We start from the raw sequence: 137,956 nt of genomic DNA, 5'->3' as shown, positions 1-137,956 counted from the left end.
GCAGGCCTGAGTCAGTGTGGGGCAGGGAGCCCAACTCTCCAGCCCCTGCCCCCCTGAGACTCCTGCTGGCACAGCCAGCCAGCAGCCCTCACAGCCAGCGAGGGAGGGAGGGTGTGAAACCAGGAGGAGAACAAAGGGGGAGACATGCAAAAGCTAATGTCCCTGATGGCTTGAGGTCTCACAGCACAGACAGGAACAGCACCCAGGCGTCCGGCGCCCTCCCATCTCTGATTCCCACACCTCTCCCTTAAGAGCCTGTTCCTCCTGGGTTTGTGCTGGGCCGCTTGTGCAGGCCCAGGTGTGTTACTGCAGGGTTGTTTGCGTACAGATCGGGGTGTGATCCACAGCATCACTTGTACACACAACGGCATGTTATTGTGGGTTCTTCTCGCCAGTTCAGTCCTCTCCAGAGGAATCCGCAGCTGCAGCCTCCTGGCTTCTCTAGCTTCCCATTAACAGGGAACCTGGAGAGCTATCCTAGGGCTGAAGGCGGGGAGCTCCTTCCCCAGGGGCCCAGGCAGCCCATCCCAGGGGTACCGCAGGAAAGGACCCTGGCCATGGGTGACGTAACCTATCTGATGGTTACGATGTAAGGGATGCACGGAGTCAAAGGCTGTGGTGCTGTGATAAATTAACAGGGCAGGGCTCCTCCAATAGGCACACCTGTACATACATGCACGCAGAGCCAGGCACACACATGAGCACATGTGCACACATACACACAACCATGCACATACACACACAGCCAGGCATGCACATGAGCACATGTGCACACATACACACAACCATGCACATACACACACAGCCAGACATGCACATGAGCACATGTGCACACATACACACAACCATGCACATACACACACAGCCAGGCATGCACATGAGCACATGTGCACACATACACACAACCATGCACATACACACACAGCCAGGCACGCACATGAGCACATGTGTGTGCATGCACAGCCATGCACACATACATAGACATACATGCATATACACACACAAGCACACAGGCATCTGCAAACATCTTTGGATTCTACTTTTGCACAAGAAGTCCCTTCATCTACTGTTTCCTTTGTTCCCGTTTCTTCATCCGTCCGTCCCTCCCTCCCTCCCTCCCTCCCTCCATGGCTCTGCAGGGTCCCATTTTCTGAAATGCCTCCTTGCCCCCATACACACGCTCCCTGCACCACTCTCCCCAATGCCCCACAGGCACCTCCTCCCCTGGTCTTTTTCTGGTGGTCCCATTCTCCCTGCCCTACAACTCCACTAACACACACTGTTCCTCAGTTTGCCATCGGGGGGCAGCCTTACCCAGAATTGGCCCCTCTATCTGGGGACAGGAGCATCACAGGGGGTTCAGCAGGGAGACTTTCTGCCTCCCTGTGGGTAGCCCTTGGGGATAGGAGGGAGGGGGGCGCTGGCAGGGTGAAAAATGGGCCCAACTATTGGAAGCTGCCCTGACTTGCACCCACAGCCCAGGGCAGGCTCCCTGGTCTTTCCAGGCGTTCCCCAAAGTCCCACCGAGCAATGGGGACAGAGGCATAGGGGCTGAGCCATGGGTGCAGCAGAGCTTCTTTTGGACTAGTTCCAGGCCCCTCAGAAACAGGAAGTGCTGGAAATCTTGTGCTGGAGGCATTTCTCCGTGACTTCCCAGCTGGCAGGGAGAGCCCCACCTCTGGGCTCCCCCAGAACAGCCACTAGGCCAGAATGTCTCCACGCACCTCTCAGAAGTGATGTCTCTCGCATGGAAATTCCAGGGAATCCCGTCGGTTCTGAGATGGCACGGGCCTGACACCTCCAATCTCCACAAGCAACCCTACAATAACAAACCAGCACGCCGGGCCTCAGTGCACGCTGGCATCTCTACAACAACAAAGCAGCACACAGGGCCCCAGTGCACACAGGCAACTCCACGATAATGAACCAACACCAGGGCTCCGGTGCAGACATACACGCGACCCTGCAATAACAGACCAGGGTGCCAGCCCCTTCTGCAAGCTGCACCAAGGAAGGTGGGAACATGGCCGGGACAGAGGCCAAGTCCCAGACCCCGCTATGGACTGGTCTGGTGGGCGCGGGGAGAGGAAAAGCCATGCAATGTGGATCTCCGGGTGGAGAGGGCCTGGGGCTGCGTCTTGCCCCCTTCCAGCCTCATGCCCATCTGTTTCTCCTGTTTCTCCTCCTTCCCCAGCCAGATTGATACTACTCCATCTCAGCTGACACAGGGGCAGGACCCATTCTCACATCCCCACTGCACCCTAAGTAGCGATGGGGCAGCAAGGGGGATAGCATGAATGGGGGACCGGGCACTGGAGCAATTTGTACAGTGGGGAGCTGAGAACCATTGAATCAGGGTGTAAAACCTGTGCAGGAGGGAAACTGCCATAAGCCAGGGGGTGCGTGTGACGGCGCGTTGGGGTTTCCCGTCTCCTGCACCCCCGTAGTGGCACGAACAGAGTCCACCAGCCAGTAGAATAGAGGGAGTTTATTGCTTCTCCAGGATACAGCACAGCACAGATGTAATCTGGTTACAGGAACTAGAGCTAGAAGGCCTCAGTGCCCCCCCTTGAAATGGGGGTGGCTGGGCCCTACAATCCCAGCCCTCCTCCCTAGCTCCTTCTCCCCTGCTTCCCAGACAGAAACTACCACTCTCTTCCAGCCCTGTCCCCCAGCCAGGGCTCCACTCTGCCTTCTTCCCATTGTTCCGCTCCCTGGGAGATAACTGGTCGGACTGGTTTGGAGCCCCCTTGCATAATGACTCATCCCCTGCCCTGCTGGGCCGTGGTACAGACAGCAGACAGCGGAGGTCACCCACAGTCCACTGCCCAGCATAGTAACCAGCAAAGTACCCCCCACTACGTCACAGTGCGGCAGCTTCCCTCCCCCTCTACTTCAGGCATCTGGGGGCCCTGCCTCTGGGCCTGGCTTGGTGATCCCTGCAGACCCTAGGGCCCTTGCCACACACAAGAGACACCTGATGAGGTTTGAACACACTGGGAGCAGAATTGGCCCCTTGGTCTAGTTTATCAGGGCACATCAAATGGTAGCACCGACAAGCAGGGCAAACAGGAAGAGGCAGGCTGGCAGGGGACAGTGACAGGAACTGAACTGGGCAAGGGCCTAGCAGAAACGGGGAAGGGTCGCAGTGAGCTGAGTGGTGGGGGAGGGGCAGGAGGCTGTCAGGTGGGAGAGGGACACGGGGCTCTCAGGGGAGGGGCAGCAGAGGGCTCTCAGAGGAGTGGGGGACAGGGGCACTCACATATGGGGCAGGCTGCAAGTTGCAGGGATTTCCTGTCACTGCTGCATCCTCCCAGGAAGGCCCCTGTTGGGGGAGGGGGGATTGAACTAGAAAAGCAATGCAATTGGGAGGGGGCTGTACCCCTGCCCCCATTGATCTCATGCAGCAGCTGCCCATGGAGAGGGGAGGGAACCATCTCACACAAAGGTGGGGGACAAAATCACCTCCAAAAACCTCTGCCCCAGGGCTCCCCTCGCTTCATTCACCCCTCTGGCATTGGCTCCACCACTCCATCTTGCTGCCAGCAGCCCCTCTCCTCCCCCCGGGCAGCTGTCTGTGTCCCACTGCTCCCCCATCTTCCCCCCCCCACTGACCAGGGCTGGCATAGACACAAAGGTCTCCCTCCATCCCCACCTGGGGAGTTGCATTGCAGTACCCTGTGCGCCTGGGAGATGAGTGTCCACCTCTTTGCAGGGGCTGGCTCTAGGGGATCCCTGGCCCAGTGGAGAGTGGGGGGCTGGGAATCCCTGGGGGGGGGGGGCTGTGCTGTGCTGAGGGACCCAAGAGGTTCCCCGTGCAATGACCGCTAATGAAAATCAACCCACCCAGCATCAGTGTCAGAGCAGCAGGGAGCCCGCTGAGTAGCCGAGCCTGCCAACCTGCGGAGCAAGCGCTGGAGCAGGGAGAAACCTCCAGGCCCGGGTCAGGAGCATCTGTCATCAGGTCTGTGTCTCTCCAGTGGCTGAAGAAGATGCTGATTCCTCTGGATCTGCTTTGGCCCCCCCACAGCCTGGCCACAGACTCCACTGGCATCCTGTGTCACCTGTGGGTTACGGGAGGGACGGGGCAGTGCCCTGGGCTCAGCAGGAAACAGCAGGGACAGTCTGTTTGCACATGTATCCCTCAGCAACCGGCAGCCCCGGGGAAGAGGATGGGGAAGTGGGGGAGGATGGTCTGTCTGTGTCTGTGTGGTGGTGGTGTCACTATTTCACAGCTAGAAATGGCTCAGACTGCCACACCCCAGCTTAGCCAACGCCCCCGTGGCACCCGGCATGCCGAGCAATGCTGTGAAAGCAGGCTGCGGGACTGGCCCATGGGATGGTCTTCCCTGTGGTGAGGTGTGAGTGGGGGTTGCTATGGCAGCAGCCCCCCTCAGCCACAGGTGGAGGACTCAGCCTGGGGGGGGGGGGGGGCAAAGCCCAGAAGAGGGCAGGGCTCAGCTCCCCATAGGGTGAGAGGGAAAGACCCTACAGTAAATAACACTGCCCCGGATGGCCCAGACAGAGACTCACTCGCTTGGCTGCTCTTCCTGTGGAAACGATGGGTTGGGAGGGGGCAGAGCACAGACAGCCCCTGTCCCTGTCTCCCCGCTGCCTGGGAGAACCCCCTCCTCCATGCACCCCATGCCCCTCTCCCCGCGGGCCTGGCTGCGGGAGGATGTCTGGGCCAGCGACCCCGGCGACCTCGGGGCACTGACACACAGCTGGGAGGGCGAGGGGTCCGGGGGGAATTACTCACTGCTGGCTGCATGCCTGGGACACTGATGCAATGGGCTGCACACATCTGGGGGCGGGAAAGGGGAGCCTGGGATGCGGAGCAGGGAACGCGCCGTGCCAGAGAGCAGCAGCCCCATGACTTCATGGAACCAAAATAGCTCAAGTGAACCTCACGCTGCCCAGGGGGCGCTGTGCTGCATGGGCGGGGGGCAGTCGGGGGTGTTGTGCTGGAGGAGTGTGTGACCCTGCGGGTGGGGGCTCAGTTGGGGGGGCTGTGCTGCATGGGCGGGGGGCAGTCGGGGGTGTTGTGCTGGAGGAGCGTGTGACCCTGCGGGTGGGGGCTCAGTTGGGGGGGCTGTGCTGCATGGGCGGGGGGGCAGTCAGGGGTGTTGTGCTGTGGAAGCGGGTGGGGGCAGTCGGGGGTGTTGTTCTGGAGGAGCGTGTGACCCTGTGGGTGGGGGCTCAGTTGGGGGGGCTGTGCTGCATGGGCGGGGGGTCAGTCGGGGGTGTTGTGCTGAGGAAGTGGGTGGGGGCGCTGTGCTGCATGAGCTGAGGGTGTCACTCATTAGGGAGCTCTGTACCAGAGTGAGGGAGCGTGTCGGGGCTCAGTAGGGGGCGTTGTGCTGTGGCGGGGAGTCAGGGGGGAGCGTGTCGGGGCTCAGTAGGGGGCGTTGTGCTGTGGCGGGGAGGTGAGGGGGGAGCGTGTCGGGGCTCAGTAGGGGGCGTTGTGCTGTGGCGGGGAGGTGAGGGGGGAGCGTGTCGGGGCTCAGTAGGGGGCGTTGTGCTGTGGCGGGGAGGTGAGGGGGGAGTGTGTCGGGGCTCAGTAGGGGGCGTTGTGCTGTGGCGGGGAGGTGAGGGGGGAGCGTGTCGGGGCTCAGTAGGGGGCGTTGTGCTGTGGCGGGGAGGTGAGGGGGGAGTGTGTCGGGGCTCAGTAGGGGGCGTTGTGCTGTGGCGAGGGGTCAGGGGGGAGCATGTCGGGGCTGCCCTCTGTGTCCAGGCGCTAGACGGGGCCTTGCTCTCTGCCCCTGGAGCCAAGCCCCTCTGTGCTCTGCAGGGCTGCACTGAAGGGGCCTAGCAGCCTGAACCACCCAGGCAGGGACTGGGGAAGCGGCAGGTTGATCAATACGGCTCTGTGCTGGGGTGTGGGGGGAGCCTCAACAAAGCCCCATTGAGGGAGCCAGCTTGGCCTCTGGCAGGCACAGGGCTCGGGGGCCAGGAGGGGAGATCAAAGGGGCTGGGCACCTGGCACTTCATGGGGACCATGTTAAATCCCTACCAGCGCCCCCAGGAGCAGCACCACAGCTCAGCGCCCGCCAGAGCAGCAGGGCAGGAGGGGGGAAGGCTGGGAGCCAGGACCACACTGAGGGGGATGTGAGCTCAGGCAGTGGGAAGGGCTGGGGGGGGCACCCTGCCCTTCTGTGGGACAGGAGGGCTGTGTGGGAGGGACACATTCTTTGAGATTAATCATTAGCAAGGGGCAGCGGCTCTTCCCTCCCAGTCCCAGCTGGGGCCTCTTGGGCAGCAGGAACCAGGGGCAGTCACATGGGCCTCCATTTATTACCCTGGCTCCTCCTAGAAGCCCCCTTGGACTCCATCCTGGGGCTTCCTCCCCAGCTTTGCCAGTGCCCCTCAAGCTCAGCCCCACTGCTGTCCCTGCACAGCGCCCCAGCCAGCTCCCACCCCCTGAGGAGCCCACGGCTGGGGTAGCCAGCGGCTGTGGGTCAGGACTGAGGGGCACTGGCAGACTTGTGCGGTGGGGGGAGCCCAGGGCTGGGCTGGCAGGGCCCTTTGGAGCATAAATAACTCTTGCCACTCCCACCCTTCTCCCTCAAACGCCCTGTCTCAACCCCCCCATCTCTATGACCCTGCCCCATCCTCCCAACCTTCCTGGCACAAACAGCTCCCCCTTCCCCCTGCCCCCTGTTCATTCCCACAGGGGCTGGCCAGGACTCCCAACCCGCAAGGGCCAGGCCAGCATCTCTGATCAGCAGGCGCCTGCTGGGTTCAAAGGCTTTCCCCCATAGCTTGGCACAGAGCTCAGCCCCAGGGTTGCTCTGAGCTGGCTCAGGGACAAAGCAAGAACTTCCCCAGCCCAGGGGTCCCCCATTGTTCCCAGCCCCCCTGTCCCCAGCCCCCCAGCTCAGCCCCCTGTCTCAGTGCCTCCATCACTACCCACAGCACAGGGGCCCCAGTCTGGGCCCATACACATAGCTTTCCCCAGACCAGGGCTCCCCACCTTTCTGCTCGGGTCACAGCTGTGGTGAACAGGCCACCCATGCCAGGCTGTGGGGGTTCCTGGGCTGGGCAGCCCCAGAGCCTCCGAGGCCTGAGGGGATGCCCAAGCCTTGTGTTGAGAGGGAGTCTTGTGTTACCTGCCTGAGCCAGGATCCACAGTGTCCTGGTGCCACAGACTGGGCAGGCTGTGATCCCGTCTCAATCCTCTGTCCTGCCTGCTGGGCTTCCAGGAGTGGGGTCGGAGTCACATGCCAGGGACTGTAGCCCATCCCCTCAAGTGCCTCCTGCAGCCGAGTGGGAGGTGCTGTGTGGCACAGTGCCACCCCTGCTACGTGCCATAGCCTCTGTACTGCTCCGCTACCAGTGGAGATTCTCTTCCAGCTCATGGGCTGCGGCTGCAGCAGTGGGAGGGGCTGGGCTCTGCCAGCAGTGTGCTGAGCTCTTACCAGACAGGAAAGGCTGACTGTGAACAGAACAAGTTCCCCGCCCCTGGCCGGTGGGGGAGGGGAGAGATTTGGCCCACACCTCTGGGCCGAGGGGAGAGCCCAAAATGCTGGCTGACTTGCAGAAGGGTCCTCACCTCAGTGCCCTGGAGCAGTGTCAGTGGTGGGTGGGGGCATCTCTGGTGGGAATTCTGGGGAGAAAGGAGAAAAATCAATTTGATCAAATAACACTGGGGAGGGAGTACATGGCTGGGGTGGGGCAGGGCAGAGCAGTGGGCGAGGTGGGTTGGGGGTGTAGCAGATGGGGGGAGGGGAGATGTGGGAATATGAGGGAGGGGGAGAGGATAGAGATGGGGGGTGTAGGAGATGCAGGGACAGGGAAGATATGGGGGTGGGGAGGTGCAGGGGGTGGGCAGAGGAGGGGGGTCTGGAGGGGCAGGAGAGGTGGAGGGTAAGAGGCTTATGAGGGGAAGTGGGCAGGGATGTACAGAGGCTCATCTGGTTCAGGTGTGGGGCTAGGGGCCAGAAGACCCCTAGGTTCAGATCCTAGCCCCACCCAATGCAGAACGATGAGCAGGCCTGCTGTGATTTCTCAAAGGGTTCCTCTCCTGTCCTTTAGGGGGATGCATGTGTGAAGGCCTCTAGCACTTAGCTAAAGGAGTGACTCCACTGGTGGGCAGCAGTAGAAAGTTCTTATCCTTAGCGCATGTGCGCGCACATGTGTGTGTGTTGCACTAACCTGCCCTGGGAAGCCAGGCCAGGAGTCAGAGATTGGGGTCTTTTTGGCAACCGCCCCACTGGAGACTTGTTCCCCCTGGGATTGTGGGGGTGACATGCAAGTGCCTGGGGTGTGGGTCAGTGGCACCTTCCAAACGCAGCAAAGGTGCCTGCTGGTCAGAGCTGCCCGAACTCAGCCCCTGCCTGGCAGGCAGCATATCCCCCAGCACCCAGCTAACCCCAGGTGCCTGGCCCCATTGGCCACAAGCCAGCCCCGCTCCTTCCTGTGCTGCCCAAACCCCTCTAAGTGCAGGGGGAGGGGGAGGGCTGGCAGCCATGTGCTGGAGTCTGGACCCCCTAGGAAAGTCACGTAGGATCCAGCCCTGCCCAGAGCTGCTAGGGCTGAAACGGAGGGAGAACCAGTGGTCAGAAATAGCCCAACTTCCCTCCCAGCTCTGCTGGAGCTCCCTGAGCCGCAGCTCCCCAGCCCTGGCTCCCCCTACACCTCCCCCCAGCTCTGCACTCCCTGATCCCCAGCGCCAGCTCCCCAGCCCTGGCTCCCCCTACACCTCCCCCCAGCTCTGTGCTCCCTGATCCCCAGCGCCAGCTCCCCAGCCCTGGCTCCCCCTACACCTCCCCCAGCTCTGTGCTCCCTGATCCCCAGCGCCAGCTCCCCAGCCCTGGCTCCCCCTACACCTCCCCCCAGCTCTGTGCTCCCTGATCCCCAGCGCCAGCTCCCTAGCCCTGGCTCCCCCTACACCTCCCCCAGCTCTGTGCTCCCTGATCCCCAGTGCCAGCTCCCCAGCCCTGGCTCCCCCTGCCCTTCCCCCCAGCTCTGTGCTCCCTGATCCCCAGCGCCAGCTCCCCAGCCCTGGCTCCCCCTACACCTCCCCCCAGCTCTGTGCTCTCTGATCCCCAGCGCCAGCTCCCCAGCCCTGGCTCCCCCTACACCTCCCCCAGCTCTATGCTCCCTGATCCCCAGCGCCAGCTCCCCAGCCCTGGCTCCCCCTACACCTCCCCCCAGCTCTGTGCTCTCTGATCCCCAGCGCCAGCTCCCCAGCCCTGGCTCCCCCTACACCTCCCCCCAGCTCTGTGCTCCCTGATCCCCAGCGCCAGCTCCCCAGCCCTGGCTCCCCCTACACCTCCCCCAGCTCTGTGCTCCCTGATCCCCAGCGCCAGCTCCCCAGCCCTGGCTCCCCCTACACCTCCCCCCAGCTCTGTGCTCCCTGATCCCCAGCGCCAGCTCCCTAGCCCTGGCTCCCCCTACACCTCCCCCAGCTCTGTGCTCCCTGATCCCCAGTGCCAGCTCCCCAGCCCTGGCTCCCCCTGCCCTTCCCCCCAGCTCTGTGCTCCCTGATCCCCAGCGCCAGCTCCCCAGCCCTGGCTCCCCCTACACCTCCCCCCAGCTCTGTGCTCTCTGATCCCCAGCGCCAGCTCCCCAGCCCTGGCTCCCCCTACACCTCCCCCAGCTCTGTGCTCCCTGATCCCCAGCGCCAGCTCCCCAGCCCTGGCTCCCCCTACACCTCCCCCCAGCTCTGTGCTCTCTGATCCCCAGCGCCAGCTCCCCAGCCCTGGCTCCCCCTACACCTCCCCCAGCTCTGTGCTCCCTGATCCCCAGCGCCAGCTCCCCAGCCCTGGCTCCCCCTACACCTCCCCCAGCTCTGTGCTCCCTGATCCCCAGCGCCAGCTCCCCAGCCCTGGCTCCCCCTGCCCTTCCCCCCAGCTCTGTGCTCCTCAATCCTGACCCACAGCCCCAATTATCCAGCCTGAGCCTGGGCTCCCCTCATGCCCCACTCCCAGGTTTGCTGGTGTCCTTCAGTCCTGACCCACAGATCCCTGCTGGGCAGTGGTAAACAGGAAGCGAGTTCCCGAACCTGAACGAGAGGCCATACTCCCCAGATGAGAGGTGGGCAAACTCCTTGCAGGTTTTACCCTCAGGTAAACGCCAGGTTTACCCTCAGCTGCTGCCCCAGTGCTGCTAGCCCAGCTTTGCTCCCCTCCCCCGTCCCACCTCAGTGACTGAACTTCTCCAGATCTGCCTGGGGAGGGGGGGGGGCGCCTGCTGGTCCAGGTCCAACCGGCCCAAGCACCTGGGGGGAAGGCAAATCTGGCCTCAGCCAGGCCAGCCCCTCTGGGGGGCTCCTAATGAACCTTGTGGTTGGAAAGAATCTGGACAGCAGGAGACACATGGCTGGAGTGTGATGTAATGGGAGGGTGTAATGGAGGAAGGGAGAGGGGAGTCAAGGGAGGGGGTGGACAAGGAGAGCTGGGGGAGGGGGAGGAGGAAAGGGAGGAGAGAGATGGGGGAGGGGAAGTAGGGCAGGGGAGGTGGAGGAAGGGGGAGAAGGGAGGGAGAGGAAGTGAGAGATGGGGAAGGGAAGAAGGACTGGACACCTGGGGGGACAGGGAAGGAGGAGAGTGGGGGAGAGATGGAAGGAGAGAGATGGGGGAGGAGAAGGGAGGGCAAGGAGAGCTGAGGGAGGGGGAGCATCCGGTAGGTGAGCAGGGCTGGTTTCTCTGCCGGCATTTCCCCACCCTGTCTCTCTGTCCCAGTGCACTTCTCGCTCTCACACAATGGATCCTTCCTTCTCTTCCAGGGTCCGGGCTGTTCACACCATGGATCTGCTGCCATCCAGCATCCCCTGAGTGAATTCTTCTGGAGATGTACCTTGAAGTTCCCAGTGCTGTGCTAGATGGTGCTGGGTGGAGGGAACTCAGCAGGGGGCGCTGTGCTGCAGGGGGCAGAGTGGGGAACTCAGCAGGGGGCGCTGTGCAGCAGGGGTCGGGGTGGGGAACTCAGCAGGGGGCGCTGTGCTACAGGGGGCGGAGTGGGGAACTCAGCAGGGGGCGCTGTGCTGCAGGGGGCGGGGTGGGGAACTCAGCAGGGGGCGCTGTGCTGCAGGGGGCGGAGTGGGGAACTCAGCAGGGGGCGCTGTGCTGCAGGGGGCGGGGTGGGGAACTCAGCAGGGGGCGCTGTGCTGCAGGGGGGGGGCAGGGGGCGGGGTGGGGAACTCAGCAGGGGGCGCTGTGCTGCAGGGGGGGGGGGGGAACTCAGCAGGGGGCGCTGTGCTGCAGGGGGCGGGGTGGGGAACTCAGCAGGGGGCACTGTGCTGCAGGGGGCGGGGTGGGGAACTCAGCAGGGGGCGCTGTGCAGCAGGGGGCGGGGTGGGGAACTCAGCAGGGGGCGCTGTGCAGCAGGGGGCGGGGTGGGGAACTCAGCAGGGGGCGCTGTGCTGCAGGGGGCGGGGTGGGGAACTCAGCAGGGGGCGCTGTGCAGCAGGGGGCGGGGTGGGGAACTCAGGGGGCGCTGTGCTGCAGGGGGCGGGGTGGGGAACTCAGCAGGGGGCGCTGTGTGATTCGCTTTCCCCTCCCAGTCACTGTTGACCCCTGTGCAGCACTAGATTTTCTCCTCCGCTCTAGATGCCTGGCCTGGGTCTCCCATGCTTGGACGTGACAGCCTCATACGGAGCCACATGCAGCTGGGCAGTGAGTGCAATGCAGGTGTGCAGAGGTCCCTGCCGAGCCGTGAGAGAGCTGTGTTTACTACTTCCTGGCACCAGCACCCCTGAGCCACATCCGCCTCCAAACCCACTGCTGGGTGAAATACCTGGGTCTGGAAAGGTCTTTCCTTCCCCCAGCTGTGAAACTGCCCCCTTCCCTCCCAGCCCTGGGACACAGCAGGGCTAGAAATGAGGGTGTTGAACTGGCTCCCACGGACCATGGTCCTGGCATGTGTTGCCACGTGTCTTTGCAGAGGGGCTGCAGGAGCCCTGCGCAACCCTGTCACATAAACAAACCCCTCCCAAAACAAAGGCCTCCTCCCACCCAGCGCCCCGGGAGAGCAGAGACCAAGATCCACGGGGCTGCTGGGAGTGATGAGGGCTTTGTTTTGGGAGGGCTTTGTTTACGTGGCTGGGCTGCTCAGGGTTCCTGCAGCCCCTCTGCAAACAGACATGGATGCCCTGTCTCACTCCCCAAGACCGCCCCACACTGTCATGTGGGCGTGGCATTCCCAGGAGCTGCCCTCTCTGTGCCAGTGCCACAGGTGGCTGTCACCCCCCCAGCCAGGCAGAATTGGCCCCTGGCCTGGCAGGGGGACTGACGGCTCCAAGCTGTGCTAGCCAGGGCTCCAGCAAGTGGCTTCTCTCTGCCCAGCAGACAAAAGAGAGCGTTTCCTGCAGGGCCTGGCAGGGGAAGGGCTGGGGCCGGCTGGGAACAATGCGCTTGCTACGGGCGCTTCCTGGCTGTTAACAGGCTGTAGGGAACATGGGGCCCATGATGGGCAGCTCCTGACTCCCTGGCAGTGGCGTGGCTCCGGGTAGCTGTTCTAGGGTCTGGTCACGTTACAATCAGGTTGCCTAGTTGGGCTGGGCCCACAGACTAACCGGGGCCGGGGTCTGTGGCTCAGTCGCTGGAACAATTTGTGCAGTGGGGGAGCTGAGAGTCAATGAGCCAAACCATAAACTCTCTTGCTAATGGAAACCACTGCGAGTCCGGGGTACCCCTAAGGCCAGCACTAATGCACCCCAGCATGTCACTGGCAACTTGTCCTGAACCACGGGTTTCTGCCACTGTCCTGCAAGGAGAGCAGAGGAGGGGCGGTTGTGACTCAGTGTCCCCACCAGTAACGGGGGGACAGTGGCTGACAAAGGGCTTTGAGAGACTCAGCTAACCAGTGCTGCAAAACACCAGGGCTGTGTGGCTCTCCTCTGTCTTCCTGTGACTGTGACACAAGCCAAGTCTGGGACAGCCCCCTTGACAGGATCAAAGCAAAGGCGCCGGTGACAGTAAGAGACGGGTCATGTCTGCACAGGGACAGCCGCGGATCTTGGCTGGCCAGGTTCCATGGGGCACAGATCTGGGCTGGCCGGGTTCCATAGGGCACAGATCTGGGCTGCCGGGTTCCATGGGGCACAGATCTGGGCTGGCCGGGTTCCATGGGGCACAGATCTGGGCTGGCCGGGTTCCATGGGGCACAGATCTGGGCTGGCTGGGTTCCATGGGGCACAGATCTGGGCTGCCGGATTCCATAGGGCACAGATCTGGGCTGGCCGGGTTCCATGGGGCACAGATCTGGGCTGGCCGGGTTCCATGGGGCACAGATCTGGGCTGGCCGGGTTCCATGGGGCACAGATCTGGGCTGGCCGGGTTCCATGGGGCACAGATCTGGGCTGCCAGGTTCCATGGGGCACAGATCTGGGCTGCCCGGGTTCCATGGGGCACAGATCTGGGCTGGCCGGGTTCCATGGGGCACAGATCTGGGCTGCCGGATTCCATAGGGCACAGATCTGGGCTGGCCGGGTTCCATGGGGCACAGATCTGGGCTGGCCGGGTTCCATGGGGCACAGATCTGGGCTGCCAGGTTCCATGGGGCACAGATCTGGGCTGGCCGGGTTCCATGGGGCACAGATCTGGGCTGCCGGATTCCATAGGGCACAGATCTGGGCTGGCCGGGTTCCATGGGGCACAGATCTGGGCTGGCCGGGTTCCATGGGGCACAGATCTGGGCTGGCCGGGTTCCATGGGGCACAGATCTGGGCTGGCCGGGTTCCATGGGGCACAGATCTGGGCTGGCCGGGTTCCATGGGGCACAGATCTGGGCTGGCCGGGTTCCATGGGGCACAGATCTGGGCTGGCCGGGTTCCATAGGGCACAGATCTGGGCTGGCCGGGTTCCATGGGGCACAGATCTAGGCTGCCGGGTTCCATGGGGCACAGATCTGGGCTGGCCGGGTTCCATGGGGCACAGATCTGGGCTGGCCGGGTTCCATGGGGCACAGATCTGGGCTGGCCGGGTTCCATAGGGCACAGATCTGGGCTGGCCGGGTTCCATAGGGCACAGATCTGGGCTGCCGGGTTTCATGGGGCACAGATCTGGGCTGCCCGGGTTCCATGGGGCACAGATCTGGGCTGGCCGGGTTCCATGGGGCACAGATCTGGGCTGGCCGGGTTCCATGGGGCACTGATCTGGGCTGGCTGGGTTCTATGGGGCACAGATCTGGGCTGCCAGGTTCCATGGGGCACAGATCTGGGCTGGCCGGGTTCCATGGGGCACAGATCTGGGCTGGCCGGGTTCCATGGGGCACAGATCTGGGCTGCCGGGTTCCATAGGGCAGGGGCATTTCACGGTTGCTTTACAGGAAGCTGCCCCTCCTTGAGCAGAGCCTTCCCTCGGCTGAACCCTGGCCAGAGGCTTTGTAACCTTTGTTTGATCCACCAATACAAACATGAGGAAGTAGCCCCTCCCCCCACTGCTCCACTTCCCCCATCCCCATCTTATCAGCCCACCCAGCCCTGCACTAACCCTGAAGAAACACGTGTGGCCCATCCGTGACCACACTAGGGAGTTGGTTCCTGGACTGGGGTGGGGAGGGGGAGTATCAAATGAAGGGGCTGGAGGAGGGGCCATAGGGTATTGGGGGCTCAGATGAGGGTGCAGGGAGGCCATGAGGTGCAGTAGGGTTGGATGAAAATGCCAGGGATTCTGGGGGGTCATGGGATGCCAGGGAGTCAGATGAGGGTGCCAGGGGGCCATGGGGTGGGGTGGGGGGTCAGATGAGAGGGAGCCAGAGGATGCAGGGAGAGGCAGATGAGGATGCCAAGGGGGCCGTGGGGTGCTGGGGGGGGGTCAGATGAGGGTGCCAGGGATACTGGAGGCCCATGAGATACAGGATGTTTGGATGAGGGTGTGGAAGGACCCAGGGTGCTTGGAGTTGGGGACCCCTGGGCTACATCTACACTGTGATGCTATTTCGGGGTCCCGCATCTTTCGAGCGTATTCGTTATTTCGAAATATGACGGGCTCGCTACTGCGACGTCCCTGAGCCCCTCGTTGCAAGAGGAGGAAGGGACGCTTCGGGATCACGGGTTACTTCAAAATCAGTGCTGTGTAGACAGCGCCAAGGTACGAAATAAGCTGCACAATTTGTGTAGCTCAAGCGGCATCTCTTATTTCGAGCTAAGACAGGGCAGTGTAGACACCCTGCTGTCCTAGGAGTGGCCCCTGCATGGGGGGTGAGTGGAGAGGGGCGCTCGGAGCAATTTCAGGAGGGCAGGTCAGATGCCAGTGGTCTGGGAGGCAGCTTTGCGGCTATCCTGGGCCAAGACCCTTCCCCCCGTGTTTGTCCATGGAGATGACTGGGGCTGTAAGAGGAGTGGGCTCCATCGTGGCCCCCGGCCCGTCGTGTCCATTAGAACACACAACTCAGTGGATGCAGGGCTCAGTGCTGGGGTGGCCCCCCAGAGCCCCAGGATCCCGTACCCATGGCCCGGGGGTCAGACTGCTGGGCACAGCAGGGTGCCGGGAAGCAATGGCAGCTGCAGGCCAGGGCTGGTGCTGTGATCCACTCAACGGCTTGTCACAGGAATCCCAGAGCTGGGGCTGGAGCTGTCAGTGTGAGGTGGGCGAGGGGAGGGGGCGGTTGCAGCCAAAGGAGAACCCCGACCCCCAGGATCTCCTGCAGGCCGGACTAATTATGGCCATGTCTCTGGCCTGTGTTTACAGAATTTCCTTTGAGTCATTGCAGGCGGCTCCTGCACGGAGCAGACCGAGGGGGCAGATCCAGGCCCCGGCCCTGCCAATCACAGCGGCTGACTCACTGCTCCTGGCGCAGGCCCTATATAGCCATGGCGGGAAGCTGGCGGGGGGCAGCGCAGCCCCTAGATAAGGACTTCACATTGCCAGCAGCTGTGAGTGGAGGCAACTTGCCTTCCTGCAGCCACGTGGCGGCCAGAAGGCAGGACGTCCCTCCCTCTGTGAGCATGGGGAGCCTGGCTCAGCCGCTCCGGGGGCAGCCGCATGGGAGACCCGTCTGCATATGGCAGCCCCACAGCTCTCAGAATGCAACGAGGGCCATCGGGGCAAAGCCCAATGGCCCCTGTAGCCTGCAAGCCAGGCTGGGCTCACAACGCTCTGCGGGACAGACACCTCTGAGCATGTGAGCACCCCCTGGCTGGGAAGGAGCCATGGGGCCTTGCCCCCCTAAGGCGAAGGCTCTGCCAAAGCCCTAGGGCGGAGGACTGGGGGGCAGGGAATGGGACACAGGATCTTCCCTAGGGCACTGGTCCACACACAGCTCAAGCTGAGAGTGACTGAAAGTTGTTTTCATCTGGGGGCAGGAATTAGTGGCTCCCTCCAGGGCTCAGCTGGCTCATACCCACTGCCAGGCTCACTGGTAACTGCCACCCTGGGGAGAGGGGGTCAGACCAGAATCCCCTGGTGCAGACCCACCTGGCCAGTCCTGCTGCCCCGAAGGAACCCAGGCACCAGCCCTCCAGTGCTGGGAGCTGGGGAAGGGTCTCCTGGCTTCTTGGCTTTGCTGTTGCTTGCTGCTCGGAGTCCCCAGAAGTCAGCTCCCTCCATCTGCCCCCCTGTGCACTGAACACCCACTTTCTTTACCATACAAGTCCAGGAATGTGTGATTCCCTTCCCCTGCTTCGTCAGGGGAACATCCAGCGCGGGGCCTGGCGCCCAGGAGCAGCCCGGCCGGCTCCAAGCAGGGAGCATGTTACTCAGCGCCACGTGGGGCCGTGGGAGGCAAGATTTAGCTCATTTGCTGGCATTTCCCTTCCCCAGTCATCCACTGCCCCAGTAAGGAGCCCAGACGGACACAGCACGGCACTGCTGAGCAGGGTTCCACAGCCCCTGTCCAGCCAGTGTACAGAGAGCACAGCGCCAGACACCAGGGTGAGGGACATGGGATGGGTAGATAGACAGCCGGATGGCAGTGCATGGGGGGATAGATAGATAGATAGTGTGGGGACAGACAGACAGTTAGGTGATAAGGGGGCACTAGGGATGTGAATAGAAGCTGGGTGGAGCCGGGCTTGGGGTTCAAGGCCTGAACAGACGTTGGCTGCAGAGTGAGAGCCACTGGGCTACTTTGGGGCCTGCAGCTCACTGTGAGATCCCGGGGGCCCTGCTCCATCAAACAGCCCAGACATTGGGACCAGATTCCCCCTCCCCCCGGCATGCTCCCTCCATCCCCCAAACACACCTTGCTGAGTGCCCCCCACATGGATTTTGGGACAGCTGCAAAAGGTGCAGTGTGAGCACACTGGGGAACCAGGCAGGCCAGGATCTGACACTGACCGCCTGCATGGCCCTGCCTCAGTTTCCTCCAGCGAAAGGTGCGCTGGGATCGCTGGCTGCTATTCATACCAGGGTCTGAGCTGTGGGACACCCGAGCGTTGCCTGGGGCTGGGGAAACAGCAGAGCAAACATCTGACCCAGGGGTTCTCGCCTGAGACGCCTGCTTGGCAGGCAGCCTGCTGCATGGCCCCCACAGGGGTGCTGGCTGGGTGCCCTACTCTTGTCTTCCCGAGCACAGGGGAACACTTTCCAGGGGCTGCCTGCTTCCCAAAAAGGACCTGGAGATGTTAGAGAGCTGGAAAGGAGGGGCTCTTTGTGGGGGCAGGGAGGTGCAGCACCACGGCAGGGATTATAAAGGCCCCATCCCTGCGAGCCTGGCCACTAGAGGGCAACTGCCTCCCAAGACAGACAGACAGACAGACTCCTTCTCCAGCAGCTAACGGGGACCTGTGCTCTCCCTGTGGGTAGCCAGCCAACGGGTGGCAGTGACACCCCTGCATCTGGAGGGATTGCTGCTGGCTGGCACAAGCGAAGCCACGAGGCACTGGGCATTGTATGGGAGTAGCAGCGCCAAAGATGGAGTGAGCTTGTCCCAGCAAAGCTAGCGGGCAAATGGTGCCAATGGGGGTTGGGCACAAATACCCTTCGTATCATCAGCAAACGCCCATCATCTCCGACAAAGACACTTGCACCACCTTGACTCCCTGGGGTGGCCGGATGGGGTACGTGAGGGTGCCAACGGGCCCCTGACACTGGCATTATTTGCTACCTGATGGCTCAGGGGGGCATGCAGGCAGATCATCCAGAGTGGGGCAGAGAGGGAGCACGGCATGGCTGGGACCTGGCTACATGCTAGGTCCCCCAAACCTGAGCCACTGCAGGGGCCAGTAACACCCCCTGTAAGCCAAGGTGCACCAGCCATGCCCCACTCTCCAGGGGTGCCCCCCCACTCACCCCGACGCCCTGCCGGAAAGCCCCGTTCAGCCAGGGACTCGCTGCAGCTAGGGGCGGACTGGTGATGAGTCGGCCCCAGCAGCTGCACTCACCAAAGTGGCTCACGGCTGATACTAAAATGGGCATGAACTGAAATTGCAGAGCTAGATGCTCCGGAACGCCGGGGGCAGGGACACCCAAGCCCTGGCCCAGAGCCAGTCCCAGAGAAGGGAAGCCCAATGCTGACCCTCCCAACAATGGGATGTTCCACTCAGGATGTGAAATACATGGCCAGGGTCATAGATCAGCCTTCCAGGGCATGACATGCCACACCCACTCCCACACCAGCTGTCCCAGTCTCGCCTGTGGGGGGCAGTGTGCACCCTGGCCACACCGCTGCTTGGCTTTCAGCTGTATGGGGCAGTGCACACACACACAGAGTCCCTCTCTTGCCTGTAGGGGGCAGTGTACACATACACACAGAGTCCCTCTCTTGCCTGTAGGGGGCAGTGTACACATACACACAGAGTCCCTCTCTTGCCTGTAGGGGGCAGTGTACACATGCACACAGAGTCCCTCTCTTACCAGAAGGGGGCAGTGTACACATACACACAGAGTCCCTCTCTTGCCTGTAGGGGGCAGTGTACACATACACACAGAGTCCCTCTCTTGCCTGTAGGGGGCAGTGTACACATACACACATAGTCCCTCTCTTACCAGAAGGGGGCAGTGCATGCATGCACAGTTCCTCTCTTACCCATAGAGGGCAGTGCACTTGCTAAGCCTGTTGGAGGGAGCTGATCACTCTGACATGGCTGCAACAGGACCCAGACCAGACGTGCCTGGCAACTCCTCAGCTGGCTTTGCACATTGTAACTGAGTACCGAGCTGATCTCGCTCCTGCTGGCCCAGCACCCACTGCCCCAGCTGGGCAGACTTGTGCCTCAGACGCTCTTACTGAGCAGGCTCACGGCAAGGGTCTGGTTTCTTTGCTCACTCCATAGAACTGCTAACTAGCAAGGGGCTAGATTTAGGCTGGGGTTTGCGGTCTGGGCTCCATCTGCTAACATCCATTACCCAATTAATCTGCCAATCTAATCTCCCAGCGGGCTAGTTAAGGAGTGAAGTGCATTTAATGGTTTGCTGTTTGCATTCGCAGCCCTGGGCCCTGACATGGCCCTTGGGCAGTGCTGCAGGGGGGTGGAGAGGAGTGGAGGCCCAGCCACCTGGGAATGCTGGGGTGACACAGAACTGGGATCTCTGGTCCAGAATGGCTAAGGACATTGCATCACTGCCAGCTGCCTCTCTCCACATTTCATTAGTCGGCCCAGTTTCACACACTGTTGTGCACGTGTAACTCACCCACCTATAGGGCTACGTCTACACTGGCAGCTTCTTGCACAAGAACTGTTTTGCGGAAGAGTTCTTGCACAAAAAGTCTTCCACAAGAGCATGTCTACACTGGTATGTGCTTTTGCGCAAGGGCGTCTATGGCAGTGTGGACGCTCTCTTGTGGAAGAAAGCCCTGATGGCCATTTTAGCCATAGGGGTTTCGTGCGCAAGAATTTCATGTTGCCTGTCTACACTGGCCTCTTGCACAAGAGCGCTTGCACAAGAGGGCTTATTCCTCCTGGGGAGAGGAATAACTCTTCTGGAATAACTCTTCTGCATAGTCCTGTCTTTTGTTTCTTCTGGAAGAAGTCCTGTTTTCTGACTCTAGACTGTAAATTTACTTGTGCAAGAATGCGCATGCAGTGTAGACTCCCAGCAAGAACAGCTGTTCTTGTGCAAGAAGCTGCCAGTGTAGACGTAACCCTAGTGTGGTTCACTGTTCTATACAGTGGCACCGAGACCACAGCAACAGATAAGAACAAGAGACCTCTGCAGACCAGGCTGAGAGCCAGTGGACTTTTAGCTCAGAGGGTAAAGGTTCCCATATTAAGTTTTAGAGGTCCCAGGTTCAACTCTACCTGTTGGCAGTTACACATGCATTGCTGATTTCACGTGCACACCCAATAGTGCAAAACAGGCCCTGTGTGGTTTGGGACAGAGCACTTGGCAGCATCTGCCTCTGAGAGGGGACCACAGCTATTTCATAGCCACCTTGCCCCCAGGGAAGATTGATGGCCCTGTTACAGAGAGGGGGGAAACCAAGGCACTGATGTGCTTGAGGCAGCACAGAGGGAAGCTCTGGGTGCTAGACAGGAGTCAGCTCAGGCTTTGCAGCTGGGTTTGAGCACAGGAACAGATTAGGGGCTGGCAGGAAGAGTTGTCTCACTGGGTGAGAGGCAGAGGAGCAGGCCGATGCCACGGGCTCTCTCCCGGGTATGTACACATTGTATTCGGGACAGGGGGATGTGGCCAGCAATCCGCCCTGTGGGAATAGTAGAGCCACAGGGCAGGACTGGAGCTGTCCCCCCCTGGCATGGGCAGACCCAGGGTTTAGCCCCACACTGATAAAAATGTAGTGGGGGAGTGGAGGAGGGCAGGGAATTCTCACTGGCCCCCCAGCCTTAGCTCAGCTGGGGCACTGAGCCCGGGGTCCCAGCTAAACTGCCCAAAGCAGTGCGAGCCATTTGATTGGCTATCGCAGGACCTGGCTGGAGCCTGGATTTGCAGGCTGGGAACCTCCACCAGCCTTTACACCACGCAGGGTCCCTGCAGCTCGTGCGGAGCCCCAGGGCACGTCTGTCCGCACGAGCCACACTCGCAGCCCGGGTTACACATCAGGCGGCTGGGCCATGCTTCCAGGCCCCGCTGCACTAGAACTAAAGGAGAGGTTCCCCCAAGGATCTCAAAGCACAGGGCTGGTTTGCAGCACCGCAGCTTCCGATGCCCGGCTCAGGGTCACGCGCTGAATCCCAAACACAACAGGGGGTCACTAGGTTTTGCCCACTCTGGTTCAATCCTGAATCCCCCCCGTGCCCCTGCTCCTAGAGGCCTGCCCCCTGGCTCAGTGCTGGGGAAGGGACCCTGGGCCTGCCCTGCACTGTGGCAGCTTATGCTGCTGCTCTGTGTGGCCAGGCAGGAATGAAGTCAGGAGCCCCTGGCTCAGGACTAATTGGGAATCCCCCTCCCAGCCCTTCAGCACCAGCTGCCCTGGCCCCCACCGGTGGGAGCAGGCAGGGGAGGCCTTGCATCCCCTCCGAAGGGCTGTTGAAAGTCTGGGGCAGTGTAGCAGGGCTAAGGCAGACTCCCTACCTGCCTTGGCTCCATGTGGCTCCAGGTGACCAGCACGTCCCGACTCCCAGCAGCCACTAGAAGAAGAGCAGCCAGGGAAAGTTCGGTGATGCCCTTGCCATGAGCACCGGCTTTGCAGCTCCCATTGGCCAGGAACTGCGGCCAATGGGAGCTGTGGGAGTGGTGCCTGAGCACGGGGGGGGGGGGGGGCAGCATGCACCCCACAGAGCCCGCTGGCCACACCTCTGTCAGACATGCAGGCTGCTTCCTGGAGCTGCACAGAGCCAGGGAGCTGTGCTGCCAACCAGGAGCTACCTGAGGTAAGCGCTGTTTGACTATAGCTCCTGCCCTAAACTCTCTGCCCCAGGTTGGAACCCCCTGCTGCACCCTAAGCCCCTCAGCCCCAGCCCAGCGCCTCCTCCTGCTCCCCAAGCCCCTCATCCCTGGCTCCACCCCAGTCCACAACCTCAGTCGGAGCCCTCACCCCCTCCCACATCCCAGACTCCTGCCTCCTCATTTCTGGCTCCACTCCGGAGCCTGCCCGCTCCCAGCTGGAGCCCTCACCCCCTTCTGCTTTCCCCTCACCCCAGCTCAGAGAAACTGAGTGAGGGTGGAGGAGAGGGAGAGCAAATGAGGGAGGGAGTGGGGCATGGCCTCAGAGAAGGGGAGGCAGGGCCTTGGGCAAGGGGTGGGGCACGACCTCAGGGAAGGAGGGGTCTGGGGATGGGGCAGAGGGGTGAGGGGTGGCCTCAGAGAAGGGGAGGCAGGGGCGGGGCCTTGGGGAAGGGGTGGGGGTGGAGCGTGGCTTGAGAGAAGGGGGGGCGGAGCAAGGCCTTGGGCAAGGGTGTTTGTTTTTCGTGCAGTTAGAAAGTTGGCGACCGAATGGATTCTGAATACAGAGCAATCCCAGGATTGCTTGGTCCCTGCTGCCCAGGCCTGGAAGTCAGGGGAGGGGGCGGCCCTGTGCATGCCTGGTCCCCAGATCCTGCTGATCTGGGCAGGGCTGGCCTGCCTGTGGATTTGGGGAGGGGGATTTGGGAAAGAGCAGCAGCTGCCCCTGTGGGGGACAGGAGCTGAGGCAGGAAGGCTGCAGAGGGTCCCTGCAGGCAGCAGAGCGCCCTGGAGAGATATTCTCACCCCTTCCCTCAAGGCCCGCTCTGAAGCCCAGGGCAGGGAGAGGCTGCAGTTGCCTTGGGAAGATGCAGGGCCACGGCATCTCCTTTTTCCCACTGGCAAAGGTGCTCAGGGCTAAGGGTGGGAAAGCAGGAGGCTTCCACAGCCCCTCCCCCACGCCTGCGTGGGTTCTCGCCCAACTCAGGGACAGTTCCCAGTCATAGACTCCAGCTGTGAGTCACCCCCGGCCTGGAGAAAATCAGGAATCTTCCCTTCCCACCGTGGGCCCGGGCCCCTGTGGGCTGCTGGAATCAAGGCGAGAAGGGAGCGAGATCACATAACAAAACATCTGTGGGGAGGGGGCGGTTCCCAGGGCTCCTCCGAAGTAGCTGCCGGCTGCTTGCTGTGTCACAGCAGACGCTGGTTCAGTGGAGGGCCCTGTTGCTGCCACACGGTTCTCATAATGAGCTGGGCAGGAGAGGGGGTTTTCCCATGCAAAACTGTGATGAAAAGGCTTGTTTTTATCTCACCCTCTCCTGTCGGCTCCATGAGGGAGGGAAAAGGAAGCACTTCCTCAGCTAGGAAAGAAGCAGGTGGAGGAAGGGACTCACCAAAGGCCACAAAGAAAGCCTGTGGCAGAGCCAGATGCTGAGCCCAGCTCCCTGGAGTACCATTCCAGGTCTCTGCCCACTAGGCCACCCATCCCACCTGTCTGCTTGGGGCCGGGTTTCATTGGTGTGTGCTGCTGGGAACGTGTTTTCCATGTGAGCGGCCATTTTGTGAAGCCAGGTTGATGCCATGTTCCAGAGAAAACGGATGCACCCTGCCCACGCTCACACACGTGGAGAGAGTCACATAAACACTGTGTTACACAGGAGACACACCCACCGCCCGCCTGCCCTGCTTATGCTTTGGTATCCTTGACTTACGTTGATTCCCCCCCCCCCACATCTAAACAAAAGCTGTCGAGATTGGGAATCTCCTGCTTTTAGGGATGTAAAATCCTGTTTAATCAGTTACCTGGTTAAACTTATGTTTAACCGGTTAACCGATTAAATGGGGACGGGTGGGGGTTGCTCTGGCTGGATTGAAGTGCCCACTGTACACAGCAGGCCCTGCCCGGCTGGAGCAGCCCTCTTCCCGTGGCTGGCAGGGGCTGCTCCAGCCCACTGGTTAATTGTAACCTGGTAAGGGTGATGCTTACCAGTTAACTGGTTAACCATTCACATCCCTGCCTGAGTCTCCCTCCTCTCTGGGCTGTGTGTAAAACAGCACCCAGTTGTGTGTGTGTATGTGTGTGTGTGTATAGCGAGAGAGAGAGAGGTCTGGGTTGTGTCTGCAACAGCTCTGGGCTATATATATGGGTGTGTCTAAACTACATGGCTCCTTCGATGGAGCCATGTAGATTAGGCTGATGGGCAAAGGGAAATGAAGCCGCGATTTAAATAATCGCGGCTTCATTTAAATTTAAATGGCTTCCGCGCTGAGCCGACAAACAGCTGATCAGCTGTTTGTCGGCTCAGCGCGCTAGTCTGGACGCTCCCGCGCCGACCTGAAAGCCCTTTATCGACCTCCCTGTTATGCCTCGTAGGATGAGGTTTACCGGGGAGGTCGATAAAGGGCTTTCATGTCGGCAGGGGAGCGTCCAGACTGCCCCGATCTGCCGACAAACAGCTGATCGGCAGAGCGAGGCAGCCATTTAAATTTAATGGTTTATCGTGAGTGTGTGTGTAACAGGTCTGGGCTGTCTGTGTGTGTATAGCAGGTCTGGGATCTGTGTGTGTATTTGTGCAGCACGTCTGGGCTGTTGGGTGTGCGGGTGTAGCCAGTCTGGGCTGTGTGGGTGGGTGGCAGGTTTCTTCTGGTACTAGTTGGATTTCTAAGCCCTTGTTCCATTCCCTCCCCCCTCCCAGTTCAATTCAGACTCGAGGACACTCACACCTCTGCCACAGTGCAGCTGTAGCACTTGGCACTGTCGCTGTGTCTACACGTTACAGGCAGTGTAGACAAACCTGTTGTGGCCATTGCCTCGGCTGGCACAAGAGCTCCACCTGCTGGTGCAGTGAATGTACTGCCCCGAAAGGCGATAGTTGTAGCCACAGGAGAGACCCTTGTTGGCATAGTGCTGTCTACTCTGCAGTGTGTTTGGTGTAACTGCAGGGTTTGCAGGGTAGCCCAGTGTTGTTCTCTTGGCCTGCCCCTACCCCTGCCTCAGCTCCAGCCCTCGTGCCCAGACTAGGGTTGCCAGATGGGTTCAACAAAAGTACCAGACACACTTGACATGACATCGCAATCTACATGACATCTTGTTTAGAAAATACCGGACATGTATAGTTTCTCATTTATATTTTCTCAATTTGTTTCCTGAACAGAAAGCTCAAATACCGGACTGTCCAGTTCACAACCGGACACCTGGCAACCCTAGCCCAGACTGACAGTTCCTGCTCTTTTAACAGTGCAACTGACAAGGACACTGCCTTTGTTGTCTGCGCCCCATTGGGTGCAGAACAGAATGTGTCCGTCAAACAGAGCCTGCTCCCCGCAGCCCGCTCCCCGCACCAGCAAGCTGGGCTAACAGCCCAGTGGCAGATCTGTGAGATGGGAGTCGGCCCGAGAACAGTGAGCTCCAAAGCTCAGTGAGCAGCTGCATGATCCAAGTTTGTTTCCTGCTGTGTCTGGTCTCTTCTCTAGCCAGGAACGACCTGTCGTGGGGGGCGAATAGCTGGCATGCTCCGGGTGATCTGTGAATGCTGGGAGATTATCAGACCACGTGCTTGGGCAGAGCCTGGCACGAAAAGGACCCAGTCCATGGCTGGAGATGCTACACTGTCCTAATAATGGGATCCCAATCCAGGATCGGGGCTACAGAGTACTGCCATCGTATACCAGTAATGGGCCGATAGAAATGGGTAGAATTTCCAGGCTTGAATAATAAGAATACAGGTGTGGGAATATACTACCAACCGGCTAGGATGGTGACAGTGGCTGTGAAGAAGATTAGAGAGGCTACAAAAACAGAAACCCCAATGAGGGATTTCAATGGTCCCCATATTGACTAGGAACATGTCGCCTCAGGATGGAATGCAGGGATAAAATTTCTAGACACCATTAGCGACTGCTTCTTAGAGCAGCTAGTCCTGCAACCCACAAGAGGATTTTATCCTAAGTGGTGCAGTCACAAGAGTGAAATACCTGCAGGGAAACTTTTAAAAAACACCATAATAAGGGTTCAAACTATATGTAGCCACCAAATACTAATACTAATACTACTAATATTTCTAATAAAAAATGCGGTACTTGCAATTAACAATTACTAATTAATATTTATAATAATAAATAAAACAGTAAAAGAAATAAAAATGCCACCATGGCTAAACAGTAGCGCAAAAGAGACAGGGAGAGACCAAAGGGCATCCTTAAAAAGATGGAAATCCAATCCTACTGTGGAAAAAAGAAAGTGCATAAACTGTCAAGGCAAATGTAAAAGTGTAATTAAGGAGGCAAAAAATGTTTTGAAGAGCAACTAGCAGAGGACACAAAACTAACAACCACATTAAAGACTCTTAAGTAAGTTATCATGAAATGAGAGGGAAAATTCTCTCATGGATCAGTGACTGGTTAAAAGTTAGACCACAAAGGGTAGCAATAAATGGTCAGTTTTCACAGTGGAGAGAGGTAAAGAGCAGGGAAAAGACAAAAATCTTTACTGTGACTGGTGCTGTTCAGCGTACTCAAAATGATCAGCAAACAGGATAAACACTGAGGTGGCAAAGTTTGCAGATGATACAAAATTACCCAAGATACTTAACTGCAAAGCTGACTGTGAAAAGTTCCAAAGACATCCTGGGCAACAAACTGGGCAACAAAATGGCAGATCATAGCATCCTAAAGCTGGAAGAGACCTCAGGAGGTCATCAAGTCCAGCCCCCTGCCCAAGGCAGGACTAATCCCAACTAAATCAACCCAGCCAGGGCTTTAGTGAAATAGTTTTTCCTAATATCCACTCTAGACCTCTCCCACTGTAACTTGAGACCATTGCTCCTTGTTCTGCCATTCGTCACTGGAATGCAGTGTTGGTAAATGCAAAGTCATGCACATCGGAGAACATAACGTTGCTGTTACTATTCAAGACAGAGATCTCAGAGTGGTTGCAGGTAGTTCTCCATTAAATACCTCACTGTGGCACTCTGTCCCTAAAAGCAGCACCCTGACACAGCCATAGTCACTCCTGTCACATGATTATGACACACGTCATACAAAGCAGGACATGTAAGACATCACATGAGCGATCATGATCTGCCAAAACCCAGTGTTCCATCCCCGTGTCTAGAGCATTTGTGTGCAGGAAGTTAGGAGATTCTGCTGCGTGGTTGTTTCTGAAATGGGGTGGGAAGACTCTGCTGCTAGTTCGCAGATTTGCAATGCTGTCAAAGTACCACACAAGGGGGACTGCTCCACTCTGGGACTCAGCAAAGCTCTCCAGCCCAGGGCTGGGCTAGTGTCTGCCAAGTGCATGGGCTGAGGACATACAAGCGGGGAGAGTGGCAGCATGGTTTAACCTTTCTCCTCCCCATCTATGCTGGAAGCGACAAGATCGCTGGGAAGACAAAGGCTTGAAGTGAGGAGACTGGGCCAAGGCTGAAAGGGGAAGCCTGTGTATTAAGAAGTGTAACCTGCCTGCAGCATGCAGTGGGGTGAGCCCAACTGCTTGACCCAGTACTGCCATGTGTAATAAGGGTCACAGGTTCAACTCTGCGCTCCGCTTTTATTTTCCTCGATAATTATCTCTGACCTTTTGTGTCTACCACTTAGAATCGTCTCAAATCCGTCTTCCTGTGGTTAATTAGCCTGTTCTATAGTTTACCTAAAACCATGTCTCGAGATGCCGGGGAAACCTACGCCCCGTTTACCTGCGTCCTCTCCACGTCAAGGGAGGGGCAGAGCGAGTGATGAGCTTGCACTCCTGGGCGCACGGCGAGGGGCTGGGGAGGGTGGTGAGTGCGTTTCTCCGTGCGAGTCATGAGCGGCTCTGGGAATGTTCCTGCAGTCGCAGGGCTGGTGGCAAGGGGAGGCAAAAGGGGCAATTTCCCTGGGGCCGGGTGACATAAGAGTCCAGGGCTCCAAGCCATTGTTGTCGCTGCCATGGGAGCAGTAGCAACTGGTGCCCCAGACCCTTTAAATCACTGCTGGCATTCTGGGCTAGCCCCCAGCTCGGCCTCTTCCTCCTGAGGCCCCGCCCCCGCTGGGTGTGGGGCTCCATGTGGGGCTGTGCTGAGTGATGACAGCCCCTGGAGGGGGTCGCTGCTGCTCACTAGCAAGGCGCTGTGAGGGCCTAAGCTGGAGAGTTAAGGGGTCACAGCTGTACCCTCCAGGGATCCCATCACACTAATGTACAGAGCACAGTGGGGCTGATCCATGACCAGGGCTGGGGGGCACTAAGGCAGCACCCCACAGCCAGCATCTCCCAGGTCACAGATGCACCAGGGAATCATCTCTCCCCTCTCCCAAGGGCCCGCAGAGCAGTGTGTAGAAACTCGCCCGCCCCCCACCAGCTTTGGCCGGGAAGCAGCAGCAGGGCTGGGGTGAGAGGCAGGAGGAATCCCGTGTCCAGCTGGCACAGCAGGAGGAATGTGAAGGCAGCGGAACATGACAAGCCCCGCAGGCACTAGGCCAGGGCTCTGCGTTAACACCCGGCTCCTGGGAATGGTGCCAGGACATTGTTCATAGCTTCATGTTGCCAGGACTGGAGTTTTACGTCCCTCGCAAGGGGGGCAGCCCACAGCCGCTGCACTGACCCCCTGAATGAGGGTTTCCTGCAGCTACTCCATGACCCCTGCCACTGGGGACAGCCCCACCCAGTGGGGGCAGCTCCTGGGGACTGTGGCCCCCCCTTGCCTGAAACGCTGTTTCCAGGCTCACATCAAAACGCCTCTTTGTGAACCCAGGAGGAACCAGCGTCCTGCTTCCGCTCGGCGCCTGGACAAGCTGCAGAAAGCCGGGGCCGGGTTCAGCCTCTCGCGTGGCTGAGAGGAGCGGCCGGTCTGCACGGCTGGACTCCGGGCATCTCCACCCCCGCACCCTGCTTTTCCATGGGGCAAACAGGGAACTGAGAGCGGAGCAGCGAGGTGTCATGGCCGGGTGCACACAGCCCCATCCCAGGGGGCCATCCACAGCCACACACACATAGAGGTGCACTACCCCCCCCCGCCACCCGCATGTAAACACACAAATCCGGTTCCAGACAGCAAACACCCCCAGCGGCAGAGAGGCAGCCCCACATGATGCCCCACTAAGGCCGGGAGGCAGGCGTTGCCTAAAGACCTGGCTTGGTTTGTTTCAGGCCTTGGGGCCTGGGAAGGGGAGAAAATGGGGGAGTGGAGTGGCAGGGGAGGGGGAGGCTGCTGCAGCCCATCTCGCACTCACAAGACAGAGATGTCTCACCTGTGCCAGCACAAAGGGGGCAAATCAAAGCACAGAAACACCGGGAACGGGCCTACGGGATGGTACAAATCTGGCCGTGACAGCATGCAGGGCTCTGTTTGAGGAAGCAGGGGCAGGCACCCCCCAGAGCAGGGAGCACGGTGAAGCAGACCCTCCAATGCATCAGCAGCACCTTTCTCCCTGACTTGGGAGACGGAAAATCCTCCGGCAGGATTTTGTGCAGGGAAATCTCCTGCAGAGCCCGTGTCTGCCTTTGCGCCGTGCAAAGTGGAGCCCCGGGACAGGGGGCAGGTAGAAGCAGAGGCATCCGGCAGGGGGATGTAATTAGTGACGTGGCAGGAAATGGAGCAGGCTGTTGTGGAAATGTGGGACGGGAGCTTGGCTGGGTGTCCATGTGGGTCAGAGATAAAGCTGCTTTTCAGGCAATAGGCTAGTCCCCTAAATGACCTGGGTCGGGCAGCGTGCCCGTCTCACATGTCATGGCATTCGTGGAGAGGGAAGGGTCGGCTGTTGGCTGTCACACTCGTCATTCGCAGGGAGCAGAGGCTTTGGCTGGGGAATTTCCTGTTTTCTGTCCGGAGAAGCTTTGCACAATCTGGACGGGCCAGGCTCCCAGGTGGCGGCCGGCAGCAGAGCTCAGTGGAGCAGGAAGTCACAGGCGGACGAGGTACTTCTGGGAGAGGAAGTTGATTCTCTGAAAACAGGGTGCACTGGGCACAGGTGTCTGTCCACTGGCTGGCAGGGGGGCAGACAGGATTGCTGGGCCCCCAGGCAATTGGGAAGGAGGCTCCATGCTCCTGGAGGGGGCAGGGCCTCGGACAAGGGTAGGGCCAGGGAGCCAGCCCCGCCCCAACCACACTGCACCTGCCCCTGTCCGCCAGCCCTCTGAGTCACCTGGAGCTTGTGGTACAGGGCTTCGGAGCACGGCTTGGCTCTCCTGCAGTGATTTAAAGGGCCCAGGGCACCAGCAGCTGAGAGCCCAGGCCCTTGAGAATTAATGGGTCCCCAGGCAATTGCCCCCTTTAATCCCCCCATCGCTGGGCCTGCTGGCTGGAATTTGTCTGGCAGATGCAAATGCCACATTGTGTTCCCCGTGGCACTGGACTCCTAGGGATTCCCCTGGGGCAGGGGTCTCACTCCCAGTCTGGGGCCATCTATGGCCTGAGCAATTCCCCAATCTGGCCTGTGAAACAGTCTGAAAATGTTATTTAATCAGGCCTACATGGCTGTTGGCCCAGGGGGCAGGGACTCATCCGCGCACATGGCTCCCAGCAGCACCTGCGCCCCGAGCACCCACAGGCTATGTCCACACTCGCAGCTTCTTGTGCCAGAAATATGCAAATGAGGCTAAGCGCGGAATGTTGCCGAGCCTCATTTGCATACCAAAAGAGCTGCCATTTTTGCAGAAGAGGCTCCTGCACCAGAAGGAGCTGTCTACACTGCCTCTTCTTGCACAAGAAAACCCCTCTTGCGCAATGCCGTTACGCCAATTATTGTCAGGAATAACGGCATTGTGCAAGAGGGGTTTTCTTGCACAAGAAGGGGCAGTGTAGACAGCTCCTTCTGGCACAAGAGCCTCTTCTGCAAAAATGGCAGCTCATTAGGTATGCAAATGAGGCTCGGCGATATTCCACGCTTAGCCTCATTTGCATGTGTCTGGTGCAAGAAGCCAGAAGTGTAGACATAGCTACACAGTCCTGGCCTCAGAGGATGCCGCTTATTCCAGGAAGCCACGCAGGGCTGGTGGGTTTCACTTTTGGTTGCTTCAGGTGGGGGCAGGATAGCTCCGTGTTTTCAGCATGGCCTGCTAAAGCCAGAGTTGGACGGTCAATCCTTGAAAGGACTGTTTAGGGATCTGGAGCAAATCTGCCAGGGATGGTCCTGCCACGAGGGTAGGGGACTGGACTTGACCTCGCAAGATCCCTTCCAGCTCTATGTGATAGGCATATCTCCATATTTATATATATATCCCAATGCAAGGGTGTGGCTGTTATCGGAGGGGGCGGGATCCCAGTGTGAGGGGGCGGATGTTATTGGAGGGGCGGGATCCCAGTGCGAGGGTGCAGATGTTATAGGATGGGGGCGGGATCCCAGTGTGAGGGCGTGGCTGTTATCGGAGGGGGCGGGATCCCAGTGCGAGGGTGCAGATGTTATAGGATGGGGGCGGGATCCCAGTGTGAGGGCGTGGCTGTTATCGGAGGGGGCGGGATCCCAGTGCGAGGGTGCAGATGTTATAGGATGGGGGCGGGATGCCAGTGCGAGGGCGTGGCTGTTATCGGAGGGGGCGGGAACCCAGTGTGAGGGCGCGGATGTTATGGGGGGGGAACCCAATGCGAAGGAGCAGATGTTATAGGAGGGGGCGGGATCCCAGTGCGAGGGTGCAGATGTTATAGGATGGGGGCGGGATCCCAGTGCGAGGGTGCAGATGTTATAGGATGGGGGCGGGATGCCAGTGCGAGGGCGTGGCTGTTATCGGAGGGGGCGGGAACCCAGTGTGAGGGCGCGGATGTTATGGGGGGGGGACCCAGTGCGAGGGCATGGATGTTATAGGAGGGGGGGGACCCAGTGCGAGGGCGTGGATGTTATGGGGGGGAACCCAATGCGAAGGAGCAGATGTTATAGGAGGGGGTGGGAACCCAGTGCGAGGGCATGGATGTTATGGGGGGGAACCCAATGCGAAGGAGCAGATGTTATAGGAGGGGGTGGGAACCCAGTGCGAGGGCGTGGATGTTATGGGGGGGAACCCAATGCGAAGGAGCAGATGTTATAGGAGGGGGGGGACCCAGTGCGAGGGCGCAGATGTTATAGGAGGGGGCGGGATCCCAGTGCCAGGGGGCGGATGTTGTTGGAGCACAAGAACATGGGGTGTGAGGGGGAGGACTCAGTTCACGTCTTTTATAGGATCATGGTCTGTCTGGGCTCCTGGGCACAGGGGGAGACGCTGTCACCTTACGTGCATTGTCCTGCCAACCCCAAGAGTTCAAAACAAGAGAAGGGCTTCTTGAAAGCACAGATCAAAATACACTCGGGGATCTTTTAATTTGGTGCCAGGGCGAGGTCTTTGGCTGAACTCGGGGCACATTTTCAGCTTCTCTCCATAAACCATGAGACCTAAAGTCTCCCTTTAAAAACCAAAGAGATAGAAAAAGGTGTTTGGGAGGATTCCCTTCTAATACCAGGCCCCAGCCCAGCATCACCTACTCGCTCAGGGCGACCCCGGCTGACATGGTGCACAGGGAGCAGGTAGTGGTGTTCCCAGATGTGGCTTCATTCTAATGACATGGCTGGGCCTTTCCAGAAAAACAAAAGCCCCAATGATCCGACTCAGGGCCTGCAGGCAAACTGCTGTAAATGGGGCAAAGGGGGACAGGGAAAGGCCCTGAAACTGTTGATGCCCTGTGAAGCCAGCACCTTTCACCAGCAAGACACTGGCTTCAGAAAGCAGAAGGGAGTGTTAATTGATTGCATCCCTGAGGACACGGGCAAGAGCCACAGCACCTGGAGCCGAGCTGGGAACCATGAGTCCAGGGGCTCTGCTGGCCCCTGTGGGCAGAGAAGGCTGCTGCTGGTGGAGCATCGCGGCCCGGCCCTTGCTGCTGCTGGCGGACAGGAGCGTCGCGGCCCGGCCCTTGCTGCTGCTGGCGGAGGGGAGCGTCGCGGCCCGGCCCATGCTGCTGCTGGCGGAGGGGAACGTCGCGGCCCGGCCCTTGCTGCTGCTGGCGGAGGGGAGCGTCGCGGCCCGGCCCATGCTGCTGCTGGCGGAGAGGAGCGTCGTGGCCCGGCCCTTGCTGCTGCTGGCGGAGGGGAGCGTCGCGGCCCGGCCCTTGCTGCTGCTGGCGGAGAGGAGCGTCGTGGCCCGGCCCTTGCTGCTGCTCGCGGAGGGGAGCGTCGCGGCCCGGCCTTTGCTGCTGCTGGCGGAGAGGAGCGTCGTGGCCCGGCCCTTGCTGCTGCTCGCGGAGGGGAGCGTCACGGCCCGGCCCATGCTGCTGCTGGCGGAGGGGAGCGTCGCGGCCCGGCCCATGCTGCTGCTGGCGGAGGGGAGCGTCGCGGCCCGGCCCTTGCTGCTGCTGGCGGAGGGGAGCGTCGCGGCCCGGCCCTTGCTGCTGCTGGCGGAGAGGAGCGTCGCGGCCCGGCCCATGGTGCTGCTGGCGGAGGGGAGCGTCGCGGCCCGGCCCTTGTTGCTGCTGGCGGAGGGGAGCGTCGCGGCCCGGCCCTTGCTGCTGCTGGCGGAGAGGAGCGTCGTGGCCCGGCCCTTGCTGCTGCTGGCGGAGAGGAGCGTCGCAGCCCGGCCTTTGCTGCTGCTGGCGGAGAGGAGCGTCGTGGCCCGGCCCTTGCTGCTGCTGGCGGAGGGGAGCGTCGCGGCCCGGCCCTTGCTGCTGCTGGCGGAGAGGAGCGTCGCGGCCCGGCCTTTGCTGCTGCTGGCGGAGAGGAGCGTCGTGGCCCGGCCCTTGCTGCTGCTCGCGGAGGGGAGCGTCACGGCCCGGCCCATGCTGCTGCTGGCGGAGGGGAGCGTCGCGGCCCAGCCCTTGCTGCTGCTGGCGGAGAGGAGCGTCGCGGCCCGGCCCTTGCTGCTGCTGGCGGAGAGGAGCGTCGTGGCCCGGCCCACGCTGCTGCTATTGGAGAGGAGCGCTGCGGCCTGGCTCAGCCCTTGCTGCTGCTGGCAGAGAGGAGCGCCGTGGCCCGGCCTGTGCTGCATGCTGACCCTGAGCTGGGAAACATGCTGCTGAGCAGCAACATCCCGGGGAGTCACGAGACGGGAGGCAAGGAGCCAAACAGCTTAGGGCGAAATTCCTGAGCACTGAGTGCGGCCTGCGTGTTTAGCAGAGGGAGCCGCGCACTCTTCCTGGGATGCTTCCACATGCACATCTGCACCTTGGGCTGGGGCCAGAACATCAAAACGAGGGAGGGGAGAGGAAGCCCCTTCGAACAGCTCCAGCTGGCTGGGCTCAGAGACAGCAGCGTCGCGGGGCTGCACCCTGCCCTGAGTATTCTGGCAAAGAGCAGGCAGCTCTGCCACACCCAGTGTCCAGTGGAATGGGGTGAGGCAGCGGGAAGGCTGCCAGCAGGCCTAGTGGTTGGTGTAGGTGTTGGGCTTGGATTCTCTGATCAGTCTGGAGTGCGCCCCTTTACAAAGGACTTTGCCGAGGTGGAGTTGAGGCAGCTGCTGCACAGCAGCACCCCCTGCCCTCTGGTCCCAACACAATGTTCCTGCACAGCCTCACCTCTGCCCCCCAGCACCTGGCTAGGTCACTGTTTCAGGGTCAGAGCTTTAAGGGTAGTTTAAGCACCTAAAGATGCAGAAAAGAGGAGCATTTGGAAATGCCGCAAGGTATATGGTTCAGGGACTGGTGCTTGCTGCAGACTGGGGTCTGTCCAGCTGTGGGACTGAGGAGCCCCAAACTCAGATACCAGACAAATAGACAATGCTAATTAGTGTCACCCACAACACAGCCTTAACTCTGCCCTCGCAAGGACAGCCATAGGAACTGGGACCATTGCCTAATAAAAAGGCCCTGTACATAGAGTACATTCCCACTGCAACTCCAGAGCAGGGCTGTGGCCAATATGTCCTAGTCCCCAGCAGGGTCTGTTAGTACCACTGACCTGGGGAATAATTGCCTCCAACAGGCATAGATCCCACTGCACACACCAAGATGGCTCTGCTTGTTCCCAGCTGCCCAGCTTCAGTTTGTCAGGTCACTTAATTTCCTGAAGCTTAGGTAAATGGTGCACTGGGATGTCTGGCACAAGGGCCCATTCTGGCCTGTGGTCCCAGCCCATCGCTGAGGGGAGCCAGAGTGGGTGGTTCAGCTGGAGATGCCCAGAGCCCAGGCAAATCCCCCACATCCCTGCTGAGAGATTCCCAGGGATCCCCTCCCCCCACCTGATTGTGCATCTGGCTCCCACAGGTCCCTGCCACCACTCTCTGCTGGGAGGACGCTCTGCACGTCATCCCCCAGAAGAGCAGCAATGGCTCTAGAAAGGGGGGGATTTCACTATCCCCCCGTGTGGGCGCTCGGTGGGGAGGAGCCCTGGCGTGGAGCCCTGCTGTGGGCACTCTCCCCGCTGCCTCTCAAACACGTGGGGGCTGTGCTGAGCCCCAGCCCAGCCTCCCCAACTGTGGGCTGCAGAGCATCAGAGACCTGGGTGCCATGGCAACCACATGGGGATGTCCTGGCCTCCCGGGCTCCTCTCCCCAGCTGGGACTCTAGGGCCAAGCAAAGCCCCAGGCGCTCGGCATCACGATCCTAGGCACAGGCAGGCCGAGAAGGGCCCAACCCTGCCCCATGCCTGCGAGCGCAGGGTGCACAGGCCAGCGCAGCCCCCTGTGAGGAATGTTCCCTTGGGCTCAGCTGGTGTCTGGGCCTCCAGTACCACCCTACTGGAAAGCAGCAGAGACCAGGAACGGGCCTGCCTAGGCTCTCCTGGCAAGTTCCAATCCTCCCCCCCCCGCCACGGGCCTCCCAGCTGCCCTCCGGCCGGCATGCAGAGCACACCCTTAGAAGGCGACAGGGGACTCAGTCGGCTGCTGGGCACCCGGCCAGCACTCCCAGCATGGCCAGGGGGCTGCTTTATACGGTCAGGAGCTGCAGCTCGGCCTGGCCTCCTTAACTGCTCAGGAGCCTTTCCCTGATGGCTTTTGGGGCAGCACATGGGGTCTCTGCATTTCAGACAGCACCAGAGAAAGTCCCACCCGCCGCTGACACCAGGCCTGGATGCAGAGATCAGAGTTTTGCAAGGGGCTCCTCCCACCCCCGAGGCTGCACCTCCTGGCTCCGGCACTGGGGTAACCTCACCCCCAGCCCCACATGCCCAACCCACCCGGCACTGTGAGGGGTGTGGCAGGCATAGGCATTGGCCTGGCTGGCTCCACCCCAGCGGGGAGACCCTCTGCCAGGGGATATGCTGGATGTAGCCCCTTCGCAGCCGCTCGGTGGAATAAGTGCTTTCAAAACGGGGTATTGCAGGGCAGATGAAGGGACCTGATTTGACCAAACGTACCTCTGTGGCCACATCCTCCTCGTTATTGTAACAATCTGTGCACAGTGTGAGGCACTCGCTGGTCTATACTGGCTAGTACAATACGCCTGGCTGCACTGGGTGGGACGCTATAAATTCCTCCGCCCCGTGTTAGTACTGCACGCCTGAGGCTGGCAAAGATATCTGTCCTGAAGAAGGAAGGCGTCCTCTGCTGGTTTACATGTAAGCACTCGACAGTTATGAAGGAAGATGGGAAACGAAAGGTGCTCACACAGATGAGGGAAAGGCAGCAGGGACCCCCCTTCCACATAGACACTGAGTCTCCTGCATCTCAGATGGCAATTCAGGGGAGGGGGGGACTGACGTTCTAAAAAGCAGGAACTAGCCCCAAAAACCCCCCCTCTCTCTGCCCATCACATTCACAGCACCTGGAGCACCAAGACAAAGGGAGCGTTTGCGGGGTTTGGGAGAGAGGGTCCGACCTACGAACTTTGATGAGTGAGTGCTGAGTGCACGGGGCCAGGAAACTTTGTTTTTAAGCTTAGCGTAGTTGAAGAGAGGCACCACTTGCGTTTTATCTCTATTTTGCTTGTAAACGTTTCTGGCTTTTATGCCTCGTTATTTGTGCTCACTGAGAAACTTCTGTGTAGTTAATAAACTCGTCGGATTGTTTTCTCTGAGCCAGTGTTCTTAGACGGGTGCACTTGGGAAACTATATTTGGGATGGTACATTCTGTTCACAGTGTTTCTTTTCAAGAACTAATGGCCTTTGTATGAACTTGTGCTGTCCAGGAGAGGGCTAGGCCAGACAGGGTGCACATCTCTGGGGAGATCTGAGACTGTGGTGCGTTGGGGCCACTCAGTCTCACCCAGGCTGGCTGCTGCCCACACACAGACAGAGCTGGGAGGGACTTGCATGCTCTGAGCAGTCCAGGCTGGAAGCTACAGCAGCCAAGCAGTGTCAAGGGCACACCAGGTAAACGGGCAGGCGTGGCACAGCTGCTCATGGTACCCAGCTAGGGGATAGGGAGGGACTGCCACAGTGCCCCTCCCCCAACACACACAGCCTGGCTTGCAACTCCCTGTCTCTGCTGCCTGTTTCTGCCTTATGGCATCTCCCAGGGTCCGTCTACACTGCAATAAAGACCCTGTGGCACCGAGTCTCAGAACCCAGGTCAGCTGTGGGGCTCAGGTTGCGGGGCTAAAATGTACAGCGTGGGTGTTCCACATGGGCTGGAGTTGGGATGTAAGTGACCAGTCAGTGCTGGAGGGAGCTGGCTTAAAAGCCGGTTCCCCCCAGCACCATCTTTGCAGGGGGCAGGGGGGTAACAGAGATCGGGTGTGAGCCAGGAATCAGCTGATTCCCGGCTCGTGCCCAGTCCCAGACACTGCATCTCTGCTTTTTAAATGCATGAAGGGCTCTTAATATATTGAAAAGGCTAAAGTGCAGCAGTGGGACCTGGTGTAAGCTGGGAATCCACTGTCCTGGCTTGCGCTGGGTCCCCCCTGCTGCACATTAGCCTTTTAAATGTATGAAGAGCCTACAGGCTCTTAACAAAGGCAGAGCCACAGACGGGTTAGCTCCTGAGCCAGGAACTAACCGCGCTGCGGCTCCCCCGCTTATGGACTAATCAGCTAGTCGATTAGTTGATGATACTAAATTTAACATCCCTAGGCTGGAGCCTGGATTCTCGTGGGGGCACTTAGCATCTGCACTGCAACTGCCTGCAGGAGCCAGACCTGCGGGTTTCCTGTGCAGTGTCGACATGCCCAGGGCTCTGGCCGAGGACTGAGAAGGAAAGCGGCAGAGAGAGGCGGGGAGGCTGAAAGGAGCCCTGGCACGGACCAGTCCTAACACTGGGCAACCTGCTTCTCGGCCAGAGCAGGGCCCTGTTGCTTCTGCAGCCAAGGGGCTTGACAACCTGGGGGCCTGTTTTCTGAGGCTGCCTGTGCTACTCCAGAGAACGACAGAACAAGCCTCTCGCAGGCTTCCCTGGGGCAGGGATTGCTAGCGCCCAAAGGCCTGGGGAGACCATGGACCTGCTCCTGTAGAGCCAATCCCAATGGCCCCTTCCCAGCCTCCCACCCAGGAACCCAGCCACTCTTCCCAGCCTGTGCCTCCAGGAACCCAGCCACTCTTCCCAGCCTGTCCCCCCCAGGAACCCAGCCACACTTTCCAGCCTGTGCCTCCAGGAACCCAGCCACTCTTCCCAGCCTGTCCCCCCCAGGAACCCAGCCACACTTCCCAGCCTGTGCCTCCAGGAACCCAGCCACACTTCCCAGCCTGTCCCCCCAGGAACCCAGCCACACTTCCCAGCCTGTCCCCCCCAGGAACCCAGCCACTGTTCCCAGCCTGTCCCCCCAGGAACCCAGCCACTCTTCCCAGCCTGTCCCCCCCAGGAACCCAGCCACTCTTCCCAGCCTGTGCCCCCAGGAACCCAGCCACTCTTCCCAGCTTGTGCCCCCAGGAACCCAGCCACACTTCCCAGCCTGTGCCCCCAGGAACCCAGCCACTCTTCCCAGCCTGTCCCCCCAGGAACCCAGCCACTCTTCCCAGCCTGTGCCCCCAGGAACCCAGCCACTCTTCCCAGCTTGTGCCCCCAGGAACCCAGCCACACTTCCCAGCCTGTGCCCCCAGGAACCCAGCCACTCTTCCCAGCCTGTGCCCCCAGGAACCCAGCCACTCTTCCCAGCCTGTGCCTCCAGGAACCCAGCCACTCTTCCCAGCCTGTCCCCCCCAGGAACCCAGCCACACTTCCCAGCCTGTCCCCCCCCGGGAACCCAGCCACACTTCCCAGCCTGTGCCCCCAGGAACCCAGCCACTCTTCCCAGCCTGTCCCCCCCAGGAACCCAGCCACACTTCCCAGCCTGTCCCCCCCGGGAACCCAGCCACTCTTCCCAGCCTGTGCCCCCAGGAACCCAGCCACTCTTCCCAGCTTGTGCCCCCAGGAACCCAGCCACACTTCCCAGCCTGTGCCTCCAGGAACCCAGCCACACTTCCCAGCCTGTCCCCCCAGGAACCCAGCTACTCTTCCCAGCCTGTCCCCCCCGGGAACCCAGCCACACTTCCCAGCCTGTCCCCCCCGGGAACCCAGCCACTCTTCCCAGCCTGTCCCCCCCAGGAACCCAGCCACTCTTCCCAGCCTGTGCCTCCAGGAACCCAGCCACACTTCCCAGCCTGTCCCCCCAGGAACCCAGCCACACTTCCCAGCCTGTCCCCCCAGGAACCCAGCCACTCTTCCCAGCCTGTGCCCCCAGGAACCCAGCCACTCTTCCCAGCCTGTGCCCCCAGGAACCCAGCCACTCTTCCCAGCCTGTGCCCCCAGGAACCCAGCCACTCTTCCCAGCCTGTGCCTCCAGGAACCCAGCCACTCTTCCCAGCCTGTCCCCCCCGGGAACCCAGCCACACTTCCCAGCCTGTCCCCCCCGGGAACCCAGCCACTCTTCTCAGCCTGTGCCCCCAGGAACCCAGCCACACTTCCCAGCCTGTCCCCCCCGGGAACCCAGCCACTCTTCCCAGCCTGTCCCCCCAGGAACCCAGCTACTCTTCCCAGCCCCCCCCCCCTCCGCCCACAGGATCCCAGCCACTCTTCCCAGCCCCCCTCAGGAATCTGATCACTCTTCTCCGAGCCTCCCAAATCATGCTGTGCCAGGGGGAGGAGCAGTGGCAGGTACCGGACTACGCATGGGTCCCATGGCCAGGGACCCAGAGAGGGGACACAGAGCTGGGCCTGTCTTGGGGCCTCAGCAGAGAGAGGTGTGCGTAGGGCTGAAGGGAGTGAGCAGGGGCAGGGCCGTGGGGGAAGAGGCAGAGAGGTGCAGCATGGGGGCAGGCTGAGGGGGAGGAGTGGGTTGGGACCTGGGATGAGAATGCAGGAGGAAGGGTCAGGGCTGGGCAGGGGCTCCAGGCTCAGAGCTCTACCGTGGTCTTGGCTGGGGCCAAGTTCTCAGACACCCTCTCCCCTTGCAGCCCCGACCAAGCTCTCAGCTGCCCTGTCCTGGCTGGGCCCACCGTGGGGCTGAGAGCAGTGAGTGGGGCTGAGGGGTCAGCAGGAGGAGGTGTGGCCAGGGCCTTGACCTGTTGCCCATGTGCCCTCCCTACCCTGCCTTGCACTAGGGACCTGTCCACCACTTCACACGTTCACCCTCAGTGCCCCATCCACCCCCAGCCAAGCCTCCCTCTCCTCATCTACCCCGGGAATGGACGGGTCATGGGGAAGGGACAGGCCCTTGGGGCAGGCTGTGGGGAAGGGAGGGATGCTCAGACCTGGGCCGTGGGGAAGGGACAGGCCCTCAGGACGGGCCGTGGGGAAGGGAAAGGCCCTCGGGGCAGGCTGTGGGGAAGGGACAGGCCCTTGGGGCAGGCTGTGGGGAAGGGAGGGATGCTCAGACCTGGGCCATGGGGAAGGGACAGGCCCTCAGGACGGGCCGTGGGGAAGGGAAAGGCCCTCGGGGCAGGCTGTGGGGAAGGGACAGGCCCTTGGGGCAGGCTGTGGGGAAGGGAGGGATGCTCAGACCTGGGCCGTGGGGAAGGGACAGGCCCTCAGGACGGGCCGTGGGGAAGGGAAAGGCCCTCGGGGCAGGCTGTGGGGAAGGGACAGGCCCTTGGGGCAGGCTGTGGGGAAGGGAGGGATGCTCAGACCTGGGCCATGGGGAAGGGACAGGCCCTCAGGACGGGCCGTGGGGAAGGGAAAGGCCCTCGGGGCAGGCTGTGGGGAAGGGACAGGCCCTTGGGGCAGGCTGTGGGGAAGGGAGGGATGCTCAGACCTGGGCCGTGGGGAAGGGACAGGCCCTCAGGACGGGCCGTGGGGAAGGGAAAGGCCCTCGGGGCAGGCTGTGGGGAAGGGAGGGATGCTCAGACCTGGGCCGTGGGGAAGGGACAGGCCCTTGGGGCAGGCTGTGGGGAAGGGAAAGGCCCTCGGGGCAGGCTGTGGGGAAGGAAGAGGCGCTCACACTCAGGAGGAGCTGGAGGAGGAGCTGGGTTCTGCAGCATTGGCCGTAGCCTGTAAGAGATGCTGCTCTCACCTGCGCCAACTCTGCTCATTGTGTGGTTTCCTGTTGCTCTCCCAGCACAGGAAGGCAGCACCCAGACAGTGACTGTTGAGGCCCAGCTGTTGCCAGGGTAGTTGCCGGCTGTTTGCTGCCATTGCATCCTCTGTTTCCTGGACAATGCGGGAGCTTTCACTGCAGCCTAGAGGAGACTTCTAGCATGAGATATCCCCCTTGTCAGTCACCCTGTCTTGGCACAAGCGCCCCTGTGGAAGACTTTACCCCAGTCTTCCTTCCTGGCGTCCTGGGAGGGATCATCTGATAACTTATCCCTTGCTGGTCACCATTGTAGTGGTACACTATGGGTGGCAACCTATGTTCCCTCTATTATTTCCTTTCAAGTGCGGAATACATTTTATTGTGTGCACTGACACGTGAATGTGCACCATCAGTAGAAACACAGGCTGCCAGCTCCTGCCAGCTGTGGGTGCTCTGCTAATCAGCAGGGTGGTATTTGAATCTCTCCTGGGCAGCTGCTCAAGCGTACAGCTTAGAGAGAACACTGGCAACATTGTTGTGATGTTGTGACACTCAATGCCTTGCGGGACCGTCCCTTAGCCCCATCTTCCTAATGTACATATCGTGATATAGCATCTCAAGTGGGCGGTGTGCGGTATCAGGGGAAAGTTGTGAGCCGTCACTGTTCTAGACAAGTTTGTCTCTCATGAACACATAGGAAGTGGTGAGAACACGTTGTCGGGTTTCACCAAAATATGCTGTGGAGCCAAGGCTCAGCTGGGTGCTCCATCGCCATCATGGGCATGGGCCAGCAGAGGAACTGCATTTCAGTGACTCACTCACAGGAGTCACACTGGGATATTGCTTCCTCAGGGACCCAGCAATTCCTCCCCACCTTCCCGGACATACCTGGGCTTGGGGTCTAGCTGTGTATGAGGCTCCTCATGCGGTTGGGCTGAGTGATGATAGCACCTGAAGGGCTGTTCTGTTTGTCTCTAGCAAAGTATTTCTCTCCAGGCCGGAGAGAAAAGGGGGCAGAGCGTGATGGTTTCTCATTGAAATGTGGCCATTGTTATATATTTGCAGCGCATGTGTACAAAAGGCAGTTGAGTGAGGGATCTATGGAAGGTTATGATTTGCTGGCTATGAATATGCTCTTCAAATGCACATATTTTTGTGTGTGAAGTTATGAGCTTTAGCTCTGTGCTTGTATGTCAAGGTATCGTACTTCAATGTGCTTGAGTCTGAGAGCATTGGTGAAGCAGCTAGCCAGCATATTAGGGAAGGAACTATTCAAGTTGAAAGGCTCATTAAGAAACAGCTGAGAAAGGTCCATGGGAGATACTCATCTACGCTGAATGGACTTTCCTGTGAACGTTTGAACTGAAATATGGGTAATGGCTTCTGGTGTGACTAGGCAAAACTATGCCTGGACTTGGGACCTGCCCGTGTGACTCCAAACTCCCTCTTGTTGCCGTACTTGTACTTTTCCACAGTATGAACAATGGGATTCCCTCCACATGCAAAAGACACTGGAAACATCTCCATATCCCTCTTTCCCGCTTCGACTTCTCCTCTCCTCAAGGCTCTGGGCGGGAGTTCTAACATAGGGACAGAGGTCCTGCCAATGATTTGGAAGAAACCAGCGACGTGACTTAAGACAGCAGTTTACTTCATCCCCGCTTGAAGCCGGAACCAAGACCTTTGCAATTATTGTAGGTTTTTGATTCCTTTGACCAATTCCAACTCTCTCCTTCTTTCTTTTGATGAATAAACCTTTTGATTTTAGATAGTAAAGGATCAGCAACAGCGTGATTTTGGGTGAGAGCTAAGTTACATACTGACCTGGGTGTTTGGCTGGTCCTTTGGGATGGGAAGAGCTTTTTATTTGATGAGTCTGGTTTTAATAACCCGCTAGTCCCTCAATGTGGTGTTTCTGGTGGTGATGCAGAGCAACTGGAGTATCTGAGGGAAAGGATTTTCTGGCTTCTTGTTCGCCAGTGTGGTGAGACAGTTCTCTTTTTGGCTGGTTTGGCTGGTGGGCCAGTCTTGGGCGGGGACTGCCCTTTTCCTCGGCACCATGTCCTGACTTGGATACCCTCCTCAGTGTCCCACAGATGCACACTGCTTGCACAGAGGTACCCCCTGCTCCAGGCTGTGCTCCGGAGATCCTGTCCCAAAAGGAATAGTGCTCCGCCCAATGTGCTTTTAAGCAGGAAACAGTCATCTAGCTAGAGGGGCAGACAAAGAAACCTCAGACAGGTGAGGGAAAACAGCAGGAACCATCTTCTCCTGTGGACTCTCTGGCTGATCATGCTCTCACATTCAACAGACACACACACTCACACACGCTTTCTCAAAGGAATTCCAGCAGACTTCAGCTGTCATTCCTCTTGGGACGCTACACAGCTTTGGGGGAGAAGCACTCTATTGCGCTTCTAACCTGCCCACCCCCCCAAACCTGACCGCTTCCCCAAACCTGCCCACTTCCCCCCACCTGCCCACTTCCTCTATTGCCCCATCTTCTCACCCTCCCCTGACCTGTCACTCTGGCTCCATGTGGCCGAGTGCTGTGGTGTCCCAAGTGTGGGCACTCAGGGCACTCCAAGACAGGACTGCTTTGCAGTCCCTCATTGAGGTAGACAAGCAAGTGGGGAACCCTGAGAACTGTCTGTCCGGGGTGGGGGTCGGGTCCCTTTAAGCACGAAGCTCAGCTAGCCTCAGGCAGCAGCCCCACACACTAAGTCCTAACCTGATGCCCTGCCGGCACTGCTTCCGGCCAGCCTTAACTTTGGTTCAGGGTCCACTCAGTGTGGATGCACTATTTCAAAATAGCAAAATGCTATTTCGAAATAGTTTTTGTGTGTAGATGCGTTATTTCGAATTAGCTTAATTCGAATGAACTATTTTGAATTAAGTTAATTCAAAATAGCACTGTAGTGTAGACATACCCTTAGACTTTAGCTCAGAAGGGAGCATCATGACTATCTAATCTGTCCTCCTGCCCACTGCAGGCCACAGAGCCGCCCTCCCACTCCTGGGAAAGACCGCCAGCCTCCGGCTGAGTCACTGACGTCCTCAGATCAGGGTGTAACGCCTTCTAGTCACAGAGAGTCCACCTGCCCACCCCCAGCACCCCAGAAAGAATTGAGGAGGCTCACTCCCCTCCCCTCCACCATTGTCAACCCCTCCTGCTACGGATAACCCCGCCTGCCTCCAGTGGCCCACCTGCCCCAACGGGGGTTGCCAATTTTGGCTGGATGCATTCCTGGAGGTCTCCTCATATGACATTATCGTTAACTGATGATTAATCTGTAATTCCCAGAGACTGGGGGCTGTTTATGGCAGTCTGGTGTGTGCAGGGGGCTCCAGGGCAGCCCTGTTTATCCCTGGGCCTTGGCACTGCAACGAGGTTGGATGGAAACCCAGCCAGCTCGCTTCACGCCAGGGCCAGGACAATGTCAGAGGGAGCAAAAGGGCCCAAGTGAAAGCAGAGCCCCTGCCTGAGCCCTTGGGGCGGGGGTGTCGTTCCCAGCTCTCCCCCAGATACCGCAGGGCAGGAACAAGCCTGTTGCGGGAACAGAGCCACCTGTGGAGTGGAATAAAAGCCCCATTCCCTGCCGGGAGCCAGGGCGGCACTTGTGGATGTCACAGAGGACCCAGAGTTCTCATCCTAGCTCTGCAGCTCCAGTGATTATTTAGCTCCAGCCTCCTTTTCTGCAGCCCTGAGCGCCCCCAGCTGCCCGGAGGCAGATCACAGCCCGTGTCAGTGGCCGTGGTGTCGCGACCGGGACAAACAGCCGGATGGGAGCGGCGGGGTGCCCGGGGCCCCCAGGTCTGTGATGGAGATTGTGGGGTGATGGGGGTGCACTCAGCACAACAGCTCCTCTCGATTTCTGCCCGGCTACCCCCGTGTGCCTGGACACTCCTCTCCCGCGCCAGCAACCCCCGCGGGGGCTCTGAATCACAACACAATGAACCGGCCACCGGCTGGCCTGGCTGGCAAGAGTCCCAAAGGGGGCGCAGGGAAAGGAGCTTGCTAGCCGTGGCAGGGGGCAGGGCCCTCTGGTTTGCACGCCGGGAAAGGAACAGAGCAGAGCTCCAGCCTGGCTACATCCCCAGCTCTTGCCTTGGCCTTGTAAAAAGCTAACAGATGTAGCACGAGGTTTTAAAGCGAATGCGCCGTGTCCTGGGCCTGGAGCGGAGGCTGGGAAGCCTTCCCAATAAAAACCAGCGCCAGGTTCCCTGTAATCAGTTCCAGAGTGTGGGGAGCGGCATGCGGGGCGGGGTAGCGCTGGGAGACCTTTAAAAGCACAGACAGCTCGATGCCAGCCTGCCCTTGCTACGTGAAGCTGCACCGCCAGAAAGGGCCCAGTCCTGCAGTGGGACAGCAGAGGGTTGGTATCGCTACCCTCCTGTTCTACAGAGAGGGAAACTGAGGCACGGGGCTGGGCAGCAGCATCAGGGCCTAGCTGGAGCCCATTGGACCCTCGCTCGCTGCAGCGGCATTAGGGCTCCTGGTATAAGCACAGGCAGGCCTGCTCAGGCAGAGCATCCACCTCTAGAGGGCAGCACGCCTGACACCACTGCCCAGCCCCGTGCCTCAGTTTCCCTCTCTGTAGAACAGGAGGGTAACAATACCAAGCCCCCAGTCCCTAGCCCCAGCCCCACGCCAGGGTTCAGCTCCCCTCCCCTGCCCTGTGGTCTGGCTGCCTCTGGGACCCTTCACAAGCTGGCAGGAGAGCGCCGAGCTTGGAGCCTGGCCAGGCTGGAACTGGCCCAAAGGAAACACCTCCATGTTCTTTCCATGTGCCACCCAGGCCCCTGGCGCCAGCAGGAAGGGCTGGGATAGTCACACGCCCGCTGGGTCTCCCAGTCACCAGCACGTTGCCCAGAGCCTGGCTCGGAGGGAAGAACAGACCCAGTCCAGCCCTGACCTCCCTGCCTGCGGGTCTGGGAGCAAGCCTGGAACTGCCAGCCCCGTCCCGGCGAGCTGCTTGCTGCTGCTTTTTCCAGGAACCCTCCACCCTCCCCAGCCCTAGAGTCAGACACTCACCCAGGCCCGCTGTGCCCATGGTGGGCGCTCCCACTCCATCCTGCCGGACAGCAGCTGAGCGGTGGCAGCAACCGTGCCCAGAAACCAGACCTGTCCAGGGGGTTAAAAGGGGGCCCCGCGGGCTTGTCTGGCCAAGGAGGGCATGAGCCCTGCCCAGCTAGGACTGGGCATGGTCCCCAGGCTGCTGCATGAAAGCACTGGCTGGTAGGTGCCACGAGCTGTGTAGTTCTCAGCCATTCCTGGCACAGGGCACTGCTCTGGCAAGCTCCCAGGCCAGGGGGAGGGGAATAGGCCCAGGGAAGGGGAGCAACCGCCCAAGGTCATGAGGTGGGTCAGAGCCAGGCATGGAGCCCAGATGTCCCGATTCCCCGGCTTCTGCCCACTAGGCCGCGGTAGCAGCACTGCCCAGATGATGCTTAGCACTGGGCTCTGCCCGGGAGGGGGGTCTTCACCCCCATTTCACCCAGGGGGAAACTGAGGCACAGAGCAGGTGAGGGGCTGACTCAGTGGATGCTTCAGCTGGTGTTTGGCTCCCAGACCTGAGCTGAGACAAACATCCACTCGCTGAGCAGGCTGGCAAAGGGGACATGGCAGGATAGCTACAGCTAGGGCTGCCAGGTGTCCGGTTTAGAACTGGACAGTCCGGTATTTGAGGGTTCTGTCCGGGAAACAAATTGAGGAAACACTGGACCTATAAACTGTCCGGTATTTTCAAATTAGGAAAGTTTTTTCCTATTATGAGTATCAGCACGTAGCTGCGAACTGCCTGGCTGGTGGACACGCTCATGCTGATACCAGCAACTACGCCGGGGGGGCGGAGCCAGGGCTGGGGTGGGATGGAACCCCGGGGCCGGACTCGCTCATGCTCTGCCGGGACCGTGCGTGGGACAGGCAGCGCCCCAGGATCTGTGTGCGCCCTGGTCAGTCCCGCTCCCCGCCGGCCGATTCTCTCCCTCCTCCCCCGGCCAGCCTCGCTCTCCCCGACCCCCTCCCGGCCAGCCCTGCTTCCTACCAGCCGGTCCCCCGCCTCATCTCCCCCGGACAGCCCTGCTGCCCCCGAATTCCTCCCGATCACCTCCGCCAGCCCCGCTGCCCCCGACCTCCCTCCCCGCCCAGCCCTGCTTCCCACCTGCCGGTTCTCTCCCCCCCCCCCGATCTCCCTGGCCAGCTCCACGCCCCCGGACCTCTCCCCCACCACGGCCAGCCCTGCTTCTCGCCGGTCGGTTTCCCCCATCTCCCCTGGCCAGCCCCGCTGCCCCTGACACCCCTGCCGCGGCCAGCCCTGCTTCCCACCAGCCAGTGTCCCCCCTCCTCCTGGCCAGACCCCCCCCCCTCCCGGCTGGCCCCCCCATCTGAGATCAAGTGTGTCCAGTATTTTTTGAAGCCATCTGGTAACCTCAGCTCCAGCCCCGAGTATGAACAGGGCTGCAACCCCAGCCCCTTTCACCTCCCCGCCCCCCCCCCCCCCCAAAAGGCCCTTCCCAGCACCAGCATTTCCTGGAGGGCCCAGCCTGGAGAGGCCCCAGAGACTCCTGGAAACAGCTGGACAAGTCGTCCCAGGTTTGTCTTCTCCAGCTCAGTCTCCTCTTGCATCAGCCCCACCCCTGCCCTGGGCCTGTGTCCCCCGCCCACGGAGTGACACACCCAGCACTTCACCTGTTCCATCCCTAGCCTGGCCTGGACAGCTGGGGAGGGGGCAAATGAGGGGGGAGGGGTATGGCTGGGGGAGGGGTGGGAGAAGGAGGGGGAGGGGATAAGGTGGGGGTGGGGCTGTGGCTGTGGGGGGGGGAGGGGTAGGAAGTGAAAATGAATCATGTTAAAAGGAAGCAGTGACTGAGCTTTAATTAGCAGAAAAGTTCCCTGTGAGCAGGGGCCTCTCCCGCTGCTGCCCACAGAGTTCAGTTCCCAGGCACAGTGAGGGGGTGGGATCAAGGCGGAGGGGCGGGGGGGGGGGAGAGGTTTGTGGGTCAGTGGGGGGGCAGAGGCATGTCCATCAGTGGCAGAGGCATTTGGGTCAATGGGGGGCAGAGGCATGTGGGTCAGTGGGGGGCAGAGGCATGTGGGTCAGTGGGGGGCAGAGGCATGTGGGTCAATGGCTCCATGTCACTTAGTGAATCATACCCTGCAAGCCCCATGAGCTGTATCTCTTTCAAGCCCCCCCAGGTGATCAGGCCACGAACAAGCTGCCAAAGGTGGCCGGGGATGCCGGGCGTCAGGAGCTATGTGTGTGGGGGGTGCCCCTAGGCTGCTCTGGCTACACTGCTGTGCCCTCTGGCTCTGCTGGGCGGGGGTTGCTGTGCTGGCAGCCCTGTGCTGCTGGAACCCGGCTGCGACCAAGTCATCTCAGCGCCTTTGGGGCCCCCTCAGGCAGAGGCTGAGCCAGTGGGCTGGGAGAGAACCAGGAGTCCTGACGCCCAGCCCTGGCTCTACCCACTAGAACTAGATTCTAGCCCAGAATAACGGTGAGCCCAGGTCAGGCCTTCCGGCAGACACCCCGACCTCATGTAGGGCGAGGGGGAGTATTGTCACTCCCATTTTACAGCAGGGGAAACTGAGGCTGGTGAGTGTGCTTAGAGCCAGCTGAATGCACCGGACCTTAGCTCAGCCTTTCCATGGGTTAGCGCTGGCCTCAGGCCCCTGGACTCTGTCTGTTCAGTGCTGGAGGATGGGGAGTGTGAGGCAAGGCTATTAGGACAGACTTGGAGTGTGGGGTTGACCCGTTGGAGCCAACATGGGCAGCCCAGACATGGGGCACGTGGCAGCCTGGACGTGGGGCACGTGGAAGCCCTGACCTGGGTCACACGGCCTAGGGGAGTGAGGCACTGACAGGCCGGAAGCTGGTGGCTGTGGTTCTGTTTCCTCAAAGTCACTTCCACCCACTGCAGGCTCAGGGGTGTGATTCACCCTGTATCAGCCACCCAATGGCCGGCGGGCCAGGCTGGAGACCCTGAGACCACATCACCTCCCAGGAGAGACCTCCTCCTTGCCCCCCACATGGGCACTGAGCCCTGCACCAACCGTCCCCTTCTGTGGGAGAGAGAGGGTGAGGGAACAGCTACCCGGGGCTCAGGTTCGCTTGGGGAACTCCCACGTTCATCTCCTTAGTGAGGCATTGTCTGGCCCAAACATCACTCCAGAGCCTCCTCCCCCACCACCCCGTTACCTGCCCCTCCATGGGCTGCCCCCTTCCCCTGGGATACCCGCCCCTCCACACCATTCCTGAGCCCCCACCCAAACACACAGGCGCTGCCCTGACCCTTTGGCTCCCCAGAGCCATGCACACAGTACCCCTGCCGTCCCGCTGCCCCCCGACATGCAGCCAGCTCTGGGGCATGGCGAGCCACACAGTAGCTCCAGGCAGATCATGAGGCTTCCCCCTCTGGGGGCTAACACGGGCCGTAGTCACTGGCTGCTGGTGGAGATGTCAGCCCCAGGCTGGCCTGGGCCATGTGTTGGGGTCTTTTGGGGGGTACAGAACCCCACCCTGGAGAGCTTGTTCCCCGCCCTGTCCACAGAGCCAGAACCGCCCTGGCCTGGCATGGTGCTGTGCTGCCCCCTGCTGGCGGCACAGGGGCCTTGCCCCTGCAGGGAGCCCGGCCCTACTGATCCCTGACTTGAAGCTTTGCTGGGGTGTCCACGGTCATCAAGGCCAAGCGGGAGAGAGGCCTAATGGAGCGGTGATGGCACGGGCCAGAAGCCTGCCCTCGCTGATCTCTGCTGAGGCCCAGGGGAGCCGTGCCTCAGGCCAGGTTCCCAGGGGTATGTAGGTGCCTAACTGAGTTAGAGCGTCCCTGCTAAATGAAGCTGGTATGAGCACTTAGTGCCCACTCTGAGGACCCTTTGTTTCGTTTTTTATGCCATTAGGACGGGGAACGTAGTGGGCCGTCCCACCAACGGCTTTGCTTTGACTTGTTGTAGGAATCACACGTGTAAATGGAATTAAGTTCTGTAGCGTCCCCGTGGAGCTGGCTTTTGAAATTGATTGGCGATAATGCCCTGATTTTGAGAGCCATGAATGAGTGCTGAGAAGTGCGCTGTGCCCACAAAATCCCATGACAACACCTTCATGTTTTGTGAGTCTCTAAGGGGCTGCAGGATTATTGGTTGTTTTTTAAGTTTTTCCTGAGACTCACTCTGCTCCCGCTCTGAGACTTTTGATTCCAGTGATTCAGTGGGACTTTGGTGCTGAAAGCCGGCCCTTAGTCTGCCATGCCTCAGTTTCCCTCCTGCACTGGGGACAGTGGCTCTGCAGAGAGGTATGAGGGTAAAGGCACTGAGGCCCATGAGGAGCCCAGGCACTGCTGGGTGAAACCCACCTTACCTCGAGCAGGCGGGCAGGGGAAGACGCAGGGTTTGGGTGTGTCCCACAGGAGAGCACAGAGTCAGCTCTTCCTTCCTCCCCAGAGCCCACAAGCCGACTGTTGCCGCTGTGGCTTTTATCCTGTTCAACGCTGCGCTCTGCTCTCACCGTGCCGTGACACAGGCGCGTGACCAGCTGCCGCACAGCTGTGCTAGGTGTGCCACGGAGGGGGCCTGCCCTCCACAGCCAGCCAGCACCTGCCCACTGCAGCTTGGGGCAGCTCTCCCTGTCTGTGCCGGGGAAGCAACACCACCGGGCCCCGGGCTACTGTAACTGCCAGCCCAGAGAGGCCCGTGTGCCCCTGTCCTAGGAGGGGCAGGGCTGGATGGGTACCACAGTGCCCTGTGCTAGCAGGGAGCCCCTGGGTCATAGTGACGAGGCACTACATCGACACTATCCCATCCCTGCTCCCCCCATGTGCTGCCTGCTTATGCTGAACAATCCCGGCTCGGCGGGCCAGACTCAGCCCAGAAGGGGTCGGCGTCACGCCCACCTTGTCTCTATGGGTATCGGGAATGGCTGCAGCGCTGGGGCAGGAGAGCTCACTTCCCACTCCCCTCTGGAGACAGCAGCGTCCCCGGGGGCAGGTACTCTCAGACCCATGTTAGTGACTCCTCTGGCCTGCCCTGCCCTTCTCCAGAGCCCAGCTGCTGTGAGTGGTGCGCCAGGCCTGCCCACCTTACAGTGGCTCGGACCTGAGGGCTGGGAGAGACCATGGGAACGTCCTCTCCCTTCCCATGGCCTGCAGCCCGCAGAGAACACCACAGAGCCCAGGACACGGGCTGCTCCCAGAATCACTGCTACGCTGCAGCCCATCCCCTGCACTGCCCTGCTCTCCCCTACTCACTGCCCACTGCCACCTCTAGTACTGACAGACCCATCCCCTGCACTGCCCTGCTCTCCCCTACTCCCTGCCCACTGCCACCCCTAGTACTGACAGACCCATCCCCTGCACTGCCTGCTCTCCCTTACTCACTGCCCACTGCCACCCCTAGTACTGACAGACCCATCCCCTGCACTGCCCTGCTCTCCCCTACTCCCTGCCCACTGCCACCCCTAGTACTGACAGACCCATCCCCTGCACTGCCCTGCTCTCCCCTACTCCCTGCCCACTGCCACCCCTAGTACTGACAGACCCATCCCCTGCACTGCCTGCTTTCCCCTACTCACTGCCCACTGCCACCCCTAGTACTGACAGACCCATCCCCTGCACTGCCTGCTCTCCCCTACTCACTGCCCACTGCCACCCCTAGTACTGACAGACCCATCCCCTGCACTGCCTGCTTCCCCCTACTCACTGCCCACTGCCACCCCTAGTACTGACAGACCCATCCCCTGCACTGCCTGCTTCCCCCTACTCACTGCCCACTGCCACCCCTAGTACTGACAGACCCATCCCCTGCACTGCCTGCTTTCCCCTACTCACTGCCCACTGCCACCCCTAGTACTGACAGACCCATCCCCTGCACTGCCCTGCTCTCCCCTACTCCCTGCCCACTGCCACCCCTAGTACTGACAGACCCATCCCCTGCACTGCCCTGCTCTCCCCTACTCCCTGCCCACTGCCACCCCTAGTACTGACAGACCCATCCCCAGCACTGCCCTGCTCTCCCCTACTCCCTGCCCACTGCCACCCCTAGTACTGACAGACCCATCCCCTGCACTGCCCTGCTCTCCCCTACTCACTGCCCACTGCCACCCGTAGTACTGACAGACCCATCCCCTGCACTGCCTGCTCTCCCCTACTCCCTGCCCACTGCCACCCCTAGTACTGACAGACCCATCCCCTGCACTGCCTGCTCTCCCCTACTCACTGCCCACTGCCACCCCTAGTACTGACAGACCCATCCCCTGCACTGCCCTGCTCTCCCCTACTCACTGCCCACTGCCACCCCTAGTACTGACAGACCCATCCCCTGCACTGCCTGCTCTCCCCTACTCCCTGCCCACTGCCACCCCTAGTACTGACAGACCCATCCCCTGCACTGCCCTGCTCTCCCCTACTCCCTGCCCACTGCCACCCCTAGTACTGACAGACCCATCCCCTGCACTGCCTGCTCTCCCCTACTCACTGCCCACTGCCACCCCTAGTACTGACAGACCCATCCCCTGCACTGCCCTGCTCTCCCCTACTCACTGCCCACTGCCACCCCTAGTACTGACAGACCCATCCCCTGCACTGCCTGCTCTCCCCTACTCCCTGCCCACTGCCACCCCTAGTACTGACAGACCCATCCCCTGCACTGCCCTGCTCTCCCCTACTCCCTGCCCACTGCCACCCCTAGTACTGACAGACCCATTCCCTGCACTGCCCTGCTCTCCCCTACTCACTGCCCACTGCCACCCCTAGTACTGACAGACCCATCCCCTGCACTGCCTGCTCTCCCCTACTCCCTGCCCACTGCCACCCCTAGTACTGACAGACCCATCCCCTGCCCTGCCTGCTCTCCCCTACTCACTGCCCACTGCCACCCCTAGTACTGACAGACCCATCCCCTGCCCTGCCTGCTCTCCCCTACTCACTGCCCACTGCCACCCCTAGTACTGACAGACCCATCCCCTGCACTGCCTGCTCTCCCCTACTCACTGCCCACTGCCACCCCTAGTACTGACAGACCCATCCCCTGCCCTGCCTGCTCTCCCCTACTCACTGCCCACTGCCACCCCTAGTACTGACAGACCCATCCCCTGCACTGCCCTGCTCTCCCCTACTCCCTGCCCACTGCCACCCCTAGTACTGACAGACCCATCCCCTGCACTGCCTGCTCTCCCCTACTCCCTGCCCACTGCCACCCCTAGTACTGACAGACCCTTCCCCTGCACTGCCTGCTCTCCCCTACCCACTGCCACCCCCAGCAGTGCCAGCTAAGGCAGGATGGGGAGCAGTGTTGGGTGGAATGTGATGGGGGCAGGGCTGTTGGCCAGTTTTTCCAGCCAGCCTGGGCGCCGTCGCTTGCAGGCAGTGAGAGGCCCCGGGCCCAGGGAGAGGTGGATGTCCAGCCTGGCCTGGTGCCTGGCAATGCCGATTCAGGTGGGGGTGCTGGGGAATGGAAGCCCCCTGAGCCAGGCAGACTTTGCCTTGGGCACCCATCCTAGGGGGTGAGTGGGGAGCGCTCAGTGTACTCTGCAGACCCATGTCAGTGCCATGGGAAGCCGTGTTCACCTCCCCTGGCAACAGGGTGGGGACTAGGACCCAGGAGTCCTGGATCTCAGTCCCTCCTGCCCCTGCTCTAATGCCCCAGCCCCAGAGCAGACAGTAGGACCCCGGAGTCTGGCTCTAATCACTAGAGCAGCGGGTCTCAGAGAGCGGGGCAGGACCCCAAAGTGGGTCGAGAGACGAGCCTGTTTGAACAGGGTCGCCAAGGCTGGCTTTGATTTGCTGGGGCCCGACAGCTTCAAGCCCTGGCAGGGGGGCTCCGGCTGTGGCCCCTCCCCCCAGGGTGCTGGGCTCGTGTGGGCTCAGGCATCGCCCCTCCCCCCCGGGGCTGTCAGAAGGGGATGGGGGTGCAGAGAGTTTGTTTGAGAGGCCCCCACTAGACTAGCCACCCTCCCAGCCCTGCAGCAGCCAGGACTTTGCAGAGGTTCCCTAGTCCGGCCCTCCAGCGCCATCTGCTGCCCCAAGGGGCCACTTGTTTTACAGAAATAAACAACTGGTCCTATAGCACTTGATAGGCTAACAGGACAGGCAGACAGTATCACGAGCTTTCGTGGGCACGGCCCACTTCTTCAGATGACCAGAGGTATGAGTTGGGGATGTGCAGACCCAAAATAAATAGGGAGGGAGAAGGGGTTCAGAGACAGGGAGCAGAGGGGATAGAAAATCAGGAGGGTAGAGGGAATCAGTATCTTACAGTAAGTATTTTACAGAGGCCGGTCCCTGGGTTAAGCATTTATTCGCAAATGGAACATGTTTTGGTGAAACACAAGAACGAACAAAATCCAAGCCAGTGATCATGTCAAAACAGAGGGACGCTGCAAAGCAAACGGAGTTCAAATTCTGGATGCAAAATCTTTGAGTCTCAGGAAAGGGGGAATTTCTCCCATAGTCCTGCTATGCGCTAGATAGTCGCTGCTCCTGGTTTGAAGCCAGACAGACCCGCAGTGGGGGGAGGACAGAAATGTGGGGGAAATGCAGCATCTGTGGCTGTGCTTGGGCCACCGGACAGAAGGCTGTATTAGGCTGGCAGATCGGCCACAACACCGATACTCACAGTAACACAAAGAGAAGGGAACACAAGGTTCTTACGTGTCCCTGCTGTGTTGCCCACTGGCTGTACCCACTGATGAGCTGGGGTTGGGTGCCAAGGCCAGGAGGGTTTTCACGGCTCACAAATGAAAAACAAGTGTAAGCAGGATCTGAAGGAACGTGTCCATTACCGCTAAGAGGGAAGAGACCCTGCCTGTGTCTATGTAAATATAGCTTGCTCCTGCTTTGCTTAGATTTGTTAGCTATTCAGCAAGCAGAGTGGTATTTTGCTCATTGTAATCAACTTAATTTGTGGCCCAACACCAGCTCGGTCTGTATCATATACAGGGACAGCTGAAATACGGCCACCAATGTTTGTAATGTTGTGGGAATACAGAAAAGTAAGTGTGTGCTACATTATTCCCAATGAAAGGGCTCACAGTTTGGCACAGAGAAACTTGCTAAGCAGGGGTTCCACTTCCAGAGCTCTGTGGGGGAAGATTGTTTGGTCAGCAGGCTATAATATGGCCTTCCCTGCCTGGACTGGTTTGACCTGACCCCCCTTCCCAAAGAACAGAGCTAAATAGGCCATTAGGTGCCTCTTATGTTAACAGTGCTGGGGTGGTGTTTCTTCTACCCTGCATGCTCAGAACTGAATCCACTGGAAGCTGAATTCCCTTGAGACCAATGGGCAGAAGTCACAGCCAAGGAGTGGGAGGCAGTGGACGGTGACTGGGATGGAGGCGGAGAGATGCGAGGAGCAGCGGAGGCAGGATGAGCCACTAGCAGGGTGAAGAGGCATGATGAGTGGCCAGCAGGGCGGTAGCAGACAGCAGTGAGCAGGCAGCTAGCGAGTGACCAGCCGAGGGGATAAGATGCCTCTTTACCTCCCTCTGCCCAGAATGGGAAGTGGACTCTGTGGATGCTCCTCTAAGCTCTGGTCTGCCCTGACCGAGGGCAGCCACTGGGGGGGGGTGGGTGCAGAGAAGGGTAGAGCATGTGAAGGGAACATTTACATTGCTGGACATAAGAACCCAAGAGGAAAAGGACACTGCCCATCTGACTTGGGGTGGGACTGTTAGCCCAGGTTCTGTTTGTGGTAAACCTTCAAAAACAGCCAATAGACCTGCAGCACCTTAAAGCAAAATATGTAGATGGGATCATGAGCTCTCATGGGCACAAAAGTGGGTTTTGCCTATGAAAGCTCATGACACCATCTACATGTTTTGTTAGTCTTTAAGGTGCCACTAGACAATTCGGTTTTTGTTGTTGTTTTTCCAGTTACAGACTAACTCAGTTCCCCCTCTGAAACTTCTGCTTGTGGTGTTTCTCCAAATTAATAAGTTACTTCTCTTTCTGTTAATAAGTTTCTTTTTCACATTGATTCTGTGCTTGCGAGTGGGGAAGCAGTGACCCACAGAGGCGCCCAGGGCTGGTGTGTGAATTTCCCAGGTTACTAGGTGGGGGCTTGGGCCAGTTCTGTGTTGGATGGATAGAGGGGAACCCCTAGATCAGTGGTTCTCAAAGTGTGCTCTGTGGACCCCTAGTCTGCAGGCTTGAGGCTTTCCCTCCTGCCGCAGAGCAGCGAGCTTGCACTGACACTCCAGTCCCACACCCACCCATGAGGTTGGAGCACCAGCTCTGGCTTTCTGCTGCGGGTGGGGAAGGAGGGGGAATGAGTTTCGCAGGCCAGATCCAGCTTGTGGAGGGAGGAAGCGGCTCCACATGCTGCAGCTCTCCCTCCCCCCAACTGGGAAAATAGCAGCACAGGAAATGGCTTGTCTGGAAGCTTTCCCTGCAGCTCCCATTGACTGGAATCACCACCAGTGGAAGCAGCAGAGGGCAATGCCTGGGGGCAGTGGGAGGCACGGAGCCAGGTAAGCACCCCCCATCTTCATCCCTCCTTTCAACCTGCTCCTGCACCCAACCGCCCACCCAGACCTGGCACCCTCCCCCACCCATTTTGTCATCACGGGTGGTTGGCTGGTGGTCTGTGTAAAAGTTGTGTTGAGTGGGGTGGGGCTGCTGGCCGAAAAGTCTGAGAACCACTGATCTAGATATTGAACCCGGCCCTGGCTGCTGCTGGCGCTACCCGGCAGAAGGGTTACACACAGTTCCTTGGACAAGAGCAAGGGAGAGCCGGGACACGGTGAGGAGTCCAGGGGAGAGGCGGGACAGCCTGGGATTTTTTTTTTTTTTTGCTGTCTCTTTAAGAACCCCACAGAGGGAGCAGCTGGGGGGCAGTTTCTCTGCTCACTATTTTCACAGCCAGTAAGGCCTAATACTTGCCCTGTTGGTTTTGGTCCGTTGCTTTCTGGCCCCCTAGCTTGTTTATTAAGTTCGACCTCAGCACAGCCCTTGGGTTGTACCAGCAGGCTGTGCTTTGCTTGCACTGACTTGGCCTTGTTCGCTCAAACAGGCACCAAGCTCAATTAGCGTCAGAGCAGCAGCAGAGAGAGACAGGACAGGGGCTTGAAACCTTCCCCTCCTCCCACCAGGCAGGTCTTCTCCCCCTGAGCATTGTGGGAAGGGCAGGTAGCTCATGACTCTCTGGCTAAGACCCCTGGCTTGAGGCACACGTCTGTGGAGCTGGCGACGAGGCTGGGCAGAGCCCAGTAGCTCAACAGGGAATCAGAGCTGGGGCCTAGGAATCCAACAGGAATAGAGTCTGAAGATGGCCGTGGAGGAAGCCAAGCTGTGTCGCATGGCAGAGGGGCTGGCTGATCTGGCCTATGGGCTAGTGCCAGGCTGAGCACCCTCTGGAGCAGGAATCACTCCCTTACCCCACCCAACATAGGGCAGGGGCTGCATTGAAATTCACAGGCATAACGGCCAGGGAAGGGACTAGTACGTGGAGCCAGATGCTGGGAGTCCAGCTCCTGCTGCAGCACTGAACTGCAGCCGCCAGATTTCCCAGAGTTCCCTTCGGCTTGCTCAGGGAAGAGCAGGGGAGCTCCCTGCCCAGCTGCCCTTTCCTGCACGCTGAGGAGAGCGGGAGCTGCTGGACCCTGAGCCCTGCAGAACTTGGATCTGCGCTGGGCTTGTTTAGTCCCAAGCGGCTCAGTGAACTCCGAGCAACTGAACATGGTTTAGAATGGAAACTGCCCCCTCCCTGCATGCTCCTGAGCCCCACTGTGCCGCCCTCACCCCCATGCTCCCTGAGCCCCACTGTGCCGCCCTCACCCCCATGCTCCCTGAGCCCCACTGTGCCGCCCTCACCCCCATGCTCCCTGAGCCCCACCCCATCCTTTCCTGTCTGTTCCCACTCCCCTTTCCCCCGTGCCACATCCCACCCTTCCTAACCCCTACCCCACCTCATCCCTGCTGCACCATCCTGTCCATCCTTCCCTTCACTGCTCCCTTCCCCACCCTACCGGGTGTGGATGGATACGCCATCACTGACCCTTTCGCAGGCCAGAGGGGATCCTTTTCTAACCCTCTGCTGTAGGGATCCTTGGCGGGCAGGGCTCTGGCCAGTGTGACCCAGGAAATCAGAATGGGTCACAATGGGCACCGCTCACTAGTGAGCCAGGACAGGCGCTGTGTCCTGCCTGGGGCGAGGCAGCTCTTTCCCAGTTGGGGTTCTGCCAACGGTGCCTTACAGCCTCCCCCCAAATCTGTTCCCCTCTGCTGGTGCCTCTGACTAGCTGCCTATCACTGTGCAGTGGTGCGGGGAGCACCCCGAGGCTGTCTGGATGGGCCAAACATCTTAACAGAACCCTGTGTTGCAGGCTGCTCCCATCAGGGACCACTCAGCCTCAGGGTAGTGACCCCAGGTGACAGCAACAGCAGTAGATGGGGCTGCTGGGAACTGGACATGGTGCCTCATCCAGCTCTCCCCGCTGGCCTCCCATGCCCACCGATGGTGCCGCATGGCTTGGGGGCAAGCTCCAAGGCAAACCAACCCCTTCTGCCTAAGCACCTATGGTTGCTGGTACTTGGAGCTGGCTGAAGGGGAGCTGGTGTTCTGGCTGCATGGGGGCTGCAGGGAGAGATCCTCGCCCCACTGTTGGTGCTACAGCAGCTAGGTTTCATTGCCAAGTGCTGCCTAAGCTGGTGGGGTAGGGGCATGCGTCCCTTGAGGAGTGCCCATGCTCAGACTCCGCTCTAGGCTCAGTCTCACAGCTCCAGACAGTTTGAACAACCCTGGGCTGTTTTCCTGACATCTCCGTTAGCCCCAGAACCAATGGGACTTCCCAGCTGTCCCTCCTCCCCTGTCCCTGTACTCCACCCCCACAGAGCGAGGAGGGTGGGACTTCGGAGAAGGGGCTGGGAAGGAGGAGAGGCAAAGGTATTTGGGTCTGAAGTAGAACCTGGATTGACTTCAATTCAAAAAGTGATCTTGGGCTTAAAAGGGTTGGAGATCCCTGCTCTAAGGCTCCTCCTCCCATGCCCCAACCACCATGACTCCAACCAGCCACCCAGCCTTGGGAATCCCACCTGGGCTCAGCCAAATGGGCAACATCCACACCAGGGCTCACCTCTGTCCCTCTCCATACCCCTGGCTGATTGTCTCTGTGGTAATGGGGTAAGCCCTTAGCTTGCCTTCTGGCCACTAGCTGCAGCAGGAACCGGCCTGCTCTAGTGCTCACTGATTAAGGATAAAAGCCAAATTAACAGTTGGGTTGATATTTTGCAATTAAAAAGTGTACCTGCCAGCCTCCTGCCCCCGCACCTGCCGGCCGAGCAGCTGTGGGGATTATTCACTCCGTAGCCGAGTGGGGAGTAGTTAACGCTTTTATCCTTTCAGCCTGAAACACAAACACAGGCTGAGAAAAGCTTGTCTGCAAAGAACCCAATTTAAACAAGTCTGGAAGCAAAGCCCAGAAGGGGATTGCACAGCCAAAGCCTCAATTGCAGCCTTCCAGCCACAAAGCGCATTGGAAAGCCTGGAAAGAAAGAAAAGCAACTCGCGCCACAGGGTGCCTGCTGCGTGTGAGGCGCGAACGCAAGCGCTGTCTGCCCTTCAAAGCTCTCAAGCCTGACATTCTGGAATAAGGTTTCCATCAGGTGGTCTGTATTTCACAGCCAACGTGAAATAGACAACACACAATTTGCTGAAGCTATTGACAGAAATGTGCTGCTCCTTAAGATGCCATGAAGGGTCAACAGCGTCAGACGCTTCTCCAGCCTGGTGGGAAGGATGTTCGGCTTCAAGGCTGCTCAAAGTGCTCTGTGCATAAATAAAGGGGCTTTCAAACTCTGTCTGACAAGCACAGCTGCAGTCCTTGGAACCCTTTGTGCTTTAAAAAATTTAGTCACAGGCAGCAAAGATAAACAATGTATCGTATGAGTTATGAGAACCCCACCAATGCAGGGATCTGGGAAGGGTTATTTGAGTTTATTCTCCTCCCTCCCCCAAAATCAGACACTTTTACCTGGATGAATTCTGGCAGGGGCTTGATGTATTTCTTTCCCTTTACAGTCCCCAAAACACAATTCTGGGACTATTTTAAACTGGCAGCTAGCCAATACAATCAAAACAAAGATAGCAACCCTAACACTTTCTGCACCGAGGCACTCATGCTTCTTTAAAGCCCTTCCCAAACTGGCACTGTCCTAGGGCCCATTCAAACCACAAGCTCTCACTTCAGCTCAAGCAGCACAGCACTAAGCACCAACAGATCAACCCATCCCAACATCTATGTTCTTGGCTTCTAAAAGCTAAACTCTGGTCCGTGGCCAGCTGACCTGAAAGCCTAGGTCTGGCAGACATGTATTTAACACTCTGTGCATGTAAAATCCCATTCAATGGGACCACCAGTGCCTACAAAGCAGCATATTTAGATAAACCTTTGGACAACTAGGTTTGAGTACCTTCTTTGCTGGCTCCGGGCCAAAGATCACTGCTGCCATAATTGCCATGGCTCCAGGATAGAGCTCTCACAGTTTCCCGTGTCTGATAAGAACAGCCAGACTGGGTCAGCCAAAGGTCCATCTAGCCTGCTATCCTGTCTTCCAACAGTGGCCAATGCCTGGTGCCCCAGAGGAAATCAACAGAACAGGTAATCAACGGATCCATTCTGTTGCCCATTCCCAATTTCTGATAAACAGAAGCTAGGGACGCCATCCTTGACCACACTGGCTAACACACCATTCCCCTGAATTTACCTAGCTCTTTTTTAAACCCTAATGATATCATCCTGTTTTAAATTGTGTCCCAGGCTTCAAAATTATGAGCATTTTTTTTTCTTTCATTCATTCAAGATTTTAAAAATAGCTGCCAAAAGAAAAGTGTGAAGAATTACAGACAAGTGTTCACAGAACAGCTCTCTGGAGCATCACAGTCTCTGTTTATACTGAACTGATAACAGGTTTACATTTTCAACAGCTGGGAAGTGACTTTGGGTGGAGAGATCCTTTGATTGACATTGAGGCCAGGCCTACACCAGCTGAAAAGTTGGTAGCAGGCAACTCCAGCTATGTAGAATATGTGGCTTGGCAGCATCCTCACAGCAGGAGGCCAAAGGAGCTAACACTTCCATCAACTTCCCTTACTCCTCACAACTGAGGAGTACAGCGCAAGCCGGTGCTTCCCTAAGTGTTCAATTTACGGGTCTATACTAGACCTGCTAAATCGAACACCAAAACATCGATCTCTGGCACAGCAAGTGATGACATGCCCTGAGATTAGACTCACAAGTGTCTCATTCACTTATGAAAAGGGATTTAAGCCTGGGCTGTCGAGGGAACACCATGACAGCGCTTGATACCACGTTTTACAGACTTCCAAGGCTGAAGATTAGGTTAGCTAGAGTGATTGGTATTTTGTTTACATGCAAGGTCAGAGTATATTATAAACACTAACATTAAGCTGTACACATGGAGGAAGACACTGACAGATACAGTAGCTACTACACTTCAGACTCAAAATTAGATTCATTAAAATTTAGTATTTGGCACAAGATAAAGCTGGGCTTGGTTTTGTGGAATCTTGCTGTTTTACCAGATAATGGAACTGACATTTAAATCTTAACTGCATTTCCTAATGCTGTATTGCTTTGGAAACCGAGAAATGATTGATGGGCATGACTGGAACTCAGGTTAATGTACATGTTTAAGAATTGTGTCAGCAGTTGTGTAACCTGCCAGCAGGGACACACTTATTCCAGTAGGTTGCCTTAGTTTCAAACCCTTCCCAAGTGATATAAACCAAACCAACAGTGTCTCAGAGGGGTAGCTGTGTTAGTCTGCATCTGCAAAAACAATGAGTCCAGTGGCACCTTAAGCTATGTCTATACTGCAACGAAATAGTATCCTGAAATAGCTATCCCACGTCTTCACAGCTAGCCCATTATTTCAGGCTCGTTATGCCAATGTCCCTGTAAACCTCATTCCACAAGGAGTAAGGGACGTTTCAGAATAGTGCTTTATTTTATAATTTGGCACTGTGTAGACAACGCCAAATGACAAAATAAGCTATTTCAAAGTAGCATTGAAATAAGATAATAAAATTGTGTATCTTATTTTGAGTTATGGTGCAGGGTGGACGCACCCTTAAAGGGTATCATTTATTGGGACATAAGCTTTCGTGGATTAAAATTCACTTAATGTCTGAGGCCAGGTCTACACTGGCAGAGAAAATCGATGCAAGGTATGCAACTTCAGCTACGTGCACAGATTTTCTGGGGTGGCCCCATAGCAGAAGGTTCATGGAAGAAATGCTCCCGTCAACTTCTCTTACTCCTCAAGCAGAGTACTGGCGCTGATGGGAGCACCCTCAGCACTTTACTAGACCCACTAAATCAAACCCCAGATGATCAATTGCCAGAGCATGAATCCTCCAGCAAGTGGAAACATGGCCTAAGGTGCTACAGGACTCCTTGCTGTTTTTTGCAAACCAGCCAAGGCCCTTTGGATACTGGACTCTGTGGACACAAGCATTCGACCCATGTAACTAGAGTAGCTGTAATTCAGACCTTTACCTACATTAAAAAAAAAAAGTCTTTCCCCACACAAAGCCAAAGGCTCCTATGTCATTTGAACATTGGAAATGTTACCCACAGCCCAAAATCAATTTGTGTTGCTCTGATTGCTGCTAGTGGGAGCTTATTTTCCTGTTGCTAGACTGGAGCAATTACCTCCTTAAATCAGATGTATTCTCCGGTGCACAGCCTTGTTAAAAGGCATACACAGCTCAGTCACCAATCTCACTACAATCTAGAAATCACCAGTCAGCACTGGAGGTAATGTAATCTACCATTTGAGATGATGGAATTCTTGAGAGCAGACAGTACTGCTTAAAGGATTAGCAGAGATGCTATATAAAGGTTATGTTTTCTCTTCATTTTTGTGCTGAAAGACAAAGAAAATAAAATGGCCTGTTAAAATGGTATAAAATGAAAAGGCAGTCTCAGAAACCCAAAAAGCAGATTTTATTTCAATACAAACAAAAGTAAAGTCATGGCCATCTTGTATGAACAGAAATATCAAAAACACAAAACCTCAAGTTCAGGTTATTTTCACCTCTGAGAAACTAACTCTCTTTTCTCTATAAGACTCACTGGTTCAGCTTTATGCAGTGTAACATTACACAAGTGCAAAGCAAATACAAATTCACAAAAGCACCTGAAGTGTAACCAAAGCAGTTCCCTCCAGCACACTGGTCAATGAGTATTTGGCAAGGTTTTCCAATAGCTTCCATTCTTCTTGATGAATCCTGGGCAATCTTGAAAATCTGGTACATGTTTTGGGACCTGGATTTTCAGAACTACACCTAAGTAGCGGCAGGAATTGTCCAATGGCTATTAGTTACACTGTTTCTAACAGCCCACAATAGAAAGTTGTAATTAGCCCATCCTTAACACTTCCAAAAATAAAACTTGAGAAAATAAAACTTTAGATGAAACGCACTTTAATGTAAACCAGAGTAACTGTTGCCAACAGGCTTCTCTAACTTAACCCTGGAGGAGCATCAAGCTGTTGGGTGGTTAGGTGACGCTTTCCTCTAAGGAAGACCACCACTGATTTATCCAGCATACATTCTGCCCCAGCTCACTGCTATCCTGTGCCTTCACTCCCACCACCGCAAAGCTGTTGCGACATGCTGCCCTGCTGCCAGAAGTGTTCAGACACCAATGACCTGGGCCCCATGGCTCTCTGCAGGAGTCACTTTCCAATCACCAGGTCTGGCTCTGATTTTGGAAACAAGCTGTATTTTCACACAAGACAGATGGTGCTGGGTGGTCTCTGACAGCACAGCACCGGTTTCCAGTTCAGGATACTGGTGCCTTTGGGGTGTCCATTTCAGCAAGAACACAGTGTTTTAGAACTGCGTATTCTGGACCAGACTCTCAGCCAGTGTAGAGAGGCATGGCTCCACTGAAGCCAATTCACCCTAGAAGAGGACCTTGCCCATTGTACACAGTCCCTGGATGTACCACTAGATAAGGTTGCATCTAGGTGTCAACATGAACCACTGTTTTCAAGGTATTAAGATTCAGTCACAGTTTTGGTTCAGGCTGAAACTAGGTCACAGGCAAACACCTTTCCAGCTGCCAGTCTGAGGGCGACAAATACTTTCTCACTCCACTTGAAGTGGTTCTGTTGTGGTTAGGAAATTTCACAGGCCATTAGTCTATAACCTCAACCAATGCTCCAGGGGCTTCAGAAGACATACAACAAAACAGCTTTCCTAAGCAAAGCAGCTACACATTTTCCATGAATTAACACAAGACTGAGACCTGACAGGGAGTGACATCCACTTTGGGGCTGCAGACCTGCTGTATCAGGGGCCCTGCCAGAGAGAATTATGGCATAGTTTTATTCTGAAGCACACATGGGCCCTGACCCATTCCTGTGACCCCAAAGCCTGGAACAGGTTCAGCACAGTTCACCGATACACCACTGCCAGAGTACTCTGCTTAGATGGAGCCCTCTGAACTGCTGTATTTGATGGGGGCCACAGACCAAATGAACTGACCGCTCACAAACTAAGGACAACAAACATGAAAGTGGGTTGGAAAGAATCGAAGGGTCTGACCCTCAAAATCCAAACACACAAATAAAATGCTACCAAAAAAAAAAAAAAAAACACCCCTGTAGATGTTAGAGCATCACAGAGATCATAACCTCAAGAGACAAGAGCACCTGTCTGCAGCATTCAGGAGCATTTTGCCTAAATCTGGCAGATCAGAAAGGACATCAGAGTAGGTTGTCTCTTCTCCAAGATGTCCCCTTTCAAGTTAAGGTGTTATCTTTCACAGGGGTAAGACAAAAACTCCCCTGCAGTTGCAGTAACTTATCTGCAGCCCACTAGATAAAAGGTTGCTTGCTTCTACTACAGTTAAGGCTGCCCAAGCTGCCAGACCCCTTCTGGGTATGCTTTGAAATGGGTGTGTGTCTCTTATTTATTGCATGGATCAGTTAGATCAAAGCCCAACTCAGGTTCTGATAGTGTTAGCTGTAAGGTCACATGTGCATGTTAGTAAGGCCCTACTAAGATGAAAGGGAGGAGGGTGGGGACAGACTAGATAAGGTCAGAGCTTGTTAGTAGGAATGCTGAAGGTGACAGGCTGGGACAATTAGACAAAAGGGGATTATTTTCAGGATCTCATAGTAGGGGAAAGACATGCTGCCCTAAACCTGACTCCAAATTTCCTCACTTTTTAATACAAGAGGGTGAGATTTTAGAAACGTGCAGTTTTGGCCTAACTGCTCCCAGTGAAGCCAAAGGCTCCCATTTGTGCCACCAGGAGCAGTGAGGGTCACTACACATGGAAGTTTACTAGAATAGCTCAAGCAGTCTAAGACCCTGTGTAGACATTCTGTCCTAGAATTCAGAGAGCCCTTTTCTCATTTAGCTTAATCCATTTTGGACATAAATTAAGCTTTAAACTAAATTAGGAAAGGGCACTCTTATTCATCAGTAAATGTCCACAGAGGGAGGAAATCCAAAACAACTATTTCAACGACGTTCATACTGTAGGCAAGCCTGACAGCCAAACAAGGCCTTTGGGAGATCTCACACAAGCTAATGCCGTTGTAGTTCCTGCCCTGATGCTGAGGGTCACTCTCGTGCTACAGCTACACGGTCGCCTTCTTCTGGAAAAGCTTATGCAAATGCCACTCCATGCTTCATTTGCATAATTAATTAGCAGCCACTTTTGCGCAAAAAGGAGCTGTGTAGACGGCTCCTTTTTGGGCAAAACTCCCTTATTGTGCAAGAGCCGTTCTTCCTCAAAAGCGCCTCTTGCGTAAAAGCAGCTGCTAATTAATTATGAAAATGAAGCACAGCAATATTCCACGCTATGCTTCATTTGCATAAGCTTTTCCAGAAGAAGGCTACAGTGTAGCCGTAGCCTCAGTGTCTGAATTCTGTGAACCTTCCTGCCTCCACAAATCTGAGGAAAAGCATCTGAATAGCTAGCCTAGGAGTCCCACGACTATCTGTCCTTTGGAGGCAAACATGCAGGCCTAACAGTATACTGAAAAATACATTCTATGGAGGTACTTACATACTGTGCCAATTGAATTCGGAGGTTAACAATATGCTGCCATTACATGCAATTGTTAGGGAGAGTTATTCCACATGCACTGGGATTTGTAGACTAGATTTAATTGCCAAATTCTGTCCTCAAGAAAAATTATATGTTCAGGTTGCAACTGCCCACAAAGTTTTATAATAGAGCTGATGCTCACATTGGGAACGTGCTATTTACCCATTATCACAAGTGTTCAGATATCTCTCTCATTGAGTTTGCAAATGGGACCTCCTAAGCTGCAATGCCAGACATGTAACACTGAAATCACTATTTGAGATTTCTGAAGAGTGTCTCATGGATGCAACAATAGGTGCATGAAGAGCTCACTAACCAGGGCATGTTTGTATTTCTTGTCAGAATGGCAGACGGGGATTCTGTTACACTTCCCTTTTGACCAAAAACATTTCACTGCCTCAAAGGACTAGTCCTATATTGGTTTCCATGGTGACAACCTAGTGTCAAGCACAGAATTATTCTTCCAGTGCAAGATCAAACAGTCATTCTTGTCAAAGAGCAAGGAGGGGCCTTTGCTCTTCATTCTTGTGTGTGGTGGAGGGGAAACAGGACACGGCCCAGATCCCATGTCTGGCTGATATGCTGATGCTGGAGCCAGCTGATGATTCAAATATTTCCTAGTCTAATTAACGGAGCCTAAGGACTACTTGAAACTATGCTGATTACAGCAGTTCTCCAGGGGCTGCTGGGCCAAGGATGGCTGAAGTGTACCATGTTCCAATAAGAGTCACTCCAGCACCCAAGAAGGGAGCAGGTGATGTGAAATTCATTGAGTTCACTTGAGGTCAGGGAAATCTCTAGCTCCCCTGTCCCCTATGCACTGCTGGACACAGATTGGACAGAGCGAGGTACAAGGATCTAGCCAGATAACATTAAAGTGTGAGACTATCTAGCTCATCTGACACCGGGAGCTGGACTGGTGGATGTTCCAACATATGTAACGTTCCTGACACCCCAGCCCTATCCTTATAAAAATCAACATCCCTCGCCTTCCCTGTGAATCACAAGAACTCCTCCTCAGAACTCAATGCCACAAAGTGGTCTGTGATAAAAGAAAAACTCATGGCAAGCTCCCATTGCACAAGAGTCTGAGTGAGAGCAGAGAGGGGTGCTAGGCCAGAGGCACTCAAGGAGCTGCTTGCACTGGGCACAATGTGGAGAGATGCAGTGTTAGGGCTGCCAAGGTGTTTAAGCAGAATGAAGCCGTTCTATTGATAAGGAGGCTAGCTTGCAGAATCCCCTTTTGGGCCTAAACAAAGCAATGAGAATATTTTGTTTTAAAGGTGTATTGCTTTGATTCCCCTATGCACCATCTACAGTCCAAACAGCAAGTGGATGGGCACAACAGGAGGGCCTAAGAGCTGCTGCTGATCTGACCAAGGGACACATGAGGACTAACACACATTCAAGGGCTCTAGAGAGAAACTTAAGGAGCCAAATATTCAGATGCCTAATTCCCCTGCAAGGAGATTTGTACCACTTTGAAAGCTTACCCTCACATGGACCAGTGGTCTAACCTAGCATAGCAATCCCTGAGAGGAACGTTTCGTCAATAACATACAGCGCTAAACAGCTATAACACATTTTAATCCCTAGATATGCAGGAGTCCAGAAGTGATTTAGGCTGAACACCCTAGAGGTAACTAACTTACAGAGCATGCTCTTCCAGGTGGTTTGAACTCTGCTAGCTCCTTGGCACAGAGTTTGTTTTTGAAGGTCTGATCTCTGGTATCAAGGGGTTAACAGCATTCTAACTACCTTGGTCTGGGCAGTTTCGAGGCAGGCAGGTATGTGAAGGACAGTTCTGAGGAAAGGTTAGGGCTACAAGTGCTTAGCCAACACAAAGGGTGTTTAGTCTGAGTCTACTAATGAGCTAGCACCTCACTTTTCTACAGGAAAAAAGATGTGGACTCAATTGCAGCCTCTTCTCCAGTCTTCAGTTACAAGCTCCTGCAATCAGATTAAAAAGAAAGCAATTTAAGATATCAACAACAGCAGTTCTAACATCATCCCCGAGTGGTAAGCATCAGATAAATTGCTTTGGATTCAATCTAGGTCCATAAGTTATCATCCCCACCCCCAAAGTAAAAAACTGTTAAACCTTTGAGACACGTGTACTGTTCCTCCACACTTGTGCTCAGAACCAGGCAGTTTGCAGTCTCACAAGGAGTCCAAAAGAGAAGTGTTTTGGAGACAAAATTCAAACTTCACTGAAGCTCTAAGCAGATAGTTTTAATGCGGCATTTTTCAAGTACTGTTCTGGCTTGAAAAGCAAGGATATTAGTTCTTTTTACTCTTATCTGCTACTTATGTGCATTTGTTTGTTATCTTTCTGCTTACTTTACTGACCAAACTACTTCTGCAAGCCAGCACAGCTGAGAGTGAGAGCTGGCTTCTGAATGACCAGATTAGTCAAACAGAGTTCCAGCTGCAGAATTTCTAATTCTTGGCAAAGCACAAGCCAGTGTGACTTTCAGATTCTTACTGGGATTCTAAGATCTTTGTCTTATTATTCTCTGTTTGTACAACCCTAAGCACCCTGAGATCCTGCTTGTAACAATAATATAAATAATAATATAATGAATTTGTAGATTTAACATCTGAGGAAAACACATTTCCTTGGGAATTAATCATATCTGTCAGTCTTCCACTTCCACCTTGTGTTTTATGTAAAGCTGCTTTTGACAGAAGAACTGCATGGTGGGAAAAAGCAGTTGATTAGCATAGTGTATTATAACTGTCAGATTTTTCTTAAATCGGGTATTTCAAGCAGGCTGTTAGACATACTTTTGAAATATATTTCTCAGTCAGCCCCTCGAAGTTAGTTACATGAAACGTGACTTGCTAAATTAAAATACAGTGATAAAAATGTGAGAACTACAAAAACTTCACACCAAGCTTTCCATTTAGGTGGAGTGTATTTTGCACTGCAAATAACTGTGCTTATGATACTGTATCCTTCATTCATTCACACTTTTACCTAGCAATGTACAGCAGGTGTCAAGTAAGTGTGTTCCAATGGGATCTCCTGCAAAGGCCTGCTTTTTTTTTTAAACTGGAAAATTTCTACTCAAAGGTAAACCCTAATAATGCTACTTTGCGCTTCATCACCTTTCATGTGAAGATACTTTATAGTTCACATGTTTATCTTCTCAGAGACCCTGCAAAGTGGCTATTGCTGCATTCTATAGACAGCGAAACTGAGGCACTGGAGGCTTAAGTATCATGTTAAGATCAAGCAAACAGTCTCTACAGTTATTGGGGCTCAAGCTGGGAACATATGCTCAGATCACAGATGTTCTGTCATTGGCAAAAGTAAAAGACTGTAATTCTCACTGGCATTTAAAGTAATGGCTACTTCAAAGGAATTCTCTTGCAAAATCTTCCTTCCTTTCAAATCACAGGCATCGCCAGAACAGGACAGCTTTACGGCCTGTCCATCATAGCTACAGTTTGACAAGAGAACAGCAGCAAAACGCTCAGTGGGTTACACCTCCTTCTAGTTAGTGCTTGTTAAAGATGTGAGCAAGCAGTTGACTATTCAACTACCCGATAAGCATAAACTTCCTCGAGTACTCAACTACTCGCTTCCCTCCTTGCTGCTTTCTGTACAAGAGGCAGCAAGAGGGGGAAAAACAGGAGCCAGTGCTGGAGGGAGCCGACTTAAAAAGCCGTTTCTCCCAGCACCCCTCCACAATGCCCCCTGCCCATTCCCCTCCCTCCTGCCTCTATTAGGGTATGTCTATACTACCACCCTAGTTCGAACTAGGCTGGTAATGTAGGCAACCGGAGTTGCAAATGAAGCCTGGGATTTGAATTTCCCGGGCTTCATTTGCAAGTTGCCGGGCGCCGCCATTTTTAAATGTCCGCTAGTTCGGACTCTGTGCCCGCGGCTACACGCGGCACGAAGTAGGTAGTTCGGATTAGGCTTCCTATTCCGAACTACCAGTAGACATACCCTTAGAGGGCAGCAGAGGGAGACTGCTGTGAAGCAGCCTCTGTTCACAGTGGGCTGAGGCTCACCTGGGGCAAAGGCTGTTCTGGCAGCAGCCCCTGCCCATGGGCAGCCCTGTCTGTCACGAACAGGGGCTGCTGGACTCAGCACAAGTCGGGACTGCGCAGTCTGGCTTATGCTGATCCAGAATACTGCACCTCTGCATTTTAAATGTAGTAAGAGCCCGGCTGGCAGCTCTTACTACATTTAAAATGCAGAGCAGCAGCGCAGGTGGCTCCCGGAGTCTGCACAAGCCGGGGGTTGCTCAGTGCCGACTTGAGCTGGCTCCAGGAGCTACCCACACTGTGGCTCTGCAGAGCAGCCCTTATTGACTAATCGTGGAGTCGATACAAACTGAATCAATTAAACAATTAGCCAGATAACTGCAATTTAACATCCTTTGTGCTTGTTGCTAAGGGGTAAAATATTTTCAAGTAAGCATTCTGTAAGTACAAGAAACTCCTTCCTTAAGCCCTGAATGGCATGGCTGATCACCAGGCTGTTTAATTATAGTTACTCTGAACTAGGAATGTTAAAATGTATATTTGTGGAAAATGGTTACATGGGGGAGAGAGCAGCTGGATCCCTGTGTGTACCGGCTCCTGCCTGCCCGCAGCCCTCCTCCCGCAGGCAGCAGGATGGGGCAACAGGCGGCTCCTTGGGAGCCAGTGCATGTGGACAGCTGGCATTTAAGCCATCTCCCCACATGTACCGGAAGCCTGCATTTAACCATGAACACTTTCACATCCCTACTCTGAACTAAGTGCTTTGAGGAGCAGGATTTTTGGACAAAGGGTTTTGGATAAACTGAATTGTATTTTAAAGAAAAAAATCTTCGGAGGAGTCATACGTGGCAAGAGTTGACAAGAACACAAGAGCTGCCATACTGGGTCAGACTATGTCCCCTCTTGCCCAGTATTCTGTCTCCAATGGCAGTCCCCACGAGAGCTTCGGGAGAGTGAATAGAACACAGCAATTATGGAATAATTCACCCCTGCTTCTGGCAGTCACCTGTTTAGAATCAACAAAAGCACAGGGCTGCATTCCTGACCATCTTGGCCAGGGATCTCAGTCTCGTGGCCCATTTGCAGCCCGAGCAGTTCACATGACCTGCACATAGCTGTTGGCACATGAATCTCTGGGCCCCTGGGGAGGGTTTCCATACCCTTTGCCCAAGTCCAGTCCTTGCACCACCTACACCCACCCTGCCTCTTCCCACCCCTGCTCTGCCTTCTCCCTCTCAATCTCGCCCCTTCCCCCTGGGATTACTAGGAGGCTTAGGAGGGTGACAGCCGAGGTCAGTCTCTGCCCCACCATCCTGCACTCAGTGTGGCAGCAGGCGCTGCAGAGAAGCAGAGTAATGCAGCAGCCTCTGCTCTGTTTCCATTTCCCAGACCATCCCAGTTGTTCCGCTTCACTGCAACAGAGCAAGGGGATGTACGAGAGCCAGGAGACTTTCTGCTAGAGAGGGGTGCCTGCTGGCCCACTAGTGGGATCTGAGGACTAACTCTGGCCCTAAGGTAAATGGCTCTCCAGCTCATAAATACATGACACTGTCAGGAGGAGAGGGAGATGGACTATTCCATGCAGCTGCTGTTCCCATTATGTCCTGAAGGAAGAAAGCAGCGTGCAGGAAATTCTCTACAAGCCAGGGACCCAGCATCAGGCTGTTTCTCCCTCTGTTCCCTAGGCTCTAGGGAGTTGAGGGTACAGGTATCTGGGCTGTGCTGTGCCTCATACTTGTATCCTAAGGATATGGGAGCAATGTCTCAAACTGGAGGGGCAGACATTTCTCCCAAGATGTGCTCATCAGGCACAAGAGACATACCCAGACCGAGGTAACTAACAAAAGCATAACAAAGAAACAGGAACTGGGTTGTCACAGAAGTTTCTTTGACTCTACTCCTGAGGAAATATTTTTTGTTGCCTGTATTGTTACGACATACTTACTGACAGGTATTTTGAAATAAATTAATTACCAAAAATAATTGAAACTGGTGTGATTATTTTGACAACTGAAATATGCAGAATTTTAAAAAATTGTGTGCAGATTGTTTAATTTTTAGCACTGAATTCCTCTAGGAGTGCACACTGCTATACTGCTATGCAGATGACTTCCTAAGGCCAGGTCTACATGAAAGGGGAAGGTTACATTATGATACGCAACTCTAGCTATGTTAACAACTTAGCTGGAATCACTTTACCTGATTCTAGTTTCCCCACTATGCCCATAGCAGGAGGCCAACGGGAGCAAATAATTCTGTCAGCTTCCCTTACTCCATGCTGGAGCAGGAGTACTGGCCACTGATGGGGAAGCCGTTTAAGTTCAATTTAGTGGGTCTTTACTAAACCCACTTAATCAAACTCTGGAAGATTGATCACAGCAGCATCAATCTTCCCCAGAGTGAAAACATGGCCTTCAGTACACACTTATTCCAAACAACAATGGCCTTTTCAGTGTTTAGGTTACATCCCCTTGGAAGTAATGTTGGCAGGTTCCCTTGGATAGATGCACCCTTGAAACTTCAATCAAGTTCTGCAAAACAAAACCAAACGCTGCAGCTGCTACACATGTATAGCTCCCACTGACTCCAGTAGCAGTTATGCCCAAAAAGCTACAACTGCATTGAGTTCCACTGTGCCAAACTCAGACTTGTTTGTAAGCCTCAACTTTTATTTAACAAATCATGGTGAATAATAATCTGGTATTTCAATGTCAGCTGCTATAGTAATGGGGACAATACATGGAGCTCCTTTGCCACAGAGCATTTTACTTTCCTACTGTGAAATAAAACCTGGACCCAGAAAACACTCCATCCATGACAGGAATTGAGTTACTTGTAGGAAGGACTGTGTTACAGAGCTTCCCATCTCCACTTGCTCATCACGGTAGTAATAAAAACATTTCAATTTATGCAGGTGAATGCTGACACATGGAATAAAAATAGAGAAAAAAGTTCACACACTCTACTTTTAGCTAACATGCAGGTTCTAGCTTACAGCATGGGCAGGCCACGTGCCTTTGTACTTACTGCTTTTCCAGGATAGGATATATGGCAAGGACTTGGGTGCTCTCATGCCTGCTGTTAGGTTACTCTTTTGCTCCATTACTACACTGGATCCAGAGCTGAAGGATCAAATAAAAATTATCCTGCACATGTGTACTTTTTAGCCAAATGCCTTTACCATATAATACCCAATTATTTTTCTAACCTTGAAGCAGACAGAGTATGTAAATTAATATAAACCTTCATGCAATCAGAAGAGTTACTGATCCTCTCAAAGTCTAGAGAAGAGTGTTAAATATGTTGATACCATCTACTTTTCAGCTAAAATCACCAGTTAATCAGTCACCCAAACAAGAAAGAAGCCAAAAGGTATCAAGAAAAAACTATGTTATAAATAGTGCACTGTTCTCAACTGTAAATAGTATCTCAGCACACATCCTATTGTAAATAACAGCATGGATTTGTCAAGAACAAGTTGTGAGAAACAAACCTAATTGCTTTCTTTGGAATGGTAAAATGCTGTGTCGATGGGAGGGAGGGAGAAGGAAAGTGGTAGATGTGGTGTACCTTGAGTTTATTAAGACTTTTGATACTGGCTCACATGACCGCCTAATAAAACAAACTAAGGAAATTACAGAAATGGAGCTGCTGTAAGGTGGGAAAATAACTGAAAAATCATTCCCAGAAAGTAGTTATCAGTGGTTCACAGTCAGCTGGAAGGGCATATCGAATGGGCTCCCACAGGTATCAATTCTGGGTCCAGCTCTATAAAATAACTTAAATGGTTTAGATAATGACAGTTTGCTGCATATGATACCCAATAGGGAGGGGTTGCAAGGCCTTGAAGGATAAGATTAAAATTCAAAATTTGATCTCAAGTAAAAAGGATGTATGACACTACACCCTACAGTAATAGTAATAGAATAATAATATGATGATATGATTAAAACATAATTATAACTTTTGTACAAAATAGATTACATAAGATGACATTAGAATTACTGAATATGATTTTCTTATTTGTCTGCCTGTATAAGTGGGCCTCATCCTCCCTGACTGAATTGACCTCATTATCTCTAGCCTTACTCTTGATTGGTACTCTTTTCTTATGCCTGTATATTTATACCTGCCTCTGGAATTTCCATTACATGCATCTGACTAAGTGGGTCTTTGCCCACGAAAGCTTATGCTCCAATAAATCTGTTAGTCTATAAAATGTCACAGGACTCCTCGTCGCTTGTGTAATTTTTGTATCCAAAGTTATGAATATTGACTAGGGCTCTATTTCAAAGGGCTTTTACTCTGGTAAATGACCATGGTCAGCATTTTCAGGGATTTGAGGGATTATGGGCTACAACAATGAAGAAACCAAACAATGCTAATGGCTCATCAACAAAGACCATGGGCTTTGAAATAGCTTGGCCTTCCTGTGGACCTTTCAATCATCTTGCAAGTACTGGCTGCTATGACTACAAGGGCATGTGACCAGATCACATATATCTGGAATTCATTTTAGATACCTGTATTTTTCTACAAACTGGCCTGGGTTAGAAGAGTTTCTGCCATATGAAAAAATGATAGAAGGCAAGGTGTTGTTCATTTTCCCACAACTCAGAGAGAAGCTCCAAAACAAAAAGACTTGGAATCCCAAACTGCAAAGCAAATGCAGCTTGTCCCTTAAGAATCCGCAAGCTTGCTTGCCTCATCAGCCAGGGTAAGAATTCACTAATTCATATTCAATCTTCCAAGTATTTTAGGCTTTGATTGTGGTTTTATTTACTAGGTCAGGGGTCAGCAACCTTTCCAAAGTGGCGTGCCAAGATTTAACCCTCCTGTCCTGGGCCATGCCACTCTGCTGGGAAGGAGAGAGGAGTCCTCTCCACCGCTCACCCTGTGGACCACCTGGATCAATGCAAACCTCTCCGTGGACCACCAGGTGGTAATGGAAACTCACTGTTAATTACATAATTATGCCCAAGCCATTCAGCTAGTGCTGTAGCTGGTAAGAACAGTTTAATTTAAATTATGAGAAAATTAAAATGCTTAATCTGCTTAATGTTAGTTTATCAGACTTCATTTTAAATAATGTAAAATATTCTTCTATGTCAAACACAAAAGATTTCAACATTTTCTTCATTATGGCAGTGGTAGGGGCAACCTTTTTTGGGTCAGAAACCACTGATCCACAGGAAAAAAAAAAATCAGTTGGGGACCACACAAGTGAGAAGCAAAAAAAAAAAAAAAAAAACTCCTCCGTCAACCCTCACAGATGTAGTCCCCAACTGAGTGAGACACTTCACTCTTTTGGCACTCTAGCCCCACAGGGTGAGGGGAAGAGACAGGGAGGACTGAGCTTCCCATAGGCCAGATTTACTTTTCTGGGGGTCAAGAGATAGTGGATTTTGTAGACCCCCTTAGGCTCTGGGGTGGAAACAAAAGTGAAGGGTTCAATGTGTGGGACAGTGATGCCAGTGAGTGGGATAGGGATGCAGGATAGAATCCTAGAACTGGAAGGGATCTTGAGAGGTCATTGAGTCTAGTCTCCTGCCCTCACAGCAGGACCAAGCACCGTCTAGATCACCTCTGATAGATGCCTATCCAACCTGCTCTTAAATATCTCCACTGATGGATTCCACAACCTCCTAGGCAATTTATTCCAGTGTTTAACCACCCTGACAGTTAGGAAGTTTTTCTTAATGTCCAGCCTAAACTATCCTTGCTGCAATTTAAGCCCATTGCTTCTAGTCCTTTCATCAGAGGCCAATGAAAACATTTTTCTCCCTCCTCCTTGTAACACCCTTTCAGATACTTGAAAACGGCTCTCATGTCCCCTCTTTTCTAAACTAAACATGCCCAATTCTTTCAATCTTCCCTCAAAGGTCATGTTTTCTAGAACTTCAATCATTGTTGTTGCTTTTCTCCGGACCTTCTCCAATTTCTCCACATCTTCCTTGAAATGTGGTGCCCAGAATTGGACACAATACTTCAACTGAGGCCTAATCAGCACATAGTAGAGGGAAAGAAATGCAATTAGGAATTTCAAACTGAGAAAGGGGTTCTCTCACTCTCTTTTTGTTTTTAGATCAGAGCAGTTTTTCTCCAGGTACCAAGGGAGTCAGGCTCTCCCAGGAATGTGACTCCTTGAAATGTGTAAGTAGGGAAAAGTTTAGATAGTCTGTCAGGTTAATTGTTTTACTTGTTGGGGGTTGGAAATCATGTCTGAGCTGGTTGTTTTTCTCTTGTAACTAAGGATTAAGACCCAGGTATTTCCCCGAGTCTATTTTACTCCATGGCTTTTAACACCCAGTCATTTACTATACTTGCAACAGTAGTTTTGTTTTGATAATAAACACATGGGGTATTTTTGTTTTGATTAACCAGTATTGGTTTAAGGACACAACAATCAACCTACATGCCTAAGGGTATGTCTACACTTGCACCCTAGTTCGAACTAGGGATGCAAATGCAGGCATTCAAAATAGTCAATGTAGCCAAGAAGGCTAATAGCATATTAGGGTGCATTAGGAGGAGAATTGCCAGCTGATCTAGAGAAGTGATTTATACTCCTTTATTTGGCACTAGTGAGGCCACATCTGGAATACTGCACCCAATTCTGGGCTTCCCACTACAGAAAGGATGTGAACACATTGGAGAGGGTCCAGTGGAGGGCAACCAAAATAATTAGGGGTTGGAGCACTTGACTTACGAGGAGAGGCTGAGAGATTTGAGCTTATTTAGTCTGCAGAAGAAGAGAAGAGTGAGGGGGGTGTTGATAGCAGCCTTCAACTTCCTGAAGGGAGGTTCCAAAGAGGATGGAGAGAGGCTGTTCTCAGAGGTGACAGATGGTAGAACAAGGAGCAATGGTCTCAAGTTACAGTGGGGGAGGTCTAGGTTGGATATCAGGAAAAACTATTATTTCACTAAGGCTGTGTCCAGACTCAGGGGTTTTTTCGGGAAAAGTAGCCTTTTTCCGAAAAAAACTTCCCCTGCGTCCAGACTCAAGCCGCGTTCTTTCGAAATTAAATCGAAAGAACGCGGCTTTTCTTTCGATGGCGGTAAACCTCATTTCACGAGGAAGAACGCCTTCTTTCGAAAGTTCCTCTTTCGAAAGAAGGCGTTCTTCAATGTAAATAGGGCTTCTTCGAAAGAGAGCATCCAGACTCACTGGATGCTTTCTTTCGAAAAAGCAAGCCGCTTTTTCGAAAGTTCAACGTGCAGTCTAGACGCTCTCTTTCGAAAGAGGCTCTTTTGAAAGTATCTTTCAAAAGAGCCTCTTTCGAAAGAGGTTTGCAGTCTAGACATAGCCTAGGAGGGTGGTGAAGCACTGGAATGGGTTACCTACGGAAGTGGTGGAATCTCCATCCCTAGAGGTTTTTAAGTTTCGGCATGACAAAGCCCTGGAAGGGATGATTTAGTTGGGGTTGGTCCTGCTTTCGGTAAGGGGCTGGATTTGATGACCTCCTGTGGTCTCTTCCAGCTCTGTGATTCTAAGATAGGACACGAAACAATGGACTTAAACTGCAGAAAGGGAGATTTAGGTTAGCCGTTAGGAATGACTTCCTGTCAGTGTAGTTAAGATCTGGAATAAATTGTCTGTGGAGGCTGTAGAATCTCAGAGATTTTAAGAACTTGTTAGACAAACACCTCTCAGAGATGGGAGTGATAATACTTGGTCCTGCCATGAGTACAGGCGATTGGACTTGGTACCTTTAGAGGTCATCTTTCAGTGATTCTCTGTCACTGTTACAGGCTGTGTAAGGTCATATGCTGATGACCTCTGATTAGATAGAGGAGGCATAGTAAAATGACTTAGTCAGGAGGTGAGAAGAGAGATAATGCCCAGACACACTATGCTTCATTTTCCAAACCTGCATTTTGATTGCTCTTCACAAACAATAAAATGATTATTTCTGACTACAAGTTCTAACTGCCTCAAAAATTTCCCACCTGTTAGAAGTTATTTGCAGCAGGTCATGAAGTTACTTGAAGGAGGTCAGCTGTCAGAAGTTAGGCAATTTAGGCTTTAAGAGCTGGCATCAACCTTCACTTCTATCAAACTCAGCATAACAGTTTAGTGGTTAATACCACCCCAAGAAATATATAACCAGTTGGGGTTGAATTCAGGACCATCACTACTCCTCTAGTTCTACTATAGTACCATTATACGGTAACAAGAGTAGGTTCTTATACGCTTTTATACAGCCTTACCATTAAAAGGAGACAGGAAACACTGACAGAGTCAGAGGAATGTTGATCCATTCCAGTGGGAACTCCCCACCCAGTCACACCAAAACCAGGTTTCATATAGTAAATTGCCTCTTGCCCTAATGGGCAATGAGAATTAGAAGTAGTCTGAAAGCACATTTTCTATGGAAAGCAATGTCACAAGGAATACACCTTTTGGTACCTGCTTGTGCTACTACGAAACGTTCCCCAAATGAATGTAGAATTTGATTGCTCCTGTAGATCTGCCAAAGGAAACAGACATCATTGTGGCTCAGTCCTAAGTAACTTTTGCAAGCGTCGTAGCAACAGAAAATGAGAAATATGACAAGGATGTTGCTAGGTTTACAAAACCAAATGAGAATTGAGCTAAGGCTTGGCATAAGTGACAGCAAAGCAGACATTTAATTGAGAAATATGAAGTGTAAAGGTTATAATCAATTTCCATTTTCATCAAAGCACAGATGGTGCAACAGACCACATGGGAAACAACAGATGTTTTGTGGAGAAGAGTAGGCATATGGAAGAGCCCATGAAGCAGGAGAATTTGATTTGGTCACGGACAGTATAATTGGGTATCCCAAAACATGAAGAAGGGTCTATAGAACCTCTCTCTCTCTCTCCTAGTCCATGTAAATTCTTGGAGGGGGGGGGGGAAGAGAAGACAATAGTATGGGCTCACAGCCACTGTGACAATCTACTTTCTTACCTTTATCCCAGTCTTCGTCACATGGGGGCGGCTGCCACGTGCTGACAATGTTCATCTTCTCTCTGTGGCAGTTATTTGACTGACTCACTTAAAACAAAGAAGATTCTTAGTGAGAAAATCTTTTTTTGGATCAAATAAAATCCTTTATAGGGGCATTTATCATTTTTGACCTAACTGTAAAATAGCTCCAGGCTTTGGAGAGGAATAGCATACACTGGAAATTGATCAAGTACTTGCCTAGTCTTAAGAGCAAAACTCTTAGATCTTCACTCTTAAGGCCAGAAATGGACAATATGAAGGTAACAAGGGGCCACAAAATCCATGAGAACTCTTTGGCAAGCCATACCCTAAAAGGCTGTATTGCATCACTCAAATGTTTGCTACAACACAGAACATTTCGCAGGCCACAAACTGATCTGGCAGGGTGGATATGACCTCTAGTTGCCAATCCCAGGGATTTTTCAGTATGGTCGTGCTCTAAGCCCTGTCTACATTAAAATACACATCATTACTAGTTTCAGCACAAGTTTACTTTTGCCAGTGAACAGTTTGTTTTCCAGTGCTGTAATAGTCACACAGACATCACTGGGGTGAGAAGAACTTGAACATGACCAACATAACCAAGTGATTTAAGTGCTGGGGTGACAGACCCACCTCTTTCACGGCTATTATTTTTCCTCTATAAGCCACCCAGATTCCCAAATAGATCTTGTTTCAATACACAGTTTACGGCACAATGTACAGTTTTCTTTTTAATGCTAAAAATCTCTAGCAGATAACACATGCAATGCAAGCAAGAATTTGCATGGATACAGAGTGAATGAAATACAAATCTCCAAGGGCTCCAGCTGCTTCTGTATTACACAGCACTATGGTTAAAGGGTTGCTTATGCAATAATAGAATATTAAGGCATCTTAGACATTAACAGCAAAAGTTAGAATTCTGCTAGCCCAAGAGTTCAAGAAGCGAGTTTAGAGTAAAGGAATCTAATATTTTCTCACCAATGTCTTGCTCAATGCAGCTTTTGTCATCACAGCTTGATATATGATGGCTGATCTCAGCTTTTGGAACCTGATGGCGGGCATTAAAGGGGCACGTAGCTAGTTGCTTTGCAATTTCAGGGTGGTTCTAGAGAAATTGAAAAGTACATGCTATACTCATTGAATGCACCATAACCATTGTGTTTTCTAGTCATTAGTAAAGGGTTTGTACAATTTGCACCCTGAAATTAGTTTTTGAAAAAAATTAAAACAAGGAAAATCAAAATGCAGCTTAGATGCTGAGCACAAATGCAGTGGGGAAACAGCAAAGCATATGCATTTTTTATGACATAGCTTATGTTTGTTTTTAAATTCAGTATAATGTATCTGACTGAAGAGCAGCCTCAGTACAAATGCAGTGGAACTGTTGCAATGTCATCACTGACATGGTTCAATGCACAGATGAAATTGCTCTCAAAACTCTACATGGAGAATAAGTGCTCTGAAACCCTAAATAATTCAGCCACTTTTTTTAAATTAAGAAAGCAACATACTAGAGAACTAGCCCCTGCATGCACTAGAGCTTAAGTCTTTGCAGTTAATTTAACCTTTCTGAAACAAGATGGAATTTACTCAAAGTTCCACCTGAGGCCACATTTATATTAGGAGCACTTTGGGAGTATAGGTAGACTAGTGTGGATGCAGCAGAGTACTACTATTCCCACTGAATTAAAGACCCTTGCTCTTTCCTAAGGATAAAGTTGACAGAGAAAGAACACATACTGCTCAAGCCAGCTCTGCATGGCTTTTGTATTGCTACAACTATGTTGCCTCGGGGTGTGATTCTTAGCCAATAGTTATACTCAGGGCTCAACAAATCACTGAATCTACTCACCCGTGGCAAGTAGATTTCAGCCGGTCGCCCTGTTCACGAGCAGAATGCGCATGAGCAATGTGGGTCTTGCGCATGCACAGTGTGGGGCTGGCGAGTAGGTTTCGCCGCCATTTGTCAAGCCCTGGTCATACTGATACAACATCTTAACATGTGGGTGCAGTTATACTAATATACATTTGGTGATACCAGTAAACTAGAACACAGTAGTACTGGAGAGGTTAAAATAAGAGACTAGATTGAGAGGACAAAAGAAAGGAGCAGCTTCTCCTGTTAAATATATTTAATTCTAGCCCAAGGCAGAAGACTGAAGAGAAAGTTTCAGCTAGATATATACTTAATATAAGATGGCTTAGCAGCTGCATTGCAAAATAAAGAATTAACTATAACACCAGATTGCTTTTGCTTTGGCCAGCCAGAAGGCATCCATGTATTCCCTGCATGGCCTGAAGTGTGACAAATATCCTGGTCCAATGAATGAACTGTTGCAAGAACATAAGATCCTATCACTGAGTTTTCTGAAGAACCTGTATCACCTTTCTTCACGGCAAATGCACTGATCTGAAGTGCATTACTAAAGATGAACTGAATGCTTTTACTATGTGGTAAATGGATGACACATACAAATATGAAACAAAGATAGGTGTTTCCAGCTTAAGTGCAAATGAATACATGCCTTCCACCAAAAGGCAACAGCATACTAAACTCATCACACATTAGCATTCACAAAATATCACTTCTCAAATGCATTAGATACCTTAACATCCCATCCTACCTTCCTGCACTTTATAAGATGATAGGGAAACCGACAAGCCCTGATTTGATGATAGTTATCATATGGACATTGTATTAGCTTTTCTGGATCCAAAGCATCAACTGGCAAAGGAAAAAAGAAAAGAAAAGAAAACAGTCTATAAAACAAGAATTAAGAACATCAACACAATTAACAAGTGTGGAGACACATTAAACACAGAAACTGTCCTCTAATGGGGTTAAGCCTTTAATTTTTAATAGACTACACGAAAGTTAAAAACTGCTTAGTTCGTACTCACTGTGTGTACCCAACCAAATTCACTTTGTATTTTTGGTGAGTGGAATATTCAATTTAAAATTTGGAAATTGTAGTTAGTAGTGCAGAAAGTGGCCAGTACATATTGAGTACAGAACAGTGAGCTGGAAAGAAACACATTACTACAAAAACCCTTGAACTTATCAAATGAGCTAGTTAACTTTTTTTAAAATTTAATCCAGGTAAACGAAAGCAGAATTGCAATATTTTTCCCAACCACCTAACAGGGAAAGTAGGTGTGAGAGAGGTCAGATGATAGTGATATGCTAAGGGCTGGCAGAAGCATAGCATTCTGAAGTAAATCTTTTGCATTTATGTTCATGCCCAAAGGCCATCTCTGTTGAAGTAAGAAAAATCAAACAAGTCTGGGATGCAATTTGCACTATAGTGCACTTGGTCCTGTACAGTGCAGAGATTGGCAGGTGCTTAGGAGCCCAAACACAGGTATTTTTAAAATGTTCCTTCCTGGTCCACACGACAACTCAGAGAGCCACAGGCCACCTTAATTACTTAAAAGTTACACAGAAGAGACAAGGTAGGTGAGGACCAACTTCTGGTGGCAAGAGAGACAATCTTTCATAAGAATACACAGGTATCTAAAAGGGTGTCATAAGGAGGAGGGAGAAAACTTGTTCATCTTGGCCTCTAAGGATAGAACAAGAAGCAATGGGCTTAAACTGCAGCAAGGGAGGTTTAGGTTGGACATGAGGAAAAAGTTCCTGACTGTCAGGGTAGTTAAACACTGGAATAAATTGACCAGGGAGGTTGTGGAATCCCTATCTCTGGAGATATTTAAGAGTAGGTTAGATAAATGTCTATCAGGGATGGTCTAGACAGTATTTGGTCCTGCCATGGGGGCAGGGGACTGGACTCGATGACCTCTCGAGGTCCCTTCCAGTCCTAGTATTCTATGATTCTTCTCCAGGATTCAGTTTGTGTTCATGAAGCAGCTTTCTTATCACAAAGATGTCTCCCCTCACATATCCCATGCTATTTACCCATCTCGTACCGTACACAGAGTAGACCCGTGGCACCTTAGACACTAACAAAAAATATATACAGTATCATGAGCTTTCACGGGCTTAAATGCACTCTTCAAATAAGCTTGAGTGGAGGAAAAAAAGGGGGGGGGGTAACAGTGGACAGAGAGCATGCACCAAACGAACATGGGACAATGGACTGTGGAAGATTTTCTAGAGAACTGGAAGTAAAGGGGATGGGCCAGATTGATTATATACATGTTTCAACCTTTTTGATACCAGGGTCCAGCTTGCTGCCTTCCTAAACAGTACCAGGCAGATCTCAAGTACAGACCATTGAGAAACACTGACATGGGTAATTACAACAAGTGTCTACTACTTCTGACTGTGGGAATTTTGTGCAACAGCACAAAAGATGGAGGAGAAACAACTGGATGTGATGGAGAGGTGGGGGTTGGGGTGGGGGCTGCTGGAACCTGGTCAGTTCCTTGGTTTGAGACTTGGGGTAGAGCCCAGAGCTCTGGGCTGTCCCAAGCCAGACTTTGCTATAACTTCCTGCCCTGCTTTCTATACTAACATCTGGTCTATGCTGTATTCCAGATGACTAAACTCTTCTGGTTTACACTGCTGGCTGAGAGTCACTCCTGACTACAGAAGTTGAAGGTTCACAGCCTTCTCTTATCAACTAATCGTGTAGCTGATGGAAATTCCATTGACTACTTGACTAGCTAATTAACTGTAACTTAACATCCCTATTAGAGACTAACAAAAGAGAGAGAAAATCATGGGCAAAACCCACTTCTTCAGATGAGATGATCAGATGGTCAAATTGCGCCAGGCTAAGGACCTAACCCCGCTGCAGCTCTGCAGCAGTTTAAATGTACTAAGAGCTGGATTGCCTGCGTACCTAACTCCCTCTACATTTAAATTGAAGAGCCACAGCGGGGGTACCTCTCAGGCCTGGTGCAAGCCAGGAATGAGCACCTTCTCTTATCGACTAGTTGTGTAGTTAATAAAAATTCTGTCAACTACACGATAAGCCAATTACCTGCCTCTTAACATCCTTAATGTCTACCAGAACACTTGAATCCTACAGAGGAAAGTTACTTCCCTAGAAGCCACTCCATCTGTAAAGAGTCCAGAGGGATAGCCATGTTAAGTCTGTAACGTTAAAAGCAACTTTAAAAAGAAGACTTAGAGACTAACAAAAATATATGTACAGTATCATGAGCTTTCATGGGCAAAACCCACTTCTTCAGATGAGAGGATCAGATGGACAAAGCCAAATATTTTCAATGATAGCTTTCTCACTATCTTTGCAATAGCCATGAATAAAATCATAGAACTGCAGAATTGGAAGAAACCTTGACATATCAGCCCCCTGCATGAATGTTACAAGCCAGTAAAGAAACTTACCATAGTTGTTTTCTAAATCTATATTACTGGAGCTGAAGGAACGCGGATTCAAGGTTTGTTGGAGAACCCTATGAGCCAGTCTGTGAGCGTCTCTCTCCTCCTTAAAATATCTACCCTATAGATCAAAAACAGGGAGATTCACAGATTTCTAAAGCCAGAAGAGAATTATAATAATCTAGGAGTGGTTTTCAATCTGTAATCCATGGACTGTGGGGGTCAGACTTTGTCTAAGATTTTCAAAGGGGTCCCATACCTACATTCAAAATTTGTTAGGCATCCACAAATGAAAAGAGGTTGAAAACCATTTTTCTAGGCTGAGCTTCTCTAAAATACAAGCCACAGGACTTCACTGAATTAATTCCTGTTTGACCTAAAGCAGATCTTTTAGAAAGATATCCAATTTTTATTTAAAAATGTGATAATCAACGACAACAGTTGGTCATTTTTCCAATGGTTAATTACTCTGTTAAAAATAAGCCTAATTGCCAACTTTGCAGTTTTTTAGCTTCAACTTCCAGGAAATTACATTCTTTTGCTTGAGAAAAGATGTTAAAATGCACAGATTTTCATCTGAAGCATCCTCTTTGCCCAATATAGTTAACAAGGTTAAAAGAACCAGTTTTCAAGAAAACTGAGCCATGTATTTTGGGAGCTCCAGTATCTTTTTTTATATGCCCTTTAGTGTTCCATCCTAAGGCCCCTCAACCTGCCTGACTGGTCAACACTTTTACGCCTACCTTGTGGCTCATGATCTCTTCGAAGAACTTTGTCCCTGATGCTTCGGTTAAAAAAGAAAAAAAAAAGCAGTTAGTCTCTCCTGTATTCACTGAAATTCATACAATGTGAATGCAACAGTCATTTAAAAAATTCCTTCCCCACAAGATAAATTGTAAATCTAAATAAGAGATATTTTAAAAGACTGCACAGTCTAGACAAATCCCAGATTGTTGCCCACCAGAAAATATGGCTGTTGCTTTTACAAAGAACCAAAATTATATGCCCTATAAAACTGGAGCTCATGAATCTAGTGTCAGTTACATATCCCTCACTCAAATGTGAGCTACAGATCTGACTAGCGCCAGTAACTTTAAGGTGCCTCTGACAAACTGGAATGGTGTGACCTAGGACACTTTAGAGACTTCTAGTATGTCCTAAACCACATGACCCAGTCCACATGACACTAAGGGTGCATGAGCATGGGTGGTGAGTGAACCTAAGGGCTGAGGGAAGCAAGTCCCCAACAGTGTTTCCTGGAAGCTGAGGCTTGGGTAGATACCCAGAAGAGATTCAGATTTTTCCAGCTGATTAGCAGAACGCCACAGCCAGCAGCATGTGTTTCTACTGGCGGTGCACATCCACTCGTGCCTTGGTGCACATAATATTCATTCTGCACACGGATGGAAATAAATGAACACTGGTCTCCCACCCTCTCCTTCTGTCCAAGACCCCACCATTGCCACCCAGGGCCCCATGGGAGCCAAGCCTCTCCTCTCCCTATAGGAGTAAGCCCTCCCCCCAGCAGGTGCTGCACAGCCCCAGACTCCCTCCCTACTTGAGCACTGGGACAGAGGGCAGTCAGCACACAGACCCAGTCTTCTTGGCTCCAAACCACAGGGAGGGAGGATGGGTGCCTCCTTGACAGCTGCAGCCTTCCCTGGAGCACAGCAGGGTGGGAAGTCCCTCCCTCCAGCCCCAGAGAGTGGGCAACACACAGCAAGTGGCTCTCCTTGGCCCCAGAGCACAGATAGCACCCAGTCCAAGCCTCTTCGGCCCTGGGAGGTCTGGTAGTGTGTCCCCAGCCTCTGCGGGGCTGAAGTCTGGGAAGCCCCAGAAGACTGGAAGAGCCATGCTGAATGAGGGTGGGACTGGGGGCAGAGTGTGGGTGGGGCCAATTGGGTAGCTTGGGAGGGCATTTGCCTTCCCTTGCCTCTTATACCAGCTGCCCATGGGCATAAAGCAGTCTAAGAATACTTGGAGAGAACAGACATATCTATCCTCCTTTGGATTGACAACTTTCTAATGGCATAAAACCAAACACCTTTGTCCTGCCCTTTTCCCCAAGGCCTGGCACATCCCCACCCCACTCCATCCTCTTTCCACCTCCCTCAGACTGGAGCAGGGACATCAACAGGAGGTTGGTTTCAGGGAGGTCAGAAGGCAGAAGGGCGTGCAGCCAGAGGTGAGGAATTTGAGATGCAGGAGGGAACTCAGAGCAGGGGCAAAGGGTTAACATGCCGGGGACGAGGCACAGGTAGCAGCTCAGGGCTGGGGTTTGGGGGCTGAAAGCTCCAGCTGGGTGCAGGCTCAGTGATGAGGAGGCTTGGGTGGGGTGCAGAAGGCAGCCAAGGACTCTGAACTGTGGGGCAGGGTGCCAACCCATTTCAGATTTCGTGGGGGAGGGGCAATCTGTGTATGCCCTGATTGGGGGAGGGGGTAATAAGAGCTTGAGGGAGCCAGATGAGGACAGCAGCTTCAGCAGTCTTATTGAGCATGCTCAGTACAAGCAAACTGGAGAGAGGGAAGAACCAATTCCATTCGCCCTCCACCACCCCCATACATATCACCTCTTTCTAGGGCTACGTCCACACCGTGAGTTTTTGTGCAAAAACTCATGAAGCATCCACACTACAAGTGTGTTTTTGCGCAAGAAAAAGTACTATAGATTGTCAGAAGACAGGGCTTTTTGTGCAAGAGTTATTCCTCTATGAGGAATAAGCCTTTTTGCACAAGAGCTCTTGCACAATAAGGCATGTGTGGACCAACAAGAGAACTACGTCTACACTCGCAGCTTCTTGCACAAGTACAGCCGATCTTGCACAAGAATCCGCAGAGCGTCCACACTGCCCACCCACTCTTGCACAAGGAAATTTACAGTATGGTGTGGTAAGCGAGAGCTTCTTGCACAAGCGCTACACTTTATCAGGTGTAAGCCCTCTTGCACAGGAGCGCTTGCGCAAGAGGGCAGTGCGGACACTTGGCAGGGATTTCTTGTGCAAGAAACCCCTATGGTTAAAATGGCCATCAGAGCTTTCTTGTGCAGGAGAGCGTCCACACTGCCATGGATGCTCTTGAGCAAAAGCACAGATCACACATGGCAGTGTGGACGTTTTCTTGCACAAGAACCCTTGCGCAAAATGTTCTTACGCAAGAAGTCTGGGTGCGGGGGGGGGGGCTGGAGCGGAGGGATGCGGGGGGGGCTGGGTGGCGGGAAGGAGTCTGGGTGCGGGGGGGCTGGAGCGGAGGGATGCGGGGGGGGCTGGAGCGGAGGGAAGGAGTCTGGGTGCGGGGAGGCTGGAGCGGAGGGATGCGGGGGGGCTGGGTGGCGGGAACGAGTCTGGGTGCGGGGGGGCTGGAGCGGAGGGATGGGGGGGCTGGGTGGCGGGAAGGAGTCTGGGTGCGGGGGGGCTGGAGCGGAGGGATGCGGGGGGGCTGGGTGGCGGGAAGGAGTCTGGGTGCGGGGGGGGCTGGAGCGGAGGGATGCGGGGGGGGCTGGAGCGGAGGGAAGGAGTCTGGGTGCGGGGAGGCTGGAGCGGAGGGATGCGGGGGGGCTGGGTGGCGGGAAGGAGTCTGGGTGCGGGGGGGCTGGAGCGGAGGGATGCGGGGGGGCTGGGTGGCGGGAAGGAGTCTGGGTGCGGGGGGGCTGGAGCGGAGGGATGCGGGGGGGGCTGGGTGGCGGGAAGGAGTCTGGGTGCGGGGGGGCTGGAGCGGAGGGATGCGGGGGGGGCTGGGTGGCGGGAAGGAGTCTGGGTGCGGGGGGGCTGGAGCGGAGGGATGCGGGGGGGGCTGGGTGGCGGGAAGGAGTCTGGGTGCGGGGGGGCTGGAGGGGGGGGCGGGGGGCGGGGGGGGGTGGGGGGGGGCTGGGGGCGGGAAGGAGTCTGGGTGCGGGGGGGCTGGAGCGGAGGGATGCGGGGGGGGGGGGCTGGGTGGCGGGAAGGAGTCTGGGTGCGGGGGGGCTGGAGCGGAGGGATGCGGGGGGGGCTGGGGGGCGGGAAGGAGTCTGGGTGCGGGGGGGCTGGAGCGGAGGGATGCGGGGGGGCTGGGTGGCGGGAAGGAGTCTGGGTGCGGGGGGGCTGGAGCGGAGGGATGCGGGGGGGGCTGGGGGGCGGGAAGGAGTCTGGGTGCGGGGGGGCTGGAGCGGAGGGATGCGGGGGGGGGGGGGGGGGGGCGGGAAGGAGTCTGGGTGCGGGGGGGCTGGAGCGGAGGGATGCGGGGGGCGGGAAGGAGTCTGGGTGCGGGGGGGCTGGAGCGGAGGGATGCGGGGGGGCTGGGTGGCGGGAAGGAGTCTGGGTGCGGGGGGGCTGGAGCAGAGGGATGCGGGCGAGGGGCCCGAGTGGCGCTGAGGTGGGACAGCGGGCGGGGCGCACCCCGTGAAGCGCCGCGCGGCAGCCCGGGCAGGGCCTCGAGCCCGGGGCGCCCCCGCCGAGCGGGGCCCTGAGGAGGAAGCGCGGCTCCCCCCGTTACCCAGCAGGCCGTGCGCCGATCCAGCGCGTGCCCCTTGGCGCGAAGGCAGCTCCCTGTCCTCGAGCAGGCGCGGCGAAGCTCCGCCCCCGGGTGTGATCACAACGAGGCTCTTCTCCTCCCCGGAGCACCGCAACGAGGCTTCCCGAGTCACGCCTCCCAGGGCGGGGCCGCGAGGGCGGGGCCTGCCCTGCTCCCTCTGCACAGCGATTCGCGCGCGCCGGGCTTGTGCGCGCAGGGCATGTTGGGAGTGGAGGGGGCACCTGGTGGGAGTACCCTAAGGCTGCAGGGTGGATGCTGACAGCAGTGCCGCAGTGCATGCTGGGACAGCAGCTGAGGGCAGGGGCAGTGCATGCTGGGAACATGGCTCAGGGAGGGAGTCATGGATGCTGGGGCAGCAGTTGAAGTGGAGGAGCAGTGCATGCTGGGAACAGGGCTAAGCATGGAGCAGTGCATGCTGGGAACAGGGCTAAGCGTGGAGCAGTGCATGCTGGGACGGTTGAGAGTGCAGCCAAGCAGGGAGGGGTGTATGTTCACAAGCTATGGGGTGCCCTGCTTGGACTATGCTGCCTGGCCGGCTGGGCACTCCAGTACCAGCACATGCTTTTGCTCTGAAACACAACTGGCTAAAAATGGCCCCTCTTTAGCTGACCATGTCTGTAGTGAAATCAGCGCTGTGATCACAGTGACAAAAATGAGGTTTTCTACATTTTGCTCCTCTTAACTCCGCGGAGCCTCTCCAGCTACAGGATGGAGAGTTTGGGTCTATTCTGTGCCATCACTTATTTATTGGTTTTAGCATAGTGTCCAGGAGCCCTAGTCATGGATAAGGAGCTGTTGCGCGAGATGCTATATATTGACCAAATAAATGCAGCATTAACAGAATCAGTATATGGCCTTTATATCAGGGGTTGGCAAAAGGGCCTCCAAGAGGGTGGATCCTGCCTGCAGAGGCCCTGCGGTTCCCCTGCTCCTAGGCCAATCAGGGCCTGGGGAGGGGAGTGCACGAAGTTTCCTTTGCCCTGGTCCTGCACTGTGAGGAGGATGTAGCACTTAGAAGTGCCACACTCTCCTGGCAGGGTGGGAGGAGACTGCGTGCTCCCCCACCCCCAGTTTCTGATTGGCCTGGGGGTGGGGGAGTGTGAGAAGTCTCCTCCCAGCCAGGGGCATGGGCATCTAAAGGGAAGAGGTGCTCTCCCACCCCCACAGCAGTCATGATCTGGAGGTGGGGTGGGGAACCCAGAAGCATCCTGGCCCTGCCGCTTCCGGAGCAGCCTGGGGCCACTTCAGAAATTTTTGAAGTGCCCCATGACAAAAAAAATATTGCCCACCCCTGCTCTATATAAATCTCTTCTACAGCCACATTGTGAATACTGTGTGCAGATGTGCTCCATCGCAAAAGAGATATAGCAATTGGGAAAGGTGCAGAAAAGGGCAACAAAATGATTATTGGTGTGAAACTGCTCTCATATCAGAAGAGACTAATAAGGCTTGGACTTTTCAGCATGAAAAAGAGATGAATGAGGGGATATGACAAACTGCTATAAATCCATGACTGGTATGGAGAAAGTAAATACGGAAGTGTTAATCCTTTGCACAATACAAGAACTAGGGGTCACCGAATGAAATTATTGGCAGCAGGTTTAAAACAAACAAAAGGAAGTATTTCTTCATATAACAGTCAGCCAGACGAATGCTTTACCAGAGATTTTGTGAAGGCCAAAACTATAACAGGGTTTAAAAAACTAGATGGGCTCATTAATGGTTATTAATGAGGATGGGCAGGGATGCAAAACCATGCTCTGACATTGAGTCATCCCATCCATAGGATGGGTAGGAGGACCCATAGTGGCCACTTATACTACGGATGGTCTCAGGGCATCTGGGAGATTACCTGTGGGAGGGGCCTGGTGCCAGGCAGCACCAGGCGTTGCCACCCCCACTCTCATCATGATGATGAGAGTCAGAATGACTGACCAACTTTGCTCTGCTGACTTCTCCCAGCCCACTGTGCTCAGCTTCACTGCACCCCGGCTCTTCCTGCCACTGCAGAGAAGCAGAGCACAGCGGGGGAGGGGGGACATGGAGCAGAGCAGGCTGCCAGGCCCCCTGGGTCCCACTGCTGCAGTAAGTGTGGGGGGCTGACAGCTGTTGCTGCCCCATGTCAGGCCTCCTCTCCCAGATATCCCCCCAGCTTGCATTGCTCAGAGGATTGGGGAAGAGGTGGGTCACGGGGGAAGGAACAGGATGGCTGTGTCTAGACTGGCCAGTTTTTCTGGAAAATCAGCCGCTTTTCCAGAAAAACTTGCCAGCTGTCTACACTGGCCGCTTAAATTTCTGCAAAAGCACTGACTTCCTACTGTAAGAAATCAGTGCTTCTTGTGGAAATACTATTCTGCTCCCGTTCAGGCAAAAGTCCCTTTTGCGCAAAGCATTTGCGCAAAAGGGCCAGTGTAGACAGCTCAGATTTGTTTTGCACAAAAAAGCCCCAATCGCCATTTTCATGATCGGGGCTTTTTTGTGGAAAAGCGCGTCTAGATTGGCACGGACGCTTTTCTGCAAAAAGTGCTTTTGCGGAAAAGCGTCCGTGCCAGTCTAGACGCTCTGTTCCGAAAATGCTTTTAACGGAAAACTTTTCTGTTAAAAGCATTTCCGGAAAATCATGCCAATCTAGACGCAGCCGATGGGAGCCGGGGTGGAGCCTCTGGCAGGGGTGTGTGTTTGCCTTGGGCCCCACTCCTGGGTCACTGGCAAGTGGGATTCCCCAAGTCCTGCGCTCCTCTAAGGACAGCCCTTACCTCTATTTGCGAAAAGCTGGGAATGGGTGACAAGGGATGTAGCACTTGTTCATTCTCTCTGAAGTATGTGGTGTTGGCCCTGAGGGAAGACCAAATGCTGGGCTAGATGGACCATTGATCTGACCCAGCATGGCCGTTCTTATGTTCTGATTGCTCATAAACTTAATCAGTAACTACTGTGCCAGCTAAGTGCATGTGTCATTTAAATTGACCCTCAGAGCAGTTATTACAGGCAATGCATGAGGACAGAAGCTCAGCTTGACTCTTTGATCCTGGCATTGGTTTGCAGGGTGAGTAGGAGAAAATGTCTACTTGCTTGCAGCATGAGCTCATTTACTATGGCATCTCAGAGTGATGATGGGCATGCCCCCCCCCCCATGGCATTTAGACCGTCTCCATTTTCAGAGTGAAAAGCATTTAATTCCTGCAGCGTGGGCCATATGATGTAAATTAGTTCCTTTCTGCTGGCTCTGCTCATATCTTCTGTAGCTTTGTTTAAAGCTTCCATGGAAAATGTGAAGTTCCCCAACTACTGTCTGCAGGCTTATTACTACCCTTTCTATGCAGGCTGTGCATGGAGCATCTTCCCCACGTCTCCCTGAGACGCATCTAAATACCGACATTCCATTTTCAGTCTGTAAGCTGCAGTAATCGCAATGAAATTGTTCATACTGATCTTCCCTGACCCATAAATGTTATTTGTTCGGATCCCAACCAGATTGAAATTTCTATAGAAGGAGATATAGGGCCTCCTAAACAAACACACCGATGTCAGGCTTCATTACCTTCAGTAATGGCTGTCTCCAAGCAGTGGAGCAGTGCCTGACAAATCTGCTCCACTGGGCACTCAGCAAACAAGCCCAATGAGTGTTCAACAGCCCAGAAAAGAGTGACACGAGCTCTGTCTTTCAGTAGAGGTTAAAGTATTGGGCTTGATTCTGATCACACTTATACGGGCATGAATCAAGTATAGCACCTCAGAAGTTAGCTGAATTAGATGCACTCTCTCATTTTCATTGAGCTCCCCGCTTAATTTTTTAATTAAATTATTTTCTAGGTAGCTGTCGTGAGATACGAAAAGCCAAGGCCTGGTGCATGTGAGGCATTGACTCAGCTGGGGTCATGTCTTGGGACATTACAGCTGTAATCACAGCACCCACATTGCAAAGGGGTTGCTGAGCACCCCACATCTTGCCCAACTGAAGCCAGGGAGGGTCCAGCATTTTGAATGTTATTAGAATTTGACCAGGGGATGGCCAATCTCTTCCCATTTGGGTGCCTTGAAAGAACCTGCTCATCCCTATTTAGGTACCTGAATAACACTCTGATTTTTCAGAATTGCTGAAATCAGCAGGAGCCCAATGTCTCTGAATATTCAAGGCGCCCAGATCCGGAGCTAGATACCTGATATTAGATGCCCCCTTTGAAAGCTTTGGCCATAGTTTTTCCCCACAATGCTGGAGTCTAGCTGGTGGCTCTGTGGTGTTCAGCCCTCTTTCCTACATGTCCGCTGTGTGGCTCTGGGTTTGGAACACCAAATTGCATGTGTAGGACCGGCTGTTGGGGCACCATTCCCTCTTGGCATGAAACAAGCTGGTGATCACAATGGCGGAAGTGGCCACCAACCCTCTTCAACTGTTAGCAAAGGGCAACCCCCCTGAAAATGTGGTTCTGTGTTGCTGCGTGATGTGTGATTTATCTCTTAGCACCCTGGCTGTGCACTGAGGTCCCTGCCTCAAAGAGGTCACATTCTGTGGAAAAGACCAAGGGTGTATGTGAGTGAGATCACATAGTCAGGTGTGTGGCTTTGCGCTGGGGCCCCTGCTCTGCCAAACGGGAGCAGCTGGAGGAAGGATTTGAAGGAAAGCAGAGTGGGCTTTCATGATGAGTTCAGGAAGGACATTCTGTGCATAAGGACCGCGCAGAAGACGATGCTAAATTCATCCATTGTTCCATGTAAGACAATCTGAGTACTGTGCTGAGTTGTCTAGCACAGTGATTGTCACCTTTCTAGGCCTTTGTCTCCTTGCAGGAATCTGATTTATCTTGCATACCCCACATTTCACCTCCCTTGAAAAATGACTTTCTTATAAAATTAGACAAATATGAAAGTGTCACAGCACACTAGGATAGGTTGCACCTCTAAAATCCAAGATTCTCTGGTCTGGCAACATCTGTGGTCTAGCATGACCATGGATGTTCCAGGATCAGAGAGTCCTGGCATGCTGCAGGAGGATGTGGGCTGGGAGATGACGCATGGCTGAGCTGGGCTGCGAGGGGGAAACCAGGAGCTGGCATGTGGCTCATCTGGGCTGCAGGGGGAGCCAGGAAGCCCATTGTGTGTGGGGGAGTCAGTAAGGGGAGACCAACAGCAGGGGGCCTGAAATGACCTTTCCTGGTCCAGAAAAATGCCTCATCCAGGACCAGTCAGGTCCCGAGGGTGCCGGACCAGGGACGTCCAACCTGTACCGGCAAATTGCCGACTTGTATAAACAAGTCCTTGTATGAATTGTTAGTTTGTACTGACTGTGCTGGTGCTTTTTGTACAGCCTGTTGTATAACTACGCACATAGCTAGATGAGTTATGTGCCCTCTGGAAGACCTCTGGGTACCCCCAAGGATACATGTACCCCTGGTTGAGAACCACTGGCCTTGCACAGTGGGATGAGGGACTAGTCACCATTGAAAAGAAGGCTATAAGTATCTACACAAGGAGGGGATTTCCTATTGCAGAATGCTCTTCCATGAAGCTGACAGGCAGAACAAGAGCTGAAATTAGACAGATTCAGACTAGAAATAAGGTCAGTTTTGTAGTACTGAGACTTATTAACCATTGGAGCAACTCACTTGGGCTCATGGTGGAGTCTTCATCCCCTGTAGCGTTTAAATGATGACTAAGTATCTTTCTGGAAGATCCAGCTGTAGCATAGCCAGTAGTGATGGGTTTCATGCAGGAATCTCTGGGTGAGGTTCTCTCTGACCTGTGCTAGGTGGTCAGAACAAATGGTCATAGTGATCCATCAGACCTTAAAATCAATGACTGGGACTCCTCTGTGCTACCACAGTATAAATAATAAGCCTTTCTACTACTTGTATTTGCTGATTCTAGACAGCTGCCAGTAAACCGTATCCATAAGGTGCCTCATGTACTCAGGATCCAGATGAATTAGTCCACCCAGTGGTTATTAACACCTACCAAGATGATTGTGACGTAGATCTGCCAACTTCCCAGCTTGGAAGCTCTGTGGTAAAGGCTATCTTTTTGTCCTCGGTTTGTATAGCACCTAGCACTATGATGTCTTGGCCCAAGACTAGAACTCCTAGGAACCACAGCAGTACAATTAATATTAGTATTTAGTGTACTGCAATAGTGCCTAGGAGCGTTAGTCATGAACCCCGCTGTGCTAAGCATTGTACAAAATAGAAAAACAGTTCCTGCTCTAAAACGCTTCCAATTTAAGTACAAGACAACAGATGGATGCTGATAGTGGAGGACAAGGAAACAAATATTGGTAGAATTTTTAAAAATTGCTACTTTAAAACAGCTAATCATGCATTTGTTTTGCAATTGCCAGCCTAACACAAGTGAAATTGGTTATCCTGGTTGGTTTCTGACCTTGATTTGACCTTCCAAAGGCTTTGTATCTCAAGAATTAGACAAATGCTATGAACAAAGAAGTGGCCTTGACATAAAGAGATTTGCTCTCTGCTGTGGTGATTTTGACTCTGATACACATTGCAATTCAATAAAACCTAAAGCTAGAGAAAAGAAATCTGACAGTTTTGTGTCACAATAAAATTACAGGGGCCTGCTGCTCTGTGCATGGTAATCTTCCTCTTTTTGCATCACTGGATTTAAATATATTCAATCTCACTCCATGACGCTTGCTGCTCCAGTAATTTAAAAATGTGAATGATAAAGAAGTGCTAAGGACTTTCAAGAAGAATGATGTTTAAATGTGGAACTAGGATTCTGCTCAAATCGAATTAATCATCAAGAAATTTTTTTCTACCACATGGTGGGGGTGTTAGTTCAGTGATTAGAGCACGGTGCCAGGCAGTTCAGCATAGGACTATCTCATGAGATCTTTGGGGTAAAAACACTCTGGGCTCGTCTACATTGGCCCCTTTTCCGGAAGGGGCATGGTAATTTTTGAGATCGTAATAGGGAAATCCGCGGGGGATTTAAATATCCCCCGCGGCATTTAAATAAAAATGTCCGCCGCTTTTTTCCGGCTTTTAGAAAAGCCGGAAAAGAGCGTCTACACTGGCCAGATCCTCCGGAAAAAAGCCCTTTTCCGGAGGATCTCTTATTCCTACTTTGAAGAGATATACCTACTAGGAATAAGAGATCCTCCGGAAAAGGGCTTTTTTCCGGAGGATCTGGCCAGTGTAGATGCTCTTTTCCGGCTTTTCTAAAAGCTGGAAAAAAGCGGCGGACATTTTTATTTAAATGCCGCGGGGGATATTTAAATCCCCCGCGGATTTCCCTATTACGATCTCAAAAATTACCATGCCCCTTCCGGAAAAGGGGCCAGTGTAGACGTAGCCTCTATGTCTACCCTTCTGGAGAATGGGACACTAATGCTTCTGTACCGCTTGGAGAGAACCAGTCCAATCACGTCACTGGAATCTGAAGAATTTTTAAATCGTTGGAGGAAAGGTATGAAACAAAGGCAAAGGGAGCACCAAAGGGGACTAGAGTTGCCAGATATTTTCACAAAAAATACCAAACATGGCAGGAAAAAAATTTGAGGAAGAAAAAAAAAAAGAGATAAAAAAAAAAAAAAAACGGGGGGAGGGGGAGGACACCAAAGTTTTTGAGGAAAAAAAAATTCCCTGTTCCCCTCTGCCAAATGTGGCAGGGGAATAATGTCCCCACCAGCCTTCTATCCAAGAGAAACAGAAAATACGGGACATTTTACATGTCCGGTATTTTCTGAGTTTTTTCTGGACAGATGCCACAAATACCGGACTGTCTGGGTGAAAACCAGACACCTGGAAACCCTAAGGGGGACCCAATAAGTCTTTGGATATGTAAAAGCAACAAGTTGTTCTTTGGCACCTTACAGACTAACAAAACAGGACTTCTCATCGTTTCTAAAGTTACAGACTAATACAGCGACCCCTCTGAGATACGTAAAAGGGTATTAAAGAGGATGATGATCAATGGTTCTCCATGTCTACTAAAGGCAAGATAAAATATAATGGACTTAAGCTATGCAACTCCAGTGATGTGAATAACATCGCTGGAGTCGATGTACCTTTAAATGGAATTACTTCCCTTACTTTTCTCATTTGGGATAGCATAACAAAGTCAACGGGAGAATGATCTGTGATTGATATGGCAGGTTTTCACTAGACCCACTAAACTGACTGGTGGATGGCTTTCCACCAGTAGTAGTGTAGTGTAGAGGTGGCCTTAGTCTACAATGTGGGAAACCCTGAGGCTGGAAAAACTGACCCTGGGACAGGTTACCTAGGAAAATGTCATTGGAGGGTTTTAAAGAACAGGCTAGAAGACAATCACCTGTCAGGGATGGCTTAGGTGTATTTAATCCTGTCTCAGTGTTGGGGAAGGGCTAGATGACCTCTTGAGGTTCCTTCCAGCTGTGGCAACTGGTGAGAGGGGACATTGGGGGAGCACTGGCCATGAGACCACTGCCCCCCAGCGTGGGGAATGGCAGTGAGAACTCCCCTCCACCAGGCCCTGCTTCTCTCCACCCCTGCTCCATCACCTCCCTGCCCTTGCTCTACCCCCACCTCATCCCCCAGCTCCCCTCCCCCTGAGCAATTCAGCCCAAGGGACTAGTGCCCCTCCACTCACTGACAGCAGTGGGGGAAGTGAAGCAATATGGCCTCAGCTTGCTCTGCTCCCCCAGCTGCATCACTCTGTTTCCCGGTGGTGAGTGCAGGGTGGATCCCGCTCCTGCCCCGGAATGACAGGCCAGGAGAGCAGAGCGAAGCGAGCGGGGGCTGCATTGCTCTCCTTCCCCCATCTCTGCTGGTTTTGGGGGGCAGGAGCTAGATCTAGACATCCTGAGACTCTGTCCCCACTGGCTGCTGGCTGGCCCTATGCTTCTCCTGCCCGTGGCATTTGGGCCCATGTGTCACCCCTGCCTCCAGCCCTATGTTTCTGTGATTAGATTTGTGAAGCTGTTTGGAGCAGCTCACCCGAGTGAAGTAATAACTCTCTCCTACCAAGAGAAGTTGGTCCTATAATAGATATTACCTCCCCCACCTCGTCCCTCGTCTGATTGCACAGCAGATCGAAGGCCAGTTGATTTAGTTTTAAAATCTCCTGTTGGACGGCGCTGTTAAAGTTACATTTTCCCATGAAAACCACCGTTTTTGGGTGTGAACATTTTTCTATTAAAAATGTCACACCATACCCACTTCTTTCCTTCAATGCCATGGCCTTGCCACTAGGGGGCGAGCCCTGCTGAAAACTGGAGCTCAGGTTGTATATTGGGGGATTTTTGGAGCAGGGTCCAAGGCAGGAGCGGGAAGTTAAATGGGCTCATGGTGCTCATGCTCCGCAATATTCAGGGCATGGGGTTCCTGCTTCACGAAGTTCAGGACAGCGGAGTGATTACCCTGCTGCTCCATGCTGTGCAGCTGTGCTCTTAGCGGGAGCCAGGCCTGGCCGACGGGTGTTTGATGCCCTAGACAAACTATGACTTTGACACGCATGCACGTGCGTGTGCACGCACACACAAGAAGTGCAGAATGAAATGTTACCTTTACTGGCATTACCTGTCACATTGGCATGGTAGACATACATATGGCCTCCTCCCTCCTCACTGTTCATGGGGGTGGGGAGGTTTGGGCAGACTCTGCCTCGTGGCCACCTCCCTTCCCACGGCTCTGGGGCCACGGAGGCTTGGGCCGGTTCCTCCCTCCTGACTGTTCCTGGGGTTAGGGAGACTTAGGCCGTGCAGCCTCTTTTCTCCCTGCTGCTCCAGGGATACTGGTACGTGTATAGGGTTGCCAGATGGTTTAACAAAAAATACCAAACACCCCCCCCCTCACACACACACACACACACACACACACACACAAAACCACCAGGAAAAAATTCTGTTGAGGAAAAAAAAAAAAGGAAAAAGGACCCCGACAATTGTTAAGAAACAAAAACAGGGTGGTCCCTTTAAGAAACGCTTTGCTTTTCAGGCTTTTTGGCTGTAACAGGCTGCTGGCAGCTGCCTGCCATCATGGCTCCCTGCGCGGGGCCGGACAGCTCCCCTGCAGAACCCGGTAAGCAGCCGGGATTTTTGCCTCCTGGCTGGGAAAAAAATCAGACAATCCCGGATATTTTAGGTGTTCGGATTTTTCTGAAAATTTTTACCGGACAGGAGGTGAAAATACTGGAGTGTCAGGTTCAATACCAGACACTTGGTAACCCTACCTGCTGCCACCAATTATTGTGAGAATGCCCTGGGAAGTTACTACTCTTTATGGGGTGGTTTCTCTAGTTCAGTCAATAGATCTTTTGACAATAGGGTTACCAGGTGGCTTCAAAAAAATACCAGACACAATTGATCTCAGATGGGATGGGGGAGGGGGGTGAGACACAGGCTAGGAGGGGAGTGGGGCTGGCTGGGAGGATTGGGGAGGGGGAGAACTGGGGCTGGTGGGAAGCGGGGCTGGTAGGGGGGAGGGGTCGGGGGCAGCGAGGCTGGCTGGGGGAGATGAGAAAAAACTGCCCCCCCAGTAAAAAAGTTTGGCCAGGCCGCTGTTGCTATAGTGGGCTGCAGTACTCTTTGGGAGAAACTGGCCGCACCCTTCCTGCATACCATTGCCTTTAGAAAAAAGGAAGGTGTGAAAAGGGGAAATAGCCTCAGACTCTCCCACCCATCACCGTTGGCATGAGAACTGCAGGGCTTACCTGGTCCCATGAAACCTGCTCAGTTTCGGCCCAACCCCTACAACACAGACCCCCCTACTTGGTGACCATTGGGCCGTATATGGTAACATGCAAGTGCGGGAAAGCAATGTGCAGACTTGGGGATAAATACCCATCGCACAGTTCGCTCGAGGAGGTCTTTGCAACACACGTACCACCATGTCTGTGCCTTTCCATATACTTCAAAGTGCTGCCGGCCTGATCAACTGACCAGCCACCTCCCATGTCTCTCAGGCGTAACCAAGGCCTTCGCAACCGAACCGATGTCTTTGAAATCTTCTCTGCGCTGTGTAAGTTGGTATGTATGATTTGATTTTCTTTGTTGTATAAGCTTAGTGTTGTAGTTGTTTTTGGTAGTACATAGAGTTTGTAGTTATTGTTATTAATTAGCGTAGCTGGATATTTTTAGAATAGAGACTATTCCCCTTGACATTCCCATCCTTATATTTCTGACATGTTTAACTAGAAATCGTAGAATATTGTAAATTCATTATTAACACGGTCTAATAAAAATCTTATAAATATCTTTTATTTGCTAAAATGGTCCACCTGGTTCTGTCCTTCCCCCCTTGGGTATGCATCATCGGACCTATGATTCTCGCGACAGGGTGGTTTCTCTAGTTCAGTCAATAGCTCTTTTTACAATAGGGTTACCAGGTGGCTTCAAAAAAAACCCGGACACAATTGATCTCAGATGGGATGGGGGGGAATGAGACACTGGCCAGGAGGGGAGTGGGGCTGGCCGGGAGGATGGGCGGGGGGAGAACTAGCTGGTGGGAAGCGGGGCTGGCACGGGGGAGGAGTCGGGGGCAACGAGGCTGGCTGGGTGAGATAGGTGGGGGACCGGCCGGCAGGAAGCAGGTCTGGCTGGGAGGGGCCGGGGGGAGCAGAACTGGCCAGGGGAAATTGGGGGGGGGGGGGGGGAGAACCAGCTGACAGGAAGCAGGGATGGTCAGAGGAGCGGGGCTGGCCAGGGGAGATTGGGTGGGAGGGGGGACCAGCTGACAGGAAATGGGGCTGGCCAGGAGAAGTTCAGGGGGAGTGGGGCTGGCCAGGGGGGGGGGGAGGAGCTGGGGGAGAGAATCCGCTGGCGGGGAGTGGGATCTGTGCGCGCCCAGGTCAGTCCCAGGGTGCTACCCATCCCGTGCACGGTTCCTGTGAAGCACGAGTGAGTCCGGCCCCGGGGATTCCCTCCCGCACCAGCCCCACCCATGTAGTTGTGTACTGTCTGGTTGGTAGACATGCTCACGCAGCGTGATAATAATAAAACTTACCTAATTAGAAAATGTCCCGTATTTCCTTAATTTTTTCCCCCAGACAGAACCCTCAAATACTGGACTGTGTGGTTCAAATCCGGACACCTGGCAACCCTAGGCGTGTATGCTCTTCCCCTCCCTCTGGTGGGGGCAGGGACATGCATGCTCTGCTTCCTGCTCCTCCTCTTCCCCTCCCGTAGTGGGGGCAGGAATTCAGTGGAGGGAGCAGGGGTATAGGTGAGGTTGGAGGCCAGCTTCCCCCTAGAAACTTCTCAAATCTTCTGCTTTTCTAATAGAATACAGATCTACTTCACATTAAAAATGAACAATGTAAAACTACAAATACATATTTATTTTTTTTCCTGCTTTTCATTAATCCTAACAGAACTATACTGTATAGGGTAAGCTGCCCAGTAGCTGAGACTGGATGTGTAGCATGCTATGAAAATCTTCGTTCCTTGATACTGAGTGAAGGCTGTTTTTGAATTGCAACCCTTTTTGTGCTGGTCCATTGATTTGTGTAAACATTGCTTTTTGTGCATTTGCTTTTGCACTTTGGGCAATACAGCTGTCTGAGAAAGTTGGGAAGCTACAGCGATGGTGACCAGTCCAACCTGTCTCTGTCAGCATGGAAGGAAAAGGGAATTTCTTTATCAGTTTTTAATAAGAATGATTGAAAGTGTAAAAGCAGAGAAAGAGAAAAATTATGAATTTTCAACTCTACAAGACTATCATGCACACAGCTCTTTACCTCTTGAAACCTTTCCTAGAGTTACTGCACATGTGATGACAACAGTAACAAACCTGGTAATTTATTTTATCATTCCAACATTCACTTAAAGCTATTTAAAAATTAAACAGGCCAGAATTTCTACTATTATTAAACATTATTGTAATTAAAATGGAAAGCAATGCATATATTAAGTGGTATTTGTTATTAGCAGGCAGGTGTTTGAAAATCAGGGCTTTAGTAATAATAGTCTAAAATCTTATTCTTGCAAGTACAGGCAGTCCCCGAGTTACGCGGATCCGACTTATGTCGGATCCGCACTTACGAACGGGGCCCTCTCCCTGGTCTCCAGCAGACCAGGGAGAGGAAGCAAAGCGGCGGAACACGCAGGAAGCGGGCAGCCCAGACGCGTCTGGGCTGTCCGCTGCCCGCGTGCTCCGGGGCTTTGCTCTGCTTGCTCCCCGTCCCCCTGGTCTGCAGACCAGGGGGACGGGGAGCAAAGCAGAGCAAAGCCCCAGCGGACAGCCCAGACGCGTCTGGGCTGCCCGCGTGTTCTGCCGCTTTGCTCCCCGTCCCCCTGGTCTGCAGACCAGGGGGACGGGGAGCAAAGCAGAGCAAAGCCGCCGAGCCCGAGGGCAGCAGGACAGCCACGGCGCGTCTGGGCTGTCCCGCTGCCCCCGTGCTCCGTGGCTTTGCTCCGGGCACCTGTGGTACAGCAGCTGGGGCGCTGCCGGTTGGTCCCGTAACGCCGCTCTGGGCACTACGGGACCAACCCGGCAGCACCCCAGCTGCTCTGCCCCAGGCGTCCTGATTCAGCCACTGCTGGTCAGTTTCAGCAGCGGCTGAATCAGGACACCTGGGGCAGAGCAGTTTGGGTGCTTCTGGGTTGGTCCAGTGGCGGCGCTACTGGACCAACCCAGCTGCTCTGCCCCAGGCATCCCCAAGTCAGCCGCTGCTGAAACTGACCAGTGGCTGACTACAGGAAGCCCCTGCCCGGGGCTTCCTGGAATCAGCTGCTGATCAGTTTCAGCAGCGGCTGACTTGGGGATGCCTGGGGTTCTTAAGTTGAATCTGTATGTAAGTCAGAACTGGTGTCCAGATTCAGCCACTGTTGAAACTGATCAGTTTCAGCAGTGGCTGAATCTGGACGCCAGTTCCGACTTACATACAGATTCAACTTAAGAACAAACCTATAGTCCCTATCTTGTACGTAACCCGGGGACTGCCTGTACTTGTGATTCTCCTTTTACAATCTTATTAAAACCTCTTACCAAATTTTTCAAGTCCAACACAATACAAATTCTTCATGAGCACGGCCTCTTCGGGACCACAGCTCAGAACATGGCAGAATACCCATTGCAGGTAGCTGACTGGCTTTCACTAAGTGGCAAACACCACTGACTTGTATGACTGGCCAGCACAGGGCTACAGAGAATGACTGAGCCACCGGACCTGAATCCCAGGCAGCAAACCCAACTGGCACTTTTAAAGCCAGGCTGTGACACTTTTTAAACAGTATCTGCATACGCAGCTGTGCTCTGTGATGTGAATTCCACTAGATATTTGGAGGGAGTTTGTCTTTGTTTGTTCAAGGCCTACTTCCTAAGCGGTAAGGCCTACTTCCTAAGCCCACCAACTTTCATAGGCAACTTCCTCTTATAATGGGTAGCATGGCAGGGTGGGGATGGAGCAACCCCTGCTGCCAGCGCATGAGGCCCCTTGCTGCTGCTGAGCTCGGATCCCATAATCCCCTGGATCCCTCCCATCCATAGGACAGTTGGGGTAGCTATGACAGGAGTGTGGGGCAGCCACCCCAACTGTCCTATGGTGGGGCAGCTCTGTCCAGCGCCCGCCTGCATTCCCTCCTTATCTCACCACTTGCTCCCTTTGCCTTGTTCGCTCCGGTGGTGCGTTCTACTCCTTCCCCACCCTGTGCCCCTCTAGGCAAAGCTCAGCCTGGCTACTGTTTGCCTCCTGCCATGCTCCACATGTGGGGGGGTCTCCTGCTAAGGGGGCAGATCTCTCCTGCACAGGGAAGAGAGACAGATCAGCCCTGGCCGGGCAGCACAGAGCAGTGAGGTCTTGTTCTCCCAGCTCGACTTGCTGAGAGCTAGGAGAATATTGCGGCTTCCTCCAGGGCGACTCTTGTCCACACTATCCCTGCCCTGTAGCGGATTACTTGCCTTCCCCTGGGTTGCCAGGTGCGGTGTCCTAGGGAACCTTGCAGTGGGCCAGGCCCCCAAGGGCTCCTACTCTTCCTCACAGGTACATCCTGTGGCTCCAAGGCCTCAGTCTGAGCACCTGGGCTCCGCCAAGGCGTCCAGGCGAGAGCCTCCTGCTCTGACTTTGCGCTTGAGGATGGCTGCACCTCAGCCTGTTTGTTCATTTGTTTATGCACCACCCAAGTTCATTCTTTCCCTAGCTCATTTTGAGAGGGGTTGATTTCCACACTGCTGATGCTGCTTGATTCCTGCCATGTTTTTATAGCAGGGCCTCGGGGGCTGTAGACACATACAGCTCTCCCCCGCCTCCACCCCAGCAGCACTACACAAGGAGGCCCTGCTGCTCAGCAAACTCAGCACACAGATGCTATGAAACACATAACCCTCATGCACCCAGGGACAGCACCCTGCGACTTTGCGCCAGGGTCCACATGCAGTGCAGCACATCGGTGACTGGCGGAAATGAACTGGACCTGCTGCAGCATAGCCGAGGAAACTCATTCGCTCTGTAATAGCCCAAGTGCCACTCTATGGGACTGTGCACCACACCCAGCAGGTGGGGGTTACACAGGCAGCCCCCTACATAGAGCCACTGTGGGGGGAGGGAGAAGGAAAAAGGAACAGTTTACCTGTAAGTGGCCTCAGCATAGTTCAAACCTCCCCCCAAAGGGAGATCAGGCAGGTTACAACTAGGGATGCAAAATCCTGGTTAAATTGGTGAACCAGTTGAACATGAAGTTTAACCAGTTAAGGGAGGGGGTTTTCCAGCCCAGCTAGGCTGAAGCACCACCCCCAAGTGGCCAGGCTGGAAAGCAGTGGCTGCTCCAGCCCAGTGGGAGTAGCACCTGTCTGCTCCCCCCCTCCCCAAATGGACCCTCAGTCTTCAATGGGCCCCAAGGGCCTGAAGTAATTCCCTGCCCACAGCTGCTCCACCGCCACCAGTTAACCTTCCACAGCCCTAGTTAGTTTAAAGGAATAAACTGGGGGTTGCAAGTCAGTGGGGGGGAGGGGAACATGCTCAGAAGCCTGAAAACACAGACTAAGCTGGGTCCCTTCAAACAAAATGGCATTTGGCTCCAATCAAACCAAGGCACATGTGGCCAGTGTTCCTGGCTCTGAAATGGGGTGGATCCCAGACAGCACAGGCAGAAGAGGCTTTAGAGGGCACACAGCAGCTCACGAGCCCCCATAGTGATGCCACGGTACAGAGGGCGACTATAAGTTGTGGCTGTTGTAAGTAGATTGTAAGAACAGTCAGACTGGGTCAGACCAAAGGGTGATCTAGTCCAGTATCCTGTCTTCCCATAGAGCCTGGTGCCCCAGAGGGAATGACCAGAACAGGTAATTAAATGATCCACTCCCTGTTGCTCATTCCCAGCTTCTAGCAATGCAAGAGCAGAGACATCAGCCACGCCCAAGAGCCATTGATGGATCTATCCTCCAATTTATCTAGTTTTTTGAACCTGCTTAATCTTAGCTACATCCTCTGGCAAGGAGTTCCACGGATAGTCCGGGTATTGGGTAAAGAAATGCTTCCTTTTGTTTGTTTTAAGCCTGCTGCTGTCTATTAGCTTCACTTGGTTCTTATTTTATGGGAAGAATTACACATTTCCTCCAGAGCCATCACAATTTCATAGTCCTCCGTCATATCCTCCCTTTAGTCATCTCTTTTTGGAAAAGAGTCCCCGTCTTAATTTGCCTCTCCTAGGCTGTGAAGGGTTCTCTCCAACCAAGCCTCCACTGTGGGAAAGGAGTAAATGGAAAATGAATTTTTCTAAAGGGAAAATGTGGTATTGGGACAGAGAATGCAACACTAGAGTGTTTATACAGAGAAGGTTTTATTTCCCAGTCTAGGCACTTTCAGGAAATGTCTAAAGCTGGCAGTGGGGATCTAAAAAAATTTTAAAATACTGATTAAGATTAAAATCTTCAGCTGGTCACCAGGCTGTTCCTTCCCATTGCAAGAGCCTCACCAATGACCTGTTGAGACAGTCAGGCATTAGCAGAGAAGGCAGGTGAGAGAAGGCACTACATTTACAGAGAGCAGGTGCTGCCCTAATGCCATGGAGAGAGGCTGGCCATGTTTTCAGTGAAGCCAAGGCATGAAATAGAAGGGCTGAGCCACTGGCTATCCCAGAATGGTTAGAGCCATGCACCCTGGCCTGGAGGCAGTTACGCTGCCGGTACTTGAGAAGGGGAATAGACTTCTAGGCATCTGTCCCAGTACTGCATCTACATGCCCCAATGCACAGTGCAGACCCAGCACAAGCTGTTTGGGGCAACTTGACCAGTTTCTGAAACTGGACCTATCCCCACCTCCCTAGATGGTCCCAGTCTCACTCCACCTCGTACCTTTTCTCCAGGGACCCTTTGAAGCCCTCGCTGCTGCGGAGGTGCTCTTGTCCTGCATTTGCTGGTTTCCACGCCAGCTGGTCTCACCAAGACTGGACCACGGGAGGGAAACAGAGGCGAGTTAGCAGACACCAGGAGGAGGAGTTAGTCTGACATGGGCCAGGCTCTCTGCATATGGTATCATGTGACCCTGCCTCCATCAGCCCTCTGCCCCATACAGACAAGCCTCCTCAGCATGCCTCAGCCCCTAGCCCTGGTTACCCAGTGCTGAAAGGCCAGCTGTAAATAAGGCCACATAGCAATCCACATGGCATCTACCAGCTATGTGTGCTGAGGGTTCCCCTTCAGGAGTCCTGACAGGGTGTCTCCATTCTGTTCCATGCCAGCAAGCATGGGATTGTCTCCCCACAGTACTCCTAGAACGCAAGCCTTGTTCCCAGGGCAGTGGCAATGCTGTGGCTGCAGGTCACCATGGGCCTTCGCAGTGCTCCCTCCCACCTTGGCCCACAGCAACTGTTCAGGCACCTTCCTGGATTCTACTCCTGGCCAGGAGGGTCTGTGGAAAGCATGCACACGGGTCATGGGCAGGTTGTTTGCCCAGCATGGCAGGGTCCTGCTCCCCAGGTACAGTCAGTCAGAAAGCACATTCCCATGGGCTGGTGTAAGTAACTCTTGCCTGCTGCCATGGGGCACTAGCTGCATGTAGTGGGGGCAGGAGTGGGACATGACCCACTCAGAGCAAGGCTGTGCCACCCTGAATCCAAGAGCTGGATGCTCCTGCATAGCCAGTCTCTTCTTGGAACTCAGCCTGCATTCCCTTTGAAGGTGCTTTGCCCCACACCTCTGGTGCTCAGCTAGCCGCACTGGTTCCCCAACAAGCATGGCTTCCATTCATGATACCATCTACATGTTTCGTTAGTCTATAATGAACTTTCATGGGCACAGCCCACTTCTTTAAGTGACTGGAGTTATGAATTGGGGATATGAACTCAAAATGGGAGAGGGGAGAGAAAGCATCATTAAGTATCTGGAGAATGGGTACTTAAACCTAAGCAGATAAAAGTCAATAGATGCCAGTGCACAGCTCTTGGCCCCAGCAGAGCCAGGAGGTTCATGCCAGGGAGGGAGAGGAGTGGAGCTGGCCTGTGGCCCTCTTCCCAAGAGGGTGTGAAGTGGTTACCAGAGAGTGCAAGGAGAGTCTTACCTTGGACTTGGGCTTAGCGTGAAGTTTGCCTGGGAGCCAAGAACAAAAGGAGAGGTGGCAGCAGCGTCTGCATCTGAGGAGACAGCTTAGCGTGAGGGCCCAATGAAAGGTTCTGGGCAGGTTTCACACCCCAAGACTCTATCCTCAGGTCACACGATCAGGGGCCGTGGCCCTGCTCCCTCCCCAGCTCCCTCACTTGCAACAGCTCCTGCTCCAAAGCTCTTAGCTGCCTTCCAGCAGGAAGGTGGAACTGGGGTGTTCTGGGGACCCTAAGCTATTGCTGGAGGCTGCGCGTGAACTTGGAAGTTGTCCTGTCCAACAGTGACCAGTGCCAGGTGCTCCAGACAGGATACTGGCTGGAGAGGCCAGTGGTCTGACCCAGGATTGCTGCTCTCACTGCGCTAGCCCTGATCCTGCTGCCCTCCCAATTAAAGGGGCATGGGCATGCAGGGCAGCCTCAATGCCAGGGAGGCATGCAGGGGCCTTCTCTCGCCAGTGCTCCCAAATGGCAGCACTCTGAATAGCTTCCTGCCCAGGCCTGCGAGGTTTCATACCTGCCCAACAGTTACACGAGCAAGCGAGGGGGCTGCAGCCTGGCACAGAGGGTCAGAGCAGGATGCAGGTTTGTTGGCAAGACTCTTCCTGACCACAAGCCTGACCCCTCAGGAGGCATTTGCACAGCAGCACCAGTCCCTGTCCACAGTAATGGTGTTAAGGAGTGGGCATTTGGCTAATAGCCTAGGCACTACGAATTATATTGACTATACCATGGGGTTCCAAACTGGGAGCATGCCCCCCAGGTGTGAAGAAATTCCAGGGCGGGGGCGGAGGGGGAAATGAGGCAACCCGGCCCCTCCCCCCCCAGTTTGGCTACTATTAGTTTTTTGTCCCCAGTCAGTTCCTCCCCCCTCCCAAGTTTTACTGCTATGGGGGGGGGGGTCTCAAAAATCAAAAAGAGGCCAAAAAGTTTGGGAACCACTGTCATTACACGATTAGTCAATGGGGTGGGGCCCTCTGGGACAGCTGTGACTGCAGTTTTAAAGTGTAGTAAGAGCCAGGCAGCTGTTGCTACATTTAAAGTGCAGAGCCGCAGTGATCCTGGAGCCGGCGCAAGCCAGGACTGTTCCATCCCAGCTTGCGCTGGGTCCAGCACCCCGTTTGCAGAGGCCCAGGCTGGCCACAGCAGCCCCTGTCGGGGTGGGGGGCGAGCAGCTCCCCACTGGGACTCCTGCAGACAGGGGCTACTGCCAGAGCAGCCTCTGCCCAGTGAGGCTCGGCCTGCCTCAGGCAGAGACTGCTTCACGGCAGCCTCCCCTCCCTGCTGCCTTCAACCTGAGTCCGCCATTGTCCTGGGCCTCACTTCCGTCTCCTCCACCTTTCACCCATCCCACTCTCGTGAGGTCTCGCTGGGCCGAGTGGAGGCGGGGGTGCTGTGCTGTGGGGTGAGCGGTAGCTGGGAATGAAGGGCCGATGGTAGGGGTGGGCTGCCATTGGGAGACACCAGGCATGCCCCAGGCCAGCAGGGAGAGCTAGCCGACACAGTGATGCCATTTTGGGGTACCTGGTAAGTTGGCCGTGGACCACACTGGTTTAGAACAAGTCAGCCACCTACTCCTCCTGATGGACCATTTGAGATGATGAAATGGCTTGACACCTCTCCAGTGATAGGGAGAAAGGAGGGGAGGAGAGGGAGCCCGTTAGTGGGTTAGAGATTAGGTTATACTAAGAAGAGCCCTACCAAATGGATGGGCCAGTTTGGTAAATTTCAGTCATAAGATTTTTAAAGTGTCTGGTTTGAGATATTTAAATCTGAAGTTTGTGTTACTGGAGGGGTCCTGACCCCCTCCCCCAAAATAGACTGTAAAGAGGGCTGCAGTTCTGCTACCCTTACTTCGGCACTGCCGCCTGTCAAGCTGGGATATTAGTCAGCAGCTGCCATTCTCCGGGTGCCCAGTGCCAAGAACCGCAGCACAGAAGTAAGAAGGACATGGGAATGGTGCTGCCTTCAGCGCGGGGGCCCCTGACCAACGTTACAATCATCTTGCTCCAGTTGCTCAAGAAGCAGCAAGAAAGGTGGCAATACTGTGACCCTTGAACTAACCTTGTAATCCTCTTGGGTCAGGACCCCCCAATCTGAGAAATGCAGGTCCCCCCTTGAAATCTGTATTGTAGAGGGGCAAAGCACACAAGAGGCCAGATTTCATGGGAGGACACCAGCTGTTATGCTCCATGACATTTTGCATGGCTGTGAATTTGGGAGGGCTGAGCCATAAATCTAGGGTTTCTTCAGTTCATGATTCAGTGTCTAGCAAGTTGGAATGTAAGCACCCAGGTTCTTCTCTTGAAGGGCTTGTTGAGGTTTCCTTTGAGGATGGGGACTGAGAGGCCAGATTCACCCTGAGAGGTCAGGGTGAAAGTTGTTCACCTGCAGACAGGGGCTTTCCATTTTCCTGAGCATTCATTCAGGAGCACAGTGATGGTCTGTCATTTCACCCTCATCGTTTTTGGGGCATTTTGCAATGGTGTGGGTTCCAGACAATGTTCCTGCTAAAGTTCGTTCCACAAGTGCAGCACTGGCATGCACATCCGCAGAAAGAATTCCGTTCATAGGTATTAATCTCCAGTTTAAAAATATATTAAAGAAAAATATTAAAGCCAAAGGATCACAAACATCTTAAGGAGTGGGCCTTGTTAACTTAATCTGAAATGAAATAAGAGGGTATGTACTCCAAGGGCAGTGTAATTTTTAATCATCCTTTCTAAGGACCCAAGCTAGTACTTGCAAAAATGTGGCACACAGAAGCTATATAAATAAAAGCAGACATGGCTAATAAGTGAAAGCATAAAAATATGCACCAGGGTCCCAATTTAATAATCTACTGCCATAGACAGCTACATCTTCAGGGCAAATGGCTCAAAAAACACCCAGTCTTCCAAAACACTAGAATGCTACAGACTTTTGCAGTCCACAGAACTATACTTCCAGGCATATCATCTGTATCCATAGCTGGGTTTCAAGGACTCGTAGATTTGTGGAGTACAATTAGAAATAGTCATGCTCTCCTCACACATGTAAGTTCGATACTGAATGAGTAAGAGATGTTTCCTGAGGCTTATACAATTCCTATGGGATGTCAGCTCTTAAATTAAGACTTCACACACAGAGCAGGAAAAATAAGTCAAACCACAGAGACAGCAAACAAAGCCACAAACAACCCTGGAAATGTTACGGGAAGTAAAACATCAAGTGGGTGGATGTTGTGGGTATTTTAAATGAGTGTTTTGGGAAAGGCACAGCAGGAGTCCCCCCTCCAGGTGTACAGCCCTGTAGCAAAAGGCCAATTTCTGCAGGTTTCACACTGGAATGTGTGTCAGTCACCGACTCCACAAACAAACCCTCTGAGTAGGCTCATTACATTTTGTACAAGATCTGGCCCTCAGTAAATGGAGCACCGTTAACCTCTGGCTTTGGAGTATGCAGAGAGACCTTTGCATCAAAAAGCTTGCAGATAAAAACTTCATCCTACAAACCACCTACCACCAAAGTGCTTGCTACTTATCAGTCAAATGGGCAGTGGCGGATTTAGGGCAGGACAAGCGGGGTGGCTGCCTCAGGCCCCACGCTTCCTGAGGCCCCACGCACGTGCCGTGTCAAAGGGGGGGGCACCCCTGTGAAATTTTGCTGCCCTGGGCCGCGGCGCTCTCAACCACCCCTGCAAATGGGATTACTCTGAACAGCCACAACTATCCCAGATGGCAAAGATCTGGCCTTAATGGTTTGATACCTTGCCCCAAACAAATTCTGAAACTTTGAAATCACTGTCTAGAAGCCGGGCTCCAGGTCACCAGCAGCCTTGGTGCTGGGATATCCTAGGTTACAAATTCAAAGGAATGCAACTCTAAAGCTGTAATATAGTACATGTTCCCAGACTAGGGGGGCCATCCAGGTACCTCAAGAATAGATGACTAGGGATGTTAAATGGCATTTATCAGCTAATCGACTAACCTCTGCCTCCCTGCCCCAACCCTCTGCCAAGGAGGTAGTGCTGTGGGGGACCTGGCTTTTAAGCTGGCTCCTGCCTCTTGCTGCCTCTGATAGACGCAGGAGGGGGGAGAGCAACTAATCAAGTCACTAAGTGACTGATTGGATATTGGATAGTCAACTAGTTGCTTACATCCCTATAGAGGACAGTCCTATTTAGTGCATAGGGAGCCCAGGGCAGGGGGATATGGAAAGGGCAAGGGTGACATTTTGGGAGAGCGGACTGCTGCTCTCTGCTCCCCCAACTCTCAGGGAGCAAGGGCAAAGTTCCCAGCCTGCTGCATTCTCCTCTGCCCTCCCCTCTGCTGCAGGAAGCAAGAGGAAGGCACAAGCTGAGCACTTTCCCTTAGTCAGGGGAAGAGGAAGATAACCCAGTGTAACATGAAACAAAAAACAAGACTGTGTAGCACTTTAAAGACTAACAAGATGGTTTATTAGCTTTCGTGGGCCAGACCCACTTCCTCAGACCAAACAGTGGAAGAAAATTTTGATCTGAGGAAGTGGGTCTGGCCCACGAACGCTCATCACCTATTAAACCATCTTGTTAGTCTTTAAAGTGCTACACAGTCCTGTATTTTGTTTCAGCTGCACCAGACTAACACGGCTACATTTCTACCACTATTCTGTAACAATATGGTTTTTCTGTAGCCATAAGGGAAGGCTAAAGGCTTCCTCTGCAGTCAGACTGAAGAGCAGCAGCCACTAGTTTGGAGTCACTCACATTCCATCTAAGGTGCATTACACCTGCTGTCACCAGATAAAGAAACAGCTCTCAAGATGGGTAGAGAACTTAGTTGACAGCATTTCCACTGGCAAGAGCTGGGATATCCTAGCAGAGTGTGAAATCCTCATTCTATGATTACTGTCCTCACTTTCCTATTGTTTGTCTGCATGATCTCACTGGTTTAATTGTTTGTCTACAGTACAATTGTGCTAGCTGTAAGTCAATTAAAGCGGTAGGTATGTTAGGATTGGATAGCAAAGTTATACTAAAATAACAGGTTAAAGTCTAGCTAAGAAGGACTCACTTTTCACTATATAAACTGGGGTCCAAGGAGAAGACCAGAGGAAAAAGGAAAGGGAAGACCTGGAAGAACTCACCTCCAAGACACAGCCTAAGGCCAGAGCTGCCACAACTCCTCTGCACAACCCTGCTTGCTGTTCAGCAGCTAAGATCCAGAGAGACTGACCTTGCCTGGCCAACAAGGGAAATCCGCCTGCCTTTATCAGGCTTGGTGAGCATGATGCTGTGTGCTTGGCATGTGTATTCTGCTTGCTTGGCAATTGTCAATAAATAAAGTAGAATATTACTGTGTAAGGCTCTTTCAGTAGCAAAAGATTCTGCAAACATGGAGGAAGTTACACCCTGAGCCCTAGGAATTGGGTATGGGTGGGTGTGTCCCTGAAGTGTTGTTGCATAAATTGCTGGTTTCGTCCCCTTGGAGGCTAGTCTGATTTACCCCAAGAAGAGAGTCACACTTTCAGGCTGGGTCCAACTCAAGTTTATTGGTTGCAACCAAGGTACGGCTAAGGAACTCAATGTTCAGATCAGAGCCGACCCCCAACATCTCATAGGCAGGGGTTTTTATAGGGTTCACATCTTTCCTGGTTTAGGTGCCTTAACGTGATAGGTTACTTCATCTTTGACATTTAGCATTCCTATAGGTCAGGTTAATTTTCTAAATGAGGTTAAATACAGTGCCTACTTGCTGAACAATGGGCAAGCCATACTTCCCTTTTTCCTTTCCTGCTTGAGCCGGTCACAAGTTTAAAGGATGTGGAATCTATCCATATCTCTACTTAACAGAAGACTGGTTTCACTTCCCCTCGTCTCCTTATTATAAGTTATTACCTGTGACAGGCCTTGACCTTTGTCATGTCTTACTCCTATACAAATAGCAAATATATCTAAGCATTAGCAATGTATGTATATTGTACGTGCCCCTCATAGGGGAATCAATAGCTCCGGGGGATTTGACTTCCCTTTTACACATCAGTGTGGAAGGGAGAGAAATTTGTGCAGGTAACACCATATGTACAGCTGCAACCACACACTCCCTGCACTCTCCTGAAAGGGCACAGGGGCAAGAAGGAGGGTGGCTAGGGTAGCCCTGGACAGGGGCAGTGGGTACACCCCCAGCCAGCCCCTTTCACCAGCTGCTGATTAATGCAGTCTGTAGGAAAGCCCCAGGGTGCAGCAGCTTCTGGCACCTCATGTCTCAGACAAAGAGGACATTAAGGAGGTCCTGTTGTGTATCTGTGGAGGACAGACTAGCAAAACAGGCCCAGCCTCTGTAAAGTGGACAAAATGGCCACCCTATCTCAGCCAAAACCAAACAGTAAGCAGCTGGGGGACAAAGCATTAATTTTAGCAGCTAAATTAACCTCTTCCAGTTAAGCAATTCCCCAAAATTCTATCCAGTGCAAAAGTGAGATCTAAATAATACTTCTGTGAAGACAGAGCATTAACGATGCAACTGATTTATGAATCCAAACCCAAAATTCATTAAAGACTCAAAACACCACCAGTCAGCCAGTTATTGCAGCTATTCTCCAGCCAGAGCTACTTATGAGTATTTCATCTTTGGAATAGCAGTTCTATTTAGAGCACACCCCAAATCCTGTTCCTATTTGGGTCATTCGGCTTGACTTGTGTACTAGCTTCAGGTACAATCAGCGGGGGAGTAGTGAAAGCGAAGTGAATTCCTTTTGTGATTGCCGTTTTATTGTAAACAACCCTAATGGCTAGATCAGAGGTAAAATCCTGCCAAACATATATTTGTGACTGGTACACATGACAACACGTGGTCATCTTCAGTGACAAACAGATGTGACAAGTGACATTAGTTACATCTTGCTCACTAGTATCTTTCCAGGCCACCACCCACAGCTCAGGTAGGAGTCCAGCTCTCTTCCAGGCAGCCCAAGTCAAGGCTCTCCCACTGACCCCATCCCCTAGTCTCCTCCCAGTCTGCTCACCTTCTCTGCAGCCCCACTAAGCATGGCTGCCCAGGCAGACACCTTGGAGGGAACTATGGTTCCAGTGTGGGATGGCAGGTGACAACTCAGGTGTGTGGTTGGAGGGGCAGTAGACTCTCAGGCTATTTGGGCACCAAGAAGTCTCTCGCGCGCTCTCGCTCTCTCGGCAGAGGTGAGGAACCTTTTTGAACTGGGGGCTGTGAACCACCAAAAACAAAAACAAAAAAACCCACACACCTCTGCAGCCCCCTACTGAAGTGAGAGGCAAAGTGAGAAGCCCCACAACTGAGAAGGAAAAAGGTACTTCTCACATTCCCCTTGCACAACAGAGGCGGGGGGAGGGAGGACCATGGTAATTGATTGTATGCTCCAGCCCTGTGGGTGGGTGTCAGAGGGCTGGAGCACCAGTGCGGGCTCCCCAATATGGGGGATCCCTGAATCTTGGGCTGGATCAAAACAAGCCAGGGCTACATCCAGTCCCTGGGCCTGAGGTTTCCTACCACTGATTTAGGGCCTCAGGCATCTAACTTGCTGAGCTGGGTTGTAAATGCTTTGGCACATAGGATTCAAATTCAAAGTTAGCTGGACAATTTGGAGAAGTGGCCTGAGAACTAAGATGATGCTCATTAAGGACAAATGCAAAGTACTGCACTTAGGAACCATCAGGTGCACACATACAAAATGGGAAGTGACTGCCTAGGAAGGAGTCCTGCAGAAAGATCTAAATAGGCGTCAGTGTACCACCCTTCCCGGAAGCATTAGCAGCACGTTGTAAGCAAAGCACAAGTAATTCCTCTGCTCTACTCAGTGCTACTGAGTCCAGTTCCGAGTGCCACTTTTGAGGAAAGATTTGCACAAACTGAAGACAGTTCAGCAAAGAACCACCAAAGTTAAAGGTCTAGAAAACGAGCTATGGAGGGAAGGGTTAGTCTTGGGAAGGAGACTGACTAGGGACAGAAGAAAGACGACTGGTTTCTTGTCCTTGCTTCAGCGATTTAAAGGAGAACAGTGGGCTCACGCGGCAGTAAGGGAGATTTAGGTTAGCCATTAGGGAAAAACTCCCTGCCAGGGCAGTTAAGTACTGGAATAGTTTATGCAGGGAGGTTGTGGAACCTCAGTCAATTAGAGATTAAGAGCAGGTTAGACAGACACCTGACAGGGATGGTCTGAATACTCAGTCCTGCCTTGAGTGCAGGGGACTGGACTAGAAGACTTCAAGATCTCTTCCAGTCATACAACTCTAGGATTCTGCAATCTTTCCTAAACCTTAAACAGCCTCCCCCCCACAGACCAGGTCACACCACTCAAAGTACCAGACTCTGTCTGAGCTGTTGCAAAGCCTACAGACATAGCTCCACTTTCAGGCTCCTGTAGTTGCCTGTCATGACATGTGGCATAGACCTCATCCAGTGCACTCAATGCCAGCAACATCCTGAGCTGAAGCACAGGCAATCCCTATACTGTTGAATGAACTTCCACAGTAAAGCAAAGACGCTTTTACCTGCAAGCAAACACCCTTCATAAAAGGATCCCGACATCTGCCCTCAGGCCTGGTCTGCAGGTGACACCTGCACCGCCCCTTCAGAAGACATTCCTGAAAGCTTAAATTCCTAATTGTGCAAGGCACCAAAACATGTACTGGAGACAATAATCCACTAACTGTCCCCCTTCCCCAAGCTGCCCTCCCTCCGATGGAAGGGGCGGGGGTTAAAGAGCCACTTCTCTACAAACGATCTCAACACAGGTTAACTACTTAGCTAACGATCTGCTCCACCTTGTAGTTAGCTGCAACTTCTTTGAAAGGAGCAAGAGCCAGCAGGAGGGCTCAGTCAGTGGTTGTTCTCAGGGACTTCAGCACCAGGGGGAATTTGCCTTTTTTCATGCCAGAGGGGCGCAGGGAAGAGATTGCAGCTGCTCAGGATAACCTACCTGGAAAAGGCTGGAGCACAACAGGGGGACCTGCTACACTTCTGATTTTCAAATATATGATTTCAAAAACTGGACCTTTAACTCCAGTCATCTGAAGAAGTGGGTTGTGCCCATGAAAACTTATACCATCTGTGTGTTAATATTGCAGCACCTTGAAAACTATTTGTTAAGTTTTTCCAGTTACAGACTAATTCGGCTACCCCTCTGAATCCCCAGTGGAGACACACAGCCTTGTCAGCTACAGCTAGCTTTGGCCACTTAGGAACAACCCGTTAACCATGCATCCCCTTGCTCCCCTGCCAAGCATACACCTTTGTAAAACCCTAAACAATGTGGGATGCAAAGCAGCTGTACTTCAATGTGTGCCAAGTTAGTTTAGTGAAACACTAGGCCCCCCCGCCACCAAACCTTGAATCCTATTCAAGGAAAACCTGTCTATTCTGGGCTAGTGCCTAGATATGCAAAGGGCAGGGGCTATTTCAGGAGTACTTGGTTTATGACAAGTATCAGAAGGGCTGCTGTGTTGGTCTGTATCTGCATACAAATTGAGTTCTGTGGTACCTTAAAGATTAAACAGATTTATTTGGGCATAAGCTTTTGTGGGCAAAACTCCACTTTGTCAGATGCAACAGAGTTTTTGCCCACAAGAGCTTATGCCCAAATAAATCTGTTTAACCTTTAAGGTGCCACAGGATTCCTTGGTTTATGCCACAGGCTAGAGTCACTTATTCTGAAAGTCAGGGAAGTAATGCTGAATTGTTTTATTCCACATTAGCTATGCCAGACAGTTTCCATGTGTAGACACAGTATACTAGTGACTGGCAAAGCTAAAGGCAGCATGGCATATGGTTTCATGTTCCAAGGCCATGTGTCTAACATGCTAGCCAATAGCCACATGTGGCTATTTGGCCAGTTGGGTGTGGCTAATTTGCTATATCAGTAACCACTGTAGTGGCTCTTGCGTCACAACTGGTTGGACGCTGCGGCTCTAAGGCTTGGTCTACATCTAAAACTTAGATCAGTCTTTGGAGTGTGACAATTCACATACACACACCCATCCATCCAAGAGATGTAGTTAAGCCAGCCTAAATCCTGGTGGCATTGACAGCACTGGAAGATGACCCACCTAGGGCAGTGGAAGATATCAAGGAGGTGGATTAAATACAGCGGCTAAAAAAAAAATAAATCCACTTTCCATTGTTGCAGCAAGTACCTACACTTCAGCACTTTAACCATAGCCCCAGGCGAGTCCACATGGCAATACCACCACAAACAGCTTCCTCAGACACTCACCTGCTTCCCAGTCCTCTTGGCAGGGGGGGCCCTGCCAGGATCTTGGGGTCTCTTTCCAGTCCTTCTTGGGGCTGAAAGTCATTGCTGTCCCTGCAAGCAAAGGAGACACGTTATGGGATTTGGAAGGAAGAGAAGCAAAGTAGCTGGTCTAGGAGTGACACAGTCCTTGGCACAGATCATGGCTCAGTTCTGTTAGCCAGGTCACACTGAACTGGAGATGCTCCCTAGTAGGGAAGAGTCTCCGAATACTCCAAGGAGCCAGGTTCATGTCACACTTAGTATGTCCAGAGTCTCTGCTCTCCTGCTGTGGTTCCAGTTTGCTAGCCAGCTGGACAGCCTGTGTTCCCCAGGATGTCTGGTTGGCAGTGGGTATCAAGCAGAGTGCCCCAAGGGCCAGTTTTGGGGCCACTTTTGTTCAACATCTTTATTAATGACTGGACGAGGGGCTGGATTGCACTCAGAACGAGTTCTGATTACACCGCGCTGGGGGAGAGGTAGATATGCTGGACAGTAGGGAAATTGGGCCAATGGAAATCGGATTAGTTTCAATAAGTGCAAAGTCTTATACTTGGAACAGAAGAATCCCAAGCACTGGGATAGGCTGGGGACTGACTAAGTAGCAGTTGGGCAGGAAAGGACCTGGGGATGACAGTGGATGAAATTGGATATGAATCAGTGCTCCCTTCTAGTCAAGAAGGCTAATGGCATATTGGGCTGCATTAGTAGGGGCACTCCCAGCAGATTTAAGGAGTAATTATTCCCCTTTATTCAGTGCTGGTGAGTCCCCATCAGGAGTATTGTGTCCAGTTCTGGGGCCCCCATTACAGAAAGCACATGGACACATTGAAGAAAGTCCAGTGGAGGGGCAATAAAAATGATTAGGGGGCTGGGGCACATGACTTACTAGGAGAGGCTGAGGGATTCGGGCTGATTTAGTCTGCAGAAGAGTGAGGGGGGATTTGGTAGCAGCCTTCAACTACCTGAAGGGGGGTTCCAAAGAGGATGGAGAGAGGCTGTTCAGAGGCGACCGATGGCAGAACAAGGAGCCATGGTCTCAAGTTACAGTGGGGGAGGTCTAGGTTAGTTTTTCCTAATATCCATTTCCCTAGGAGGGTGGGGAAGCACTGGGAGGGGCTCCCTAAGGAGGTGGTAAAATCTCCATCCCTAGAGGTGTAAGTCTCAGCTTGACAAAGCCCTGGCTGGGTTGTTTGAATTGGGGTTGGTCCTGTTTTGGGCAGGGGTTTGGACTGTATGACCTCCTGAGGTCTCTTCCAGCCCTAGGATTCTAGGACTAAAGTTTTCCAAGTTGCAGTGTCAGAGCCTCAAAACCCTTTTCCTGACATTCATGGAGATCAGTGCTTTCCTGACGGACACGCTCCATTTAAGTTCCCTGTTGTCTCACCTCAGTACCTAGGCAGCCACTCAGCAAGGCAAGGCTTGGTGCTGGGCACTTCAGAAAACACGGCACCCAAATGCTCAGATCTGTGGATGTAGGTATGCAGGCTGTCCCCCCCCCATGAGAGGTTAGGAGATGGTAGCGCCCAGTTGCTCCCAACCCAGTGAGCAGATGGGGTAGAGACCATGACCCTTCACTGATGCCAGATGACTTGTCCTTGCTGTGCCCAACAGTTGCGCTCTCTCCCCCCCCCCCCCCCCATGCTAGCCAGGAGGCTACTTCCCTAGCCCTAGTCTGCAGGAGAGGCACAGCTCACTATTGACATTGGGGAATGAAAGGACCATCTCTACGGAAGAGCAGCATAAGCCCAGCCTGCTCTATGCTGGGATTTCAGCCACTAGTGCAGAATCTGCATGTCAGTTTATACCAGTGCAACTAAGCCAGCCCCTGCTGCTGCTGACCGAGGGAGCACTGCTGCCCAGCACATCTGCCAATGCACGTACTGCAGCAGTCACGTGCATATCCAGCCCTCGCCAGGCTTGCATGATGTCCATAACAAGATGTCCTAGCAGGCTCAGTCTCCCAGGCAGGGCAGGGGAGCAGGCACGTATTCAAGCGGGGAGCTGCCATCAGCTCCCACCCTCTCTCCGGCTTACCGCTGAACAGCTCTGGCGCTGTGTTGTCAGTGCAGGTGGAGATGTGAAGCTGGAGCTCTCGCTTCGGGACTTTGTGGCGAGCATTGTAGGGGCAGGTGGCCAGCTCTTTGGCTATTTTCTTATTGTTCTAGAAGAGAAGCCATGAGATGCCACTTTGCAGAAAGCAGGGAGGTACCACTGTGGGCGTGAGCTCTGCTCAGTGCACCTCCCACTGTCTGGGGGGGGGGGGGGGGAGGGAAGAGAAGGTATTGTTAGATGGAGAAGCAGAAGACTGGCGAGCCAACAAAGCGCTGACTTGCCGAGCGCTTAGTGCGCGTGCGTGTGCACGCTATTCAGTACATCCACACACTGCAGCTCAGAGCAAGCCTCCAGCTGGCGGGAGGGAGTGGAGACAGTTGTGTCTCAAGCAGTGTGCTAAGATAGCAGCATGGACATGACAGTGTGGACTGGAACTTGGGCTCTCCAGCCTCCACAACAGCCACATGGCTATTTAGCTGCACTAGCTCCAGCCCCACTAGAGGAGTGTTTATGTGCAGGGAGCCTGGTGCATCTGCAGCAGCACTGAATATCTTGGGCCCGATTCTTGGTTGCTCCATCCCAGTCCTTGGAGGGAGAAGCAGGGAGCAGAACAGACTGGAGACACACCCCCTAGCTTAGCTCTCCCTTGATTTGGGCTGAGCAGCTGCTGCCCTTGCTGCTGCACATTAAGAGTAACCTTTGGGCTGCTCTAACAGAGCTTTACTTCCCACGGCCCCTGGGCAGCAGAGCATAGCTATTACAGATACTCTAGCTAGGCTGCAGCCTGTCCCCTCCATTAGGGGCTTGGAGCTTGCACCCAACCCAGGGAGGCACCTTTGTAGGCTGTTGTCCCAGAAGATGGATTTCCACACACTTGAGACCCTCTGACTGCACAAAGGGGCCTGAAAAGACTTCAGTGTAACCTCACTGAGGCACCAGAGGTCCCCGCAGGGACACAGGGCAGGTCTGGATCCAAGCTGCCCTGAAGTTCAGGTGCTTAGGTCTCTCCAAGGGTTAACTCCTGCTGAGTTAGGTCTTCATGCCAGCAGCACTTGGGCTGGCCTGGCCAGGATGAACAGCTGAGCCCAGAGCCCTGCCCAAGTTATTAGAGCTGCACTCACCTGCAAGGCTCTCAGACTTAGGAGTGGGCACAGAGTTACTGACTCACTCAGTTGAGCTGCTCTAGGATTTTCCTAGGGAACGATGGGAAGGCAATGGAGGACTATCAGGTTAAGTCATGGTCTCCAGTGCAGAGCGGGCAGGTTACCACCACAATCTTAAGAAGCACCCCAGACTCCAGTGAGGGCTGGCTAATCCAGGTGAAGTGCAACCAGAGCATTTGCTTATGGACATTATAGGGTAGGGGCAGACCCGAGTGACCTGGGCAGTGGAGATAAATTTCACAGAAATGTAGATGTGAAAGAGACCTCAAGTCATGGGTTCCCTGTTCTGCACAGAGGCAGGGCTAAGTGCTATCTAGCCCATCCCAGGTTTTTGTCTAGCCTGTTTAAGTGTCTCCCTTAGATCTCGCCTCAAAAGAAGCCCATTATTTCTTGTCCTGTGGATACAGAGGACAATTTAATCACCCTGCTCTTTACAAGATCTTTTTACCTGCTTGAAGGACCAGGCCTGCCCTCCCTCAGTCTTCTCTTGCTAAACCCAATTATTCCCAATCTTTCCTTGTGGGTCATGTTTTAGACTTTTAAATCACTTCTGTGGTCGTCCTCTGAACTGCCTCCAATTTATCTACATCTTTCGTGGAGAGAGACTCAAGATAGACAATACTCCAGCTCAGGCCTTAGTGAGTTTAGGGAGGAATTCGGGTCTTGCTGACAATAGTCCTGTTCTTACATCCCAGAATAACAGGCAGTGTTTGGCAATAGTATACATTGCTGAGCCCTTTGAGTCTGATCCACCATGAGCCCCAGATCCCTTCCTGCAGTCGTTTCCCATTTTGGGTTTGCACTGGGAGGAATGTGTGTCTTGTTGTGCAAAGAGCTTGCAGGGGGACATGCGGCTCTCTTCTCTCGGGGCACCTCAGCCTGCCCTCGGAGCACATTGAGCTTGTCATCCCCTCTCAACAATCAAGCTAGTGAACACCCCAAAGTGTGGCACACAGAAGCTAAATAAATGACACATTTTGTTCCCATAACACAAGAACTAGGGGTCACCAAACAACATTAATAGGCAGTAGGTTTAAAATATGCGCAGAAGCATTTCTGACAACAGAAGACCTATGGAACTTCTTGCCCAGCAGATGCTTTGAAGACCAGGAATGTAACAGGGTTTACCACCACACCACAGCTAGATACATTCATGGAGGTTAGGGGCACCAATGCTTCTTAGCCAGAATGGGCAGGGATGGGGGCCCTAGCCTCTTTGGCAGAAGCTGGGAGTGGGCAACAGGGGATGCGTCACTTCATGAATGCCTCTTCTGTTCATTCCCTCTGGGGCACTGGCATTGGCCACTGTTGGAGGACAGGATACTGGGCTAGATGGACCTTTGGCCTGACCTGGTCTGGCTGGTCTTGTGTCATGAAGTAAAAGCTTCACTAGTTAGCTTACTCTTACCTCTCTGCATTTGACCAGGTGGTAGGGGAACCGGCTGGCTCGGATCTGGTGGTTTTTGTCATAGGGGCACAGCATGAGCCGCTCAGGATCCATCACACCTGCGCATCAAAAAAAAAAAGCACAGATTACAGTTAGTGAGGCCAGAGGAGGGGCAGGCTGCCCAGAGTATCAGATACCAGGGGTGATGCCTTCAGCAGCTAGAACCCCCATATCAGAGGCCCAGTTCCACCTTCTTCACAGCTGATCCAGCAGAGAGCCAAGGGGAACCCCAGCACTGCAGGGGAGAGAGAACTGGGTCTTCATGATAGATTTTGATGCCAATGGATCAGGGCCTTGATTAGGGCTGGCCAAGATGCAGCCCGGGGAGGGTGGCGCAGATGCAGCCTTCCTAACACTTGGATCCGGCTGGATTCCATTTATATCCTGGCCGGGCCACCAAATGTCCAGGCAGTGGCTTAGGCAGCAGGACTGTATTTAAATGGCTCATGGCTGCTGGTCACAGTGCTACCCTGCCAGGGGCCGGAGCTGTGAGTCCTTAATATCACTGCAGCAACCCCACCTGGCTGCCAGGCAATGCAAGAGCACAGGGCTGGGAGCTGCCAGCCTCCAGCCCCAGACAACTGTAGAAGGAGGCTAGCCCCCAGGCCCGCCCCTTCTGGGTGGGTGAAGCCAACCCATGACCACCTACCAAAATTCATTAAATGGCGCCCCCCTGCAAAAGTTATTGCTCACCCCCTGGCCTTGAGGGTAACCTCAGTGAGATCACACCTCCATGCAGCTGCCTCCACACCTTCAGACCAGGAGATAGTACTCTTCAAAAGGGGAGGGTCAGACTAAGGATTTCGGATTTTATCTGCAGCCACAGAGTGAGTTGTTAACGTGGGGCTCTCTTGGCCTATGTACACTGCCCTGGTGGAAAGGGGCCGGATCGGAGTCCTCTCGCCAACTCCCTTTACCCAAATGCCTGCCAGACTCTCCCCTGTGTCAGTCCCCACAACCCCTGCAATGCTGGGCCTAGGATCCCTGGGAGGCTTTGTCTGAGTATCAGTCAGATAGGCCAGGGTGGCTCCCCCGCTGCGGGGCTGTCCCCACACCAGCCGCTTCCTAGCCAGCAAGCGGCACATTAACGCCAAACCAAACAGTTTCGTGCTGTGCAATGAATCGTAGGAGATGGAACATGGGAAAGGCAAAGGCACTAGCTCCTCCCTTGTGGCATAGGGACCCCACAGGCAGCTGTCCTGAGGGAAGTTCACCCTGTTCTATGCCCGTCCTAAGCCTCCAGCTCAGGCCCTGGCAGTGGTGACACTGGAGGTGGGACACTTGCTCTGCTGCCTCGGGCAGCAAGACTCCCCTCTTCCCCAGTCCAAGGCCTTGTGTCCGTGGTGTCTCCTTGCCCTGGACCCTCTGCCCAGGGCCCCCTTGCCCTCTCCACAGCTGGTTCTGGTGTTACTGATGGCACAACCAACATCTGTCCTCAGCCCTGGGCCTGCAGCTCCACCCCAGCTCTGGCTGCCCTCCACCCTCCCTGCTTTCGCTCAGCCCTGTGCTGGCCTAGCCAGATCCTATGGGGACACGACCCCATGTTGCTTGACTCCAGTGCCTGCCAGCCCTGGAGCATTGGCCTCTCCCAGATCCGTCCTGGGCACTGTCAGTCAAGATCTTGAGCTCATTGGCCCTTCCCCTTGGATACCAGGAGAGGGCAGACCAAGGAACCCCAGTGAGCCGGGCCAGCTCCCGCCCTAGTTCTTTGAAGGTCCAGCACAGCGGTGGGCAATAGTTTTGCTGGGGGCCATGTCAGGATTTGGTAAGCAATCAAGGGCTGCACTTTTCTATGGAAGGGTGCAGGGTCTGGGAGGGAGGTTGGGTGCAGATGAGAGCTCAGGGTTGGGGACTGGGATGCAGGAGAAGGTGTGGGGCCCCGAGGGGGGAGTTTGGGGGAAGGGATTGGGGCACAGGGTGTGTAGGAGGGGGATGCAGGGTCTGGCCAGAAGGTGTTTACCTAAGCAGCTCCTGGTCAGCAGCATTCTCAGGCAGACTTCCCTGTTTGCTAGCAGCCCCAGACCACTCAAGCCAGCTGGCTGTTCCATGTGGCTCTGAGCTTGTGGCAGAAGAGGCTTTGTGCAATCCCAGCAAAATCTCTCCGCTCCCATTGGCAGGTTTCCAGTCTATTGGAGCAGAGAGATGTTGCTGGGGGCAAGGGCAGCACACAGCCCTCCCTCCCCTCAGCACAGAGAGCCACAGGGAGCAGCTGGCCACGTTGATCAGCCCTGTTCTGTGCTGCAGGGATAGCCGGAGGCCAGGTTAAAAGGATTGGTGGGCCGGATCCAGCCCACCCTTGGTCCAGCAGCATCCTCCCAGTGTCACATCACTATTAGCTGGGGCATCAGCTAGGCACCAGGCTCCACAGATTGCAGTAGAGTTACCGGTGTAGGTAGCACTGCCTTCCTGCCCTGGGGCTGGCAGAGAACAGTCTCAGACACAGGCAGGCACGGGAGCATGGGTTGCATTAAGAGACATTAACACTTCCAACAGCTGTCTGCATCCCCAGTTGAATAATAGAATACTAGGACTGGAAGGGATGAGAGGTCATCGAGTCCAGTCCCCTGCCAGCACGGCAGGACCAAATACTGTCTAGACCATCCCTGATAGACATTTATCTAACCTACTCTTAAATATCTCCAGAGATGGGGATTCCACAACCTCCCTGGGCAATTTATTCCAGTGTTTAACCACCCTGACAGTCTGCAACTTTTTCCTAATTGTCCAACCTAAACCTCCCTTGCTGCAGCGTAAGCCCATTGCTTCTTGTTCTATCCTCAGAGGCCAAGATGAACAAGTTTTCTCCTTCCTCCTTATGACACCCTTTTAGATACTTGAAAACGGCTACCATGTCCCCCCTCAATCTTCTCTTTTCTAAACTAAACAAACCCAATTTTTTGAAATGCAAGGGCTTGTCTACACTACAGGGGCCAGCAGCATAGTTATGCTCAGGGCTCAACAATCTATGTAACCTACTCGCTCAGTGAGTAGATTACATCCCGGAAGAGTCTGGTTTGGGCCATCTGTGCATGCGCAGAACGCCGCACAGCGCGGCTGGTGAGCGGGGCTTGCTGCGGCTCCGCGAGCCCTGGTTATGCTGGTCTGACTTCATAGCTCAGACACAGAGAGATGCCCCCACCCCCGCCCCCTCCTCCTGCTCCTTAGCTGCAGCCACTTCATTGTGAAGGAGACCAGGCCTGTCTCCAGTCTGCTTGCAAGTGGAGTGTGTTTACAGAGTGCTAAGTGCCGCTTTAGGCTGGGCACGGACTCCTGAGTGTTTGGGTGGGGCTCAGCCCTGATGCACGTGCAAAGCAGCAGGAGAGATTCTGCTCCAATCCAGCTGTATTGCTGGGCTGCCCTAGGACTAACTGGCAGTTAAGGCATTGGCTGGCACCACGATGGTCATCTCATCCCCTTCCCCCCACCTGTGTTAGATAACCAGAGTGCTCTGCAGGTTCTGCACATGGGGATAGAGAGGCACAGAGAGCAGAAGGGAACTTGTGCAAGGTCATCAGGCCAATGGCAGAGCTGGGAATGGAGCTAAATCAGAGGTTTGGCAATAGCTGGGGGGGGGGGGGGGGAGGGTTGAATTCCCTCCTCCAGGCAAGGCTCTAGCAGTAGATTTGCCTCTACTCACAGCCATGAAAGAGCCCCAACAGGAACCATGCTGCTTACAGAGGCCAGCCCTGTCCTGTGAATTGGGCCCATAGCAGTGTAGAGCCAGCACACATGTTGGTTGCCATCCGCCTAGTGGCATTTCACAGCTCCCCCCTCCCCCCAGCAATGGCACAAGGGGCCAGGCAGGGCAGAGCAGGTGCCCAGTGCCTTACAGCAGTGGTTCCCAATTTAGGATCAATTGTTTTGGGAGCCCCTCCCCCAAGCTGTGCCAGTATTAGACTTGCTGGCACCCAGGGCAGAAAGCCAATGCCCCACTACTTGGTGAGGAAGCCTCCCTCTCCCTCCCCCCCCCAGCCATACCCATCAAGGCTAAAGCTGAGCATCTGTTTCATGGGGGCCCCTTGGTCCTGGGCAGTTGCCCAACTTTTATATGGCAGAAAACAGGGGGAATACAATTGAGATGTGGCATTTGAGAGAGAGTTCTCGCCCTTTTTCTGACTCTTCCCCCCCCCCACCCCACACACACTTACAGGAACAGCATAAAGGCCTGGCTCACAGAGCTAAGCCCAGCAAACATACAACAGCATTACAGCCAGGGAAGAGGGACAGCAATGCTCAACACTTGAGCTACACAGCATTTGGCTCAGTAGAAGAGCTAAGTATTGCTGCAATGCCACCAAACATGGCTAGAAAAGCCCATCACTGAATTTTTGCAAGAGCCTTTGCTAGATCCCCTACCCAGCACCTCAGAAGCTTAGGCTGCCTTTAGGTTTTTCTAATCCCACATCCAGTTCTCAGGAAGGGATTTCTGCAGCAGCTGCTTCACCTCCCAGCCCCAAGCCAAGAGAGGCCAGCATTGGCACAGGGACCAAGCCTTGCCTGTACTCACCACAGCCAATCTTTCTGGCAGCTCTGTCCTACCAACCACCCTGCTTTGCTCCTTGAGCAGCCCATACAATCAGCCTCTTTTATAGGCCACTTATTTAGAACAGGTGAGGGCAAATTCCTACCTTATCTCTCAGATAAAATCCTCCCTTCAGTCTACTCCCACTACAACCTGAGAACAAGCTCCCCCTGCTGGTGGCTATTGCTGGTTTCTAGCATATGGCCCCTTACTTGGCTCCAACAAGGCTCCCTGTGCAGGGATGGGGCCCTGTGGTACCCAGGGAATCCGGGCCAAACCGCTGCATGGTTTAAGTTGTAGAACTGGGTGCAGGTGCCACGAGGGGGGGGGGAGCCTGGCCAATGAGCTTTCAGAATGCTCAGTGACATCATCCCACGTGAGCTGCATGAATGCAGACAACACTGGGGCACTCTAATGCTTGCTTGGGCAGGGGTCTGGGCATCCCTGTTGTTCAGCAGGGAGGGCTGTGCTGGGTCAGTGCCTGGATGGGAGATCCCAGCAGGTGCTGAGGACCGAGGAGCAGGTTTATTCCCTGGACAATCCAGGAGGGAGCCCTGCTGGGAACCTGACACTTGCAATTATGGTAAATCCAAGGGCCAGGGAATGTGAGTTATCCTAGGACCATCAAAACTCGAATTGCAGGTGAGGCAGGCAGAAGTGCCCAGTGGGGAGAGCACTGGCCTGGGAGTTCAGTCCTGCTCCTATTTCCTTGCCTGCTGTGTGACTTAGCAAGCTGTTCTGTTTCCTTCCCACCCTGTCTGTCTTGTCCATTCAGCCTGTGACCCCGCTGGGGCAGAGACTCTCTTGCTCCATTTCTGCGCAGCGCCTCATGCGACGGGGCCCAAATCTCGGTTGAGTTCTTAGCTGTTCTTGTGATTTATACCATGGTGAACGGGCCAGTGAGCCACTGTGTGCGGTGATGGTGAGCGGTGCCAGGCAGGAGGGTCATTCATCTTCTTATCCCTATCTCTGCTGCTCTGTGATCAGCCCCCTTCCAACTCAGCTTGGTCCTTGATACTGCCAGCCCAGGCCAGTTAGAACCTGTGCTGCCATGGGGCCGCATTATGTGGGCTGTGGTTTCCCTCTGTACTGTGCATTGCTGCCCCGTGGGTGCAAAAGGGTTAAGTCACTCTCTTGGGGGGGGGGGGGGTATGGGGCCGGTCCTCAAGGAACTGATGGGACTTGGACCCATATCAACAGAGAATCTGAAAAGACAGTGGAAGCCCCAAGGGCTGAGACAGGCAGGTTGAGTGGCAAAGACAGGGGGAGGGGGGAGGTGGGGAAGGGAATATGGAGGCTGCTCTCACTTGTGTTGAGCTGAGTGAGACAGAGCTGGAGCTGGAGCTGGAGCTGGAGCTGGAGCTGGAGCTGGAGCTGGAGGAGTGCTCTGGCTTGGCCAGATGGACTCGCACTTTGGCTTTAGTTCTTTCTGCGGAGCTCAGGACTAGGCTGGGTTCCAGCTGACTGAACAACCCTGCCCTGCTTTGAAAGGCTCCTGGTGTGGCTGCAAGTCCTCTCGGAGGCTCTGTGCCCTGGCAGGGACAGGACAAGCCCGTGGCAGAGGTCTGGCTTGGCTGGCTTCTGTGTGGAGAACCGAGGAGAGACGAGGATCAAGTGCTGGAGCAGTGGAGCCCATGGGCCCGCACCTGTGGAACTGAGCAGGTCGGGGGCCTGGCACTCTGCCAGCGTCACTCCCAAGAGATTGGCTACAGGCCGGGCATAGACCAGACCCTGTGGGTCTGAAACGGGGCCACTAGGAATCAGCGTGACCCCCATCCTTCCCCATCCACAGCCGTAGGTGCAAGGTGGCCAGGGAGTCTCTGCCAGCCAGTGGCGGGGGGCAAAGGGGACAGCTGCCTGGAAGCCTGGTGATTTGAAAGGGCCTGAGGCTCCAGCCGCAGTAACAGCACCTGGAGCCCAGGGCACTTTGAATTGTCTCTGCATGCCGGGCAGCGCTGAAGGGCCGGCTGGGGGAGGCTAGTCCCTGTCCTTGCCCCTTCTGCCCAACACTACCCCTTCCAGGGGCCTGGAGCTGTACCCTCTCCCTCCCGCGCGCACGCGCGTACACACACACACACACATACACACACACACACACACACACACACACACACCTTGCCCAGGGCCCAGTGAAGTCTGTTGGCCACCCTACCCTGCGAGCTGCCCCCACACTGATTCTGCAGCTGGACATGCTGCTGCTTCCAGGAACGGCCTGAGGTAAGTGCCGCCCGGCCAGAGCCTGCACCCAGCGACAGCCCGTCCATATAGGCGAACTAGGCAGTCGCCTAGGGTGCCAAGTTAAATGGGGCGCAGTATCATTGAGGGGTTTGGAGGTGGGGGAGCCGATTGCAAGGTTCACCTAGGGAGCCAGTTGCTGGCAGCTAGTCTAGGGCCGCCCCTGCCCGCCCCCTCTCCTACTCCCCAGCCGCTGGCCTAGCCCTGAGTCTGAGCTTCCTCCCGCACCTAAACTCCCTTCCATAGCCAGGACCCTAAACCTCCTCCTGCACCCTAACCCCTTATCCCAGGCTGAGCCCAGAGACCCCTCCATTCCCACAGCCCCCCCCTCTACGCCCCACTCCGTCCCAGCCCAGTGAAACTGCATGAGAGTGGGGCAGAGTGAGGGGGGCAGCAGGGCAAAGATGTTTGTTTTTTGGGATGAGACAGTAGGACAACGACTTTCTCTGGCTGTGGGGCTGCCCACGTTATGAGAGAGAGCTTGGCACAGGCAGTGAGGAGCAGTTAGGATCCAGGGCCTGAGCGTGGCGTTCTCAGGTGACTGGGCCTCCTCCACGGGCGTTTATGACACACTCAGGTGCCCTGGCAGCGGGGGTGCCCGGGAGGCAGTGAGCTTGGCTGGAGACCCTGCACAAGAGGCTGCTAACCCCCCCACCAGGACATTCAGCATTTGTTCCTGGGAGGGCTTCCCTCTTTGACTTGCTCACAGCCAGCTCTTCCATCCACCCTGCAGGCTGGAACCATCTTCTCCCCTGCCCTGAGTGACAGGTTCCCTGCTCCATAGTGTGGATGGACCCTTGTCTAGAAGTGTCCTTCATTTGGAAGGGTTCCAGATTTCCCAGTTTTCGGGGGGGGGGGGGGTGAGGGGGGCTTGTTTGGGAGGCAAAGCAAGAGCAGGTGCAGGGAGGCATCCCAGATATTCCCTAGAATCTCAGCTGCTGTTTAAAAAGTCCAGTCTCCTGCTGTTAGAGGAAACTCACCCAAGAGACAAGTGGGGAGCCTGAGACAATGGGAAAGTGTCCTGGGGATTGGGGTGGGGAGGGGCTCTGACTTTCCATAGCTGGGAGAGGTGTGAATTGCTCTGTCATCCCTTTGCGGGCTCACCCAGAGCCAGGCCAGTGCTGGCACTTGGAGTAGCAGTGCCCTGAACTATTTCAGTGCTTGTGAAAGTTTGGAGCCACCATGGGGCGAGACCCAGAACGGCAGGGTGCCTTGCGCCTTATCAGCTCTCTTGTCTACAGGCCCCATGTCGAAGCACTTCACTCCATGTTCTCAGCTGTCCGTTTTGAGGAGAACACAGTTGTTTGGGTTTGTTGCAGAGAACAGCACAGAACTGGAGCTCTGGCGACTGGTGCCCTGGTGACCAGCAGACCCCGCTCAGACTGGTCCTGGCCTGCTGAAGGACAGTGGGCTGCAGAGGAGAGACCTCCTGGTTCCAGCCAGGAGAGAACAATGGACCAAGGAGGGGAGAAGCGGAGAAGAGAGGGACCCAGGCGACCCTGTCTACGTGGAGAGAAGAGAAGACAGTGGACAGGGGAGGGGCTGTTGCTGGGGATATTGGAGGCTCTGCTGGAAGATGGGGGCTTCGGATCTGGACAGAGAGCAGAGCCAGCTGGGCTCCCCTCGCTGCAGGGGAGACTGAGACGTGCTGGGCAGAGGGAGGCCAGGCCTGAGAGATCCTTTGCTGCGTTCAAAGCTCAATAAACCCTCCTGTTCTGTGGTGGCTGAGAGTTGCTCTGGTCTGGAGAACAGGGTTGCACTAGTCCCTCGGAGGGTGGAGGCCCCAGGGGTGCAGAGGGAGTGGACTCCCCGGAGGGGCTCACGGCGGAGGCAGACATGTTGAAGGCCTTGAGAGGTGCCGTCCCGAAGGCGGAGGGGCGGACCCCCCCGGTGGGAGTGGACACCCCAAGAGAGCGTAGTTGCACTGGAGTGGACCCTCTGAGAAAGGGCTGTCACACTGCCACTGTACTGGAGTGGGCTCCCCAAAAAGGGACCGATGCACTGGAGATGGGGGGGGGGGGTTCCGCCCTGGGACTGACAGGCCAAGTGTGGGCACGACCTGTGAGCCGTGACAACGTGGTAGCAGAGGATGGTTTGAGGTGCACCTTGTAGACCATTGGCTGTGGGTGCAGGTGCTTTGCAGAGTGAGTGCCAGCGACAAATGAGGGTGTTGAGGGAACCAGCGGAGAAATGGCCTATGCCCAGCTCCGTAAGAGCGACCTGGCACGTCTGCAGGGCCAGGGGGCTGAGTGTGGGGAGGCTCACTCAGAAGCAGCTAATAGCTCAGCTTATGGAGAATGACCAGTTGGCGCTACAGGTTCTGGGTCCCAGCAGAGCTCCCGGGATGCCCAGAGGGCCATGGAGTCGCCAGTGGGGGCAGTCAGTATAGCGGCCTGGAGTCTGTCAGAGCTGACTCACCAGTCTGCACAGGGGAGCCCCAATCCGGGTTCTGTCCAGCAGAGCTGAGGAGGCTGGAGCTGAATGTGAAGCAGCTGGAGCTGGAGGCGCAGAGACTGTGTCCAACAGTGGAAGCACGAGCTGGAGCTGCAGGAGAGATGGGCCAGGAGGTCCTGCCCGGGGGTACGCTGGGAAGGACCCTGGGATGCAGTGCTGGCAGGAAGCTGGACTCCAAGCTGCTACCCCGTTTAGAGAGATGACATGGCTGCCTACCTCCTGTCCGAGACAGAACATCAGAAATGGCTGCCCGTCGCAGGGAGCCATAGCCTGTAATACCTCTGAGGCTGGTATAGGGGGCTCTGTCTGTGCGGTGGAGTGTTTTCCAAATAAGGGCATGTAAATTAATAATCTTCCCCTGCTCGCTCCACCCATTGCAGTGAAAGATCAGCCAATGGGCTGACTGGTGCTCAGGCCTGCTACTCCACCCACTGCAGCAAAAACCAACCTATGGGGTGATAAGTTCACAGGCAATAAAACAGGCAGGCAGCCCCTCTCTCACTGGGGATTCGCATCGAGTGAACGCCTGGCCTGATCACCCAAACGCCTTGCACCCCCCGCTCTCGAGTCCTACTGAGCGTACTCCGAGTTGGTCGACCCGAGTGGAGACAGTTTATGAGCATGCGACTGGTACTTGTGTTCCTGCTGTCTCCAAAACTGGTATAACACCCCCCCCCCCCCCCCGCCATCATCCCTATCCTAATTGATTTCTTAGTTGTCCTTATTGCTTGTCAAGTGACAGTGGCTAAAAAGTTACTAAGTTAGTTTATAAATAGTTGTGGTTTAGGTTTTTTACTGTTTCCTTGTATAAAGTTGTGTAAATAATCAGCCCTATGGACAATACCAGTGTTAATTCAACTGTTCCTAACCCCTGGGCAGTTATTGGGAATTATTGTGATTTAGAAAAGCCTCAGGGAATTGTTTTGTGTTGTCTGGCAATCTGTTTAATTTTTGTTCTGATGATTGTCTGGCGTCATCAAAATACAATCAGTTTGTGCTTTTTAAAACCCCCAGTTGTGGTCTCATCCTTTCTGGCATCCCTTCGAACCTCGTGTATTACAGGGACTGACATGGCGTCACGAACAGGATGCCGGAACCATGACAACTCTGACAGTTGCCCCTGGGCTAAAACTGAGACCCCAGGTTCTGAGGAGGATCAGTTTAATCATTTGCAATACCGCCTCCTCTGTACTCGACAGCGCGAAGGGGCCCCTAACACTTTTGACTGGGTCTGTATCATAGGACACGGCCATGATTTTAGGACCTACACCGTTCCTTTGGGGTTGAGCGATGTGGGCTGCTTGCTAACTTGCAATCCCACCTTCAGGGCCACCCCGGCCGATAATAACCTTCAACCGTGTCTCACTCAAGTGGGTGAGACAGCCCCTAATTCAAACCCTCTTAGCCTCTGGAAAGAGGTGAACAGGGTAATTAAACTCTGTGGGGTAGCCCCCTCCATCTTGGCCCCCGAGCCAAGAGCCCCACATGGATCACCTACATACCACCTGTTAATAGGATTGGTCCAAAGGTTAGATGGGATAAAAAAGGTTAAAAAACTACGCCCCGATTCTTATAAATCAGAGGATGTTCTGGCTGCCATCTGCAATACCCTAGCAGCAGCCCTTGATAAAGTTACCATCTACCATGGGGCCGTTACAAATTGTGCCCGTGGGGTGGCGCACTCGCAGTCGGAGGGAGAACCAGAGTCTTCCCCTCAGACGCCAAAGACGCCTCCTTTAGAGACACAACTTCCTCCCCCATACCAAGGCTCTCATGACCCACCAAACATTTACCCTGGCTTGACTACCCTGAGTTCAACCATACCCACAGCTCCCGACCTGATTGTACCGGAGGCCCTTCCTGTGACCGTAACCCGATCAAAAATGGATGGTCAGGGGAATACCTCTCAGGTAACTGAGACCCGCCCCCGAACCAAGGCGGAAATGAAGGAGTTCATCACGGATACTACCCGACGTCCAGATGAGCCTCCTATAATCTGGGTAGGGAGATTAGCCTTGGAACAGGGGAGTGACTGGGTTGACTGGGAGGAAGCCTTAACGTTAACCCGTACTGGGAGCTGGTCGCGGGGCCTTATGGGGGAAGTACTGGCAGCGAATAATCATTGGCCTGTAACAGCCACGGCTGCCGCGCACCTCCAAATACAAGGGGGATTTCGCGCAGTACAGATGCCACCTGATTGTGTGAATAACTCCACTACCCTTATGTACGCGATCGCTGGGAGTTCTATTCTGCTCTGGGATCCCACCGCACACCCCCTCAACTTAACTAACGTTCAGACGGTAGCACAAAACCCATTTCGTTTTGTTGATGATCCCACTCAGATTCCCATAGAAGATGCGGCTGTTACCCTAGCTGTGGACAACAGCCCTAATCTCGACACAGGGGCTCTTCTGTGGCTAAGGGGATACACAGGACAACCTATTGGCCGACTATACGACGCTGTAGAGAGGGTGAAGTGGGCAACACTAAAGGCCGCCCTACTTGCAACCCCCTCTACTCTGGTGAAAGGGTCCAAAATGGTGCCCAAACCCAAATACCCCGAGCGTTCGTTCATCGAGCGTAAGATTTTTGGATTTTTATTGGGTAAGGGACTCGCCAAGGAAGCTATTAGGAAAATGAATAGTGATCAACAGAAAGACTTGGCTGTGAAATTGGAGTGGGAAGATCGCCCTATTCCCCCGCAGCCAAAAAACGGGGAAAGGCCGAGTGCCTAGCGGTCACTCGGCCCGATTTAAATGACCCTCGACCCTATCAAAACCTGACTACCGAAAACGAGACAATTATCCCCTTTTTGTTAGACACGGGGGCACAGGTATCCATCATCCCCCCCGATATGCCCCACACCCCCACTGGAAAGATAGTCTTTGTACAGGGATTAAATAGCGTTGAAGCAACCTACGTTAGTCTGTCACAATTGGCTTTCTCTTCGATCTTAATTAGCCCGCCTTGAGGGCGTTGTTTGTCCCCTTTTTGTTTTTCAGGTACCAACCCATTCGAGCCCCCCACCGGCTGTTTGACTTCCGGAGCCGACGAGAACCATCAAGCTGGAAAAAATTTAAGTCTGCCACTGAATCTTTAGTTTGGGGATATGTTACCAAATGTCCCGCAATCTCGAAGCCCTCACTAATTTGACCGCTGAAGGGTTTCGACAAGTCGATTTGGCTCTCACTGTACTAGCTCATTATGCCGAAAAGAATCGTCTAATGATACAGGTTATATTGCAGAAGGACTTTCGTATGGCACTCGAGGACCTTGACCCCAGGTTTAAGGACCAATCCTGTTTGCGTTTCAAGCCCGGGTGGAACAACGTTTCAGCCATCACCCAACAGCTGACCTCACTTGCAGTTCGGATTCGCGAACAGCGGGAAGAATGGGACTGGTGGCAAACAAAACTTTCCTCTTGGGGACTGAGTACTTGGGCATCCACCATTAAGCAGTGGTTGATTGTATGTGCTCTTGTGTTACTAGCCTTTTTAGTGGGCACTGCTGTTGCAAAAGCTCTTATCCACAGAGTTGTTTCCGCATTCCCTGTTACTGTTGCTTACTTTTCCTTTTCCCCCTTTCTGAAGACAGCAGCTCACCAGAACCTCAATTTACCCAATTGGCTTCTTGCTAATTACCCTTACGTGCGCTCTCACCTTAGGCAACCCTCTTACCGCTTGCTCCGGACAGCCACGGGGGCATGTCCGAGACAGAACATCAGAAATGGCTGCCCGTCGCAGGGAGCCATAGCCTGTAATACCTCTGAGGCTGGTATAGGGGGCTCTGTCTGTGAGGTGGAGTGTTTTCCAAATAAGGGCATGTAAATTAATAATCTTCCCCTGCTCGCTCCACCCATTGCAGTGAAAGATCAGCCAATGGGCTGACTTGTGCTCAGGCCTGCTACTCCACCCACTGCAGCAAAAACCAACCTATGGGGTGATAAGTTCACAGGCAATAAAACAGGCAGGCAGCCCCTCTCTCACTGGGGATTCGCATCGAGTGAACGCCTGGCCTGATCACCCAGACGCCTTGCACCCCCCGCTCTCGAGTCCTACTGAGTGTACTCCGAGTTGGTCGACCCGAGTGGAGACAGTTTATGAGCATGTGACTGGTACTTGTGTTCCTGCTGTCTCCAAAACTGGTATAACACCTCCCCTCCCCCGCCATCATCCCTATCCTAATTGATTTCTTAGTTGTCCTTATTGCTTGTCAAGTGACAGTGGCTAAAAAGTTACTAAGTTAGTTTATAAATAGTTGTGGTTTAGGTTTTTTACTGTTTCCTTGTATAAAGTTGTGTAAATAATCAGCCCTATGGACAATACCAGTGTTAATTCAACTGTTCCTAACCCCTGGGCAGTTATTGGGAATTATTGTGATTTAGAAAAGCCTCAGGGAATTGTTTTGTGTTGTCTGGCAATCTGTTTAATTTTTGTTCTGATGATTGTCTGGCGTCATCAAAATACAATCAGTTTGTGCTTTTTAAAACCCCCAGTTGTGGTCTCATCCTTTCCGGCATCCCTTCGAACCTCGTGTATTACGGGGACTGACACCTCCCAGCCTTTGAGAGGGCTTGTGATCTGCACCGGATTAACCCTGCAGACAGGCTCCGCTGTCTGACCCCCTGCAGGTGCCCAAGACCAAAATGACATTTGGCCAAGTGGACGGGATTGAGACCGGGGACTATGAGCTTTTCAAACAGGCCTGGCTGCTGAGGTTTGAGCTGACCTCGGAGGCTGACTGGACACGGTTCTGGGGTGTGCACAAGTCCCCAGAGCAACTTCCTTGGAGGTGACACAACCTGCTGGGGGCATATCTCCACAAGTGGGGGACGGGGGCTGGGGCTACAACCACTGGGGATGTGTGCAACCTGGTGGGGATGGAGCAACTGTAGGACAATTGCCCTCCAGACCTCAAGGTGTGGTTGGCCAACCGGAAGTCCAAAGACTTGCACAGTGCGGGGACACTGGTGGATGAGTTTGTGGCCAGCAGATCAGGAACAGGTGGGCGACTCACATCAGGCCCCGAGAGGCACTGGCTCAGGGGTGGAAGGGCTAACTCCACAAGTGAGAATGGGCACCCCAAGAGAGGGTAGCCACGCTGAAGTGGACCTCCTGAGAAAGACTGTCAGACTACCATTGTAGTGGAGTGGGCTCCCCGAGAAGGGGATGCCACATTGGAGAGGGGTGGTCCCATCCGGGGACCGATGTGTCAAGTGTGGGCATGACCTGTGAGCCGTGACGCCCCACTCACCAGATCTTCCGCTCCCGGCTCTGATCCTTCCCCGAGCCCTCCCAGGATGGGCTGCTGCTGTTGCTTGGTGAGTCTCCCTCCTCCCCTCTCCTTCACCCCTCTCCACCCCCAGTAGGGGCAGATGAGAGTTTTGCGGGGCCCAGGGCAGCACAATTTCGCAGGGCACTTCTCACGGGCGTCTCCTCTCTCACCTGTGTTGCGCGGCGTTTCGGCGCATGCGCGTGCGCTCTTCCACCGTGCAGCAGCCGCCTTGCTCGCCCTGCCCTATATCTGCTGCTGGTCCCCTGGGGGACTGACAGACTTGCCAGGCCCCTGGGCCAGGTGGGGGAGACTGTGTGCTCCCATAAGGGCTGGGGCCTCAGGCCAAAGGGATGGGGTTATGGCTAGCCTCCCCCGCACACTTCCGCCAGCCCTTCAGAGCTGTGCAGAGCTGTGCTGGTGATTTAAAGGGCCCTGGGCTCTGGTAGCTGTGCCTGGGAGCCCTAGTCCAGGGGTGGCCAACTCACGGCTCACGAGCCGCCCCTGTTCCTCTAGAAATGGTCCTCGGCTCCCTCTGCTCACCGGGGTAGGGGAGCCATCTGGTGTGGCGATTCAGAATGGTCGACAGGAGCCTGTTGTGGCCAAAAAGTCTTGTCTTTTCTTTTAAAGGGGCAGCGGTTTTTTGTTTTTTGTTTTGTTTTTTTGCGCAACAAAAATTGCTCAAAAAAAAATTCTGGTGCGGCTCTTCTCTCATTTTTTCTGCCGCTTTTCGGGACTGGCCCTAGTCCCTTTTGAATCGCCAGTCCCTGGGGCAGTTGCCTCCTTCCCACCCGACCCCCGGCCGTCAGCAGCCCTTTGGAGATTCCCTGAAGCTACCGGTGAAATCTGTTGGCCACCCTGTCTCTTAGCTGCTCCCTCCCCAGCACCGACTCTGCAGCTCCCATTGGCCAGGAGCCACAACCAATGGGAGCTGTGGGAGCAGTGCCTGCAGGCAGGGGCAGTGCGCCCAGCAGCCTGGCCACCCATGAGCTAAGGAGCCCAGGGATGTGCTGCTGCCATTTCCCAGAGCAACAGATCAGGCCCCCTCCACAGGCTGTTTATGACACACGTGTCCTGCAGAGGATTTTGCGATTACTGATTGTCTGTCCATGCCTGGGACTCCTCACCCTCCACCCTGTGGGGGAGTGTGTGTGTCAGGATCCTGGATCCCTGCCTCTCCTCTTCTCTCCAAAGCCCTGACCCCCAGCCAGGCTGGAAGGGCAGCCCAGCTGGGAGCCTGCAGCTGTGGGGAGACTTGGACCCTCCATCTGCCCTCGGTGAGGGACCTGGGGGGTGGGAACAAAGCCCAGGCTGGGGTTGCTCTCGGGCCCCTCTACTCAGGCAGGTGGAGGGTCTGGGGATTGCCAGCCTGGCTC

General features: G+C 53.9%; 2 protein-coding genes and 1 long non-coding RNA gene across 9 annotated transcripts; 1 reads left to right on the top strand and 2 right to left on the bottom strand.

Annotated features, from left to right (window-relative positions):
- Positions 1 to 55,465: 55,465 nt before the first annotated feature.
- Positions 55,466 to 59,683, top strand: LOC142818942 (uncharacterized). The gene is made up of 2 exons (XR_012896631.2): positions 55,466 to 56,356; positions 59,230 to 59,683. It is a non-coding gene; the product is annotated as an uncharacterized LOC142818942 (long non-coding RNA).
- A 3,154-nt stretch (positions 59,684 to 62,837) lies between these two features.
- LOC102449869 (gametocyte-specific factor 1-like) lies at positions 62,838 to 88,941 on the bottom strand. Its single transcript, XM_014577602.4, has 9 exons — positions 88,711 to 88,941; positions 84,987 to 85,027; positions 84,250 to 84,364; positions 81,560 to 81,660; positions 79,914 to 80,040; positions 78,912 to 78,998; positions 78,387 to 78,447; positions 73,004 to 73,098; positions 62,838 to 67,927 (listed from the first exon to the last, which is right to left on the bottom strand). The coding sequence occupies exons 2-9, from the start codon at positions 84,996 to 84,998 to the stop codon at positions 67,914 to 67,916; spliced, it is 612 nt and encodes a 203-aa protein (XP_014433088.1). The 5' UTR covers positions 84,999 to 85,027; positions 88,711 to 88,941; the 3' UTR covers positions 62,838 to 67,913.
- Positions 88,942 to 105,440: 16,499 nt separating this feature from the next.
- Positions 105,441 to 131,296, bottom strand: LOC102449466 (gametocyte-specific factor 1-like). Of its 7 annotated transcripts, none has more exons than XM_075902080.1 (7): positions 131,274 to 131,296; positions 122,060 to 122,157; positions 119,471 to 119,597; positions 117,419 to 117,508; positions 107,176 to 107,248; positions 105,972 to 106,063; positions 105,441 to 105,599 (listed from the first exon to the last, which is right to left on the bottom strand). In XM_075902080.1, exons 2-7 carry the CDS (start codon positions 122,150 to 122,152, stop codon positions 105,589 to 105,591), a joined length of 486 nt encoding a protein of 161 aa, XP_075758195.1. In that variant the 5' UTR covers positions 122,153 to 122,157; positions 131,274 to 131,296; the 3' UTR covers positions 105,441 to 105,588. The 7 variants fall into 7 exon arrangements, with proteins under 7 accessions (XP_075758195.1, XP_075758194.1, XP_025044537.1 ...); XM_075902079.1 differs by lacking the exon at positions 131,274 to 131,296 and adding an exon at positions 126,833 to 126,931; XM_025188752.3 differs by lacking the exon at positions 131,274 to 131,296 and adding an exon at positions 126,727 to 126,866.
- Positions 131,297 to 137,956: the final 6,660 nt, after the last annotated feature.

The sequence above is a fragment of the Pelodiscus sinensis genome, chromosome 31 (assembly GCF_052426305.1).
Source record: "Pelodiscus sinensis isolate ZL-2025 chromosome 31, ASM5242630v1, whole genome shotgun sequence".
In the NCBI taxonomy this organism is placed as follows: domain Eukaryota; kingdom Metazoa; phylum Chordata; order Testudines; family Trionychidae; genus Pelodiscus; species Pelodiscus sinensis.
This window is presented reverse-complemented; position numbering and strand designations above follow the sequence as displayed.

What these genes read in the sequence shown, in the direction of transcription:
- LOC102449466 (XM_075902080.1), bottom strand. Translation starts at nt 122,152, where the DNA reads ATGGATCCTGAGCGGCTCATGCTGTGCCCCTATGACAAAAACCACCAG. An exon ending in AGCGCCAGAGCTGTTCAGCG is followed by an intron (nt 117,509 to 119,470) that starts GTAAGCCGGAGA and finishes CTTTGCTTGCAG; the next exon opens with GGACAGCAATGACTTTCAGC. An exon ending in ACGCTAAGCCCAAGTCCAAG is followed by an intron (nt 106,064 to 107,175) that starts GTAAGACTCTCC and finishes CCCGTGGTCCAG; the next exon opens with TCTTGGTGAGACCAGCTGGC.
- LOC102449869 (XM_014577602.4), bottom strand. An exon ending in ATCTTATAAAGTGCAGGAAG is followed by an intron (nt 80,041 to 81,559) that starts GTAGGATGGGAT and finishes CAATTTCTCTAG; the next exon opens with AACCACCCTGAAATTGCAAA. An exon ending in CTGCATTGAGCAAGACATTG is followed by an intron (nt 78,999 to 79,913) that starts GTGAGAAAATAT and finishes CTTTGTTTTAAG; the next exon opens with TGAGTCAGTCAAATAACTGC.